General features: G+C 40.4%; 2 protein-coding genes across 4 annotated transcripts; both read right to left on the bottom strand.

Annotated features, from left to right (window-relative positions):
- Nucleotides 1-608: 608 nt before the first annotated feature.
- Nucleotides 609-3220, bottom strand: POU4F3 (POU class 4 homeobox 3). The gene is made up of 2 exons (XM_001100319.3): nucleotides 3101-3220; nucleotides 609-2785 (listed from the first exon to the last, which is right to left on the bottom strand). Exons 1-2 carry the CDS (start codon nucleotides 3218-3220, stop codon nucleotides 1889-1891), a joined length of 1017 nt encoding a protein of 338 aa, XP_001100319.1. The 3' UTR covers nucleotides 609-1888.
- A 52249-nt stretch (nucleotides 3221-55469) lies between these two features.
- Nucleotides 55470-143273, bottom strand: RBM27 (RNA binding motif protein 27). 3 transcript variants are annotated; one of them, NM_001261062.1, is given in 21 exon segments: nucleotides 55485-58754; nucleotides 60559-60669; nucleotides 73857-74048; nucleotides 74485-74589; nucleotides 75939-76103; nucleotides 76242-76316; nucleotides 77761-77880; nucleotides 82463-82603; nucleotides 84296-84592; nucleotides 85207-85360; nucleotides 87191-87335; nucleotides 89982-90131; nucleotides 93214-93378; nucleotides 107770-107904; nucleotides 111426-111719; nucleotides 114269-114529; nucleotides 116022-116215; nucleotides 116870-116961; nucleotides 122391-122515; nucleotides 127079-127197; nucleotides 143040-143273. In NM_001261062.1, coding segments are annotated over 21 exon segments (3183 nt in total). In that variant the 5' UTR covers nucleotides 143099-143273; the 3' UTR covers nucleotides 55485-58670.
- Between the last annotated feature and the right edge of the window lie 906 nt (nucleotides 143274-144179).

The raw sequence follows: 144179 nt of genomic DNA, 5'->3' as shown, positions 1-144179 counted from the left end.
AGATGAATTTGAAATTCCGAGGGGACCCCACTAGAATGTCACAGCGAATACTTTTCTCCCTCTTTGCCTCTATTATCTCATCTCCTCTCAAGCCCTTTGAATCTTTTAAAATAATTTGTTGCCTACTAAGCCCAAGCACTAGTAGAAGTCTTAAATGAACAATCTTACCTAGTTCTGACAATAACCTTGTGAAATAAGCATTGGTCTCTTCATTCTGCAGACAAGCAATCTTGTTGTAGAAGGTTTAGAGAAATTAAGAAATTAGCCTCAGGATGATTCTGCCAGTGAGTGGAGGCATTGGAAACTCGAATCCCCATTAGTCTGGCTTCAAAGTTTACTAGCTAAGTCAAATTGAGCAGAGTCTCATAGATTTGCAGGCAGGGAAGCATGGAAGGAAGTACCTTGAAACCTCAAGTTCAGACACAAGCCTCAGGGTCTCCCACGAGGAGATCCAAGTGAGTCTGCCATGGAAGAGGAGTGGGGAGAGGGGATGGCTGGGGGCTGGTCAGCAGAAACTGACAGTCCGGTCCTTTGGGGTTCTCCCTTTTACATCCTTTCCAAAGCTAGTACCCCTTAGCCTCTGAGAAAAAATAAAACCACTTTGATTCGGGTTGAAAAATAAAGCATTTATTTTAGAAGTTAATTCAAGGGGTAAAGAGAGAAGAAAACTTAATATTTTATTTGCATCTGTTCAGAGAAAGAAACCAAAGGTCACACAGCAACACGCAAACTACATGAAGCAACGAAAAAAAATAAAATTTGGGCTAGAGGGGCTAGGGTGAGAAGGGTTCAGGCCGCTGGTCCCACTTCTCTTCCCTTACAAAACTATAAGTGAACTTCCACCGAAAGATACCCACATAAAGGGAATGGAAAGAAGCATAGTTAAATAAATAATAGGAATTAACGATGTTAACAACAACAGTCATAAAAAAGCGCAACGAGGTTAGACGTGTTGAAAGGACTTGCATATAATGCAGAGAAGTTACAGTCACTTTCCAGCAGCTGACTCCACGCTGAGCTGGCAATCTGGCAAGAACAGCTAGCTGGGGTCAGAGAGTCCTCAGCCGGCATGAACACTACCAACTCCCGCTATCCAGTAAGCAGTAATTACCCCTCAACACCAGTAGGTAGTGAAAGATGGTCGGAGCTGGAGCTGGCAGCTGCTTACAAACAGCCAAGCGATCCCAGAATTTTCAGTCGCCAGACTGGACCCACCTCTTTTGGAGTCGTACTCACCACGAAAAATAGCAACTTGGAGCCCGCAACTCCCTGCATACTTTCCCTGAACCTAATCTTCATGCTACCTTATGAGAATTTACGGCAAAACAAAGGATAAGATGAATAGAATTTAGGCAAGGACGGGAGTATAAGGCTATCCTTTGGAAACATACATGTACTTTATATACTCTAATAAATCTCCAGTGCACGTTTGTGCCCCCCTTAGATATCCTAGACTTTGTGTTATTATGGATCACTTCCTTTTTATCCCTTCACCCCTTGCCTGATCGCGCTTAACAAAGTGGCGTTTTCACCCTAGCTTCGGGCGGTTGGGCCAATTCACTGTCCTCTGTTTTGGTGCTCCTGCTCCGAGGTCGTGCGGCCCCGTGCGCGAGGGCAAATTTCAGCACCACGGACAGCACAAGTACCCTCAGGCCCGCCCTTCTGGAATATTTTCCCAGCGCCAAAACTTTTTTTGGTGGGAATAGAAAGGAAAGAGAAAGAGAAGGCCGGAGGCAACCAAGCGGGACAAAGGGAGAAAGTCTGTGGCTTCGGAGGAGAGAACCTAACCTGCCTAGGAAACGCCTTGGAGTTCCCAATAACCATCCCCCTAACCCCGGAGGGATGAGCACTAGGCTCTCCCAGCTCCCGACGCTGCGCCCTGCCGCAGTCAGTGGACAGCCGAATACTTCATTCGTTTCTGTTTCTGTCTCTGGTTGCAGAACCAGACTCTCACCACGTTCTTTTTAAGGTCCAGTTTCTCAGCGATGGCCGCAATCTTCTCAGATGAAGGACGTGGCTGGATAGCGAAATAGGCCTCGAGTGAACGCTTCTCCGGCGCCGCGATGGACGTGCGTTTGCGCTTCCGTTCGCTGCCGTTGAAGAGCTCTGGCTTGCTGTTCTTCTCTCGGTAGGCGGCCTCAGCCTCCTCCAGCCAGGCCTGGAGCACCGGCTTGAGCGCGATCATGTTGTTGTGCGAGAGAGTGAGAGACTCGAACCTGCAGATGGTGCTTTGGCTCAGCGAGCCCACGCCGGGGATCTTGAGATTAGCCAGAGCCGCGCCCACGTCCGCCTGGGTCACCCCCAGCTTGATGCGACGCTGCTTGAAGCGCTCGGCGAAGGCTTCCAGCTCGCGCGGGTCTGACTCCACGTCACTGAGGCATGCGGGCATGGCGCTGTGAGGCGCCACGGTGTGCGGGTGACTCATGCCCATGGCCTGGTGCAGGTGGCCCATGGCGCCCAGGTGGTGTGGATGGATCTGTGCGGGCATCACCGAGTGTTCCGGAGCGCCCAGGCCGCTCACACTCAGCGTGGGCGAGATGTGCTCCAGCAGGTCGCCTTCGAGGCCCTGGTGCACGGCGTGGTGCGGGTGAGAGGTGAGCGCGGCTGGGTGGGAGATGGGCACGGTGGACGAAGTGGACGTGCAGGGCACGCTGCTCATGGTATGGTAGGTGGCGTCGGGCTTGAACGGATGGTTCTTGCCGTGGGAGACGATATCCACTGCCGCCAGAGCTTCGGCGCGTGCCAGCAGGCTCTCATCAAAGCTTCCAAATATATTACCCTGCAGCTGCAAGCGAGAAGGCGCACAGCACGGTCAGTAGGGAATACTGTCAACACAGGATTAAAACACATTTTCAAGCAACCGAGATGCCTCTCCTCAAAGCCCAGGTCATAAAAATTAATACGGAGGCAGCAGCTCTGCTGGAACAGACGTGTGGATCAGAGACATGAATGAGAGAGAGAGAGCGCCGGGAGAGAAAGCGGGGGAGACAAGGAGAGGGGTTCAGACAGCGGCGATTGTTCTGGGCGACATGAAAAAAACATGAAGCTAGTGCCTGTCAAAAAATGTGCCTTAGAGCGGTAATTATGCTCCACTACGTACCTGCGGGGCTGGGAGACAGACTCGGCGCATGGCCTCGGAGCCGGAGTGCAGGCTGGAGAATTTGGGTTCTTGCAGCACCGGGTGCATGCCGAAAGGCTGCTTGGAGTTCATGGCCATCATCTTCGCGCTCCTGGCAGGGTGGCAGCGGGGGACATGGAATCAGGCTTGTCTAGCTCGCTCGCCGCGCTCCAAGTGAGCGCTGCTCAGCGCCCGCGCTCCCCTCGCCCTCTCGCTCGCTGCCTCCCCTCTCCCCCACCTGCTTCTTCACTCATCTTACAAGCAGCCTGCCAGGAAGGGCCCGGGCGCGCGCAGGCGTGCTCACGCGCCCGGGACTCGCAGGGGCGGCCCGGGAGGTGAGGCGAGACAGCAGCCAGCGGCGCGCCTTTCTACGCCCGCGGCGGCCACCCCCTCCACAGCCTTTATACCCGGGCCAGGCCTGGCCTCTCCCAGTCCGCCCCGCCCCGCGTGGCTCCAACCCGCCCGACCTTTCGGATTCTTTCTTCTTCGTGGACTTCCCTCCCCCCATGCCACCCCAAAAGTCCCAATCCTCTCGGTCCTGTCCCAGCTCGAACTGCCAGGATAAAAGGACAGCCCTAGGCTGAGCTGGGGCAGGAAGTTGACCCTACTCCAACTTCCCCTCCCCACCACACACACACACACACACACACACACACACACACACACTCCGTCGGCCCGGCTGCCGCCAAACTGCCCATTTCCAGGGCGCTCCTGGCCTCACGCCCAAGCGGTCCACCAGAGTCCGGTCCCGTGGCGCAGCGAGGAGGCGCCTCCAAGCGCCCAGACGGGCCCGGGGGAGGGTGAGAGGCTGCCAGAACGAGCCCCAGGTGACCCCTGCCCCCACTCCCCCAACCGCGCTCTGAGGTAGAGGTAGGGGCAGTAAGGTAGGGGCCTTCTCTGTCCAGGAGTGGCTTCCTCCCCACGCTTGCCTTTCTTGCTTTCATTTGAGGGAGGCAACTTGACCCACTCTCTCTTTTTCCAGCCCTTATGGAGTATTTTTTGAATAGTGACAGTTTAGGATGGCCCTCCAGGCCCGGGAGTCCTTCAGTGCACTTTTGCTGGGCAGCCAGAACTTGCAAGCCCATTCCTCGTGACAACAGTTACCGTTTGAGAGTCCCTAATATGCGCTAGACAATTTAGAGTTTGCCCATGGGATTCTCATACCCACTGTATGGAGTAGGTGATGTTATCCCGTTTTACAGACGAGGAAATCAAGGGTCAGAGGGGTTAATGATTAGCCCATTCACTCACTCACCCAGTTATCTATCCATCTTACAAATATTTACTGACGGCCTACTGCGTGCAAGGCGCCTTAGCCTCTCGGTCTTCCTTCCCGAAGTTTCGGAACTTGAGGGCTCTCGAAGTTAGTACTGCCCGCCTCCACCTCCCCTAGCCTCTTTTTCTCTCTACTTCCCTCTTCTTTCCTCTCCTTTCCCCCGCACTAGTAAACATCGTGAATAATGGATGGGGAATCCTGGACCGCGGCTACGCTGCACTCCGGTTCGGAGAGAACCCCTCCGCGTGCAGCTGTAACCCCTTGCCAAGGCCACTGCGTCCGCTGGGAGAGCGATCTTCGGGGCTTAGAGACCTCACCGTGCCTGCTATTATGCAGGGTATGTGCGTGCCGGCTTTCCCAGAATCTGAAAGAGGTGGGGTGGGGTGATGGAGGGGACCACCCCTTAGCCCAAGAGGAGGCCCTGACAGATCCGGGCTCCCTCTTCCCCTCGGCGCCCTCCAATCGCTTTTCTCCCCATACGAGCCAGCCCCCTCCGCTGGTTCCCGCTCTGCGATGGTGGGAAAAAGACTCAGCCCAGGTGCCTAGAGCCAAGCGCAGCCCTTTCGCTGAAGCCCTCTGAGCCTCGGTTTCGGCGACTCTTAAATGGGAATTGCACTATCGTCCGCCTCCTTGGGTTCTGGTGAAAATGTTCAGAGTTAGGGTAAAAAGAAAAGCATTGAGCCACGAAATCGGTGCTCAGTCAACTTCCTCACAACCTGGTGCCATAGGGCTCAGGCCCTGACCTCAGATTCAAAATGCGCCTCTGCCTCTTTCCGGCTGAGACCACGACATATTCTCAACTTCTCTGTAGTGCGGTGTCCCCATCTGTAAAATGGGGATGATCATTTCTTTCCCATTGATTGTTGTGAGGAATGCACTGGGATAAGCACATGGAACAGTGCCTGGCACATTGATATCATTGAATGGTATTCATATTCCATATGAATATTCATGTTCCTCTCTTCTTCCTCAACTTAAAGAGAAAGATGTGAGAGTGGGGTTGGCCCGAGTCATCCCCCTGGTGCCCGGTTTGTCTGCAGGTGCATACTGTGGATCCTTGCTCTCCATTCACCCAACACCTGGATTGTGCCAGACCCCATGCCAAAGGCTGGGACACAGATGTGAATCAGATTCCATCCTGGCACTCAAGGAGTCACCGGTCTAATATTCACTTCAGAAAGTTAACTCTAAACTTGCCAAGCAGTAGAAGGGAGGTAGATTCATGAACAAGACACAGAGCACAAGGGTGGCGGGATTCTGGAAGTGCAGAATACACATCAGAACCATGGGCTGCAGGAGGGCTGGATTTGGGGCTGCATTCTGACATATTATGGGAGACCCTGACTGCACCTCAGTTTACCTACAAGGAGTGGGCTGGATAAGATGATTGCTAAGCTTTAACAAAGACTTCTAGCTTTAACAAAAGACTATTATTCTGGTTAATTTGAATGAAACATATTTTCAGCATGTCAGGAACTTAATCTCCAGGGACACTCAACTCCCCAGCGCTGAATGCAGCATTATTTTATCACTCACTAGGATTTAAGACCACTCAGTCTTTGTTTTCTTCCCAGAGCTGGAAGCCCAAAGGGAAAGGGGGAATGAAACAGAGAGATACATGGTCTGTATCTTGCCTGGCCCCATGATGCCCTGAGACCCATACTCACTACATAATACCCTAGTTGTCTGTGAAGCTGAACCCCTAGAAACTGGGAGAGAAAGGATTCATATCCATTCTCTTTCTCTGCTCTGTCCTTTCAGGGGTCTGGGAGATACTGGCCAGCATAGAGGTCAGGCATGAGTCAGAAACAGAGCAAAACCAACTGGTCCTCGCACGCCTCCAAAGTTGACCTTCACCTTACCAGCCCCTAGTCCAGCATCCCCAGGCATTAGGATCACAAATCAAGAAATACACCTATGTCTGGTCCTGTGTGTTTTAGGGTTTTTCCCATCTTCCCCTCTAAGAAGGTCTACTGGCTGTTCTAGGCAGCCAGCGGTGAGACCACACCGATCCTTAAGGACCAGTCTTTTTGAGAAGGCCTTGGAGATAACAGACTGGAGACTGGAGAAGAAAAGAGGGACAAGACCATAGAGAAAGCAATTGGAAGGACAGCCTTAGACAACAATTCGTAACAGCCTCTACACTTTCCAGAATTTGTAAACTTAAATTCTATAAGGTGCAAAACTAGTAAAATAAATGAGTAACTTTATCTGGGTGGATAAAAGGAAAGATTGAAACTGTGGTAAACTAGAGAGCACTTACTCACCCCCTACCACCACCATGGCATTAAATTACAATCACACACACACATACACACACACACACACTCATATCACTTATGGACCAAACGAAGTGTGTGAAGGTCCATGTAAGGACTATGTGGACATTTATGCAAGTAGCATCGAAGGGAGAATTTTCCCCATTCAATAAGCATTTCCGACTACCTACTAACAGCAGAGTCTTGTGGAAGGCCTTGCAGATATAGAAGACACTGCTTCAGGAGCTCAGAGTCTAGTAGAGACATAGATTTGCCACATGTAAGGCTAAGTCAGGGCACAAAGCACTATATCCTCCAGAAGGACTAGCCTTGTAGAGATGCAAAGCAGGTAGGGGCCTGGGGGCAGATGCATTTTCCTGTGGGCCAGTGGTTCTCAATTTTAGTATAAGTAGGAACCATCTGCAACCTCTTAAAATACAACACCACAGGCCCACACCCAGAGATGTTGACCTCAAAAACTAACGTGCTTATTAATAGACATCCATGATTTTGGATGCAGAGGATTTGGGACTCTCAACTTGAAAAATTTAGTCTAGACCCTCGTCACCTGCATTATTATTATCATTATTATTATTATTTTAAAATCCTGCCCTTATTATGTAAGTTTCATGAAGACTCAAAGAGACTTTTCCTTCTTTGAGCTTCCGATGTCTTTTGCATCTTCCCTTATTATCTCTTAGTAAGAACGTGATGTTTTATGGTCTCTGATCCTTGAAGAACTGTCTGTGTTTCCAGTGCCTATGTCTACAGGCCAGGCAACATTAAGAGCTTGATGTAATTCATGTTGAATTAATGAACTCTGGCCAGGGGGGTGCCGATGATGATGGTGACAAGAAGGGCCATTTATGGAGTGGCTCCTATGTACAAAACTCTGAGCTAGATGCTTTAGAAGTGTTGTACACTGAGTCTCCAAAATCAAGCCTGTAAAATCATCCCCATTTTACAGATGAGAAAAAGGAGGCATAGAAAGACTGAGTAAGTTGGCCAAGGCTACAGAATTAGGCAGTAGCTGCATGGGGATGGGAACCTTGGTTTATCCGACTCTGGAGCTCAGGTTTGTTAGTTAGTTAGTCCTAACTGACATCCCCGACTGGCACTAGTTATCCCATCTCCCAAGCCCAGGGACTGAGGGAGTAGGGTGAGCAGGTTTTACTTCTTTTCTTGCTTCCGGAGGCTGGCCAGGCTCCAGGCATGCTTCCGGGCACAGGTTGCACTTGGAGAAGCCAGCAGCTACCCGCACCCACCTTCATTCCCAAGCCCCACATTGGAGAGTTGGAAAAGGGGCAGGGAGGGTGGAATGGGAGATCGCCCCGATAGGAGGGCCGAGCTCAAGATGCCATCGGGAGGCGAGGCAGCTGGTGGGGCTGCCTGGCCAGGTGTTCACAGCCGCCTGACTTGCCTTCCTCTCCCTTTCTCTGGTCTCCTTTCGCAAACTTCTCACATGTACTCGCCGCCTGCGCAGCTGCTGCCGGACTCGTCTGTCTGCCGCTGCCTTGCATTGTCTGCAAAGGGGCTCAGAGGATCCGAGACGCCCAGAGGGATTCAGGGGCCAGAGGCCGAGCGTCCATGAGGGCTCGGCACGTGCCTGGAGCCCTCGCTTTCCCCTCCCCAGATGCCCCGCCATGGACAGAGCCCTGGGACTCAGGCAGTAGGACTCCAAACAGGTTCTTGCCTCCTCAGTTTCCCCATCTGAAAAAATGAGTGGACCCAGCTGAAGGATCTCTGATACACCTTCCTACTTTCGTTCTTTTACTGAACATATATTTATTGGGCAACTATAAGGCAGCCACCATTATAAGAGATAGAAATTTAGCTTTAAACAAGACAGACAACCCCTCACTCCCACTCACTTCACTCCCACCTCCCACTCACCTCAGCCCATGGAGCTGAGGCTTCTGCAGAAGGTAAGGAATAAAAGAAGATAGCCTTGGATAGTGATAATTGCTACAGAGAAGATAAACCAGAGCACTGGAATTGAGAGCGTATGGGTAGAAAAGGAAGGAGTGACCTTTGAGCCAAGGCCTGAAGGATAAAATGGAAGACATAAGGAACAGCACATGCAAAAGCCCTGAGGTGGGAGCCAGCTCAGGAAGTTCAAGGAAGAGCAAGAAGGCTCAAATGGCTGGAGTGTACTGGGTGAACTGGGAGCTTTCTGATGGCTGTGTAGGAATTGGGCTGTCAAGGTCCAGAGTAGAAGAGAAAGGTTTCCAGCTTTTCTGGATTTATTCTACTGCTTCATGGAGAATCAAGATCAATATTAAGATCTGAGGTGCCATTGCTGAGGAGGCTATTTCTAATCATTTCCTACATTCAGTGCTTGGCTGTTTTATTCTGCCCCCTCCACCCATAGGCCCTGCTGTGTGTTCATCTTTGAGCTCCAGACTTGAGAATATCTGTGTCATCAACAGCATGGCTAGCTCTGTGCTATCTGGACTCAATGAGTCCATCCTGGAAGATGAGGACTGATTTTGCTCTCCTCTTCTGCAGGTCATAGACATCTTAAAGTTCAAAGCCGTAAGGTCAATTCCCCATGTGACCTAATGGGTTTTCATCTCTTCCATGGCCAAAAAATTAGGTCATTTCTCTTACCCAGCCAGCTTGAATGTTAAGAGGTGGTGGACAGAGCACTGGAGGTGTGGATTCTAATATGGGTACATGGCTAACCTGCCAGGTGACCCTAGTTTCCTGGCCCTCATGGGATCTGAGCCTCAGTTTCCTCATCACTACAAGAGGGTTAGGGAGACAGGCTCCATTGTCCCCTCTGGTGGAGATAAGTCAACATTCTAAGTGTGGATCTGGGAAAGAGGATGGAAGCCAAACCCGTCATCATAAATGGAAATCAAGTTCTGATGGTTCTGTAAGGTCCTCTACAAGTAGAGCTCTGTTGCCTCACGTATTCATCAAATACTCACTGACCTCCTCTGTCTCCAGCTTATGCTAGGTCTGGGCATACAGTGATGAATGGGTTCCACATGATTCTTGCTGCAAGAAGTGCAGAGTCTGCTGCTGACTTATTCAGCCCTCGCAGTAACTCCCCAGAAGTGAACATTATCCCGTCAGCCCTTCTTTGTAGGTAAGGAAACTGAAGCTCAGAGAGGTGAAGTAACTTGTCTACCAGTACACACCTCATTGCTTCATGAGCTCTTATTCAGGTAGTGGTTCTGTACATTCTGTCAGTTAATTTTCGCAGAATCCTACCTATAAGGTAGGTACTGTTATTCCCCTTTTCTACAGAGGGAAGAACTAAGACTCAGAGAAGTTAAGTGAGCTCCAAGATATCACACTGAATAAGTGATAGGGATAGAATCTGAACTCAGGTCTGCTGATCAGAGACCACAGGCTTTTGCCACATAGTATGCAGTCTCCAGGAAAAAGAAGCAAAACTTCTTGCCACTCGTTGACTTCCCCCTTAAGCCCTGGACCCAGCAAAGAGAAGCAGAGCCTTTAGCCAGTAAAATAAAACAAAAACTAAAAATGAAAAATAAAAGAAGAAGAAGAAAAAGAAAGGTAGAAAAGAAAAAGAAAGAGAAGACAAGTGAAGGCTTTGCTCCCATCAGGGGGGAAATCGGCATCTTGTCGCCTAGCTCCATGCCCTGATTTATGATAAAAAATTTAGAGGAAATCATTTATATTTTAAAGGATCTAAATAGCTGCATGAAAGTTTTATCTAAAGTGCCACTGTATTTATAGGCAGTTCTTCCATGCTGGAGGTAATTAATAGATGTATAAATCACAGGCCTCCCGGCTCCCCTGCCTGCCTGGCTGGATGGTGGTGTGGGTCTTGGTACTTGGGGGCCATGTGAGATGGGGCAGAGAGTTGCAAAGAGATGGGCACCATAATTCACCCACATAACCCCACCCGTTGATTTGGGGAGCCTTTGCCGAGGTCCCAGGATTAATTCCCACTACACTGGTAGATGCAGATGGGCTGCGGTTCCCCACTGCCCAGCTTCTAGTCCCTTTCAAGAGTTGTCAAAAGAGAGCCTGAGAGACCAGCCCCCCTTCTCTGCCAGCCCTGCAGGGCCAAGGAGTTTGCCGCTCCAGTCTGGCAGGTTTATAACTCCAGGAGGTCCTGTTCAATGAAATGCTGGGCTCTCTCACTGCTCCACCCCAACTTTAGCCAAACAACCCATTTCTCCCTCTGTGCCCCCTGCTCAACATGCCACGTGCTTGTTTTGGAAAAGGGAGTCAGTTGCAAGAGGCCGACAGCTCTCAGCTTACTTTAATTACGGCTGTGAAATATTGATGGTTTTGGCTCTCTCTGTGGCTGCCACACCTTAACGAGCAGGGAGAGAAGCCCAGGGACGAACAAGTTAAGGAAGGCCAGATGGTTTTCCTTCAGAAAAGCCATACAGACCGAGGGAGGTGTCAGTGCCTGAGATCATCATGGAGTCCTAAATAATTGATGGGTCTCTTGAATTTGAAAAGGAAAAAAAAATGCACCCAATTGGAAATAACAGTGATGACTCATTCATGGTTGAACCTTTGGAAATGGAGGGAGAGTGTGTTCACCTGGTGGGCTAGGAGTGGAGAGGCTTGGGGACAAAGAGCAGCCATCTTGGCCCTCTTGCTTCATTGAGTTCCTTCCAGCAGGCCAAACTGAGCGGCCTTCTCAGTTGGATGTAGGGCAGATAAAGCCTTCTTCACATAAACACACTCCTTTTTCCTCCTTGGGGGACCAGAGGTGGTAGGCATTCCTTATGAAGGAGAAACTAAACAGCTCTCTTATTTTAAAGCTCTTTCATTTCCCATCCTCTGGTAATGTATCACCAAAAAGTAGGTTTAAGAGAAACTTATACAGTTACCTCTTTATTTCAGTATCATCTGTGGGGTTTTGTTTTTTGTTTTTTGGCTTTGTTTTTTGCTTGTCCTGTAGCCTTAAACACAGCACTACTGAAAGTTGCCAGCCTGGGGAATCAAGATATTTTGATCTAGTGAATTCCTGTGTGGGAGCTGAAGAAGGTGGATTGTTGATGGTGGCACTGGTGGTGGACACCTCACATTCCAAGACCCATGTCTTCTGTCTGGTTTAAGCCATTTGGGGTGAACTGGAGTAAAAGATTATGTCAGCTTTTGACATGATTTGACCTTGACATATTTTAACACATTAGCCCAGAGGGGTTTTGCAGACTCGCTGTCACCTTACTATTCATCACTTTACAAACAAAACAAAGTACTTACAGCAAATACCACCCCATTCTGTTTCTTCCAATGTATATTTATTTAGAATTTATTATATTTCCCAAACAACTTTTTTCAAACTAACAAACAAGACAATGAAGGTCTGACCCAATCATGGGGCTTAGCATCTAAGTTCTAGTAAATTACAAATATGTAGAACCTAGAAGCTCTTCTATATGATTTTTTTTCAGACTTTGTTTTCTTTCTGTAAGAAGGGTAATTTATCCATTTTTCTGCTCTTGCATCTTCCTGAGCAGTGTAGAAACTTTTGCATGCACTTGCAACTGAGTCTTTTAAAATTCAGAATCAAGTCTGGTGGTAAGTAGAAGGCTCTGGAAATGGATGTCATATTCTAAGGGGCTGTAAACTTCACAATATGGTAGATAGGTACTCTGTTACATTTCATTTCACGTTTATAACCTCCTTTTTCTCCAAAGAGCACATTATACATAACCGGCCAGTTTCATTGCCAAAGGAAATGACTGCATCGTTTGTGAATAAGTGGTAACTCTTCGTGATCAGAGAGATTTTGATAACTGCTATGAGTAGGGGGTGGCTATGTGGTGGAGAGTGGCCAAAAGGCTTGCGTGAGTCAGGCAAACCTTTGAGTTGAGAAGACCTGAATAGGAAGAAGGAACCAGCCATATGACAACCTTTAGGAAGAGTCTTCTAGGCAGACAGAACAGTTAGGGCTGCACCTCAAAATGGAAATGGGTTTGCATGCTCAAGGATCAGGAAGACGGCCGCTGTGCTGGAGCCAAGAGAACAAGGAGGAGAGGAAAGGGAGATGAGTTTGGAGAACTGAAGAGATGAAATAAGACTTTAAAAACCATGGTAAGCAATTTATGTTTTGTTCTAAGTGCAGTGCAAGGTTTTAGGCAGGATAGTGTATTTTGATTAAAAGTCTCTTTAAAAAGGGCCAGGTGCCTGTATTCCCAGCACGTTGGGAGGCTGAGGCAGGTGGATCACTTGAAGACAGGAGTTTGAGACCAGCCTGGCCAACATGGTGAAACCCTGTCTCTACTAAAAAACAAAAATTAGCTGGAAGTGGTGGCACACGCCTGTAATCCCAGCTACCCGGGAGGCTGAGACACAAGAATCTCTTGAACCCAGGAGGCAGAAGATGCAGTGAGCCAAGATCATGCCACTGCACTCCAGCCTGGGCAACAAGACGAGACTCCATCTCAAAAAAGAGAGAGAGAGAGAGAGAAAAGTGTCATAAAAGAGACAGAACTCAGAATAGAGGCAGGCAGGTGGCAGAGAGGTTTGTTTTCCCCCGATAGACGCACGGCTCACTGTCGCACTTCCTTCAGGTGTCAGCTCAAATGTCACCTTCTCAGTGAAACCTTCCTGCATTTCCTCTCCTGTTTTATTTTTCTCTGAAGCACTCATCATCTTATATACCTTATAGCTATATTTTATTTAGTAGTCTACTGTCTATTTTCCTAATAGAATATAAGCTTGATGAGAGCAGGGACTTGACTTTAGACACTTCTGTATGCTTACTGCCACAAAAACTGCCTAGAGCTCAATAAACATATGCTGAATAAATCAATTAACCTGAGCTGAGTTTTGACAATATCAAATTTTTATATACAAAGAGAGTCACTGTCTGTACCATCGGAGCGGCATATATTTTGAAAAGTTTAGCTCCATCCATATCCCCTTTTCAGACCCCCATGACTAAGAGGGGAGGTCACATAGATTTTTTGTGGTCTTAGAAGGTATCAAAAGTGAGTGGCCAATGTGGACATCAACCTTGCCACATAGCATGGTCCCATCGTTCTGTGGCCTTCTTCTGTTCCTCAACCATGCTAACCTCATTCCCATCTCAGAACCTTTGCCTTCATGGTCCACTATTTAGAATCTTCTTTCTTCCACTTTTTCACCTGGCTGGCTCCTCCTAGTCATTCAGTTCTTAGCAAATGTCACCTCATCAGAGAGGACTTCCCTGACCTTCCCTGATGGCTGATCAAAATTAACTACCATCTACCCCATGCCCGGGTCAGTCACTTTCTATCCCATTACTTCATTCTTACGTTTCAACCTAGCACTTACTACTACCTGAAAATAACTTGTTTCTTTACTGGTTTACTTTTGTACCAAATCACCTGTGAGCTGTCACTAGAATATAAGCTCCATGAGAGCAGACAAGGCTAACCTTGTTTGTCATGAAATCTCCAGCGCCTGGCACACAGGAGATGCTCAATATGCGTACTGAATGAATGAATAAATGAATAAGTGAGTCAGACAAGCAAAGTTTGGCCTGGGGCTGCAGAGTAAGTGATTGGCATTGCCCTGGAAACTCAATTCCCAATGCCCTCCTCCCGCTTAGACCACATTGCCTTCCCGATGTATGTGGGAAAAGATACCTGAAAAGATAAACAAGAAGAGCTGAAACTTTTCTAAGCCCAAACTAAAGGGGAAATGCTGAGCTCTTGTGGAGGAAAGAGGAAGCGTGTCCTGGCTTCGGGAGGATCACTGCTTCCTTTGTTCACCTGAGCCTGTGGGTCAAGAAAGCAGATTTCTGACATCATAAAACTGATTAGGACAAAAAAAAAAAAAAAAGTCGACACTGGCTATGACATGACTGTTCCATTGTACAATCTGATCGAGGAAATGTTTCTAGGATTACCCAGACAGTCAATTATTCATGAGCTAAACGTCCAGGCATCAATTACCTGGCTTGATGCTCTTATTCATTAAGGAGATTGAACAGCCCAACTTAACAAAGCTGGAGAAAGTTGCTAAGTAACAGAAGTTACCTGACCAGCCACAACACTGCAGCCTCCACAATATGAGTCGTTTCATGGCAAGAGAGGGTCTGGGGATCACCAGCAGGCGAGATCAAATGGTAAACCCCACCGGGGCTAGCTTCAGCTTTAGCAAAGGGAAGGAGGCTGAGGGTGGACAGGCTAAATTTGGAGAAGGCAGAAGGAATGTGCAAGATATAAACTAACTCATCTTCTCCAAACGAGGTGGGTGTTTGCCAGGAGGAATACGAATATTTCACCACACAAATTAATTACTATTTAAGTAAGAAGTCAAAGATGCTTATCAAGCATTTAATGAACGAAAGTAAACTACAAGTATAACCAAGATTTCCCTGGGTGATACAGATTCTTGGGTTTTCTCTTCAGGTATCCATCTCAGAGTGAGTCTAAAAATCATTCTAAGGATAAGGAAATTTATAAGCAGGATATAAAAGTTTATATAGAAAACACCGGGCTTTATTTTTTTTTAATTTTTTTTTTAAACCGACAGTTTATTTGGGCCATGGTTGAGGACTGTGCCCAGGACACACTTCCCAGGTTGCCTTGGGGAGTGTTCTGGGGAACAAGGGGGAGGCTCTGGTTTTCAAAGAAAAAAGGATGAATCAGGAGAGGGGATATTACAAAAGCTGTTTGTCAAGAATTCTCTTTGGCTTACAAAGTAACATTGGTTAGTAATTAGCCACACATTGTTGGACCAACCACAGGATGTACGGCTTCTTTTTTTTTTTTTTTTTAATACTAAGTTCTAGGGTACATGTGCATAACGTGCAGGTTTGTTATATATGTATACTTGTGCCATGTTGGTGTGCTGAACCCATCAACTCATCATTTACATCAGGTATAACTCCCAATGCAATCCCTCCCCCCTCCCCCCTCCCCATGTTAGGCCCCAGTGTGTGATGTTCCCCTTCCCGAGTCCAGGTGATCTCATTGTTCAGTTCCCACCTATGAGTGAGAACATGCGAACACAGGGCTTTATATACTCAACATAATTAACTTTCTCCTTGTAAAATCTTCCTCCACTTTATGTAAAACTATAGTCCCCTCGACTACTACCTCCAGTGCTTGTATTACTTTTATCATCAGAAAAAAGGCTTCTGTATTTTTAGACTTGAGCATGTAGATCTTGAAGAAAGGAGTTTGTGTTTTGGACTTCAGTGCATACAGCATTTGACACAGGGTCATCAAAATATCAGGATGCTCACCACACCTGATGTGTTGACACTAGACACAGGGTGGGTATAGGACCGGCTACATAATTTTCAGGGCCCAATGCATAATGAAGGATGGATCCGGCTGGGCGCGGTGGCTCATGCCTGTAATCCCAGCACTTTGGGAGGCCGCAGCGGGCGGATCACGAGGTCAGGAGATCGAGACCATCCTGGCTAACACGGTGAAACCTAATCTCTACTAAAAATACAAAAAATTAGCCAGGCATGGTGGCAGGCACCTGTAGTCCCAGCTACTTGGGAGGCTGAGGCAGGAGAATGGCATGAACCTGGGAGGCGGAGCTTGCAGTGAACCGAGATCGCTCCACTGCACTCCAGCCTGGGCGATAGAGTGAGACTCCATCTCAAAAAAAGAAAAAAGAAAGATGGATCCCATTGTTCAGAAATTATTAAGAATTTCCAGGTGGCAACAGCAGAGCATTTAATCAGGTACAGGCCCCCTAAGCACAGGACCTTGTGCAACCCCAGTTTGCACACCTGAAGCTGGCCCTGGGCTGTAGGGTTTGGAGCACAGGCTTCCAAGTGAGATGCATCAGAGTGCAAGCCTGTTTTATCCTTACTGTCTGTAAGTCTCCATGTTCTCATTTGTAAAATGGAAATAATAATAGGGTTTTGTGAGGATTAAACAAGATCATGCCTGGCACATGCTGACCACTTCATCAGAGATAATTATCTTTAATGCTGTGGAAATGTTAATGACAAGTCGGTGACTATGGGGCCAGGCTTTGCCAAGCCTGGTGCTAAGCACCTGCATAGGGTAACTTCAATAGAAGCACACACAAAAAACGAGGCAAACCCCTTTCTCTTCTCACTTGGGTATCACCTAGTCTCAGTGTTCAGTGGAATTCCTTTCTTCCCACAGCTATTAGCATCTAAGAAGGACCTGATTTGGGTTGATGTAAACATTTCATGGGAGGTAAGGCTGTTGCAAGTTTGATAACTAAGGTTCATTCCGTGTCAAAATAATTTGGTTCATTTATTCATTAAATACTCTGATGGTCATACTGAGCACCTGCCTTATCCTGAGCACTTCGCCAGACATTGAGGAGGAAGCAGATAAATTACATACAATTCCTATCCTCGGGGAGGGGGAATGGGCATGGGGACATGCATTCCGGAAAATACTGCCACCAGCCCTTCACATGACTGACTTGCTCACATTCTTTTTTTTTTTTTTTTTGAGATGAAGTCTCGCTTTTGTTGTCCAAGCTGGAGTGCTGTGGCGTGATCTCAGCTCACTACAACCTCCGTCTCCTGGGTTCAAATGGTTCTGCTGACTCAGCCTCCTGAGTAGCTGGGATTACAGGCGCCTGCCACCATGCCTGGCTAATTTTTTTTTTTTTTTTCCACTAGAGACGGAGTTTCACCATGTCGGCCAGGTTGGTGTCGAGCTCCTGACCTCAGCTGATCCGCCCGCCTCAGTCTCCCAAAGCGCTGGATTTACAGGCGTGAGCCACCATGCCCAGTCTCACATTCTTTTAGATGTCAGCTCAAATGTCAGCCCCTCAGACAGGTCTTCCTCAACTACCCCCCTACCAAGAAGACTACCCAATGACCCTGTCACACCACCCCATGTATTTCCTTCCTAGATCCTATTGACTTATTTGTAAACTGGGACCATTTCTTGTTCATCTCTGTATCTCTAGAACAAAGACCTGACGTGCATAAGAGAACAGTAAATATTTTTCAACAAATTAATTAATCAAGTCCTAGAGGGATTTGATGGTGACATGGGAACGCAGAGGATGAGCATGGTGCTCTGCCTATAGTCATTACCGAAGGAGGTGCCATTCACAGGAGATGCCATCTCAGATGAGCCTTGAGGGATGAGAGGCAGCTCGATGGGCAAACAAAGGTGGGTGGATCCAGATTGAGGGGACAGCATGTACAAAAGCAAGAGGCCCAAGAAAGCTCAGGAACCACAGGTGTTTTAGGAGGCAGAGAGGCAAGGGTCAGGTGACAGGAGGAGCAGGAACTAGATCCTGAGATGGAAATGGGAACCAGATCACAAAAGATCTTGCATGCAATTCTGAGGAATCTGAGTTGTATACTGTGGGCAATAAAGCATCTTGCATGTATCTGCCTGCCATATGCCAAGCATGAGCTAAGTACAAGGGATACAGCAGTGAGCAAGACCTAACATGGTCCCTGCCCTCAGGGAGCTTACCTTCTAGAAGGAAAGACAGACATGACATAATTATCTATGATTTTATCATTAAATAAAAATAATCAAAAGCACTGTGATTACACATTACAGAGAAGAACAGGGTATGATAAGAGTCCATAACAGGGAGGTCTAACCTGGTCTAGGATTGCAGAAGCGTACTCCCCCACCCACAGCACCCACTCCTTTTGACTTTCAAATCTCCTGGAAAAATCCATAGCTTGATGCCAAAAGTTAGCTTAAATTTTTCCTACATGTGCCAATGGGGAAAAAATATTTCACATATCCTGATGAGCTCAATTAGTCCATTCCCAGAAGGATATATTTTGTCTGATGCCATTTATATACAATTTTAAAATGTGCAAAATGCTATTATTGTCTATGGATACATACATATAGTATAAAGACAAGGGTAAGACTGATGAGCACCAGGCAGTATGGTGGCTCCTTCCAGGACAAGGTTAGGGAAAAGAATATCACTGGGGAGGTTCAACTGTTTTTATAGTGTTTTATTTCTAAGCTGGGGTTAGAAACATGAACTTATTCTCTACACATTTTATAATTTGAAGTATAGTTTCACTTTCTAAGAAAAAGTTAACTAGTCTATACTGAGGAGTTTTTTTGGTTGTTGTTTTTGTTTTGTTTTGTTTTGTTTTTGGAGACGGAGTCTCGCTCTGTCACCCAGGCTGGAATGCAGTGGCACGATCTCGACTCACTGCAACCTCTGCCTCCCTTCTCCTGCCTCACACCCTCCCGAGTAGCTGAGATTACAGGTGCCTGCAACCATGCCTGGCTAATTTTTGTATTTTTAGTATAGACGGGGTTTTGCCATATTGGCTAGGCTGGTTTCAAACTCCTTGCCTCAGGTGATCACCCACCTCAGCCTCCCAAAGTGCTGGGATTATAGGCGTGAGCCACTGTGCCCAGCCTACACTGAGTATTTTTTATTAGCCATCATTACCGTTAAAGAAATTGTATCATCTGTTCTTCAAAAGAATATAAAAAAAGGAAATATCCATGTGGTATCAATTCTCTCACGTATTGCAGGGTAAATAAACTCCAAGCCCACACACATTTTTAGGTAAAAACTTTCCTGGGCCTGTAAGTTCTTATCAGGGCTTCTGTATATAAAACAAGTATATAGGAAGAAAGGAATGCTCCTTTTGTTTATTTTACTCTGTCCTTATAAAAGCAACTCTTCTTCTAAACTAGGATCCTTTGGTGACTGGCCAGACCCCTGGAAATTTTCCTTTATCTTTATTCTGAAAACAGGCAACTAAAATGAAAAGCAATCCAGCAAAGGCAGAAATAGCTGGAACCTCAAATTGTCACCAACAATGCCAAAGCCTAGGCGCCAGTGGAACAGCTCCCCAATCAATGGTTAAGTACATGGGAATGACTGATCTTTTGCCCTGTCATAAATGGCTTCCAACTCTACCCCTCAAAGGGACTTCTGGTTTGCCTACATCTCAAGGTCTATGACTAAGGTCAAAGCCAGACCCTGGTAGAGGAGGAACGAGGGGCTTCATTGTTTTCAAATATTTTCTCATGAGTCCATGGTAGATCTCTGTAGCAGTCCTTAAAATAGCCAGTGAGGAGTAGGTGGACTGGCAGCCAGTTATTGATCATTCAACAGAGTGCTAGCAGCTGTCATTAGGCCAGAGTAATAGACCATGTACCCGTCCTCCCCTGGCAGAATACATTTCCCAAATCCTTATCACAGGCCCAGAACTAAAAGCCCTAACTAATTTGCTACCTCAGCAGCACCATGACTAATAATATCCTCTGATAAATTGAGATAAATGATGTTTGGAAGATGGACAGTGCTTTCTAGATTGACAACCCAATCCTAGGAGACACAAAGGCGTCAAGCCATCATCTGGAGTGAAAGTCTATAAAACTATCAGCAGTAGAAGCTCTTTTCCACCGGGGACCTGTTTCTAAGGGCCTATTCAACTGCTAAATCCATCCACCCATTCATCCATCAAAACATAGTTTAGTGTCTATCTGTGTTAGGTTCCATTTTTGGTTATGGGATATGAAAATGACCAAGATTCTGCCCTGGAGGAGGACACAATCAATGTCGACCACATACACCACTGGAAATAGAACATGGCCTAAGGTTTCTTGGGGGAAAAAATCTCTCTCCAGCTTTAATATGCCAAGTTAACTAGATGATGAAATAATTGATGAAGGTTAGATAGTCTTGTCCAGGAATGACCAATAGGTTTGTTTTATCTCCTGTGCCACCTATATTCAATTGGTGGTGGCTGCCTGAAGAATTGTGATAAGAATGATTCTGAGCATGAGTTCAGGTGGTAAGAAAGAATACTGTGATCAATCAGTGATGTCTGTTACAGGTGAAGAATGAGAGAGTGACTACACATATCTGCTTTCCCTGCCGTAGTAAAAAGATAACAGGCTAGAAGCTTTTGCCGGATACCTGGGAGATATTACGGGTTTGATTCCAGATCACCACAATAAAGTGAAGATTGCAATAAAACAATTCACACAAACTTTTTTGGTTTCCAATACATATAAAAACTGCATTTATACAATACTATATTCTATTAAGTATGCAATAGTTTCATGTCTAAAAAATGTACATAACTTAAAAATACTTCATTGCTAAAAAATATTAACGACTATCTGAGCCTTCAGCAACTCATAATCTTTTTGCTGGTGTGTGACCTTGGCTCAATGTTGATGGCTGCTTACTGATCAAGGTAGTGGCTGCTGAAGGTTGGGGTGGCTGTGGCAACTTCTTAAAATGAGACAACAATGAAGTTTGCCACATGCATTGACCCCTTCTTTCATGAAAAGTTTCTGTATAGCATGCAGTGCTGTTTGACAGCATTTTACCCACAGTAGAACTTCTTTTAAAATTAGGGTCAGTCCTCTCAAAACTTGCCACTGCTTTATCAACTAAGTTGATGTGATAGTCTGTAAGAAATTCCTGTGGTCATTTCAACAATGTTCACAGCATCTTCACAAGGAATAGATTCCATCTTTTTTTTTTTTTTTTTTTTTTGAGACGGAGTCTCGCTCTGTCACCCGGGCTGGAGTGCAGTGGCCGGATCTCAGCTCACTACAAGCTCCGCCTCCCGGGTTTACGCCATTCTCCTGCCTCAGCCTCCCGAGTAGCTGGGACTACAGGCGCCCGCCAACTCACCCGGCTAGTTTTTTGTATTTTTTAGTAGAGACGGGGTTTCACTGTGTTAGCCAGGATGGTCTTGATCTCCTGACCTCTTGATCCACCCGTCTCGGCCTCCCAAAGTGCTGGGATTACAGGCTTGAGCCACCGCGCCCGGCCTAGATTCCATCTTAAGAATCCACTTTGTTTGCTCATCCATGAGAAGCAGTTACTCATCTGTTAGTGTTTTCTTATGAGATGGCAGCAATTCAGGCACATCATCAGGTTCCACTTCTAATACCAGGTCTCTTGCTATTTCCACCACACCTGCAGTGACTTCCTCTGCTGAAGTCTTGAACCCCTCAAAGTCACGCATGAGGGCTGGAATCAACTTCTTCCAAATTCTTCTTAATGTTGACATTTTCACCCCCTCCCAGGAATCACAAGTGTTCTTAGTGCTATCAAGAATGGTGAATGCTTTCCAGAAGGCTTACAATTAACTTTGCCCTTATCCATCAGAGGAATCATCATCTTTGGGTAGCTATAGCCTTGTGAAATGTATTTCTTAAATAAGAAGACTTGAAACTTGAAATGATTTCTTGATCCATGGGCTGCAGAGTGGATATTGTGTTGGTAGGCATGAAAACATTAAACTTTGTGTACATTTCCATCAGAGACCTTGGGTGACTGGATGCATTGTCAATAAGCAGTAATATTTTGAAAGGAATCTTTTTTTGGGGGGTAGTAGATCTCAACAATGGGTTTTAAATATTCAGGAAACCATACTGTAAAAAGATGTGCTGTTGTCCACGGTTTTTTTAAATACAAGTCTTGCTACACTGACCAGTCTAGTCTCAAACTCCTGGGCTCAAGAGATCCTCCTCATTTAGCCTCCTGAGTAGCTAGGATTTCAGGCTTGTGCCACTGCAGCTGGCTCACCCAGGCTTTGTTGTTCCATTTATAGAGCACAGGCAGAGTAGATTTAGCATCATCCTTAAGGGCTCTAGGATTTTCAGAATGGTCAATGAGCATTGACTTCAGTTTAGCGTCACCATCTGCATTAGCCTCTAATAAGAGAATGCATCCTTTGAAGCTTTGAAGCCCAGCATTGGTTTCTCCTCTCTAGCTATGAAAGTCCTGGATGGCATCTTCTTCTAATAGAAGGCTATTTCATCTACATTGAAAGTTTGTTGTTTAGTGTAGCCACTCTCATCAATTATCTTAGATTTTCTGGATAACTTGCCGCAGTTTCTACATCAGCACTTGCTGCTTTACTTTGCACGTTTATGTCATGGTGATAAACCTACCTCTGCTAGCTTCCAACTTTTCTTTTGCATAGAATTGAAGAGAGTTAGGGCCTTGTCCTGGGTTAGGCTTCGGTTTAAGGGAATATTGTGGCTGGTTTGATCTTCTATCCAGATCACTCAGGCTCTCTCCATATCAGAAATAAGGTTGTTTCACTGTCTCACCATTCCTGTGTCCACTGGAGTAGCACTATTAATTTCCTTCAATACTTTTTGAAGTTCAAGATGAGTTGTGTGGTTTATGATCAAATGTAGCCCTGGGGCCTTGCCGCATCCTCAGCAGCAGGGTTCTCTGATCCCCCACATCACAACAGTGGCTACTTTCTGTGATGTTGACGATGATGATGAAGATGAAGATAGTGATGGATACTGTGCCAGGCACTGTTCTAGAGGCTTTACTGAGATTTCTTTATTCAATCCTTCCAACAGTCCTAGGAGGTAGATTCTACTATTATTCATAACCAAGAATTAAGAGGCTAAACAACACCCAAGTCCACAGTGTAGCTTCCTCCGTCAATGAGGATCATCTAAAAGCAAAGTCCGTTGAGGTCTCATCCTTTACACTCTAATACCACTCATCCTAGAAGTCTCCAGGCAAAGAAGAATTTATACCTCAGGTTGGGAGTTAGATTTAACAATTCTACATGCCTCTATAGCTTGGAATTCTGTAAATTTAGGCCCATGAACACAGAACATTGGTGTAAAGGGCCATTGCTTTAAGCCGAAGGGTTTTTTTCAGGAACAGGCAACTTGATGGAACCAAAGTGAGCACAATCAACCCTAGAATGTTGTACTTGTATTATTAATAATTTTAAAAAGTATTTTGGATTATTAAGTTATAACAATGCAGCAAAAACTAGAATTTTCCCCCATTTCACTCTCATCACCTGTTTCTGTTCCCAGAACTCGTAAAATTTCCATTTTCTAATATCACATTTTACAGAGCCCTTGTCCATAATGTAGACCACATCCTTTTAGCATTTACATCCTAGCAGGTAAATAACATTAATTTTAAGAAGTTCCCATCATATGCTTCTTAAGAACTAGCTAAAGTCTATATATAGTGCAAATGCTTGGGCCTGTCTAGACCACCAAAAGGAACTATTCTGACATAGAATATTGGGGAAAGTTTGTTGAATTGACAGCCCCCTTATATCCATTGTTTTCAAAATATCTTGTTGAAACTTCACATCTTAAACTGTGTCCATTTTGCCCACAAAGCAGTTATAGAGACCTATAGATGGACAGCATGGGCAAATGGAGCTCAACTGTTCGGTCCCCATATCAGCTCAAGCCTAGGGGCCAGAAAGTTCTACCCTTGCTTAGGAAAGTTACAGAGGGTAATGTGTCTGCATTTATAGAATAATATTTAGTATCTAAGCATGGGGCTGTTTTCAGGGGGAAAAATAAATGTATATAGGCAAAGTGCTCAGTGTCCAAAACATTTAGGCCCTCAATAAATGGTAGTTGTCACCATTTTTGTGGTGGTGACAGTGGCTATCATGGGCATTTTTCCATAACATGGTATCTTTCCCTCACCAGTCTTGGCCATTTAATGACTGCATAGTATTCCCTTGTAGAGATATTTTGTAGTGTATTTATTCATCTGTATTTTCTGAATGTCTTCGAGTATTATGTATCACATAAATAATAACATATTTTTTAACCGGTACTTGCAGCCACTTGTTCTTGCTACCAAAAAGATAATAATCAAATTGAAAAGTTATCTATTGAGTACAATGTTTATTATTCAGATGATGAGTACTCTAACAGCTCAGACTTCACCATGACACAATATATGCATGTAAGAAATCTGTACCTGCACTCCCTAAATATATTTTAAAATAAAAATTTGAAAGATAATCAGATATTGTGGCCAGGAGCAGTGGCTCACGCCTGTAATCCTAGCACTTTGGGAGCTCGAGGTGGGCGGATCATGAGGTCAGGAGTTCAAGACCAGCCTGGCCAACATAGTGAAACCTCATCTGTACTAAAAATATAAAAAAAATTAGCCACGCTTGGTGGCGTGCACCTGTAATCCCAGCTACTCAGGAGGCTGAGGCAGGAGAATTACTTAAACCTGGGAGGCGGAGGTTGCAGTGAGCCAAGATCACGCCACTGTGCTCCAGCCTAGGTGACAGGGTGAGAGTCCATCTAAAAGAAAGAAAGAGAGAGAGAGAGAGAGAAAGAAAATCAGATATTGAAAGTAAAGTACTCATGGCTGGGCTCGGTGGCTCACACCTGTAATCCCAGCACTTTGGGAGGCAGAGGTGGGCAGATCACCTGAGGTCAGGAGTTCAAGACCAGCCTGGGCAACATGGTGAAACTCATCTCTACTAAAAATACAAAAAGTAGCTGGTTGTGGTGTTGGGCACCTGTAATCCCAGTTACATGGGAGGCTGAGGCACTAGAATCTCTTGAACTCAGGAGGCGAAGGTTGCAGTGAGCAGAGGTCGTACCACTGTACTCCAGCCTGGGTGACAGAGTGAGGCTCTGTCTGAAAAAAAAAGAAAAGAAAGTACTCATTAAACATACACATTTTTAAATACAAATGTGCTATTTTTAGGATTATTGAAGAGAGTCTCACCTAGCTGATCTTTAAATAACAACAAATTTCCTACGTTGTTACTAAACATCTTAGAGAGACTTAGCACCGAGTGACACCCTTCTAAATTGAGAACATTAAATCTCTTTGTATATTCTTTGCAATGTTTAGCAGTAATCAGACTGCAGAGATTAATGTTATGCTGGTTAACTCATGTCATTAAGAGCCCAAGTGAGAATTTGAGTCTGAACCCTTATGTAAACATGGGGTCCTCAACAGTGTCTCCTATTCTATACCTGGATGGGCAAATGAGCTATTTGAGAACCCACAGAGACATATAAATAGGCATAACTATTTGGGGAATCATGAGGGCACTGAAAGATAGTTTCTTATCTATTTTATTTTGAAAAACATCTAAAATATCAAATAAATTTTTAAAAGCACAAAATAATTTCAAAGCTATTGTAATGGATCTCTTTTCACGAGATACAGGAGTTTTTGTTTGTTTGTTTGTTTCCTGAAACGGAGTTTCACTCTGGTTGCCCAGGCTGGAGTGCAATGCCATGATCTCAGCTCTCTGCAACCTCCAACTCCTTAGTTCAAGTGATTTTCCTGCCTCAGCCTCCCAAGTAGCTAGGTTGACAGCTGCCCGCCACCACGCCCAGCTAATTTTTGTATTTTTAGTAGAGACAGGGTTTCACCATGTTGGCCATGCTGGTCTCAAATTCCTGACCTTAGGTGATCCACCCACTTTGGCCTCCCAAAGTGCTAGGATGACAAGCGAGAGCCACCGCACTCAGCCTGGAGTTTTTTTGTTTGTTTTTTGTTTTTTGGCAACTGGAATATATCACATATCCAGCTCTAAAATTAACTAAAAGCTTTTATTTTTCATTGGAAGTTTCATTGAAGATTTTCTGCAAGCCATGTTTCTCTTCCAAATGTGTGAATAAGTTACAGCTTTGCTACACATTTTACTGTGTCTTCCTATTACTTTTGGTGTGACATTTGCCTTGCTTTGTTTTGTTTTAAGACAGAGTCTTACTCTGTCTGGAGTGCTGTGGCACGATCTCGACTCACTGCAACCTACACCTCCCAGATTCAAGCCATTCTCCTGCCTCAGCCTCCTGATGAGCTGGGATTACAGGCGCCCACCACCACTCCCTGCTAATTTTTGTATTTTTTTAGTATAGACAGGGTTTCACCATGTTGGCCAGGGTGCTGGCCTCCCAAAGTGCTGAGATTACAGGCGTGAGCCACTGCACCCAGCCTGCCTTGTTTTAATCAAACAGTTATTTCAAAGCCTTTGAAAGGCACTGGTTTGGGAGGGAGAAACTTTAGCCAGCAACTCAAGCAACACTTTGCAAAGGGCCATTTCAGTCCACCGCAGAGGCCATGAGAGCATGGAAGGATTGTGCCATCACAGTGCATATATCCCAGCCCTTACCCACAGGATCCATTCTACTATTTTCTAAATTAAAATGCAACTGTTATACACTTTGTCTTTGGCATTTCAGACTTGCGTCTGTAAAACTATGGTGTGACTTAACTCCATCTGTGTCATCAAGGTGTGTGGGGTAGTAATAAAGTTGGTGCCTGAGTCAAAATGGGATGTGAGAGAATCGACGTAGCCAACTCCTGAAAAGAACTTCAGATACAATAATAACCTCCAAAGAGTTTTTCAGTTCACAGATTTGGAAAACAGAATGTTTGGATGAAATGTTCACGGGCAGTTAGAGTTGTTCCCCGCGGACCCATCCATGGATGTAGCCCACCGTAGTGGCTGGTGCTAAAAACTGCAGGTGTAGATAAAACTGGAGGGCCTTCTATCCAACTCTGGCCAAGAATCTTGCAGTTTGGGAAATGCCACATGAGGATGTGTTTGCAACAATTCAGAAATGGCAGACAAGAAGCAAAAAACAGACTTTTCCTACACAGCGGTCCAGCAGGTACACACAAAACACATAGTTTCAGAGAGGATACACACATCAGCTCCACTGGGAGACGGTCTGAGATATTGGCTTAAGAGCACCAGTTCAGGCTGGTCGCGGTGGCGCAGAGCTGTAATCTCAGCACAACTTTGGGAGGCTGAGGCAGGAGGATCACTTGAGGTCAGGAGTTTGAGACCAGCCTGGCCAACATGGTGAAACCTTGTCTCCACTAAAAATACAAAAAGTAGCCAGGTATATTGGCACATGCCTGTAGTCCTAGCTACTCAGAAAGCTGAGGCAGCAGAATCGCTTGAACCCAGGAGGTAGAGACTGCAGTGAGCCGAGATCATGCCATTGCACTCCAGCCTAGGCAACAGAGCAAGACTCTGTCTCAAACAAACAGAAAAGCGCACCAGTTCTAGAGTCAGAGGGACATAAGCTGGAATTCCAGGCTGTGTGACCTAGGGCTAATTAATTAATCACTCTGAGCTTCAGTTTCCTCATTTGCAAAACAGGAACACTATTAGTACCTGCTTCACAGGGCTAGGTGTGAGTGCTTATTACGATTGGCACAGACAAATAAGCCGAGGTCACATATGCAGAGGCTATTCCACCATTAGTCATGTCCCCCAGATCACACATGATAAAACGACAGCAGCGACAGTGCTGCAGCAAGAAGAAAAGTATGAATTTTAAAAGACTATAGGAATTTGTGAGGGCCACCAGAGAAGTTTGCTGGACTCCCACAATCCCCAACTTATAATTGGAAAAATACAACTTTTCTCTATAAAAGTTATTTTTCTTGGCCAGACGCAGTGGCTCACTACGCCTATAATCCCAGCACTTTGCGAGGCTGAGGCGGGTGGATCACCTGAAGTCAGGAGTTTGAGACCAGCCTGGTCAACATGGTGAAACCCCATCTCTACTAAAAATACAAAAATTAGCCAGGCATAGTGGCAGGTGCCTATAATCCCAGCTACTTGGGAGGCTGAAGCAGGAGAATCGCTTAAACCCAGGAGATGGAGGTTGCAGTGAGCCAAGATCGTGCCATGGCACTTCAGCCTGGGTACAAGAGCAAGACTTCATCTAAAAAAAAAAAAAAAAAAGTTATTTTTCTTACTGTATGTTTATTATGGAGACATTAGAAAATATACAGAAGTAAGTCAGACATGGTGGTATATACTTGTAGTCTCAGCTACTTGGGAGGCTGTAGTGGGAGAATCTCTTTAGCCCAGGAGGTCGAGGCTGCAGTGGGCTGTGATTGTGCCACTGTACTCCTGCCTGGGCGACAGAGCAAGCACTTGTCTTTTAAAAAAAGAAGAAGGAAAAAAAAGAAAATATGGAGAAGCACAAAAAATGCAGGAAAAGCAATTCACAGTCTAAAATTACTCTCACATTTTAGTACATATCACTTCATGTATTTTTTTCTGGACATCCATATTTATTCATACAACTGTTAATTCCTACTACCTTCTTTCTAAGGTCTCTCTGCCCTCAATGTTTCCTGTCCCCAAAATGGTACCACCTTTGTCTAGTTGCTCAGGATAGTATTTAGAAATGACTTTTGGTTTTTCCCTTTCACAAATCTCACCACCTCCAAGGACATCACTCATGTCCAGCCAACCAACATCTCTTGGCTTCTAACTGAACTCCCAACTTCTGCCCTTACCTCCCTGTGTCCCTAGTCAATTCTCAAAATAGCTAGAGAGATCCTTTTTAAAAGAGTTTCATCTCATCATACCCCTGATCAAAACCTTTCAATAGCTTCCTAGCACACTCGGAATAAAATCCCAAGACTTTCTCAGGGCCTACAAAGTCCTGCAGGTTCTATTCCCCTACTCCTCACCCCTACAATATTATCTTCCTCTCCACTTCCCAGTCCACACCCTGCTTCCTGTTCTCCAAGCAAAAGAATTGCAGGACCCCCCCATCTGAGCTTGCACACCCCTCTGTCTGAAACTCTCTGCTGCCAAGATGTGCACATGACGTGTTTTCATGCGGGTCTCTGTTCTTCTGGTTTATTGTCTGTCTCCATGCCAAGAACAAAACTCTGAGAGAGCAGGGGCTTTGTTTACCTCATTCACTGCTGTGATTCCAGGTTCTAGTACCGTGTCTGTCTCATAAGAAATATACACCATAAGGAGAGGCTTGGTGGCTCACACCTGTAGTCCCAGCATTTTGGGAGGCCAAGGCAGGAGGATAGCTTGAAGCCAGGAGTTCAAGACCAGCCTGGGCAATACAGCAAGGCCCTGTCTCTACAAACATTAAAAAAAAAAAAAAAAAAAAAAACTTAGCCAAGGCCAGGTGAGGTGTCTCACGCACTTTGGGAGGCCAATGCGAGTGGATCACCTGAGGTCAGGAGTTTGAGACCAGCCTGGACAACATAGTGAAACCCCATCTCTACTAAAAATATAAAATTAGCTGGGCATGGTGGTGGGGACCTGTATTCCCAACTACTCGGGAGGCTGAGGCAAGAGAATCACTTGAACTCGGGAGGCAGGGGTTGCTGTGAGCCGAGATTGTACCACTGCACTCCAGCCTGGGTGACATAGTAAAACTCTGTCTCAAAAAATAAAAATAAAAATAAATAAATAAATAAACAAACTTAGCCAAGCATCGTGGTGCACAACTATACCCCCAGCTATTTGAGGTTGCTGAGGCAGGAGGATCACTTGATCCTGGCAGTTCAAGGCTGCATAGAGCTATGATCACCCCACTGTACGTCAGCCTGGGTGACAGAGCAAGACCTTGTTGAAAGAACAAAAAGAGGGAGGGAAGGAAGGAAGGAAGGAAGGAAGGAAGGAAGGAAGGAGAGAAAGAAAAAAGAAATAAGGAAGGAAAGAAAGAAAAAGAGAAAGAGAGAGAAAGGAAAGAAGGAAAGAAAGAGAAAGAAGAAAAAAGAAGAAAAGAAAGAAAAAAGAAAGACACCATAGATGAGCGAGACATTGACTCAGAATAGCAGATGTAAAACTACAACTACGGTAAGTGATTAATATGATAGACAGGCTGAGTTATGCTACAGTAACTAGCAGCCCTCAAATCTCAGTCGTTGAAAATAACAAAGAATTGTCCAGATGCAGTGGCTCACGCCTGTAATCTCAACACTTTGGAAGGTCAAGGCAGGAGGATGATTTGAGCTTAGAAGTTCAAGACCAGCCTGGGCAACATGTCAAAACTGTCTCTACAAAAAATACAAAAACTAGCTGGATGTGATGGTGCATGCCTGTAGTCCCGGTGGAGCCCGGGAGGTCGAGGCTGCAGTGAGCCATGATCATTTTACTGTACTCCAGCCTGGGCAACAGAGTGAAGCCTTGTCTCAAAAAGAAGGAAAAAGAAAGAAAAGAAAAGAACAAAGAATTGTTTGTTGTTTGTCACAATACATTGCATCATACATCAGTGGGATGTGGGGCGGTCTCTGCCCAGGTCACCCTACTCAGTGATGAAGGTTGACTGAGCTTCTACCATCACACAGTTGCCAGTTCAGGAAGGGGAAGAGATTCGAGCAGATTGGACTGTTCCTCAAAGGCTTCTACATGAACTGATACTTGTCATTCCTGCTCCCATTTCGCAGGCCAAAGCAAGTCACATGACCGCAGTAACTCCCTGGAGGCAAAGGAGCATGATTCATGTGCCTGGAAGGAGGAGAATTGGAAGTTCAGGGTAAGTCAGTGGGGACAATGTGAATGTGACCTGGGACTAGACATGGCTTTCTTGGCTGGATCCCTGGGTCCCCTATTAGGCCATGCCTACAGGTCCACAGCGCTGGTGGGTGGCAGGTGGCTCCAGCCCTGGCCTGGCTGGGGCTCCCTGATGCCTGGGGCCTCCCCACCCAACAGCAGGCCTGGGGCAAGGCGCACTAGGATAAGTGTCAGCTAGGCAACATCAAACTCAAGCACAAGCATGGCTGAATCTGGCAGCTGAGCAGGCCATATGAGGTGCATGAGGCTGCCACAAGCAGGACCCCCATTAAATCAATTTTCTTGCTTGTTGCTGCTTCTGCAGGGTGCTGGGGAGCAGGGGTGGCTTTTACATGGGTGCTCCCCAGATTCTGTGATTGGCCCAAGAGGGAGCAGTTTGAGTGAGACAGGAAAGGGGAGTAGGAAGTCATTTCTTGGCAAGTCCCTTGTTATGCTTTTGAATTAGGAAGGATTTTGAACACACTCAACACACCACAGAACGGCACAATGAACCCCTATCTACTCAGTACGATGCAGTGCTGACCACCAACTGCCCATAGCCTGCCCTACCCCCTCGTGTGTTCCTTTGAAGCAAATCTCAGGCATTGGGTTATTTTTCCCGTAAATATTTGAGAATGTATCTCTCCAAGATAAAGACTCTTTAAAACATAATCACAACACTTACCACACATAAAAAAAAATTATTAACACTTCCTTAATATCAATAAATTTCTAGGCCGGGCACGGTGGCTCACGCCTGTAATCCCAGCACTTTGGGAGGCCGAGGCAGGTGGATCACTTGAGGTCAGGAGTTTGAGATCAGCCTGACCAACCTGGTAAAACCCCATCTCTACTAAAAAAAATACAAAATTAGCCAGCCGTGGTGGCACATGCCTGTAATCTCAGCTGCTTGGGAGGCTGAGGCAGGAGAATCACTTGAACCAGGGAGGCAGAGGTTGCAGTGAGCCAAGATCGTGCCATTGCACTCCAGCCTGGGCAACAAGAGCAAAACACCGTTTAAAAAAAAAAAAAAAAAAAAAGAATTCTACTAAATGTTCAAACAAAAGAAGTATCCATGAAGTCTGAAAACAGGAGAATGCATAATGGTTTACTGATAGTACAATTTGTGACAGAATTCCATTATCTTACTTCCAGAGTTTTGGCTACCTGGTATTTGGTGAACGGCACTAATGACTTTCTCAGTGTCGTGCAGAAAATGTCTGTCGCCTCCATGGTGACTCTGAGAACAAATAACGGAGATCCTGAATCCTATTTGTGGGATCACGCTTTCCTGAGAAAGGGATATTTGAGCTGACGTCTGAAGGATGTGTCACTAAAGGGAAAGAGAGAACTTCTTGGGCAATGGATCTGTGGTGAGGGGAGTCATTGAAAGAAGAATCAAGGGGACAATAATTGGAGACAGGGGAAGAGAGGCAGGCAGAACCAGGGTTCTTGCACAATTGTGTGATGGTGACAGTGTGCATGTATGTATTATTTTTACAAAGCAGATATTGGACCCAAATTGTTTCACAGCTTGCTTTTTTTTCTTTAACTTAACATTATATCATACACAACTTTCCTTGTCGTTATGAATTCTAATATACATTCTTCTTTTTTTTTGAGATGGAGTCTCGCTCTGTTGCCCAGGCTGAAGTGCAGTGACACGATCTCGGCTCACTGCAAGCTCCATCTCTTGGGTTCAAGCAATTCTCCTGCCTTAGCCTCCTGAGTAGCTGGGATTACAGGAATGTGCCACCATATCCAGGTAATTGTTGTATTTTTAGTAGAGATGGAGTTTCGCCATGTTGGCCAGGCTGGTCTTGAACTCCTGACCTCAGGCGATCCACCCGCTTCAGCCTCCCAGAGTGTTAGGATTACAGACAAGAGCCAGCACACCCAGCCCACATTCTTTTTAATGACAGCATATAACCCCATTATATAGTCAAGCCATGATTCATTTATCCAATCTCCTATCGTTCAACTTTGAAATAGTTTCCATTTTTTCACTACAGTAAATGACACTAAAGAGAAGACCCTTTGTAATTCAGTCTTTGCACTCTTCTACTATTATTTGCTTTGGATAAATTACTCAAACCACAATTGCTGGGTAAATGGGTGTGCACACTTTCAAATTCCTTTCTCTCTCTGTCTTTCCTTCTCTCCTTCCTTCTTCCTTTCTTTTTGTGAACTGCCAAATCAATCTCATAAAAATCTTGCGCCTCTTTGTACTCAAAACCAATATGACTTTTCTTTAAATGTTAAGACAATGGAAAGTCACTTTATTTCACTATTTTCTAGCACAATACATTATACCAGAAGTGAGGGAAAATGTTGGGAGGAAGAGATCTCCAGTTGCTCAGGGATATTTCATTGAGACAAAACAGCAAAACTCATCTGTCAGGCAATAGTTTCCAGTAAGTACCCATCATCTATCCACAGTATAGATCTCTCTGGCAGCAAACATTTAGGTGCCATATAATTCAGGAGTCATTGTCGAAACCGATCAATGGGTCTTGCACATGATAACAAGCTTTCACCTGCAATTGAGAGCTGGGGAGTCTGTGCCTCTCTGTAGAGCAGCCTGGACCGTGAATGGCAAATCACCATTCAGCCCTCGGTGAGAGGCAGCACTTTCCGTTTCAAGACCAGCCCTGAAGCAGCGGAAAAGGGAAGTCGTGTGGCTTTGTGGTTTGATTAGAGGACTGGGCCATTACAACTTCAAGTTCTCTTTGGGCTCTGCCAATGACTTCTCCGATGGCCTCAATGCAGTCTGTCTCTTTTTTCTCAGCAGTAAAATGGAGACAAGAATGCTAGCTTCTTCCACATAAAGAATACAACCAAGTACTTGAAGACTTTTAACACATCTGGGCATCCATAAAGGAAACTGTTGCCCAAGACAATTCATTTTTTTTTTTTTTAAAATCACCATTGTAGAGGTTTTGTTGCTTCGGAGAAATCTAAGTTTAATGGTTATGTATAAGAAATGGGGCAAGCTGGGCACGGTGGCTCACGCCTGTAATCCCAGCACTTTGGGAATCAAAGCGATCACTTGAGGTCAGGAGTTCAAGACCAACCTGGCCGACATGGTGAAATCCCATCCCAACTAAAAATACAAAAATTAGCCAGGCAAGGTGGCAGGTGACTGTAGCCCTGGCTAGTTGGGAGGCTGAGGCAGGAGAATCACTTGAACCTGGGAGGCAGAGATTGCAGTGAGCCAAGATTGTGCCACTGCACTCCAGCCTGGGCAATAGAGTGAGACTCAGTCTCAAAAAAAAAAAAAAAAAGAAAAAAAAAGAAATAGGGCAAATTGTCTCTTCCCTGTCTCCACTATGACCAAGTAAGCATAACACTTTATATTAATTAATTACATATTAATGTTTTCATATTAAAATATGAAGCTCGTTGGAAGCATGAAAACAAGGTACAAGAAATATGTGTTTATAATTAAGGAAAGATAATAACTTACTGTTGAATGAAAAAGATAATGAAAGTTATATGATCATTTTTGAAAATTGTGAGCACATATATATGTAATACATTCACATAATTTAAAAAATCTAGAGGCATACAAAAAAATTTCAGGTGGTTGTCTGTGGATTTTCCATTTCTTCCGTTGGCCTGTCTCTATTTTCCGATTTTTCTACAATGAACACTTGAGTGCTAAATGAATTACTTGAGTGCATGTGAATTACTTGAGTGCTAAAAATTATTTTGAAGTAAGTGATGAATATTTTAGAGGGCAATGATCTTTGTGAACCTAAATAGAAAATAAACCGGGAAGCTTTTATATTATATATATGGACACAATCCAAAACTGAGTAATATGAAATATTTGTTTTCATTGGAAAGTAAGTAAATCAAGAGGAGCAAGCATTTCCTGACTTGAAGTAGACATGTTCAGAGACCTGGTTAGGAACAATTACTGACTTTTGTATAACATCTTAGAAAACTCTGTCTCTAACTGTTGTAACAGATCAGGTTCTCCTTCTCTGCAGATGATGCAGATTTTAGTTCCAACCATAGACCTGGTTGAAGGTGAGACGGAGCATCTAAATACTCATTTCCTCTTCATATTCTAGTAGCAGTAGACAACCCAGCACCTAGCACTGTGAAGTCTCATGTAACACAAGACTCTCCTGCCAGAACACACGGGCCCATGTATACCCAGTACAAGCCTATTGTGCTAAGTAACATGGAGCCACATGGGGTCTCCATTCATGACCACCACGATAACAAGCCTATATATGGTGGCTGTCATAGACTGCTTGCTCATACCACTCCGGGGGAGAGATCAAATACAATACTGAAAGGATAAAATAAATAACTGCTTTTAGCCTACCCCTTCTACCGGGATGCACTCCACTTTTGCTTTGAGAACCAGCGCTTTCTGAGTGGAGACAATCTTGGTGAGCCTGTCAATCAAGAGTCCTACCCTCTTCTGGCTGATGGTTTGACATAGGCCAGGCCCATGTTCTCTACACAGAAACAGGATCTTGAGTGCACTGACAAGAACTGCAGGAGTTCAACCTGAAAGTACAGTCCCAGCTGGGCGTGGTGACTCACGCCTGTAATCCCATCATTTTTGGGAGGGTGAGGTAGGTGGATCGCTTGAGGCCAGGAGTTTGAGACCAGTCTGTGCAACATGGCAAAACCCTGTCTCTACTAAAAATACAAAAACTAGCCAGGCATGGTGGTGTACTCCTGTAGCCCCAGCTACTTGGGAGGCTGAGGCAGGAGAATCACTTGAACCTGGGAAGCAGAGGTTGCAGTGAGTCAAGACCATGCCATTGCACTCCAGCCTGGGCGACAGAGCGAGATTTTGTGTCAAAAAAAAAAAAAAAAAAAGAAAAAAGAAAGAAAAAGAAAGAAAGTACAGTTCCTTTATTCCTGCTTCTTCTGAACTGTCTGCTTTCTGTCGTTCCTTGAGATTTTCAGCCTTTCTTAAATTCTGTAAGCTACTCTATATTTCTAGTAAATTTTCTTTTTGTTTAAGTTACACTTAGTTCCTATTGTCACAACCAAGGAACCCAAAGAAATACTAAGCCTCATTTATGGACTACTTTCCCATCCAGCCCTTGGATTCACTGCAAAGTCACAAGATGACACCAGATAATTGCATGTGCATTTTAAAAATGTGTGCCTGGAGGCTGATGACAAGAGGTCAGAAAATATCTATTATTCACTGAAAATGCAATGAATGCAAATCAATGTGTATTATAATACTCAACTACAAAAATAGCACACTTTTGAGATGAAGATGAGTCCCCACTACTATAATCTGCCATAAGAAGAAAAACATTCTGAAGTGTAACTAATGTAAAATAAGCTGGAATCCTGCAAAACATCCCCCAAAGCCATGATGATGTAGTAGCAAAAGTTTTAGTAACCCCTAAGTAAAGAGTGCTGAAAAGAGAGAAGGGGATAAAAGCAGCAAAGATGGGGCAGCATATACAAACAACTCTAGGCTGAGAATCAACAGAGCAGCTCTGTAGGATGTAATTGTGAAGCTGATGACTTCAGGAATTTCTAAACAGCATCACTCTGATTAAGAAGGGAGACAGCATATATTATTTCTCAGCTCTCTCTTTCTTTGTCCAGATTCTCAGAAGACAGTCTGGCTGATTCTACCCACTAGTGATTGCTTTCCCCAAGGTTAGGTGTTCACCTACAGTCCAATCACCTGAGGCCAGAGAGGGACAGGGTCATGTAATATAAGGAGGTGCAGAAGTCAGCCCTGAGGGAGGAGAGGAGAGTTATGAGAAGTGATGGCAAGAGCCCAGAAGGAGATATCAATTTTACCTCTGTAGCAATTTTAGAACAAGAGGGGGACTAGAGAAGAGGTCCCCTGTTCAACTACCTGACCACGTTATCACCTATAATATAAACTTTAAGATAGAAAGGGTTGGGCCGGGCACGGTGGCTCGTGTAATCCCAGCACTTTGGGAGGCCAAGGAGGGCAGATCACGAGGTCAGGAGTTCGAGACAAGCCTGGCCAACGTGGTGAAACCCCATCTCTACTAAAAATTCAAAAATTGGCTGGACATGGTGGCAGGCGCCTGTAATCCCAGCTACTCGGGAGGTTGAGGCAGGAGAATCGTATGAGCCTGGGAGGCGGAGGTTGCAGTGAGCCGAGATTGAGCCATTGCACTCAAGCCTGGGTGACAGGGCAAGTCTCTGTCTCGAAAATAAATAAATAAAATGAAGATAGAAAGGTTCATGTTAGATCATTCTCAAGACCCTGCCAGCAATAAAGCATTGTGGCAAAGTTTCTGCACAGTTTGAAGATTACTTTGTTAGTACACGAAGAACATTTATTCACAGCATGAATTTCAGTTGGGGCAGGCATATTGTATGGTGATAAATAGAGCATAGACTTTGGAGTCAGGCTCCCTGAGTTCAATCCTGGCTTACAGTGTACCTCTGGTTTCATGTAAGCACTCTAATACCACTTTGTATGTCTATCATGAGAGATCAATGAAATCACTGATGCAAAGGACTCATTGCAACGCCTAGAATTTTATTATTATGAGATATAAAAATCCCATTGTGAAGTTAGCAGGGAAAAAAATGCATGAACAAAACCATTTCTCTCTTTGCCTGATTTCAGTTTTTAATCTTATCATGAATTCATAATCGGCTATCAACCTTTTGCGACAGAAATCAACGCAATCTCAGAACTCATTATTTTTTTGCCATGACCTTCATTTAGGCTAAATGAAGTGAACAAAGCAAAAATCTCTATTTTATCACAGAAGCATTGATAATTGATTGTTTTTTAAGTGATGAGGGAAAAACAAGGGCATTTCTCACTAAGCCCTGGTTCACACAGGGAATGTGAACGCTGACTCCCTCCTGCACTGCTCCCCCCACCCCTGCTCACACCCTTCCTGCCTCCTGCCTGCTGTTAGTATCTCTCTAGCACTGTCCTAGCTCCTGTGATGTACCCTCCCAGGACTAGCTTCAATAGAGGGAAAAAATACACTTTCTATTGATTTCATTTCATATACATTTATGCCGTTGGTTGGCTGCTTTTATGTTACATCCAACCTTCAGAATTCAGGTTGGATATGTCATGTCATGATGTGCAGGAGGCATCGCGGCGTCAAAAAGAGACTGAGGCCTGCAGAGAGAGCGCCCCTGGACTTTAATGGGAGCCAAGTACATTCAAAGGGAGAATTTTGCTTTCAGTGTATTTAACACTGCTTGCCTGGAGTTCTGCCTCCACAGGGGCTAACATCTGTGTAAAGACAGCAGGGAGAGGAGCTCCTGACCTAGGCCCTGCTGAGAACAAAGCCAGGACACCTGAGAATTGAAGGGCTCCCATCCTTTAAAGCTTTCCTAAGACAAGCATTGCTTATCATTCTCCTGCATGTCTTGGTGCTTTTACTATCCATGCATGCATCACTAAACAATTTATCCATAGCATCATTGTGCAAGTTTATAAAGTTGATATAAATGGCATCACATTATATGCATTCTATTGCCACTTGCTCTTTTTGATCAACATTATGTTTCAGAGATTTATTCACATGGCTCCAGTTCATTCATTTTAATAACTGCATAGCATTTTATTGCTCATAATACGTTTCATTTCTTGAGTGATGGGTACCTTTGGTGTTTGTTATATCCTCCTCTAAACTTTATAGGAGTCTGAAATATTTCATGATATAAAAAATAAAGTGAGTGCTATCATTTGGGTTTTTGTGGATAACATAATACTTCTGGCTGTTCATGGCTGTCCGAGTAGGCAAGAACGTGCAGCTTCCCACACATCCATACTCCTGGCTCTGTAAGCTTGAGCTCAGCCAGTAATCATTTTGTAATAATACCTAGTATTTATTGAACATTTTTGCTATGCGAGGCACTGTGCCCAGTGCTTTCAGAGGGTGATCTTGTTTAATCCTCATAACAATCCTACAGGGAGGAGGGTGTCATTATTATCCTCTGTTTATAGCTAAGAGAACTGAGGCTCAGAAGTTTGGTAACATGGCCAACTTCTCACAGCTAGGAAGGTGCAGAGTCAGGATTTGAAAGCAGGCCTCTAGGATTTGTGTTCTCACCACCATACCATTGCTTCCTAGTTGGGAGAGTGAGGGATGCCTTTCACTTGGTTTGGATGCTCTCGGTTTGCCTGTTCCCTCCCGCAAGATACTCTTAGCCAAACACCAATGGTAGGACAGAAACGTAAAAGGAGCGCTGGGATTGTAACCTTCATCCAAATCCTTCTTCATTACAGTTTCGGTGAAGAAACCACCCTTTCAGATGGTTTAATCTACACATTAAAATAGTTCCAAGAACCAGACACTACCCTAAACCCACTTTCACCCCACCAAATTTGCCCGGCCTCCATCCTTCCAAACAAGGCTCTCTAGGGCTTGGGACCTACCACAAAGGTTGGCTGACAGACTTTTTGGGGCCAAATCTTTAGATCTTTGTGATTTTTCTTAAATTAGGTTATACTTAAAGTCATTGTCATCTTATTCTTTTCCCTCATCACTTGTCTTCTTTTTTTGCTTCCTTTTCTTTAAATGCAAATAGTATTTACATTATTTAAGGTGAGGATCTAAAATATGCCAGTTTCATAGTTTCATCTTAGTATTTTTTTTAAAAAATTTTGTATATATTAGGAGCCTTTAAAACGGACATGGCCTGGAAGACTGAGAAGGTTTACTTTGACTCTGGTGCAGAGGGAAGGTCCAGGGTCTTGTAGGTCCCACTGTGTGCTGAGAATTCCATCTGATGCCCTGGATAACCCTCAAGCCTTTGCAACAGCCAGACTAAATAAAGACTCTTGGATGATTCCGAACTCACTATCTGTGGAAGGCCTATTAAAGGGTAACATGAAGGGTATCAGTGCTTGTGTTTGTTTGTTTCACCATATGTCCAGTCCAAATTAGCACTGGCTGTGGATGAGTAACCACTGAAAACTGCTGTTGCTCAGCCAAGCTGACAGGTGACACTTCTCAACTGCAACCTTCCTCCAAAACCTAATATTAATTCTATTCTGCAACTGTGCTACCAAAATCCAAACCAATCAGTGTAAAAACAATTAAACTTCATGCCTCTGAAAAATCATCGTCTGATTAATCAGACAAGATTGCTTTTGGCCAGGCACGGTGGCTCACACCTGTAATCCCAGCACTTTGGGAGGCCAAGGCCAGTGGATCACTTGAGGTCAGGAGTTTGAGACCAGCCTGGCCAACAAGGTGAAACCCTGTCTCTACTAAAAAACTACAAAAATCAGCTGGGCATAGTGCATGCACCTGTAGCCCCAGCTACTTGGGAGGCTGAGGCAGGAGAATTGCTTGAACCCGGGAGGCAGAGGTTGCAGTGAGCCGAGATCATGCCACTGCACTCCAACCTGGGCTGCAGAGTGAGACTCTATCTGAAAAAAAAAAAAGGTTGCTTTCTAGCCAGGGATCTGATCTGCTATTTTAATAATTTCAAACATTCTGAGCAAGACCGCTGCTCCTTTTAAAGGACTGCTGTAACTTCAGGCACTTGTGACAAAACCTGGGTGAATTATTAGACAATTTCATGCTGGTTTGCAGAGTGATTAAAACAAGTGGCCTTGAATGATAGCATATGTTATAAAGAGATGGAGCCTTTCAGTTATAAAAGATGTATCAATCAGGGGAAAGCAAATACAAATTAAAGTTTGATGAGCAATTGGATATTAATTGCTACTAACTCTGCTTTTTATGTCACTTTGATATGGAGTGGATCATAAACATGGTAAGCGATACTAATAATGTATATTCACTTCAATACAACTTTATGGTTCCATTTATTAAAGAAACCAATATTGGGATTGAGTTGTGAATGCACGAGTGTGCACTTTTCCTGTTGTATACCTTCATCTAACTCTTGCCGGGCAGGCTCTCCACCACAATCTGCAGGGTACATTACAGTTGCTTAGACATCTAAGAGTCATTGCCTAGCTTTTTCTTTATGCATCAGTTCTAAATTACAGTCGAAACAAATGTAACAGCAAACTAGGGCTTTATATTTTTTCTGGAGTTTTTTTTGGTTTTAATAAGTTGCCTGCTCTTTACTGAATTTAGACAGCAATCTCAAGGGAAGGAAAGTCATCCTGATGTCGTTAAGTAGACATCAGGTAGACATCAAGTAGACATTGTAGTGTAGATCTATAAATAGCCAAAATGTTTTATATCAAATACAACCCAATTTTTTCTCGAATATAAAAGTAATTTTTTTAATTTTAAAAATACAAAGATGACACATAATCAGTAGTAAAAAAAAAAAACCCTATATTTTTCAAAATTAAAATGAAAGTTTACTGGATAATCAGTTTTATAATGTCCTTTTCTCCTTTAACAATCCATTGAGACCATTTTTAAATTTTTATGTTACCTGGATTCATAGCTCAGTTCTGCCATGTCTTTACTATGTGATCCTGGACAAATTACTTAACCTCTCTGTGCTTCCGTTTTTCTTCTGGGTAAAATGGGCATAATAATATGTGCCTTAAGGATCATTGTAAAACTAAATGAGACTTTTTAAAAACATTCTTTAAAATAATTATTTAACACTTAGCACTATGCCTGACAAGTCCTCAAAAAAGTTAGCTATTTTTATTATGACAATATTATTTATAATGGGTGGGGTCTATTCAATCATATTGCTCTCCTATAATTTATTTAATCAATTTGCTATTGCTGGCCCTTCAGGATGACACCAACATTTCTCATTAATACCTGGCATTATTACCTTGAGATAAATCCTCAGGAGCCAGTATGCCTAAGAGAACTTCTAGGAAATACAGCTTCTCTTTCCTGCAATGGTTGCCATTACTCAGAGTTGTAGCACAACCATTTGGGAGATATGATACTTTAGCACTACCTTTGAGGCATCTACTTCTGTATAATACACTTATCCTACTAGTTTAGTTGTTGTTTTGTTTTTAAACCATCCACAATTTGCCTTTGTTTGGGTGAAGTGTAGCCCAGTTCGGAGCTAGGCTGAACAATTTTCTTGAGATCCCTGAGAAGACCAAGCAGACATTCTGCTTTGGCAGGTAACCTTTACCTACTCTATGTGTCAGAACCAAACACATACTTATGTGCATTTGATTTTTTTTCTTGGAAGAAAACCTAACTATTAATTAGGCTAAAGCCTTCAAGCAAAATATTTCACTAGGCTATTTGCCTCAGAACCTATATTTTTATAGCCTGTCCATTAATTGTGAACAGATTATTTAAAAGGGATATATATTAATAAATATTAAGGGTGGAAACCAAAAAAGTAAACCAGGACAAAGGTTCCACTGTATGTGTATCACCTCAGAGGGGACCCCCAGCAGGCAATGAAACGGGGCTTTTTCACAAAGCAAAGGGAGGAGGGATGTCAGGGGCGGCACTAGGCAGGATCCTGGTGTTTTGAATCTGTTTGATTAAAAGGCAGGTTTGTGTACAGAATTAGAGAAACAAATCATAGAACGGACACCTTGTGATGTTAAGCCCCTTCACAAACAAAAGACATGTGTTGCATCTCATTAAAACAGGTTTTCTTTTATTGCCACTGATGGATTGGGATGTCATAATTTTCCCTCAAAAGTAAATGGCCTATTTTCAAAGTAGGCGGAGGGTCTGTGCTCCTTATATCTGTTCTTAATTCAAGAAATATATCTAACTGTAGTCTAACAAGAGTCAGTCTCAGAAGAAATTAATGAGGAACATCCATTAATTATTTATGCTCTGAAACAGTAGGTCTGCTAATGTTTCTGCTAATCACCAAAGCAAAACAGATGTATCTTCATAAAGACAATCTTGAAGAATAGAACGAGTATAAAAGAGACACAAATAGAAAAAAGATGTATATGTATGGCGATGACAGGAAATAATAGTGAGCATCACTGCTCCTAAGACAAGCACAGAAAAATTGTCAGAGAGAGTTCTGTTCATGATTTCTAGCGTTTAAATGTTATAGTAAGCAATAATAGTAAGAGTTAAGTTTATAGGGGCTAAAACTAATGCTAGAAAATGAAAAGAATTAGACTCCTACTTTTTAAAAAAGCATTTAGAAAACTGTCCAATTTCCATAAACATTCTAAAAGCAGCATCTTTCATGGATGTTAAATGAATGGTAAGATTGTAAATTTTAAAATCATCATTTACAAATACAAAATTATTCAAACCTTTATTTTTGCCTCCATACAAAATTGGTCAGAATTGAATCTGTCAGTCACTTCACGGAGTTGCAAAGATGGTGTTAACATGGCCCCCTCATGGTTCTGTGATCTGCAGTATGGAGTAGTATAGTGGAGCCATTTCTGAAACCAGATCATCTGGACGTAAAGTTTGACTCTACATTTACTAGCTTTGTAACTTGCGTAAGTTAACCTCTCAGTATCTTAACTTCCTCACTGGCAAAATGGAATAATAAGAGTACCCACCTCAAAAAACAACAACAACAACAACAACAACAAAAACAACAAAAAAAACAGAGTACCCACCTCAAAACGTTATAAAATGAGTTCTTAGGACAGTCCAAAATAAGTGCTCAGTATTTGTGAGTTATTATTATCATGATGGCCTTATTATAGTCAATATATGAGAATGACAATGCTGGGTATGTTTCATAGAATTCACATTTTGTATGGCTGCAGCTTTCACGATGGAATGATAGTGACAGGCTCCATGTTGCCTCCTAATGCATATTCCCGGTCATGATGTTGCTTCTCACAGTCCTTTGAATATAATACAATTCCCTTCACAGTCTAAGGGAGATTTGCAGGATGGTTGGTATCAATGTGGTGATCAGTACAGGGGCCACAGGAGACACGGCTTGAAAACTCGGTCCTTTTTCCAGTGGTCTGCCTCCAACCCATGCTGGAGACCGGGGATTAGATCCTTTCAATGGCACTTTTATCACTCAGATCTTTTATCCAAATTGTCACAGGGGGGTGTGCCTTTGCACTTCTTTGGAAAGGTCACCTATGTCCTGCCTGCTGTCATCAGTATATGACATCAGTGATTCTAGAAAATACTTCCCATTCTGCATGCCAGAATCACTTGGAGAAGTTTAATATGTATATTTAATAATATATTTATTGTCCAGGCGCAGTGGCTCATGCCTGTAATCCCAGCACTTTGGGATACCCAAGTGGGCAGATCACTCGAGATCAGGAGTTCGAGACCAGCTGATAAGTTTTATTGTTTAATAAAACACAGAAGTGACATAGAAAGCTTTGGCTGTATGTGGGTTTTGTTTTGTTAGTACAACTGATGGCATGTGGGCTTTGCCCAGCCCTGTGTATTTTCCCCACATTTTGTAAGCTGCTATTCAAAGGCAGTGATTCTTAACATCTGGGTCATTGCACATTTGACCTAAAGAGTGTCATTTATGAAAGATCCACTGTCATAAATGAGGGTGGATTTGAGGTTATCCCTTCTAATGAAATCACTCTCCCTCACCTGCATTCTCTAATGCTTTCTTGCATGGAGAGGAGAGGCACTTCTATTGCTGTGCATAAACTGGCATTCTGTTTAATCTCTACAGCAGTCTAGGGAGTGAGTGCCACTGATAGTGCATTTAAAAAGGTGGTTGAAATATTGCTTTGCTTACCAGAAAAAATTCAGGGGTGGGGGGCTATTTTTAGCTTGTCATGACCACGTATGCTCACATGATCGTGCAGTACCTACCGAGTAGGGTACAGCAAGACCCTGCTCTAGTCTCCAGCAGGCCAACGGCATGTTCCCCTATGAGCCAGAATGACTGTCTCACCTTTCAAGCTAGAACCCCTCACTGGCACAGGTCCTCCTTCATCCCACAATCGACCTCTCCCTAATGCCCCTGTGCCATTTCCTCTCTGCCTGCTCAACTGGGATGGCCTCAGCCTCGGACTTACAGGAGGTTTAGAAGAAATAAAGACATGAAACAATACAAGAATAGTAGATTCCTTTGATATTATCCTCCGTTTTCCACCCACCCCCATGAACATACCCCTTTAGCATCAATGATCCCAGAAGCAGTTGGTAGGATGTGAAATTAAAATAGAAATACCACAAAGAGAAGACAGCCTATGACCAAAAACCAAGCTCCCTGGAAGTAGCACATTAGCTCATTCATCCAAATGTGGGGAAAATACACAGGGCTGGGCAAAGCCCACATGCCATTAGTTATACTAACAAAACAAAACCCACATGCAGGCAAAGCTTTCTGTGTCACTTCTGTGTTTTATTAAACAACAAAACCTATCAGCCATGTAACAGGCACTGTTTTTTGTACACAGACCAACTGAATTCTAAGAGCTGCTCATCTGTATGGCAACATTTAGGTCTTTCTACCCACACCGGCCATGTTTCTATTTCCCTCTCCACATATTCCTGATCTGCAGCACATGCTTATTTGCTGCATTGTCTGTAAAAATGTGTACGCTCTCACAGAGCAGAATGCAATTCATCTGAAATAGAAACACGAACACTTTATAAACTAGGAAAATGAAAAAAACACGGGGGAGTGATGTATACTTTGATGACTACCAAAACTGGTGATACTGATGAGTTTTCTGCCACATGGTAGCAAAACTCTCTAAGGTGCCTATGCACATATTCAAAATTTCCAGACCACTTTTTCACGTATCACAAACTTCCTCTCGGGTATTTTTACTCTAGGACAGATACTATCACCTTAAAAAAGCAACATCCAGAACTGCACCTATTACTAAAATATCTACAGAGTATTTAAAAAACAGATAAACCAGGTATGGGAGAAAGAAGAAAATTAAGCAGCTATTCTAGAATTTATCTTCTTCCCAGTGTTGCCAGCCTCTGTCAGGAAAAAGGAGTTAACTTTCATAAAAACCTGAGCTACTAAGGTTATGCAAAATCAACGTGTATGGGGAGAAATAGCAAGGATGTTTCCTCTGTGTTTATCTTATAATTTATTATCCTCCTGAAACAAATGTGCAGATGACACTCATTTGTTCCTGACATAATGTGGTAGGTGGTAAAGTTCTTCAAAACTTGTGTAAGCTGCTTTTTAGTATTACTACCAATTCATGAAGTAGCAATAGCAAATTATCTTTACCCACATGAAAGTCCCAGTCTCTCATGCACTTTGTAATCTTAATTACAATAACTTTGTAATCTTATTTACGATAACTTTGTAATCTTTGTATCCTCTAGTAGGAAGTGCTAGAACAATGTAAAAGTTTGAATGATTACATAATCCTTATATTTGTTGCCTGAAAAAAAAGTCTCCTGTTGGCTATAAAATAGGCTTACTTTTTTTCTGCAGGTGCTTACCCTTTAGGGTGAGAGTGGAGTGTTAGAATGGAATCCACAGGTAATATTAAAAAGTCCCTTCCCCTAATGCTCCAGATCTAGTCCAGATAAAATCATTATTAAAAATTTCACACCTGTTATCCTGTTTTGATTTGAAATTTGAAGAACAACTTTGCCTCCGGCTTCTGGGTAGTCACATGAAGTTAATCACTGCAACAACAAGAAAGAAGAATAAAGCAGAAAACGAAGAGGGACTCCCTGTGAATTAAGCATGGTGCCCCTGGCTATCCCGGAGGAAATCAATGTGACCACGGCCTCCCTTCTTCTTAAAGGGGTATCCTGTGAAACCCCGTCTCTACTAAACATACAAAAAAACTAGCCGGGCATGGCGGCGGGCGCCTGTAGTCCCAGCTACTCGGGAGGCTGAGGCAGGAGAATGGCGTAAACGCGGGAGGCGGAGCTTGCAGTGAGCCAAGATCACGCCACTGCACTCCAGCCTGGGCGACAGAGCGAGACTCCGTCTCAAAAAAAAAGGGGGGGGGGAAGGGTGGGTATCCTTTGCTGTGGGGAATGGGATTTAAAAAAAAAAGGTTTACAATTTTATGAATAGAGAGATGATGTCCTAAGGAAGTATAAAATTGAGATATAAAAACAGCCTTATAGAAAAGTCTTTCTCTGAGAAACTATTTGCAAACTATGTATCCAACGAAGGACTAGTACCTAGAATATACGAGGAACTCAAAAAAATCACCAAAAGAAACCACAAATAATCCCACTAAAAAGTGGGCAAAGCGGCCGGGTGCGGTGGCTCACACCTGTAATCCCAGCACTTTGGGAGGCCGAGGCGGGCAGGTCACTTGAAGTCAGGAGTTCGAGACAAGCCTGGCCAATATGGCAAAACCGCGTCTCTAACAAAAATATAAAAAATTAGCCGGGTGTTGTGGCGCGGCACCTGTAATCCCAGCTACTTGGGAGGCTGAAGCAGGAGAATAGTTTGAACCGGGAGGTGGAGGTTGCAGTGAGCTGAGATCACACCACTGCACTCCAGCCTGAGAGACAGAGCGAGACTCCATCTCAAAAAAAAAAAAAAGAAAGAAAGAAAAACCAAGTGGGCAAAGGTGGCCAGGCGTGGTCACTCACGCCTGTAATCGTAGCACTTTGGGAGGCTTAGATGGGCAGATCACTTGCTGCCAAGGAGTTTGAGAACAGCCTGGCCAACATGGTGAAACCCCATCTCTACTTTACTTAATAATTTAAAATAAATGTATAAAAATAATTAAAAAAATTTAAAGTAAGTAAAGGATATGAATAGATGTTTCTCAAAAGAAGATATACGAATGTCCAACACACATGAAAAAAACGCTTAACACCACTAATTATTAGGGAACTGCAAATTAAAACCACAGTGAGATACCATACCACCTTACTCCTGCAAGAATAGCCATGATTAAAAAGTTAAAAAACAATAGATGTGGCGTGGATGTAGGGAAACAGGAATGCTTATACACTGCTAGTAGGAACGTAAATTACTACAATCTTGATGGAAAACAGTGTGAAGATTCTTTAAAGAACTAAAAGTAGATCTTTAAAGAGCTAAAAAGTGGATCTAACAGTTGATCCAGTAATCCCCACTGCTGGGTATCCCAAGGAAAAGAAGTCATTTATATGAAAAAGGCATTTGCATACATATGTTTATAGCAGCACAATTTGCAATTGCAAAGATACGGAACCAATCTAAGCACCCATTGACTAAAGAGCTGATAAAGAAAATGTGCCGTAAATACACCATGGAATACTATTCAGCCCTGAAAAAGAATGAAATAATGTCTTTTGCAGCAACTTGGATGGAGCTAGAGGCCATTATTCTAAATGAAGCAACACAAGAGTGGAAAACCGAAAACCTTATGTGCTCACTTATAAGTGGGAGCTAAGCTATGAGTACGCAAAGGCATACAGAGTGATATAATGGACTTTAGAGACTCAGAAGGGGGAGGATGGTGGGGGTTAGGGATAAAAAACTACATATTAGGTACAATGTACACTACTCAGGTGATTGGTGCACGAAAATTTCAGAATTCACTACTATAGAATTCATCCATGTAACAAAATCCAAGTGTACCCCAAAAGCTATTGAAATTTTTTAAAGGGAAAAAAATACCAATCTAATAATAAAACAAAAAGTAAGTAAAGTCTCCCTCTGGTCACTTTAATAGTGTGGCATGTTAGAAGGGAAGAGGGGAAACAAGCACAGATTCATCATTTCCAGACAAAAAGTGTGTCTAGTTTCTATTTGCGTGTTTAAAACATTTTTGTCTTCCAGGGTGTTCAATAAATCAATATGCTTGCTTAAATGGTTATAATAGAACTCACTAAAAAAAGAAATGTTTAATCGTTTTAATAACGATTATTTTCACAGTGTGTATCATTTGAATACTTTTGTAAAAGTTACAAGATGAAGAAAATGACAGCTTGCTTTTTTTTTCTGCCTTTTATCCAGAAACACAAAGTCCACGAATGACTTGTGAAGTTATTTCACATACTTTGTACTAATGATATATCTATTCAATAGCTATTCTAGTGTCCCCCAAACAAATCTATTCTATATACAAAACAGTTTCATCAGTTTTTCTATTTGAATTGTTTTCCTTTGGCTACACCCTATAACATAATTCATTGGCCAGCTTTTTTACACAAGTATACACATTTTACAAATTTTTTTTTTTTCTTCTGTCTCCCAGGCTGGAGTGCAATGGTGCGATCTTGGCTCACTGCAATCTCTGCCTCCTGGGTTCAAGCAATTCTCCTGCCTCAGCCTCCTGAGTTGCTGGGATTACAGACGTGCGCAGCCATGCCAGGTTAATTTTTGTATTTTTAATAGAGACAGGGATTCATCATGTTGGCCAGGCTGGTCTCCAACTCCTGACCTTAAGCGATCCCACCGCCTCAGCCTCCCAAAGTGCTGGGATTACAGGCATGAGCCACCGCGCCCAGCCACAGAATAGTTAAGGAAATATCTCATTTTCTATAACTAAGGGATTCACACTAAAGGATTTAATGGGCTGAAGCAGATCATGTAACAGACAACAGAACAGCCAGTAAGGGTCATTCTGAAGTGACTCTCTTAAATAAACACCCAGAACAAAGAGCCCAATACTAGGGAAGTGTTTATGCTTTTATGTGGTATGAGGAAAACTAGACAGAAAGGATTCTTATTAGGAAAGTGAGCCCCTTCTACCATCTTGGGAAGTGATTTGTAAGACTGTTAAAACATGCTTTGACACACCTCATGACTACATGTAATGTGTACTTACAACTGATACGGATTAGAAAATGTCGTCACCTATAGCTGTCTTTATCTAGTTGATTATCATGGTATACAGTATTATAGAAATACAGAGGTGCCAACTCAGGTATGCAGTATACCTTTCTCTTTTCTTCAACATTGCTTACACATTTATTTAGGTGGTTCCACAAGATTTAATAACCAAGGTAGAAAATTCAATTGCAGTTGAAAATAACTCGAGACCATTTGACGAAGCTTAGATCTGCTGATAGTGATGTACATTTCACAAAATACTTTCAGTGAACTCCCATTTAATGTTCATTGCAACCCTGTGAACATTAAATGGGTACTAATATTATAATGTTCATTTTATATGAGTAAACTGAGTCTTCTAAAGACTAAGAAGATCAGGGGCAGAGACTATACCTGTGATGCTAGTGCTTTGGGGGGCTGAGGCAGGAGGATTGCTTGAGCAAGGAAGTTCAGGCTACAATGAGCCATGATAGCACCACTGCACTCCCACCAGGCAGCTTGGATGACAGAGAGAGACCTTGTCTCCAAAGAAATGAAACAAACAAAACAAAACAAAAAAAGACTAAACCCTGTTCACAGCTCACGCAAGTAGCAAGAATTGAGATGTGAGCACAGTATCAAGCAATGGTAAAAAGCCCCATTTTGATGTCAGACATAACGTGGTTTTAACTGTTGGCTTTGCTTTGAGACCATAGGTGACACAACTGCTCTATGCCCAAGTTTCCTCTTGTACAAAAAAAGAAAAATAATAGTATACTTCAGAGTTGAATAATAATGTTTAAGAAACTTTCTGCAAAGAGTAGATGAAACTTCTTTGACATACTTGGGGGCCTCAGGAGACCACACAGCACCATTCTATTGAGATGACTCCAAATAATTTTCACATGAATGGCTAGAGTGCAGAAATGTATAATTTATTAGGATTTAAATAAATCAGGGAGAAAAGTGCTTTAAAGTTATTGGTAGAAAATTTTCAGAAAATAAAGTTATAATTCTAAGAAACTAAGTTTCTACGTATAAAATTCTTCCTTCCCTATATTTAACATTTCAAAGCAAAATATGCTGAAAAACTCTTTAATAACATGCATTTTTTTAAGCATTCGATCACAGTAAAAGTTTAAAAAAACACACATGACATACTTCTGGAATCTTCACAGAGGAAAAAAAACACACGACATAATCCAATTTTATTTTTAGGGTGAAATACCTGTCTTAAAACATGTGCTGTGTGGCCAGCAGAATGTTATAATCATTCTCTTTTGTCTCAGCAATTTTCCTGATACAATTATCATATTGGAAATATTCCCTAATGCTACAAAGTTTGTCAAGAATATAAGACTTTTTCATTGAACCTCTTAGAACATGCCTAGTTTTCTCATGGGCTGTCAAAGAACAAAAAGTCCCCTCTTCTTCAAGGCCACTTACATCTTTTTCTTTTTTCAGATGACTATTACCATAACAACTACAAGTCAATAAACATTTCAAAGTTCTCCAAATAGCAAAAATTAGAAATTCGTAAAGATTTGGAATGATCTAAGAAATGTGAACATGTAAAAAAACAACTCCCCAAACAGAACAATGACATGAACATCAGTTTTATTCACTGAGAATAATTCTTTTTAAAAATCTATGGCATAAACATAACTATAAACGAACACTGCTATTCTCAGCACTTTTTGTCTAGAAAATTCAGTGTTCTATATGAAAACATCATTAAATTAAAGCATGTAAACTTATTTATGTACAACATGATTTTTTTAATGTGAAGGTTAAAAGGAAAAAGACACGAGAAATATTGAAAAACACAAAGAATCAAGGTAGAAATACTGCAAGATTATCATAATTCAATTTGTCACAGGGAAAACATTTAAAATTGAAAACAAAATAACACAGGTTATGATATAGCTAAATTATTGTGAATGTATCAAATTGGCTGGCTGTATATTGTGGAGGTCACAGAAAATTACTACTTTAAAATGTTCCCCCACAAATTAACATAAATAAGCTGTTCTCTGTGGTTTCCAATATGCTACCTAAAAACACAGTGTTGCTCCCCAAGGGAGTCTGGTTCCAATCCAAGGCAGATGAGAAAGATGGAGCCAGAATGGCAGCGTTTGACAGACACTAATAAAAAAGACCAGTGACATTCTACAGACTTGGCAATATTCCGTTTTATTAGAAGCAGTGGAGCACAGAGGTTAAGAACTTGAGCTCTGGGGTCAGACCTGTGTTCAAATGCTGACTCCACCACTACAGGTTGTGTGACCTCAGGAAGGCAAATTTATCTCTCTGAAACTGTTTTCAAAGCTGAATAAGGTGGTAAGAACACCTTCCTCAAAGGCTATGGTAAGCACAGAATGTAGGCAAACGACTCACTCCACTAATTGGGTCACAGTCTGCATTCAGTCCATGGGTTATTTCTTCAAAGTGAGTTTAAAATTATCAATCAGGTTAATTCAAAGTATTTGTTTGGTACCATGGTATTATAAGAAAGTCAGGTTTTATTGCTTAAGGAATTCCAAAAGAAAAGTACATAGACAAGGGGGTAGAAATACTGAAATGTGTAACTCATAACTCCATGATGAGTTCTGATTTCACTACTTTGCAGACTTAATGGTTTTCTCCTTTGCATTTCTGAATATATGGGAATATTCTTATGGACATGTCCCCAGTCTTTCTTTTCGCACTTTAGAAACTGGGAAAGGTCAGACATGTAAAGAGACAAGTGACACACTTGCTCAAGAGTAAGAAAAGTGGCAAAGGCAGTTAGTTATGTTTTATATAGGGCTTATCTATTTCTTATATTTCTTATAAACTTATAGGGATATGTTTGAAAAAGGTGAAATTCAGTGGCACGTTAGAATATACATTTTTTTTAAGGTATCAAAATTGGTTCGTTTTAAATTGTTGATGGCTAAGGTGAACTCTAAGTACAAAATTTAATTCAAAGCCAAATAATCTCTTACTGATTTATAGCCCTTAAAGAGTTGTAGTTGTGGGCCAGGCACAGCGGCTCACATCCTGTAATCCCAGCACTTTGGGAGGCCGTGGCGGGTGGATCACGAGATCAGGAGTTGGAGACCAGCCTGGCCAATATGGTGAAACCCCGTCTCTACAAAAATACAAAAATTAGCCAGCGTGGTGGCACGTGTCTGTAGTCCCAGCTACACGGGAGGCTGAGGCAAGAGAATCGCTTGAACCTGGGAGGTGGAGGTTGCAGTGAGCTGAAATTGCGCCACTGACTCCAGCCTGAGCCACAGAGCAAGACTCCATCTCAAAAAAAAAAAAAAAAAACAAAAACAAAAAACTGTAGTTTTATGGACTTCACAGCTTTTTAAAAAATATACAAATAATTACTGCAGTGATTTGAATTGCATAAAATGTAGCACCAATATATCAATATTCCCATTCCCTTCCCAAGACAAGTAATGACAAAAATATAAAACCGTAGGCAAGCTTAAAAAGTCACTGAGAAGTTGTCTACTTTAAAAATTAAAAACTACAAAATACTCTTCAAGAAAAAACATCAAGTAAAAAAAAAAAAAAGGAAAAACAGAAGTAGTAACATTTTATATTCAAAATAGTTTCTACAATGTCACGGCAAGGAAGACAATGACTTTAAAATGCGCTCCATCATGCAACTCAATAGGCTAATTTTCCAAACTGTAATTTTGAAAGCCAAATAGTGGGAACCTGACAAGATTTTTATCTAATAGGATGAAAATATCAGGTGCATATTGGGTAGGTATTGTTTTGTAAGCTTTCGTTTTGTGTGTGTATACTGGGTTCCAATGCAAAATGTGTCTCATTTTGAGTTGCTGTGAAAAAAGATTCAGTCCCTGCTCCAAGACTAAAGTTTGCCTTTTGGAGCCCCCTGCAGGCTCTAAATGTTAATAATGTAAATCCTAAAGTAAATAAATAGCCCTACTGTTGGAGGGTGGTTCAGAAATTACCATTCAATAATTTATGCAGGAATACATGTTTACATAGATAAATAGGCAGCATTTGGTCTAAGAACTCAAACTGACTATGTGAGTAGTCTCAATCTTGAAGCGAAATTATCCTCAAGAAAAAATTAATTTGGCAAGGTCTGTATTAGGCCTTACTAATTAAATTTAAAATTAGAAGAAATATATCAATACCTCACAATAATAGAAGTCTGGAGGCAAACTAAGAAGTAAAATCGCAAGGATTTTAGGAAACTATTAATAAGACACTCATCTTTATAAGGTTTTTACAAAAGAGTGTTAACAATTTAATCAACAGAAACGGCTAAGTGCTGAAAAGGCTTGTTTCCGCCCCTATACTTGCCTTCAAAGAATACAGTAAATTACAATTTTGAACAATCAAGTGCTAAACCTGAACTCCAACTCTACATATTATTTTAAGAACTAGTAGGTCACCACATCAAACTAGTAAAACTATGAAGTTGGCTGGGGGTGGTAGCTCAAGCCTGTAATCCCAGCACTTTGGGAGGTCAAGGTTAGAGGATCACTTAAGGTCAGGAGTTCAAGACTAGCGTGGCCAACACAGTGAAACTTTGTCTCTACCAAAAATACAAAAATTAGCCAAGATTGTGCCACTGCACTCCAATCTGGGCAACATAACAAGACTCTGTCTCAAAAACAACAAAAAACAAAAAATACCTCTATGTAGTGGTTAGAAAACTGAAGTGGAAGTGAGGTCAGAAATTCAGGCTTATCTTTATCTAAAACAAGCTAAGGGGTCTTCTTTCCTTGCTGCTCTTTCACAAAAGATAATTTAATATAAATGCAAAGACAAAGTAACAGCAATGTTAATCATGCTCATGTTAATGAACACCACCACCACCACCACCACAATAAGAAATGCTTGCAGAAGCTTAAGAGTAGATGCAAACACAAATAACTCACAATCTTCAAACACTATTCTGACCTTGATTTCACCCTGTATCAAATTGCCTATCTTAGAATGCTGGAATGGTTTAGTTAACCTAAGGTCAACTGCAGAACAGGGAAGAGGCCAAATGGTAGATGATCCTGTTGAAAGGAGAGATCTTGGCAATAAAATCAATTTAGCATAAATGAAGGTGATTCATAATACAAGCAGTAGCAGTAGATTGCCTTTTTTTTTTTTTTTTTCTTTTCTGGGTCAGTTTTGGTTGGTCTTTCAAATTAGGTCTTTGAGACTAAAAATGAACATAAAATGAGCAGCTCTACACAGCAAGGTAATGTTGGTCCATTTAGTCTAAAGCAACCCAATCATCCAATATCCCCACATGTTGATAAACACAATTGTATCTATGTTTACAGTAACATATCTAGATCCAGATTTGATTGTATGCTGGGGCTTATGATTCAAAATTTATCTTTGGCTTTAGTACAATTTACTTCAAAATCAGTAAAAATATCACATAAAATCATTAATTTCTGTTAATGAAAGCTGTTTTAGTAAAACATTTGATTTGTTCATTAGATGTAACTATGTTCAGAATTACGCCTCCTCCCTCCAAAAAAGTCCCAAAACTAATGTTTATTGTAAATATATTTAGGATTAATTATGATCTATTCAAAGCAATGGTGACAAACAGCTTATCTGCTATTTACATAATATATAAAATAAATTTTATTTGAAAAGAATGAAAATAAACTTTACTCTCGTTCTTTGAGTATTTTCTTGTATAAGCTGAAATTTTAAGAATGCTCCTTCTTAAACAATGCATAATCATTGGAAGGGGAATTTTATAATAGCATTTTTTTAAATGGTAAAACAAAGTGATACACTTCCCTTCTCTTTCTCATCACCACCCAGTCCTTAGTACATAAGATCACTACCTACTCCTGTTTGTCCCTTACAAATCTTCGTCACATTCAGAACTGATTTATCTTTAAATCATCTCTTGTAGGTGTTTTTTCCCTTCTCCTATTCTACTTAAGGAAAATGTCCCTCCTACAATTGGCAGACATAATGAATATCCTCAAGACAACATTAAAATAATTGCTTTCATGAAACTGTTTTGTGCTTTTTATCTGGGATACCTAAGAACCATCCATGAACAAAATAATGTGGCTATCAAAGGTTACTTACAAGTAGCATTTTAATACCTTCTCTTTCATTCTCCAGGTTACTCTGTTGAGAAAGTTATCCTACTTAATATTTAATAGCCAGTGACTTCAAACCCAACTTCATATTGAATGACATTCTCTCGTTTATGAACACAACATAAAACACACATACATGGCCACTACTCACCCACTCTCACAAGCAAGCATACACACACATTTTCTTTCTTTCCAGAACAAGCCAGAATTACAGCTCTTTTGGTGATTGTTATAATTTTTGGAATGGTTCATAAATTTTCCAAATTCTTTTAAATTTGTATTACTTTCATCTTTTTTTCTTTTTTTTTCCAATTGTGAACCATTCCATATTGCATCTTTATTGCAAAAGTCAACATGCTTCTTAGAAATTCAGATTGTAATTGATAAAACAAACATTACATATATGAATTTAAATGTATAAACAGTTAGAAATTCAACAATATCTCCTATTATACTATTACACAAGATCACAATTTTGTAAAAACTATAATACAGGCATACTATACATCAAGAGGAACCACTATTCCTTTTCACATGATTTTTTTCTTTTTTGAAAAAAATGACTCATCACCAAGGACCCTTTCTTTTCACCTTAACAGGACTGCTTTCCAATTTATCATCTTAGCTGGTAACAATATTTCTTCAATGTTATACAATGAAATTGAGGGAAATTTTGCAATACTTGGGGTTACCTTTTTATCTTGGACAGTAATCCAGTAGTATATCAGGCTGACCTAATCAACTGGTGGCTATTATTGATACATATAAATGATGTCATACACATTAAGAGGAACAGAATTTGCCTTAGATGCTGTATGTTATTTCTGTAAATAAAGATGCCAAGAAAACATGTATGGCAGTTATTCACTTTTAAGTGAAATTCTAACAGCTGAAGATTCGATGGTGGAAGTAAAATATCCCAAAGGGGGCGGGGGATATATATAAACTATTTTACGCTAACCTTAAGTGTTCCAATATTATAATTAACTCACTTTAAATTCATCTTTGAGTCAAACATGTTTTAAAATTCTTTGAAAGCATACTTTTAAAGTATTTTTAGTCCTGTTTAAGGTGTACTGAAAACTTTTATAGAAAGGGCCTCAAATCTTACTGAAAAAACTGTTTTTCACTTTAACACATCTCTTTTTTATCCTCTGCCCCCAATACTAAAAAGTCAAATTTTCAACTTTTTACTGATAAGATGTTCATTTTGAGGTCAAAAAAATCATATGAAAAGGAATCTCATTCTGTTGAACTGTCAATCTACTGAAATTTTTCTTACAGTTCCATTTATTTACTGTAATTTTCAGTTTCCAAATACAAAAATACAACAATTCTTATTGAAATCTATACGCTGGTAGTTTTAGTACACAAAAAGAAAAAAAAAAACAAAAAACAAAACACCCAAACAAATTATTTACAAAATTATACAGTTTAAGAAAAAGCTTTGTACAAAAAATATATAAATCCTTTGTTCCCTCTATCACGATTAAACTGTCAGGACTCAAAATATTCACCACAATGAATCTTTCAAAATATATACCGACTGAGCCACAGACATCAAGAAAAATTTCATTAGAGATGATGGAGGAGTAAGGAGCAAGATTGTGTACTCTAGATACACCATTCTAATGTTTTCCTTCTTTTATAAGCTTATTTTACCTTCAATGTTACTAGAAATATAACAATAACCTAGAAAGAGGAAGTCCTTATTATTATGAAAGAAAATTATATGAACTTAAAAAGGACCCTGGTTTGACACATCAGTCCAGGAAAACACGTAGAAGAATAAAGATTATCAGAACATGGGATTTAACTTCTTATAGCTAAGTAAATCTAGAATCCTGATGGTTTTAAGTTCTTGAGTGAATAGTTTCTATTTTGAGAAATAGTCTTTACCTCAGCAAACAAAATCTTTGACATAGTGGTCACCAAGAACCTTTTGGAGCCAACAGGAGGTTTCAATTTTTCATACCACACATATATAAAAACAAAGATGTGTATATCCTTGAAAAAGTGATGGCCTATGTACATTAATCATTTTATTTTCCCAGGGGTCAGTACAGTGTAGTGTTGCTCCTCTGCTTTTCCATCTAACATTCAGAACACGAGGACATAAATTTACATATATATTTTACTTAACAGATACTCTATACAGTGTACAGTAAAAATGCACACAGGAAACTCTACTGAGGGATGCATATGTTCATGGATAGCAACAAACTACAAAATTATGAAAAAATAAGGTCATCTGATCAAAGTCATATATGACTCCCATTTATTACTAGTATACTCAGCCCTCAACCCCCTCCCACCCACCTCCCACCCCCAGTCACCTCACTATCATGGTTTTAATTTAGGAAAAGAATTTCAGACATTTTAAAACCCTTCTGTGTAACTATAACTGAACTGAAGCTTCAAAAGAGGGAGAAAAAAGAAAAAGCTGGTGATTCTCTTCTCCCCAAAATCCTTTCATCATTCTCATCAAAACATCACTTATTTATCCAGGTACTGGTTTGAACCTTTTATTGGAGACTGCCTGCGGTTGCCCAAATGAACCACTTATATCAATGATGACGAAAGTCAGGCCTATTAATAGAAAGGCAAGAGGAAGAAAAGGGGGATGAGAAAGGGGCAATAGGTGAAAGCCTTTTACATTCTGAGTTATAAAAATTTTTAAAAAGACCAGCCGAACCAGCGCTCACTAAATATCAAAGCAAACTAAGAATCAGTAGCTGGAAAAGTCCAGGAGTTCATATGACAAGAGAATGGAAATACTATAGAGCTAGCTACCATTGCTGTAGCATTTAAGAACACACAGTTTGTTGTGATTTTCACTGAAATAGTACTACCACACATAAAAACCATGAAAAACAAATTTAGACTGAATACAAATTGGGCTCCTCCAAAGTAAAAAAAAAAAATTAAAATAAACATATTTTTCTTCCAAGACCACTCTTGAAAGCAAAAGGGTATTTTAATTACAAATATTTCCTACTGTCTGATGACCCATCCATAATAACTGAGAGTTAAAAGATTACAGGTGATTTTGACATTTAATTAAACTTTATCAGTAGATTATAATCCAAAATAAAATTTCTGAACACCCTGTCATTTACATCATAATCCAACACCAATAGCAACAAAAAAAAGGTGGTGTGGAAAATAAGGCTCTAGAGATTATCCATGTCATTGCTGTGGATCTTCACAACTGTGTAAAAGTCACTAGGCCTTTGGTGCTTTAATATCATGTACAGTTATGAGATGTGTTTAAATAGCAAACTTGCTGTTCTTGAACCTACTGTGTTGAAAAGAAAAATAAAAAAAATTTTTTTGGCTCATTGACTTCTTTTAAATAATTTTTAAAAGTTGTTCTTCTAAACAATATTCCTAAAAATTATACAGCTAGCATCAGATTTCATCTTCGCCATGAGCGAGACTCATATTCATCTTCATCTTCATCGTCATCATCAGGCAAAAACAAATCTGAGGTTTCTGTTTCCTGAAGAAAGAGAGGTTAAAATCTGTTTAGTGGCACAAGAATGGTAAGTAAAATGCTTTTTACGCCAAAGGACAAACAGGGTAGTATATAAAGCCCAGGCTAGATTTCATAAGGGATGCATGCAGGAGTATCTTTCAGGGCAAAAAAAAAAAAAAAACCACCCCAAAATATTTTTGTAAATGAATATAAATTCTTCTCCCCTGCTAATTTTGCTACTTTTAATAGGAGATTTCTACTCTAACATCATTAGGAAAATAATGTGGACATTTAGTACAGAAAATTAAAGACTATGAGATACATTTCTGATAAATTAAAATTAATTTTATTCTATTAAAAATTAGGAAAATAGGCCGCCGCGGGCATCTGACAAAACACACCAAGTTCGTGCGGGACATGATTCGGGATGGGTGCGGCTTTGCCCCATACGAGCGGCGTGCCATGGAGTTACTGAAGGTCTCCAAGGACAAACGGGCCCTCAAACGTATCAAGAAAAGGGTGGGGACACACATCCGCGCCAAGAGGAAGCGGGAGGAGCTGAGCAACGTATTGGCCGCCCTGAGGAAAGCTGCTGCCAAGAAAGACTGAGCCCCCTCCCCTGCCCTCTCCCTGAAATAAAGAACAGCTTAACAGAAAAAAAAAAAGAATTAGGAAAATAAATGACCAAACACCTAAATCTTTGTTTTATATCCACCCAATCGTTTGTGAGAGGTGAATATACTAGCTTCCCCATGACACTGATATTCCAAATCTTACATAAAAATCTAAAATCTTAGACAAAGTAGATGTATCTGCAAACACTACCCAAACATCATGACTTTTTTTTTTCTTTTAATCTGGGGAAATTTCTGCTTTTGCTGTGTAAAATTACCCATATAGTGAGAAGACACTTGATCAAACTATAAATGCTAGGCATGTTTTAAAACCAAGATTGTCATATAAATCAGGAAAACCTCGCAATGTAGCCTAAGTGCTCACTAAATAAACTAATGATAAATAACAGAAGTAAAAAAGCAAAATAAATTCTCATATATTTTAAGAAGTTGAGGCCGGGCGCGGTGGCTCAAGCCTGTAATCCCAGCACTTTGGGAGGCCGAGACGGGCGGATCATGAGGTCAGGAGATCGAGACCATCCTGGCTGACACGGTGAAACCCCGTCTCTACTAAAAAATACAAAAAACTAGCCGGGCGAGGTGGCGGGCGCCTGTAGTCCCAGATACTCGGGAGGCTGAGGCAGGAGAATGGCGTGAACCCGGGATGTGGAGCTTGCAGTGAGCCGAGATCTGGCCACTGCACTCCAGCCTGGGCGGCAGAGCGAGACTCCGTCTCAAAAAAAAAAAAAAAAAAAGAAGTTGATTATTCAGTACTTTTGTTATTGAGGTCTTTAGTTTTCCAATTCTTTCCTCTATGTTCAATTTCTGCACACTCATTTTAACTAATTGTACACAGAAGGAAAATAAGAAACTCAAATCTATTACTATGGAACTTGAATAAAAAAAGAGAAACCAACCAATTAAAGCTTAATTTGTTTATGTAATCTCTGACTTTATTCATCAGAATAAAAATTTCTAAAGCCCAAATAAATCCAATATAAATGTAAATAAAAAAGAACAGTCTTTCCTATACCAGAAGAAAATAATCCCCAAGACAGCTTTTTATGTCTCTAGACCTGTTTTAATTCTCTAATAAACATCGAAACTGGTCTTAACCCAGTATTTATTTTTAAATTTATACTATTTGATATCATAAAAAATACACAATTGAAAAGTGATCTAATTCAACTCTTATTTCCAACCATTAAATTTACCTCCTCCTTGACTTCTTCTTCTTCAGTCTCAGTGGATATAGATGGTACCTTGGGCTTGTGCCATGATATCTGTAGCCGACGGTCTTTAAATTTTGGCCCTTGGTTTGCAGCCTAAAATATATATTAGAAGAACATACAAGTTTGCACTCCAATTACTAATGATTTTTGCAAATTCTGTGTTATTTAAAAAGTATAATATAGGGCAGGGGAGAAATCTGTTAAGGTGGCTCTACAATCTCCAATGAGAGCTAAAAAACAAAATAAAGTCCCTTTTAATTAGAGCAACTATATATTCTGGTTTGCCTAGGATAACCCATGGTTTATATCTGCGTTAGGTACATGTTAGCATCTGTTTTGGTTGAAGTAATACTTTTTTTTCTAAGTACAGTTGCTCTACTTACAGAAGTCATGATGAGGACAAGAAATATTCTTAATACATGTATTGACTTTTGGCTTTGATATCTACATACATAGACTCAAACCTTAGAAATAAGTAATTTTTTTAAAGGTGAATCATCTGCTTATTCATCTCACTGCATCTCTTACAGCCCCACCTATGTTTGATAAAGTTCTTCCTATTTCCAATTCTGAAATGCTATACATTAATAAGCACCTCCCAGCTCATCTATGCATTCAGTAAACATTAAATACACCTAATAATATCCTAACTCATAAAACTGCTCCGTTTCAAATGTGTTACTTGGTACTAATTTTTAAACATTTTTTTCTCCCCAGCAAATTCCAATAAGGGAAAGCAAATTTTAAAGACAAAGCAACACAGACAAGGGAACAGGGATCCAAAGTTTCAAAAAAGTAAAAGCTTAGCCATCCCTAAAGCTTTCCTATCAAAGGTCCTCATTTATAGAACTGAGGGTTCTGAAAAACATAACAGAAGAGACTCTTTTTTATTTGGGCTTTCATTCTAGTCTATCTAGCAAAAATCATTGTTAAACCTCTTGAAGCATTTGCCAAATGTTTCCATAAAACACTTGGAGCATAGCATGGTGTGAATGTACATTAGGGCAGACTCATAAATCCATTACTGCCTGCACAGACTTCATCCTGTGTTCTAAGAGAAAAATTCCCACCATTCCTTGCAGGGTCTAAATGCTTATAACCTAACACAAAACATTATGACTCATGGGACATACCAAACTGATGTATCAAAATAGCCCTACCAAATATATATATGTACCTTTTCTTTTCTTTTTGAGACAGAGTCTTGCTCTGATTCCCAGGCTGGAATGCAGTGGGAAGATCACACTCACTGCAGCCTTGACTCCCTGAGTCCACGTGATCCTCCCACTTCAGCCTCCCAAGTAGCTGAGACCACAGGCATGCATCACCTCACCTGGCTAATTTTTTTAGTTTTATAGACGGGGTCTCCCTATGTTGCCCAGGCGGGTCTCAAACTCTTAGGCTCAAGCAATTCTCCCACCTCAGCCTCCCAAAGTGTTGGGATTACAGGCATGAGCCACAGCACCTGGTCTATATTTACCATCTTTTAAAAATCAGGTAATGTATGTAATAGAGATCCTTTACCCTTCCTCTATCCTTTAACACACAGCCCAATTACAGAGAGGCTTTCCCTGCTTGTTTTGTTCATTTCTATATTATTTGAATTTCTAAATAAAAATGCATTACTTTTATAATCAGAAAAAGTAATAAAGATTTTTAAATCTGTAATAACCGTGTTGCTCTCCAAAGAGGATATGAGCTCTGTCCTCCAAAAGGAATAAGGCATTAAATGTATTGCATACACATTATTAAAGGAAGAACCAGAAATGTATATGCAGTCTGAAATTAAGAAAAATTTCTACTATCTAACTTAACAAATCAAATCAGCAATTAGAATAAAGATATGACGCTACCAAGTTAAGAATTCTCATACACAAATGGTGAGAATCTCAAACTGATTCTAAACTGGTAAGAATCTAAAACTGATGGGGTTCACTCCGCAATTCCACATACAGTCATCACTTGGTGTTTCTGGGGGACTGGTTCCAGGACTCTCTGTGAATACCAAAATCCATGAATGCTCAAGTCATTTACATAAAAGTGTAGTATTAGCATATAACCTACACACATTCTCCCATATACTTTGAATCCTCTCTAGATTACTTATAATACCTAATACAATGTAAATGCTATGTAAATAGTTGTTATACTATATTGTTTAGGGAATAATGACAAAAAATGTACATGCTCAGTACAGATGCAACCATTCATTTTTTTCCTAATATTTTTGATCCAAAATTGGTTTAATCCATGGAGGTGAAACCCACACATATGAAGGTCCAACTGTATATCCCAGAGAAATGTGTGTACATGTGTAGTTAAAAACATGTATAAGATAGCAACACTGCTTACAAAAGCCACAAAGTAGAAATAACCCAAATATCCATTAATAAGAGGATGAGGCTGGGCACGGCAGCTGGCACCTGTAACCCTAACACTTTGGGAGGCCGAGGTAGGGGGATCACCTGAGGTCAGGAGTTCAAGACCAGCCTGGCCAACATGGAGAAACCCCATCTCTACTAAAAATACAAAAATTAGCCAGGTGTAGGGGTGCATGCCCATAATCCCAGCTACTCATGAGGCTGAGGCAGGAGAATCGCTTCAACCCAGGAGGCAGAAGTTGCCGTGAGCCGAGATCGCGCCACTGCGATCCAGCCTGGGCAACAGAGTGAGACTCCATCTCAAAAAAAAAAGAGGATGAAAAATAAACTATAGTATATTGATGCAACTATTATATAGTAATAAAAATGGCAAATTAATGTTACATGTAAAAACATGAATAAGTCTCACAAACATTAAACAGAAGAAGCCAAGCACAAAAGAATACACACTGTGTGATTCCATTTATATAACATTTTAAAAACAAGCAGAATACTACTGTAATATTTAGGAATGCTCATTTAGGTGATAAAACTACGGTCAATTCTCATTACGTGCAGTAGTTACGTTCTAAAAAGTTGATGCAAACATTTAATTGGCAAATACTGAGCCACTAATCATAGGGGAAATAGAATTAGATTCTTACGAGCCTCTAGAGCAACCTTGTCCAACCTGAGGCCCACGGGCCACATATGGCCCAGGATGGCTTTGAATGCAGCCCAACACAAATTTCATAAACTTTCTTAAAACACTATGAGATTTTTACTTTTTTCCGCTCATCAGTTATCATTAGTGTTAGTGTATTTTATGTGTGACCCAAGACAATTCCTGTTCTTCCAATGTGGCCCAGGGAAGCCAAAAGACTGGACATCCCTGCCTTAGAGGGTCACAACATTTTTGTCAGCTTATCAACACATACTTTGGTTTTATGTGTTTCCATTGACAGACATCTTATTTAATATGTATTACTGATTCATTAACATTGAACTCATGGCCAAAAGCACTGACTTACGCCTGAACAAAGCTTAACTAACACATGTATCTTTGTAAGGCACATCACAGCCTTGCACTTAGGAACACTAGACAGGACTTTAGAACTACATTCAGGGGCCATTTAAAATAAAACAGTGTAATCACCAAGAAAACAAAAAAAATTGAGAAAAATGTGGCACTAAATAGACTGCAAAGGCCGGGCATGGTGGCTCATGCCTGTCATCCTAGCACTTTAGGAGGTTGATGTCAGGAGTTTGAGACCAGCCTGGCCAACATGTGAAACCTCGTCTCTGCTAAAAAATACAAAAATTAGTGTGGTGGTGGGCGCCTGTAATCCCAGCTACTAGGGAGGCTGAGGCAGGAGAATCACTTGAACCCGGGAGACGAAGGTTGCAGTGAGCCAAGATCGCGCCACTGCACTCCAGCCTGGGAGACAGAGCGACACTCTGTCTCAAAAATAAAAAATAAATGAATAATAAAATAAATAGACTGCAAAAGGGGCATTTGTTTACAGTATAAAAGCTTAAACAAGAAGGCATAGTGCCACCTTATTTCTATCTCAGCTGAAAACGGGCACATGAGGGGACTGGCAACTGTGTGTATGTCTGAGAAAGACCACGAAAGCAGAAGTACTGATTTTGGGGTTACAAATAAATTTCAGCGAGTAGATGAACTGGCAAATATGGAATCTGAAAATAATAAGGATTGACTGTATAAAGAAAGCAAGGTGTTCATCATAAAGTGAGGCTAACGGTTACTGCTCTGAGAAGGAGAGAAGGTAGATAGAGGCTGGGAGAAGTGAGCAACAAAGGGGATTGGGGTATTGGAAATGTTCTATTTCTTGACCTGAGGAATAAGTATATTAGGTATTTGTCTTCTGATAAATCACTGAACTGTATGTTTATGATCAGTTTAGTTGGTTTTTATAAACTTTTTTAGGTGACTATAGGTATAACCTTTAAAAATTTTAAGGAAATAGGCTGGCTGCGGTGGCTTATGCCTATTATCCCAGCCCTTTGAGGCTGAGGCAGGTGGATCACCTGAGTTCAGGAGTTTGAGACCAGCCTGGCCAACATGGTGAAACCTCATCTCTACTAAAAACACAAAAATTAGCCGGGCGTGGTGGCGCATGCCTATAATCCCAGCTACTTGGGAGGCAAAGACAGGAGAATCCCTGAACCTGGGAGGTGGAAGATGCAGAGGGTTGGGATTGCACCACTGCACTCCAGCCTGGGTGACACGTGACTTGAGACTCTGTCTCCAAAAAAAAAAAAAAAAATTAAAGAAATATCAGATAGCTAAGATTTTTATGTGAAAAAGGCAAGGTTTGGAACACAGCCCTGTATTTATAATATGATCACATTTTGGTAAATGTTTTTAAAGAAAGAAGCTTTATATATGTATTCTTACATACATAGTATTTTTCTATAAAGATACCTAAGAATAGTGACTATCTTTTAAGAATGGACAAAGATGAATAAAAGGGAGATTTTAGTTTTATTAGTCATACTTTTTTTTTTTTTTGGGAGACAGAGTCTTGCTCCATTGCCCAGGCTGGAGTGCAGTGGCGCAATCTGGGTTCACTCCAACCTCCACCTCCCGGGCTCAAGCAATTCTCATGCCTCAGCCTCCCGAGTAGCTGTGACTACAGGCAGATGCCACCACATCCGGCTAATTTTTGTATTTTTTGTAGAGACAGGGTTTTGCCATGTTGTTCAAGCTGGTCTCGAACTCCTGAGGTAATGTGATCCACCTGCCTCGGCCTCCCAAAGTGCTGTGATTATAGGCATGAGCCACCATACCCAGCCCTAGTCATCCTTTTAACCATTTGCATATATTATATTTTTATAAGGTTTTTTTGTTTTTTTTTTTTTGAGACAGAGTCTCGCTCTGTCTCCCAGGCTAGAGTGCAGTGGTGCCATCTCGGCTCACTACAACTTCCACCTCCCAGGTTTAAGCGATTCTCCTGCCTCAGCCTCCTGAGTAGCTGGGAGTACAGGCGCATGCCACCATGCCTGGCTAATTTTTTGTATTCTTAGTAGAGACGGGGCTTCACTGTGTTAGCCAGGATGGTCTCAATCTCCTGACCTCGTGATCTACCCACCTCGGCCTCCCAAAGTGCTGGGATTACAGGCACGAGCCACCGCACCCGGCCCTAAAAAGTACTTTTTCAAAAAATCTAGGATTAATCTCTTAACATATCTGTTACTTATTAAAGTACCTAATTGTTCTACACATACATATATATTCTCTTATATACACATCTAAATATGGTTTAAAATGATAAAATATTGGGAAAAAATGGGATGTCCATCAATATAGGGCAGTTCAAATGTAGTACGATACATCTGTGCGATGAAATACCACACAGTCATTAAAAAGAACGAAGCAACACCACATGCACTAGCATAGAACAATCTAGCAGTCTAATATATATGAAGTAAAAAGTACATATGGCAAAAGGGTGTTGTATAACATGCTACCATTTTTATAAAAGAGAGAAAAAATAATATATATATATAGTGAGAGAGTATCTTTAAGCAGATATATGAGAAACTGGTAACAATAATTGTCCACAGGGAGTGAAATTGAGTGACTGGAGGTAGAAGGGAATCTTATTTTTCATTGTATACACTTTTACTCCTTTTTCATTTTGTTTATATGTGTTGGCCAAGGAAATAATTCAAATAAAAATATATATATGTGAATATGAGATCAACTATATATACCATAAATTAAAAATTATATGCATATTAGGGTTCTTGGTAGAAGCTGCTCTAAGAGAAATTCATGTAGTCCAGTCATTTTCCCAGATTAGAAATTGACGCCCAATCTATGCTAGTCATCATATATCAATCAACTGACTGACAGATAAAAAAACAAACTTCAAGTCTATATGAGGGAGAGCAAACAGGTACTCTCATCCAATGTCACTACAAGTATAAATTAGTACAACAGTCTGAAGGGTTATTTGGCGAGCTGTACCAAAATTTCAATGCCTGCCTTTGATCCAGTTATCTCCTTCCTAGGAATCTACCTAAAGCAGTGGTTCTCATTGGAGACATCACTCTAGCAGGTATTTTGGTAGTCACAGTGACTGAGAAGCACTTATTGGCAATTAATAGGTGGTAGCCAGGGGTGCCAGAAGTTTTACAATGTGCAGCACTGTCCCACATAATGAAAAATTATCGGCCAGGCATGGTGGCTCACGCCTGTGATCCCAACACTTAGGGAGGCTGAGGCGGGCGGATCACGAGGTCAGGAGATCGAGATCATCCTGGCTAACACAGTGAAACCCTGTCTCTACTAAATATACAAAAAATTAGCCAGGGGTGGTGGCGGGCAACTGTAGTCCCAGCCACTCAGGAGGGTGAGGCAGGAGAATGGCGTGAACCCGGGAGGAGGAGGTTGCAGTGAGCCGAGATCATGCCACTGCACTCCAGCCTGGGTGACAGAGCGAGACTCCGTCTCAAAAAAAAAAAAAAGAAAAATTATCCCAGTAAATATGCCAAATCTAACACGATGTATATAACATTGTTCATAATAGTGAAATAGTAAACAACCTACCTAATTCATCAATAGGGAGTTGTACATAAAAATTATGGCATATTCTTACAATAGAATGCCTTTAAATAAGACAAATGTATACCTATATTCATAAACATGAACAATTCTCCATGATACACTACGGATGAAAAAACAAACTCCAAAACAGCATAGGTAGTATGTATACGTATGACAGATACAGGTGCTAGAAAGATGTTCATAAAAATGTAATTGATAAGATTTCAAATTCGTTGTGCCTTCTCCTTTATAATCTGTATTGTTTGAATGTTTTAAAAGCATCATCTTTGTAAAGAAATTTTCAAAATCAAGAGAAAAAAATTAAGGCAGTTTAGAGTTTCAATGTCTTTATGGGTCATAGAATTACTATTGCCATATTTCACTCCTAGAACTAGCTACGAAAATTATATTTTCACCTGAAGAATCCTGATCACAGTAAAGCGTGCAGAAAAGGTAAACTCCTGATCACTTGTGACAGATAACAACAGTAAATGGTCATGGCTCACAAATCACCTATATTATCTTTTAATTTTTAAGTTGTTTTGTAAAGATAGGGTCTCACTATGATGCCCAGGTTGGCGTTGAACTTCTGGGTTCAAGCAATCCTCCCACCTCAGCCTCCCAAAGTGCTGGGATTACAGGCAGGTGCCACTACGCCAGGCCTACATTACTCTTTTAACAAGGTCTGATGAAGGGCAATCAATGAAGCACTATCTAAAAAACTTTCTCCACATGTTAAATACAAAGAAAAGGCTAATTTTTGTTGTGGAAAGCACAAAAGAAAACTATTTGCCTAACTATAAGGTATCATTTCCATGTACAGTAACATTCTCAAATATATTTTTCATATACTTGGAAGGTGGGGGAAAATCCCTGTCTAGAGAGGCTGTGGGGAAAAGCTAACTATGTGCGAAGTCTTTAGTAATTACAGCAGAAATACTCAGTTGCCTTATATGAAGTTTCAGGAATGGCAGGAGTGAGAAACTAGAGGTTTTATCCAGTAAGAATATAAAAATTATAACAAATTATATAAATATTGTGGGAGCACAGGTTCTAAACAGTACTTTAGAGATAAACCTCTTTCTTAAGACTCAAAGGGACTTCTGGCTAAAGATGGGGAACTGACCATCTGTGGTATGCAATTTCATACCCTTCCCCAGACCCCCACTGAAATGACAGCAGAATAATTTATTTTTTTAAGGCATAAATTTGTAAGAAAAAAATAAAACACAACAAGGTCAAAAAAAATGGAGCGGTGGGAAGCACAAAGACTAATGGGAAGTCAATATATAATGCTTAAAATTTAAAAATCAAAGCCGGGCACGGTGGCTCAAGCCTGTAATCCCAGCACTTTGGGAGGCTGAGACGGGCGGATCACAAGGTCAGGAGATCGAGACCATCCTGGCTAACACGGTGAAACCCCGTCTCTACTAAAAAATACAAAAAACTAGCCGGGCGAGGTGGCGGGCGCCTGTGGTCCCAGCTACTCCGGAGGCTGAGGCAGGAGAATGGCGTAAACCTGGGAGGCGGAGCTTGCAGTGAGCTGAGGTCCGGCCACTGCACTCCAGCCTGGGCGACAGAGCCAGACTCAGTCTCAAAAAAAAAAAAAAAAAAAAAAAAAAAAAAATTTAAAAATCAAGAAGTAACAGTAAAAACAGGAATTTAAAAAAAGAGAAAAAAACTGGCCAGGTGCAGTGGCTCACGCCTGTAATCCCAACACTTTGGGAGGTCAAGGCAAGAGGAAAAAAGCCTAATAAAAGGCAACATGGTAGGATAGAAGAGAAATATGTAAATATGAGCAGCTGAATTTCTGAATTGATCAATCCTAAAACCTAACTTTAGACTTCTTCAAAAGAAGGAAAAATTCAAAATTCTTAGTTAAATGAGCCATACTACTTGAAAAATATCAAAGTACAGTCTATATATTCCAAATATTTAGAAAAAATAACTTTTCCTTTTGTATCTAGCCAAACCTCCCTTCAACAGGGATGAAGGAATGTACTTTAGTTTTTGTCCCATCTGTGCCCTTGGCAAGGCTGTTAAAATTTTCAACTTCTGAATTAAACTTCAATTATAAATATTTAACATTAACTTCATTAAGATATTAAAAATCTTAAGATTTCTGTGAAAAAAAAAGATATATAAATAAAGATTCTTCTATTAAACAATTCTTTCTGGGCCAGGCACAGTGGCTCATGCCTGTAATCCTCACACTTTGGGAGGCTGAGGCAGTGGATCGCCTGAGGTCAGTAGTTTCAGACCAGGTTGGCCAACATGGTGAAACCCGTCTCTACTAAAAAATACAAAAAAAATTAGCCAGGAGGTATACACGCCTGTAATCCCAACTACTCTAGAGACTGAGGCAGGTGAATCACTTGAACCCAGGAGGCAGAGACTGCAGGGAGTCGAGATCACACCACTGCACTCCAACCTGGGCGACAGAGCAAGACTTCCTCTCAAAAAAAAAAAAAAAAAAACAAACAATTAGAAAGTTCTTTCTGGATTCACTGATTTTGATCTTTAAAATATATAAAATTAGGCCGGGCGCAGTGGCTCAAGCCTGTAATCCCAGCACTTTGGGAGGCCGAGACGGGCGGATCACGAGGTCAGGAGATCGAGACCATCCTGGCTAACATGGTGAAACCCCGTCTCCACTAAAAAAAATACAAAAAAACTAGCCAGGCGAGGTGGCGGGCGTCTGTAGTCCCAGTTACTCGGGAGGCTGAGGCAGGAGAATGGCGTAAACCCGGGAGGCGGAGCTTGCAGTGAGCTGAGATCCGGCCATTGCACTCCAGCCTGGACGACAGAGCGAGACTTCGTCTCAAAAAAAAAAAAAAAATATATATATATATATATAAAATTATATTTATATATTTCAATTAATTATGTTTAACTTAAATATTTGATATATAAAGTAATATAACATACTAGGGGTCTGCATACTACAGCCCTCAGGATAAATGTAGCCCAGCACCCTGTTTTTAATGACCTAGGAGCTAAGAATGGTTTTTACATTTTTGAAAAGGTTATTAAATGAAAAAAATGTTCATCCACTGAAGTACAAAGAAGAAAAAAAAAAGAAAAAGAACTAGAAAGGAAAGAGGAAGAGAGGGAAGAGCAGGTGAAAAAGAGAAGACAATGTATTTACTATCTAGTCCTTCAGAGAAGAAGTGTGCTGATCTCTGATACATATTATTAATATATTTATATATTAATGTATGTTTTTATGCTGTTATATATATAACCTGCACTATAAATTAAATATTCTATGTATTTTAAATTTGTATATGCTTTAATCTATATATACCTTTCATGTATGTACCTGGGACCAAAAAGATCAAGATCAACCAATATCCTCAAATTTGGTTTTAAAGTACACAACATAAAACACTGATGCTTCATCCCAAAAGTGAATGTGAAGTAAAAAGTCTGATTTTAAAAGTAGTTTGCATTGGCCGGGCACAGTGGCTCATACCTGTAATCCCAGCACTTTGGGAGGCCAAGGCGGCCAGCGGGCGGATCACTGGAGGCTAGGAGTTTGAGACCAGCCTGGCCAACATGGCAAAACCCCATCTCTAGTAAAAATATAGAAAAATTAGCTAGGTGTGGTCATGCATGCCTATAGTCTCAGCTACTCAGGAGGCTGAGGCACGAGAATCGCTTGAACCCAGGAGGCAGTGGTTTGCAGTGAGCTAAGATTGTGCCACTACACTCCAGTCTGGGTGACAGATGGAGACTGTCACAAAAAAAAAAAAAAAAAAAAAAGATAACTACCTATTTAAAAAAAAAAAAAAAGGAGTATGTGTTCCTCAGGAACTATGGAAAATAGAGACGTGCTAATACTACTACCACTAAAAATACAAAAATTAGCCCGGTGTGATGACTAATACCTGTAATTCCAGCTACTCAGGAGGCTAAGGCAGGAGAATCGCTTGAACCCAGGAGGTGGAGGTTGCAATAAGCCAAGATTGCGCCATTGCACTCCAGCCTGGGCAACAAGAGCAAAACTCTGTCTCAAAAAATACATAAATAAATACGTTTTTAAAGGCAGCAAAACACTGTCAAACATTTACACGGTTATCATTTTTCACTATTACATGCACTATAATGAGCATATTTATAGCTGCCATTTGCATACAACCATAACCCACTTATGGTAAGTTCTTAGACTATTGAAGAGCAAACTCTGAAGGACTCCAGAATTCGATTCCGAATAACTTCATTAAAATCCATCCATCATTTTTTCATATAGATACGGCTCACCCATGATCCTTTCATAATCATTAAGAATAGAAGAATATTTAAAATACAGATTTTACCTTGGCCTCTGTGAGATACAAAAGACCTTGAAGAACAGTTTCCTTTTATGTTTGCTAACTCTATTCACAATAATGCCTAAGCATATGTATTTCTGTATTTCAAAGAAAGCATACTATATTGCCCAAGTAGTTATTATTAGGGAAGCATGCTCCTCGTACTCAAGACCCTATCTGACAGCACGCTATCAAACAAGAAAACAAAAGAGCCATCCAAACCAAAGGAAGTGTTTTGTTCCTAAGTTACCTCATCTGCCTTAGCTTTGCTTGCTCTTTTCCTAAGTGTCAAGACATAACCACATCTGCCAACTGAATGCCACACTGCAGACTTGTCAGGTACATGTACATAAAAATTGGTTATTATTAGATGCTTTAGAATGGTTCTACTTTTCAGAAGGAAAGAGATCCACTTGAGCATGACTTCTGGGTTAAATTTTAAACATCTACATATAGTCTCCAGTGACCATAGGAATGAACATGTAGCTGTCTTCCTAGTAAGATTAACTGTTTTTTGTAACTGAAACTTTCTGCAATGAGTCAAATTTGTAGAAATTCTGCTTCACATAATCCAATATCACCTCACCAGAACTGGTATTCGTTCTACATGACCAATTTATTTGGCAAGGAGATTTTAATTTTATAAACTAAACCTTAAAAGACAAAAATCAACATTCGGGCAGCCTTCACAAAAATACCCTGCACTTGTATAGTGCTTCGCCATCCTCTTTACTCCTCAAGAAGTCACTTAGAGCTATCCTCCCACTTTACAAAAACGGCAAATAAGGGTTACACCAGGGAAAGAACTGGGTCAAGAGTGAACCATTCATAACCCAGAGGACATTCAAATGTGGAATGTCCTTTTCATAACAGCCTATCTTCCCCAAGAATCAGGGTGAAACAAGGTTAATGGGCATCAAACTAATAAGAACACTTGAAGTGAAGCCTTGCTCTTTATGATTTCCCTCACTATCTTTAATATTTTTTGTTTTCTTTTTGAGATGGAGTTTCGCTATTGTGGCCCAGGCTGGAGTGCAATGGCACTCTCTCAGCTCACTGCAACCTCTGCCTCCCAAGTTCAAGCAATTCTTCTCCCTCAGCTTCCCAAGTAGCTGGGATTACAGGTGCATACCACCACACACAGCTAATTTTTGTATTTTTAGTAGAGATGGGGTTTCATCATGTTGACCAGGCTGGTCTCAAACTCCTGACTGACCTCAGGTCATCCACCTGCCTCAGCCTCCCAAAGTGCTGGGATAACAGGCATGAGCCACTGTCCTGGGCCATCTTTAACATTTAATAGGGCTAAAAATATTTCCTCTCAAAAGAGTTGTTTGAGGAATAGGGAACCTAGTTATCTTGGTTCCACTATTTATTAATTATATGATTGCTGTTGACATTTTAAGTTGTGGTGTTCACATCTGTTGTACACATAGGATTTCACATGTATACCGTTTTACATGTATTTCACATTTATACAGTCATTTAAAATTAAATGCGATCATGTATGAAAATGTTCTAGCACAAATAATGCTCAATGAAATATTTACTGAATGAATGAGTGCCTGGAAAGAGTATATACTGCATATGTCCAAAACAGTAAAGACATTTGCCTGTAGCAAACCTATTTGCATGTTTGCCTAAAAGTAAGGGGTTGTCACTACATACAGAATATAACTAAATATACCTGTTATCCTAATAAATTCTTTCTTTGAATTTTGCCTCTATCCCAGACTGTTTCACTATTAACTGTAAATACCTGGTAAGCCATGTAATAAACCTAAAACAAGCATTAAGTATAGCTTTGAAACAACTTGTCACTACAAATGCACTTAAGTGGAGTATTATGGAATCAAAAGCAAGAGCTGCTTCTTGACTTTTAAATATATTAAATAGGCATTTGGTAGTATTCATGTTTTTTACCACTGATTTTTCTAATCTACAAAACATTTGACATTTATACACACTGCAGCAAGGAAAATGATGAACACAGTGTTTTTAGAGTTAGCATTTGCTGTTTTAAAAACTTACTGAGAAATGTTGAAGCAAGTCTTCTTTTTCTTCCTCAATGAATCCTCCAACTGTTAGTGCTTTGGGGCGATGGTCCACCACCATGTGATTTAGTGATCCCCTTCCTCTTCCTCCACGCCCTCGGCCTCTTCCTCGACCTTGAGAGGACATGGTCTTTCCTCGACCCACAGGTAAAATACCTAACCGTGCAGCCTGAATAACAACAAAAAGTAGAATGCAGCATATATTGTTAGACTAAACCTTAAAAACAAAGGAAAACTGTTTTTTTCTTTTATTTTTTGAGATGGAGTTTCACTCTCGTTGCCCAGGCTGGAGTGTGATGGCGTGATCTCGGCTCACTGCAACCTCTGCCTCCCAGGTTCAAACGATTCTCCTGCCTCAGCCTCCCGAATACCAAGTAGCTGGGATTACAGGTATGCGCCACCACACCTGGCTAATTTTGTATTTTTAGTAGAGACAGGGTTTCTCCATGTTGGTCAGGCTTGTCTCAAACTCTTGACCTCACGTGATACACCCACCTCAGCCTCCCAAAGTGCTGGGATTACAGGTGTCAGCCACCATGCTGGCCAAAGGAAAACTTTTTTGAGATGTTAAATGTGGTGGGGCACTAACTCCTTTTAAATCTCACCTCAACCTGTAACTGACTGAGTTTTTTCCGTAATTCTGTGGTGTCTTCTCCTGAGGACAGCCTCTTGTGGAGGTCCAGTTCAGTATCTAATAACTCCTTCTGGGCCTTTGGAAAAATTGAAAATAAAAAGGTATTTTTTAGATAACTTACAAGATCTTCTCCAGAACATTATAGTTACACAATGACACAGAGAATAAGAGGATGCAATAAACATGGGTGTTTTGAAAAAACTAACTTTACAGATATAGTAGTGTCAACATGTAAAAAGTAAATGGGTATCAGTGAAAAATAGTAAGCATTAGACGGCTTAAAAATCAGATCCTAGGAACAGACACCTGAGATGAGGGAGCTCAGAATAACTGTCACATAATAAAGTATCACAAATGAAACACAAAAGAACAAAATAAATTATATAGTAAAAATGTATTTATAATACAAAAGTAACAGCTACATAATTACTACCAGATTGGAATCCATAACTGTTGCCATTCTCTTTTTTATTAGAGACAAATTATTTTTCAGTCTTTAAGAGACATGACTGCCAGTGATATTTTTCACCTCTTTAATTTTTAAAATGTGCATATATATTTTCTATTAATTAGAAAAAAATTCAATAAAAAACATTTTTATTATACTTTTAAGAAGAAATCTTAAACATTTTATGTTTCTATACTGATAGAGAACCATAATTTCAAATTTAATGTAATACTGCATATAACAATTTACATTCTACATATCTGACAAATTTATTACCAGTTCTGAGAGGACTAGAATTGTCTATAATCACACCACAGAACTGTGGTATAATGGAACCACTGTCTAAACCAAGTACAGGCAAGGAAACAGATAGAAATTAATAAAATTAGACTTAAATAGATCTAGAACTTCTGATTATTCTTTTTAATAACATGCCACATTTTTACTCATATGAATAGGCCAGGCTACTTTTTTAAAAGGATGGTTTTATTACAATACTATTACAGCATTAAAAAAACACTGCTGAAATGGGAAATACCTCTTTCACTACCATCACTCTAACAGTGTCATCTTCAGCAGGGAACCAAAATATTCAGTTAAAAAACACATCTCTGTTCAAACAGGGTATTATGAACCTCTTCCCAAAAAGGGTACAGAGAATCTGTACAAACACTTAAAAAAAAATTGTGGCAGCTGGGTGCAGTGGCTCACACCTGTAATCCCAGCACTCTGGGAGGCCAAAGTGTGAGGACTGCATCTGAGGCAAGCCTGGGCAATATAGTGAGACCTTGTCTCCTTAAAAAAAAAAAAAAAAAAAAAAAAGTACTATAATCAGGATATATTTAAGTACAATAATTGTTTGCCTATATTCCTATTAGGATATTAGCTACCTAAGGGTTCCATTGTACTTTCAAGGTGCCAGGCACGTGGTAGATGTTCAATAACCCTATGTTAAATAAAAAAATGCAAATAGATACCTCTGTTTTTGTCTTCACTTTAGATGGTGTGGAGACTGCAGAAGATGTTTTTAATTCATCTTTTAATTGTGAGATCTTCTCTCCAAGCTCTTTCAAAGTCTTCATTATATTTGCTCTTTCTTCTGGTTTCATGTTTTTGTTTTTTTCTAACTTGGATATTAACATCTACGAAATAAACAGAAAAAGGTAAAACCATGCTTAATAAACTTTAATATAAAGAAGACTTTAAAAATCACGAATAATACTTTTAAAATCAATTCTATACATCAATTCTAGCATGCAAATAATGAGTTCTTGTTTTACCTTTTGGCATTCTATTTGTTTTTCTAACACTTCTTGTCTTTTTTTCCTCATATCTTGTTGTAACTTCATTGCTTCCTATATAAGTGAAAAAGAAATTAATACAGATAACATAATTTGCCACCATTCTCAACTCATTTTTTCTGGGTCCTCCCTGAGACAGACTGTCCCCCTAATAAAAAAATAGCTGACACCAAAGATGAAACCTTTGAGTATATTTTCTCTAACACTTTCAACATAATAGAGTTTATAACTGTACTTAAAAAATATTTAAAATATTGGACCTAATTAGCTATCTCTATGAGATTTATTGACTTGAATGACCTGAATGTCCTTATGAAGAAAAACAAAAGTTGTTTTCACTTGCCAATGTAATAAGCTAAATCCTTATTTTTGAAGTTTAAAGTTTAAAAATGTGAGGCTAGGCATGGTGGCTCAACCTGTAATCCTAGCACTTTGGGAGGCTGAGGTGGGAGGATTGTTTGAGTCCAGCCTCAGCAACAGAATGAGACCCTGTCTCTACAAAACAATGAACAAAATTAGCCGGGGCACGGTGGCACATGCCTACTCAGCTACTCAGAAGGCTAAGGTGAGAGGATCATTTGAGCCTGGTACATCAAGGCTGCAGTGAGCCATGATCATGCCACTGTACTCAACCTGAGCCACAGAGACCTCGTCGAAAAGAAAAGAAAAGAAAAAGAAAAAAATGACATGCAGCTATAGGTTAGAAATGATAGAGTAGGCCGGGAACAGTGGCTCACACTTGTAATCCCAGCACTTTGGGAGGCCGAGGCAGGTGGATCACCTGAGGTCGGGAGTCCAAGACTAGCCTGACCAACATGGAGAAAATCCGTCTCTACTAAAAATACAAAATTAGCCGGGGTGTGGTGGCGCATGCCTGTAATCCCAGCTACTCTGGAGGCTGAGGGAGGAGAATCACTTGAACCTGGGAGGCGGAGGCCGTGGTGAGCTGAGACCATGCCATCGCACTCCAGCCTGGGCAACAAGAGCGAAGCTCTGTCTCAAAAATAATAATAATAATAATAATAATAATAATAATAGTGTAAAATCTATGGATTTCACCAGGAAAATTGTGCCTCCCACCCTCCTGTTAAATCTCTAATTATACCGAGATAGTACATACAAATATCTATTTAATTTGGAAAACCCTATGTGAACTTAATAGGATGACAATGAAACTCAGAACTGAATCATATAGATAATAATTACAAAAGTGTTATATTTTATATGAATTATTATCTACCTAGGAATTTTAAAAAAGAAAATAAACCCTAGAATTGGAGGGAATAATAGTGTATTTAAAAAAAATTCTGAATGGCAATTGTGAAACATTTTTTTCTGTATGTCCATCCTTTTTTTTCCAAGTGTACATTAGAGAAGCTATATGAGCATTATGATGTCATGCCCTACCGACATGAACTGATTTAAAAGTGATAATGTAACCACTTAACAATTCAACGCATCTTTTCTTCTGTAAGGCAAGAAGAATCAAGACTGTTACCTGTTTTTTTTTAAGCACTTCTTGAACATCATGAGATTTAGACCCTGAACAGAGCTTTGAAGGTGTCTTTAAGTTTGAGGAGCTGTAAATCAGTTTTGGATGGCCTGGAGTTGAAAATATCTAAAAGATAAAGAAAAAAAAAAAGCACACACAAATATAATTATATCTAAAGAAAAAAAAGCACACACAAATATAATTATATCTAAAGAAAAAAAAGCACACACAAATATAATTATATCTTAGAAATGCTTAGAGTAATTTTTTAGAAATGATGCATATATTTCTACTCTTCTTAGGATTTAAATTTTCTTTCTACATTTAAAAACTTCATTATAAAATCTAGTTCTTTATTCATAAATTTGTCACCCAAAAGATAAAAACAGCCTTACTGCCCTCCTGTTAAACACAATTTCACAAAATAACAACATCAGACAAAGCTGCTCTTGTGACCATAACAGATCAAGACAAAATGAAGACCACTCCCTAATCATGACTGAACAGAGACAAAAACATGAATGCTATCCAAACCATAAAATGACTAAACATAACGTTTACGCCAGGAATGACTGCTGCTTCTTTACCATTTACTACTTTAGCCTCATTCCAGGTAAGATTTAGTAAGATATCCTATTACAGAATTTATGCCTGTTTCCTTAAATCCTTCTAAATCATCTAACTTAGCCGAAATGCTAAAATAAGTCCTTTTGGCACACACAGTTGCATTGTGTGTACCTCTCACTGAATAATAAGTTGAATTTGTTTGGCTACAGGTGGTATCTGGCTGGAGGGTATCATAAGTTGTTTTTTGTTAGGTGAAGTGCCGAACAAAAACCCTTGTTTCCAATAACTGAAAAATCCTTCTAAGAATTCAGCTACGTTTTTTTTTTTTTTTTTTTTAATTTTTCCTTTCTTCCTTTTTTTTTAAAGACAAGGTCTCACTATGCTGCCCAGGCTAGAGTGCGGAGGTGCAATCACGGCTTGTTGCAACCTCAATCTCTTGGGCTTAATCCCACCTCAGCTTCCTGAGTAGCTGGGACTATAGGTGCGAGCCACCACACCTGGCTGGTTTCTTTTCTTTTTTCTAGAGATAGGGTCTCTCTCTGTTGCCCAGGCTGGTCTCAAACTCCTGGGCTCAAGTGATCCTCCCACCTCAGCCTCCCCAAGTACTAGGATTAGAGGTGTGAGTCACTGTACTGGTCTTCTTTGAAACTTTTTAATTAATTTTGAATAATATAAGAGAGAGAGAAAATAATAGTAAGAAATCCATGGAAAATTCAATCTCATAAATAATATATCCAAATGTAAGACTTCTCTCAATCACCACAACACTTAATTATCATCAAAACTAAACTAGTTTACACAGGAAAGTCCTGCATGTACCATAAGAACCTTGTATAGCTGATGTTCATGTTATCATTTATTTTATTAAAATGGCAACAACTAAAATTTACTGAGCACTATTTATGTGCTACACATTCCCCTCTTGGGCTTTTTTTTATTAACATAAAATTAACATTAAAGTTTTAATTCCCATAGCAACAGCTAGTAAGAGGCAGGTTAAGTCAGTCAGGGCCATCTGACTTGAAACTCTTTAATCACTTTTTTTTTTTTAAATAATGGAATTTTTGAAACACACAAAAGTACCAAGCAGCAACAATAATCAATATATAAAATAATCTTCTTTCATTTATATCCCCAACTAACTATATTCTTATCCCAAATATCATATGATCCGTAATATTTCAATTATATCTCTAAAAGATATGGACTCCTTTCATTTTTCAACATAACCACAATACTATCACAATATATAGTTAAAAGGCAATAACACTTCTTTAATATTAAATATTCACCTCTCCAGTTCCAGCTTGTAATTTTCTAAACAATTTCCTCCCATTTGAAATGGGATCTATTAAAGTCCATGTAAGTATAACTTGTTGTATCTCTTTGAAGTCTCCTTTACTTCATAGTTTCCCTCTCCATCTCTTGCTTTTCGTTGCAAATTGTTTGTTGAAGAAACCAGGTCACTCATCCAGTAGTACTACCCCACAGGATTCTATGGTACCCTTGAAGATGTCCCTCTATACCCCAAATTTCTTTTAAATTAGTGGGTAGATCTAGAGGTCTGATCAGATTCGTTTTTCTCTTTGACAGAACTCTAGTATTCTCTGACACTCTCCTTACTTTCTAGTTTGATACCATATTCTAGGCTCATCTGCAATACTGCCAGTCTCAGGTCTGGAGACAGCTATTTCTTCAAGGTTCCCTGGATCCCTTTGAGTGCTAGGGATGCTCAATGACTGGGCTGGTCATTGTTTCTAGACCTTTTCAGTGAATAGAATTGGGAAACGTTTGGGGCATATTTCGTTGCCTTTCTTTCCCTTTAAGATAAAATACAACCTGAGTTTATACTGATAGTTTCTATTCAAATGCAGGACTACAGCGTATTTACTTAATCTTTTCTATCTTCTATCTCTCTTTTCAGCCACACTGAAAATCTCAGTTGTGAAGGACATCAGCATAATTCCACATTTTAATTACCCTACAATGCTCACAGATGGGTTTCAGAATATCAACAATGCCAATGTTGATATGATTTCTTTAAATCGTTTTTTGTCCTCAGGGTATATCACACTAGGAATATATCATCAAATCACTGTTTTAAAGCACTCAATGCAGATATGCTAGTTCATGGGTTTCACTTTTCTTTTCACTTTTTAGGGATTACTTCTATTTCATTTAATTTTACTTTATAATTACATTCAGAATTTATTTACATGGTTCCAAGTCAAATCTACAAAACAAGACATAATCAAAAGTCATCTAGCTTCTTCTATACTTGCCATAACCACAGGATTTGAATAATATGAATTATCTTTTTGGTTTTTTCCTGTTATAAGCAAATACTTCTCTGTGTTCACTGCCTCTACTTTTTCACACCAGCAGTAGTAAACTATGTATTTTTTCTTCCATTTTGCTTTTTTACTGAATATATTCTGATAATCACTCCATAGTATATATAAAAATATTCATTCTTTATATAGTTGTATATTTACTGTATAGATATACTACATTTGCAGTAATCAGTCCCCTACAGATGGGCATTTGGGTTGTTTCCAGTCTTCTGTTATTATAAAGGGTATATCATTACTAGCCTTGCACATATGTCTATCTATATTTTGGCTAGTATACCTTTGACATAGATTCTTAGAGGGAAGATAACTAGTTTAGTAATGCATATACATAATTTTGGCAGATACTGTACTGCCAAATTTCCTTTCATGAGGGTTGTATCATTTAGTTTTTTCAATCAACATCTAAATCTCAGATCCATTTGGAATTTATACTGGTTTATGATATAATAAAAAAAAAAAGGATCAGATCTTATTTCATCTTTTCCCTACTGGCTATCCAGTTATCCCAATACCATTTATCAACATGTCTATAACTTCCCCACTGATCTGGGACACTTTGTTATTATATAATAAACTCCTATGTGCAATTGAGTCTATTTCTAGATTTTCTATTCTGTTCCACTAGTCTTGTCTATTCATGAGTCAATATCAGGTTGTTTCAGTTACAGAAGCTATATTGTATTTTTTGGGATAGCATGCATTGCTGCTCTTCCTCTGCAGTTTTCTTTGCTTTTTCTGCTTATTTTTCTTTTTATTTAGCTCTCTTTGTAATAATCACCATGCTCAAGAGTTATAGTATAGATATATTACTAAAAATAAATTACTTAAAACATATTTCAAAGTTTGGTTTTTTTACTATGACAGAATACCCTTCACTAAATTCTTAAAAGATGAAATTAAAGAAATTAACTAATAAAGACACTTATCTATTAATAAATATCTAAAATTCGGCTGGATGCAGTGGCTCACGCCTGTAGTCTCAGCACTTTGGGAGGCCGAGGTGGGTGGATCACCTAAAGTCGGGAGTTCGAGACCAGCCTGACTAACATGGAGAAACTCCGTCTCTACTAAAAATACAAAATCAGCCAGGCATGGTGGCGCATGCCTGTAATCTCAGCTACTCAGGAGGCTGAGGCAGGAGAATTGCTTGAACCCAGGAGGCAGAGATTGTGGTAAGCCGAGATTGTGTCACTGCACTCCAGCCAGGGCAACAACAGCGAAACTGTCTCAAAAAAAAAAAAATTAAATAAATAAATAAACAAATATCTAAAATTCTCAAATTCCTACTTCACTTTGTTTTTGTTTTTGTTTTTTGAGACAGTCTTGCTCTGTCACCCAGGCTGGAGTGCAATGGCGTGATCTTGGCTCAATGCAATTTCCGCCTTCTGGGTTCAAGTGATTCTCGTGCCTCAACCTCCCGGGTAGTTGGGAATACAGGTGCCTGCAACCACGCCCTTCTTATTTTTTTGTAGTTTTAGTAGAGATGGGGTTTCGCCATTTTGGCCAGGCTGGTCTCGAACTCCTGACCTCCGTTGATCCACTCACCTTGGCTTCCCAAAGTGCTGGGATTACAGGTGTGAGCCACCACGCCCAGCCTCCTACTTAACTTTGAATAGGAAAAAAATTTCACTAGCAAATTTCTGACTGCAACATGGAAATTAGAGAGGTATACCTGCCACACTTAGGTTAGCTGTCACAACTGTCTTGACTGTCTGGCTGATAACTAATTTATTTTGTTAATTCATTGAATGTTTCTAAATATATCTGAAGCTCCCAAAAATGCCTACCTGGCAATCTTCTCCAGCACCACCAGACTGATTCAATAAATGTGATGCATCACTCTGGTTACCACCTGCATGTCCAAGACGATGTTTAACAGGAACTTTGTTAAGAACATATGCACCTGATGTCTGTGGTTTGCTCATCATCTGCATATACAAAATAAACACTTATGTGGCAGAAGTTTAAAAACATGCCTAGGAATGATACAAATTTAAGATGATTACTCTAGGGAAGAAGATAAGAAAATGGGAATGGGAAGGTGCTTCCATTATCCATAAGGTTTTATTTTTTAATGACACTGGTGAATATACAAATGATTGATAGATTATTCATACTTTTTGGAATGTCTAAAACATATCACAACAAAATGCATGCACCTACACACAAAAAAACAACTATTTTTTAATGTTTCCTCTGGTATGCAATGCTCTGAAAGAATTAGAGGGTCTTGGCTGGGCACAGTGGCTCATACATATAATCCCAGCACTTTGGGAGGCCAAGGCAGGTAGATCACCTGAGGTCAGGAGTTCAAGACCAGCCTGGCCAACATGGTGAAACCCCGTCTCTACTAAAAATACAAAAATTGGGCAGGCATGGTGGCATGCACCTGTAGTCGCAGCTACTCGAGAGGCTGAGGCGGGAGAATAGTTTGAACCCAGGAGGCAGAGGTTGCAGTGAGCCAAGATTGCGCCACTGCACTCTAGCCTGAATGACGACAAAGCGAGACTGTCTCAAAAAAAAGAAAAGAAAAGAAAAAAATAAGAAGAATTAGGGGGTCTTAACTGACAGTGGCTTAATATGAATAACTGTGAAATGATCACCTCAAAAACATAATGCAATATTGGGCTGTACTAACAGAACCTAATGATCACCATGAAGGTGATAGTACGAACTCTTTTCTACACTATTCATCCAACATCTAGGGGAAGCATTCACCTTTGGGCCCCTACATGAAGTGGGATACAAGTGGGATAATTGAAAGAGAATTTAGATGCAAATGAGCAGGATGATAAATGGAGTTGACACCATGTACTATAAGGAATACTTTTTAAAAATCTGAATGCATTTACTCTAAGCATGAGATTTATCTAGGTCAGTATCTGAATGGCTCTGATGTGCGGTATTTTGTTCTTTTGTTTTTTCCTTCCTTCATCTATTCAATCAAATATGTTTTGAGCAATATGTACCAGGTATTGTTTTAGGCACTAGGGATAGAATGGACACAACAGGCAAAATTCCAGTTCTCTTGGAGCTTCTATACCCATTTTTAGAAGGAATGTATGATTTTTTTTACATGAGAAACAGGAGGGCAAATGGGTGACACAAAAAAGACTGATTCTAATACAAAATAAAGAAATAGCTCTACAGTCAAAGTTGCTCAGTGGTAGATGGTTATTACACTTTAGTGTGCATAACAATAACTTAAGAGTACTTGTTAAACATGTATATTTATAGGCCCCATAGCTAGAGACTGACTCTACACAGGTTTGAGAAGGTGAAGCCCAGGAATTTGCACCCAGGTAAGTGATTCTGATGTAAAATAGCACGTCTCAAACTTTAAGGTATGTAAGAATCACCTGGAGAGCTTGTTAAAACACAAATCCTTGGGCCCCACCCATAGGGATTCTGATTCAGTAGGATGGAGTATGGCTCAAGAATCTGCAATATTTCCCCCAAGAATCTGCATTTCTAGTAAGATCCCAGGAAATCAGATGCTGCTGGTCTGCGGTTCAAATTATGAGTAGCTCTTATGTAGAAGACCCAAGGACCAGGAACTGAAAAATACTGATCTAGAGGGTGTAACTAAAAGAGCTTTAATTCCCAGTGAACCAGATTACCTTCTGGATACCTCCGTGCACTGTTGAAGGAGCGGACTGGGCCACTAGCACCTGCTGCTGATGAAGATGCTGTGGCAGGTGATGATGCTGCTGTGAGAGGTGACTAAGTGTTTGCTGTTGTTGCAGGAGCAGCTGTGCTGAGGACTGTAGTGTCGGTTGCTCATTATTTTCCCTATGCCACAAGACTCGAATGAATCGGTTGTTTAGAACTGCTTCTGTGCTAGAAATGGCTTTCCTGGCCTCCTCATTGGTAAGATATTGGATTAGGGCTGCTTCTGGATCACCCTTAAAAGCAACCTTGAAGAAAATAAAACAATATAAATTCCCAAAACCAAAAAATAGTCAAATAAATTATGACCCATTGCTATGTAATGAATGTTTTCCCCAAAATACACATGTTGAAGCCCTAAACTCCAATATTACTGTTTTGGAGATAGAGCTTTTAGGATATAATTAAGGTTAAATGAGGTCATAAGGGTGCATCCTAATGAATAGTATCAGTGGCCTTAAAAGAAGAGAAAGAAATCTGCCCCAACCCCCTCTTTTTCTTTCTCTGTCTGCCATGTGAGAATGCAGCGAGAAGCCAACCATCTGCAAGACAGGAAGACAGCACTCCCTAGGAAACGAATCATCCAGCACCTTGATCTTGGACTTCCCAGTCTCCAAAACTGTGAGGCTACCCATTCTCTTTCAGGAAGAGATTGCAGAAAAGAACCAAATGAATTCACAAGAACAAACATGGTTTAACAAGTCCATCATAAAACTGGATATACAGATATATGGTGGCATTTACAGCACTTAGAAGAGATAATCAGAATAACCACTGACTCATTTAAACAAGGTGAGCTAATAGAAATTTTCCCAAGACCCATAAAATGCCTGGCTTCTGTCACTGACATAGCCACATTTACCTGGATATTAACAATAGTTCCAAATTTGCTGAAGTGTTCATTGAGCTTGGTAATGTTGTTCAATTCCTGAGGGATTTTCTTGACTTCTAATTTGGTGTTTGTATACTGATTCTTTCGTAAGAACCCTGGTTTATTTTGATTGTTATTTCCTTGCCTAAAAGGAAGATTAATACATCTTAGTTAATTCTCCTACTTCATGACTAGCCAAGAGATAAAACCACAAAGAATTTAGGTTTATAATTTTTTTAAGTGCCTTTTGTGGATGAGCATGGTGGTTCACACCTATAATCCCAGAAAACTTTTTCAAAATCCTATGAAACATTATATTCAAAATTCAAACCACAGAAAATATATTAAACAACAAGAAACAGGTTACAGGCTGGGCGCAGTGGCTCATGCCTGTAATGCCAGCACTCTGAGAGGCCAAGGCAGAAGGACTGGTTGAGCCCAGGGCTTCCAGACCAGTCTGGGGAACATAGTAAGACCACATCTCTATACAATAAATTAATTGCATTGATTAATTTGTTTAAAGTGCCTTTTGTGAGCCCTTAACATTCTTCAGAAATTACTAAGCAATTTTCACATTATTCTTTTTTTTTTTTGTAGACAGAGTCTCACTCCATTGCCCAGGCTGGAGAGCCGTGGCATGATCTCGGTCCGCTGCAACCCCCACCTCCTGGGTTCAAGTGATTCCCTTGCCTCAGTTTCCTTAGTATCTGGGATTACAGGCACACACCACCATGCTCGACTAATTTTTGTATTCTTAGTACAGTCAAGGTTTCACCATGTTGGCCAGGCTGGTCTCAAACTCCTGACGTCAGTGATCTACCCGCCTCGGCCTCCCAAAGTGCTGGGATTACAGGTGTGAGCTACTACGCCCGGCCGACATTATTCTTATTACGTGAGAATAGAAAAGGTGAAGAGAAAGGTGAACAGCAATAGATTACAAAAAGAAAAGGCCCAACTAACACTTAAAATCATACGCTAAAAAGATCTAACATAAAGATCTACCACAATTATCAAGGACTCTAACATCATTAAATTAAATTAAGGCTAGAACATCATCTTTTTTTTTCTTTTTTGAGGAGTTTTGCTCTTTTTGCCCAGGCTAGAGTGCAATGGTGAGATCTCGGTTCACTGCAACCTCCGCCTCCAGGGTTCAAGTGATTCTCCCACCTCAGACTCCCAAGTAGCTGGGATTATAGGCATGCACCATTACGCCCGGCTAATTTTGTATTTTGGGTTTCTCCATTTTGGTCAGGTTGGTCTCGAACTCCTGACCTCAAGTGATCCACCTGCCTTGGCCTCCCAAACTGCTGGGATTACAGGCATGAGCCACCGTGCCCGGCTAGAACATCATCTTTAATGGCTTATTTTCAACTTCTGCAAGGGTACTAAGCTATTTTCTTCACCATTTATTTCATTTTTTTTCTTCTTTTCCATCCATTGCCAGTGTGTCAGTAATTTTTAATATTGGGTTAGGTATAGAAATAGGTAGGTACAAATTAGAAATACCTTTTATGGGCCGGGTGTGGTGGCTCACACCTGTAATCCCAGCACTTTGGGAGGCCAAGGTGGATGGATCACCTGAGGTCAGGAGTTCAAGACCAGCCTGACCAACACAGTGATACCCCATCTCTACTAAAAATACAAAAAATTAGGTGGGCATGGTGCTGGCACCTGTAATCCCACTACTCAGGAGGCTGGGGCAGGAGAATCACTTCACCCCGGGAGGTGGAGGTTGCAGTGGGCTGAGATTATGCACTCCGCCCTGGGCGACTCCGTCTCAAAAAAAAAAAAAAAAAAAACCCTATTATAAATATTGTTAACTTTTTAATTTTTACAACATTCTAACAATGTCTTCTAGAACCCTAACTTCAAGATACCTAGTTTGAAAATCATTAATGACAAATCTTATTTTTATGAATTTACTAATGCAAACAACAATAATAATTAGATGCTACTAATTAGCAAATTATCTTACTTTCCCAGCCAAGGTTTCTTTGTGAGTGGCCCGTCCAAACCACTCATAGCTCTTTTTCGACTATCTGGTTCAAGAACTACTCTGGTTATGTTGCTGTTAATCGAAACAGGAACTGGTGGTTCAGTCTGGATCACAATGTTAGCAGCTGTTGGAAACAAAAATTCAAATTACTGAGTTTTTCAGGAGTCTCAATGATTAATATATTTAGTCTAAAAGTTAAAAAGTACTATTAATAGCTCAATTACTTTCATTTCTCTTTTAGAAATGCCTAACAGAGAAAAGTTACAAATGCCTTTTTCTATAAAAACTAGAAATCCATGTTTCAAAACTCAAAGTTAACCTCGATGTAATAAATGACTCAGGCATGAATGATCAATAGATGAAAAAAGTACTGGTGAAAGGTTGTTGGAAAACAAGATACTTATGGTGCCAAAGTAACACTCCAAAAATTACATTTACAATGGAGAGCTCTGGGCCGGGCACGGTGGCTCACGCCTGTAATTCCAGCACTTTGGGAGGCCAAGGCGGGTGGATCACCTGAGGTTGGGAGTTCGAGACCAGCCTGACCAATGTGGGGAAACCCCGTCTCTACTAAAAATACAAAAAAATTAGCCAGACATGATGGTGCATGCCTGTAATCCCAGCTACTCGGGAGGCTGAGGCAGGAGAATCACTTGAACCCAGGAGACGGAAGTTGCAGTGAGCCAAGATTGCACCATCGCACTCCAGCCTGGGCAACAAGAGTGAAACTCAGTCTCATAAAGAAACAAACAAACAAAGAAACAAAAACAATGGAGAGCTCTAACAATGATCACCTTATGCAAGCAATCAAACTTAGCACCATTAATGGACATTATTTGCCTCCTGGTGTGATTCAACAAGAAGTTAACCACATCATAAGAATTGCATATTATTATGGAATTATGGTTTTATGTGTGGCAATAATACTGTGCTTATATAGGACTGTCTTATTCTTAGATATAAGGTAAAGGAGTTAAAGTTTCACAATGTCTACCACTAACTTTCAAGAGATTCAACAAAAAAAAGTGAGTGGAGAGAAGAAAGAAAAGACAGCATTCATGCCCAAAGGTAATAAAATATTACTGGTAAATCTAAATGAAGGCATTCAGATGTTTACTGTGTTTCTTTTGATTTTCTATAGGTTTAAAGGTGGGAAGAAAATCCAAAGCCAGTACTATAAATTGACAGAAATATTCTAAGAATCTGTCCTTACAATAAATAACCTGTGGGTAGGAAGAGGTGTACTGAACAAAACAGAAATTAACAACACAAAACTATGCCTATTAAATCCTGAGTATCTCTCTTAACTTTAGCAACTCCACCAAGCAAAGAATAACCCAGAGCTGAATGCCGGGGTAGGTATATGGTTAGGAGTTGGTACATTTCATTTCATCTTTGTCAGGGAAATTATGATGTAAAGATTCATTCACTTGACATTTAGCTATGTGACAGCTCAGCAACTATAGCAGACCTTGGGTATACATTGGTGAATAAAATAGACATGATCCTTGCTCTTGTGGGACTTGTGTTTCAGAAGGCTAATGAAGAAGACAGCAACTGTGATGGCATAAAACATTCTAGAATTTGAGATGCCATTATGTTCTCCTTAAATAGTTTTTATCATTACCAGCTAACATTGCCTAATGCTTTTTTTTTAAATTTAATGAAGTGTGTCATATTAAAGGAAGGAGATATAACTAAAGGTTAAATGACTTGCCCAAGACAACAAAGAAATCCTGTTGTCCTGTTGTATACAAAACATGACTTCTACTCTGAATTCTAGTTCTGGCACTTAACAGCTGCGTGACCTTGGGCAAGTTCTTTAAACCTCTCAAAGCCTCAGTGTCTTTACTTGTAAAAGGGGAGAATAAAAACAGAAACATGAGAGACAATAATATATATGAGGCTGGGTATGGTGGCTCATGCCTGTAATCCCAGCACTTTGGGAGGCCAAGGTGGGATCTGGATCACCTGAGGTCAGGAGTTCAAGACCAACCTGACCAATATGGTGAAACCTCGTCTCCACCAAAAATACAAAAATTAGCAGGGTTGTAGTGGCGCACACCTGTAATCCTAGCTACTCAGGAGGCTGAGGTGGGATAATCGCTTGAACCTGGGAGGTAGAGGTTGCAGTGAGCCGAGATCACGCCACTACACTCCAGCATAGGTGACAGAAGAAGACCTTGTCTCAAAAAATATATACATATATATAAAAATATATATATATGAGAAGGCATTTGGTGTAGTCTTCATACAAAACTTGTTATTCTTATAGTGGTAATAGTGTTATTAATGGCAGGAAAAAAAAGAATTAATAAAGCTAGGATAGAAAGAAAGATCAGGAAAATGCTAGGCTGGGCACAGGGGCTCACACCTGTAATCCCAGTACTTTGAGGTGCCAAAGTAGGCCCTTCAATGATCAGTTCTTTGAGGAGGAGATCAGTAATTTCATCTATCTATACACAATACCTAACACAGTGCCTAGCAACAAAACTAAAACAGCCTGAAGTCCTACTAAAAGAAGTAGTTAAGTAATATTAGTGTGATTTGTATGTAAAAATAAATATATTCTAACTATAGCTTTAAAATAAACTTTGGAGATAAAGTTATTTAAAAACATCTGAGATTAATACATAGTACCCTTCAAAGAGATGATATATAAGTAATTTGGACCTTAATTTCCTCAAGCGAGGCCAGAAATGCAAATGTAATAACTATATCCAACTACTGCATAACACTTAGCATCAGAAAAAGTTCAAGGTATTCTCACCTCTTGGATTTGCATCCATATCTCCAGATGTTAGGCCAATCAGATTGGGACGCTGTGTCTGTGTTCTTGAAAAGAACTGTCTGTACTGAGATCTACCAGAACTAGTAATACTAGGAGCTTCTGGGTTGTAACCATCTGGTTCATATGTATCTGAGGGAAAACAAAGCAACAAAACACACAACAAATCAGAGGGAGGTTAAATCATCTCTCATTGTTCTAAAATAAACACTTGCTTAAAAAACATATATTCTCCAACAAATATAAATACATCAACCTACAGTCACCTCTCAGTATCTGTGAGGGACTGGTTCTAGGACCCTCCCACAGATATCGAAATGCACAAATGTTCAAGACTTTTATATAAAATAGGGTGGTGGTATTTGCATATAACCTAGGTAAATCCTCTTGTATACTCTAAAACATCTCTAGGTTAATTATAATACATAATATAAATGCTATGTAAATAGCTGTTATGGATATTGTTTTTAAAACTTGCATTATTTTTAATTATTGTATTGCTATTTTTTATTTTTATTTTTTCTGAACATTTTCAATCTGTAGTTGGTTGAATCTGCAGATGTGGAACCTGAGGTGAAGACTGCATTTCTCTTTGTGTTACAGTATCTAGACACACCTTTTGAAACTGAAAAAAAAATGCTCCTATTACAGAATATAGATACATGCATCTATTCTTAAATACTGGTATTTTCAGATTCACTCACCTACTCATTTCTGCTCTATATATTAATTACCTTATCCAAATGTCAATGCACATTTTTTTTTAATTTAAAAAAAATAGAGATGGGGTCTCGCTATCTTGCCCAGACTGGTCTGGAACTCCTGGGCTTCAGCCATCTGCCGGCCTCAGTCTACCAAACTGCTGGCACTACAGGTGTGAGTCACCGTGCCCAGCCCAATGCACATTTGTTAATACAAATTTTTACAAACACAAACACCATATGTGAAGGACTGAGTTTCCTCTGTTATCTATCATATCTCCAATGTCTAGGCACCTTTTTAATTGAGGTGAAAAGAAAATGTATTCATTTGGTTATCTGCACTTCTTCAAACTAGAGACAGACAGCTGGTTTCACACATAAACCATATTTCAAATAAAACAGCACACGCGCTCACATACATGTCAGTCACTTCTATGATTTAGAGTATAGAAGTGATTCAGAATATAAGATCAGCAAATTATCCTCATTTAGGGGATCCTCCTGGCCACTACAGGCATTTGAGTCAACGGTCGATAAATAGCACAACTAGGATTCAGAAGTCCTCAATCCAGAAAATGTCTCACCCCCAATACTCTTAGATTAAACCTCTCCCATGAATATTATGCTTCTCCCAACTTCAGATTCACCAGCTAACTTCCTTCTTGCACAAAACATCCACAAGCTACAAGGAGGCAATAATAATAAAATGCTATTAAAGCACAGGTGATTCTGAGATATCTAATATAAGAACTAGAACTGCTGGCTGGCATTCCTTCTCTTCCCCCCACCCCCACGTTTCCCCTTTTTCCGGGTTTTAAGAACAGCTCATGGAATTACACAAAAAAGACATCACTAGATTAAGAACTGTCTCCCTCTAATAAAACGTTAAATTATGTTGAAAAGTAATCATTTGGGGCATTTGTACTGTCCTCCTCAGAGAAGGATGGAACAGAAAATTTAATAAATTATTATCACAATGACATTCCTATTAGAGATTTTTTATTTCATTCCTAAGGCTTGCATTCAGTCTCAAAGTTTCCTGATGATGATTAATAAAACCAAATAATTGGGTCAGGTGTAGTGGCTCACGCCTATAATTCCAGTACTTTGGGAGGCCAGGGTGGGTAAATCACAAGGTCAGGAGTTCGAGACCAGCCTGACCAACATGGTGAAACCTCGTCTCTACTAAAAATACAAAAATTAGCTGGGCTTGGTGATGCACGCCTGTAATCCCAGCTACTCAGGAGGCTGAGGCAGGACAATCGCTTGGACCCTGGAGGTGGAGGTTTCAGTGAGCCAAGATCACACCCTTGCACTCCAGTCTGGGTAGCAGAGTCAGACTCCGTCTCAAAAAAAAAAAAAAAAAAAAAACAAATAAAAACAAATAATTTTGCCTCAATGGTTACAGGACTATGATTATAGTTATCTGCCGAAGAGTATTTTGGGGGCTTCATACTTAATTATTTTAGCTTTTGCTCTAACTTCTCTTTATAATTTTTTGTTTCTTTAAGACAACTAAAGACAGTATTTAATTGTGAGCATTCCCTCCTGATGGAAACACACTGTAATATGTCTAGCTTAAAAGTAAATCTAACATAGTTTCTTATTAAATTTCAACGTGTTGAAGAATGATACAGTTTGAAAATGATATGTAAAGTAACAGCTTCCCTGGTTATGCCAACTCTAAAAATTACATGCAATATAACATACAAAATGAATACTGCTTTATCTTTTTAAAAATGGATCAGCAAATTATGATTAAAAATTTTCAGTTACCACTTGGCACTACTGACAGAAAATCTCCTACAGTTAAGACTGCAGAAAGTTTTAAAGAAGTTACATAATCAAATGACCTTGTGCTATAAATCCTGGGAATACACAGAACACCAATTAACTTAAAAGCCCTTTAGTTAATTAAGATGAGTAAGATCTAAAGGCAAAGTGAGAAAGGGTTAAAAACACCTCATGAAACACCTACAAAGCACTCCACAGATCCTTCAAAATACCTATGTCAATAGGACAAAAGAATTTTTAAGAATCGCTACATTATACACACATACAAGGGGGAAAAGGACCATACAAGGGGCAAAAGGACCATATAAGGGGCAAAAGGGAAAAAAGGACATGATCGGCAAGAAACCAGATGTTTTTCATTTTGTTTCAAAGAAAAATTAACCTAGTTTATTATAATGTATAACTAATCAGAAAACATTCAAGTAGATATTATCTTCCTATCTACCTGATTAGAAACTAGCTCAAGGAACTAGCATCACTTTGTTACCGAGGCACTGAAAGTAAATATAGAGGACACCAGAGATGACAGATACACAGGCCTAATCATCTAGCAGCCACTAGAGACAAACCAAAGAAGCAAAGGAACAGAAAATAAAACTACCTATGAGCTTTAATGGGACTTTATGACAGCAGATCAGGATGCCAGGTCACTGCTTAGGCTGGCCAGCTTAAGGTAAAAAAGATCAGTGAGGTGGATGGCCATCTGTAGCAAAGCTTACCTGGAACCAGAGGGGTAGGGCTGGAGACTGAGGTATGGTACCCAATGGAGGATCCCATGAGGTTTCGAGGTGGCACCAAACGAGCTGCCAACAGAGGAGGCGGTGTCCCCAACTGAAGTCGCTCAGATGCAGCAGCACCATGTTCACGAGAGTACATGGGCTGTCCTACAGAGGAAAGAATAGGAGGGCAGCTGGGAATGAGAGTCACAAGCTTCTCTTAGGTGATGATGTGTTTCCTGAGACTTTGAGCCAAAAACAGAGAAATTAAACCAACAGGAATAGAAGTACAGAAAGATGTCCCTGGGATTCTTTCTAACTCAAGAAAGAACAGACATGCAACTGGTTAGGATCCATCGAGGTATAAAGAAAAGAATAAGAATTAGGTAGTATATATAATCTCCATCTTTTCTGATCTTAAGTGGAGAACACTACATGCTAATTGTATCCAAAGCTGAACAGTGAACCATATCAGGTTATTAGAAAAAGGAGCCCTGAGCTACTAATTATACACAATTTTTCTATCCAATGAGATATGCAGGTATGAAAACTGTCATATCCATTAAAAAGAAAACCACCCCCCTCCAACCAACCCACATAATTTCAGGTTTGCACAAAATATGCTTCCATATCTAAGGGCAGAATAAAAGATAAAGGCATTAAGAACAAACCACTACCTGCATACCTTCACAAAGAATAAGAAATGCTCCAAAGAAAAAACTAAAGATAGTGAAAATGTGTTATCTCTGTGAGCACATGGGTAACAAAAATTGAGAAAGGGAAAAGGACAGGCCAGGCACAGTGGCTCACGTGGCTCACGCCTGTAATCTCAGCATTTTGGGAGGCCGAGGCGGGTGGACCACGAGGTCAGGAGTTCAAGACCAGCCTGGCCAAGATGGTGAAACCCAGTCTCTACTAAAAATACAAAAATTAGCCAGGCATGGTGGCAGGCACCTGTAATCCCAGCTACTAGGGAGGTTGAGGCAAAGAACTGCTTGAACCCGGGAGGTGGAGGTTGCAGTGAGCCAAGATCATGCCACTCCAACCTAGGCGACAAAGTAAGACTCTGTCTCAAAAAAAAAAAAAAAAAAAAAAAGACAAACAGACCAGCACAGCACTGGACACATGAAATCATCCTGGATATTAAGAAGCACTTTTTGAAAGAAAACATATTTAGCTCTGCCTCCCAGGTTCACATCATTCTCCTGCCTCAGCCTCCCAAGTAGCTGAGACTACAGGCGCCTGCCACCACACCTGGCTAATTGTTTTGTATTTTTAGTAAAGACAGGGTTTCACCATGCTAGACAGAATGGTCTCGATCTCCTGACCTCGTGATCCACCTGCCTCAGCCTCCCAAAGTGCCACCGGGCCTGGCGTCCAGCCTTGAATTTTTTTTTATACCTGGTGAAATGTCCTTAAAAGCTGTAAAATCCCTAAATATTTTAAATGCACCTTAATAAGACAGGAAAGGAACCACTTGGTTTCATAGTAAGTCTCTAAAGGGAATATAGAGATGCTAAACTTCACTACCCTTTTCTTCCTATATAAGAAGCAAAAGAGGAAGTAACAAATCATCTGTATAACTGTGCACTTAGCATTAACCCTTTTAAAATTTACATTTCTAATGGATGTTGGGCTTAATACCTAGGTGGTAGGTTGATCTGTGCAGCAATCCACCATGGCACACATTTACCTATGTAACAAACCTGTACATCCTACATATGTCCCCTGGAACTTAAAAGTTGATGGGGAAAAAAAAAAGTACATTTAAAAAGAATCAGCTAAGTATTACACTGCAAAGCAATTTAACGTATTTTTTTTTCTTTTTCTTTTCTTTTCTTTTTTTTTTTTTTTTGAGACTCTGTCACCCAGGCTGGAGTACTGCATGATCTGGGCTGCATGATCTGGGCTCACGGCATGATCTGGGCTCACGGCAACCTCCGCCTCCCAGGTCTAAGCAATTCTCCTGCCTCAGTCTCACTCTGTCACCCAGGCTGGAGTACTGCATGATCTGGGCTCACGGCAACCTCCGCCTCCCAGGTTTAAGCAATTCTCCTGTCTCAGCCTCCCGAGTAGCTGGGATTTCAGGCGCCTGCCGCCATGCCCAGCTAATTTTTTGTATTTTTAGTAGAGGCGGGGTTTCATCATGTTGGCCAGGCTGGTCTCAAACTCCTGACCTCAGGTGATCCACACATGTTGGCCTCCCAAAATTCTGGGATTACAGGCATGAGCCACCATGCCTGGCCCAGTTTAACATATTCTCAACGAGGTGAACAAATAGTTGTAAGCACACAATCAATGGCAGAGAATTACTTGTGAAGAGTGACCTATCAGCAGAATGAAGTAGTATGTTAAAGAGAAAAACGGGGCCAGGTGCAGTGGCTGACATCTACAATCCCAACAATTTAGGAGGCCAAGGTGTGAGGATTACTTGAGCCCAGCAGTTTGAGACCAGCCTGAGTAACATACCGAGACACTGTCTCCACTAAATATTTTAAAAATTAGCCACGCGTGGGGGTGCACGCCTGTAATCCTAGCTATTTGGGAGGCTAAGGCGGGAGAATCACTTGAGCCAGAGGGTCGAGGCTGCAGTGAGCCACGATTGTGCCACTGTACTCCAGCTTAGGTGACAGGGTGAGATGCTGTCTTTAAAAGAAAAAAATTTAATTAAAAAATAAAAATACATAAATACATAGAAAAATGGGAAGTACAATCTTAGTCTGTATGACTACTTTAAATGTATGATACATCACTCAATGTACTGAGTGTATCTAATTAATCATAGCTGTCTCAAAGTAAACTGGAAACCAAAAGGCTACTTTGCCAAATGTCTGTTTTTAAAACTACTGACAAAGAACGTACAATTCAAATACTTTAGAAAGGCCGAGCACAATGGCTCATACCTATAATCCTAGCACTTCGGGAGGCCACGGCAGGTGGATCCCTTGAGCTCCGGAATTTCAGACCAGGCTGGGCAACATGGTAAAACCCCATCTCTACTAAAATTACAAAAATTAGCCAGGCATGATGGTGCACATCTGTAATCCCAGCTACTCTGGAGGCTGAGGCACAAGAATCACTTGAACCCAGGAGGCAGAGGTTGCAGTGAGCTGAGATCGCGCCACTGCGCTCCAGTCTGGGTGACACAGAAAGACTCTGCCTCAAAATAAAAAACAAGGCCGGGTGCGGTGGCTCACGCCTGTAATCCCAGCACTTTGGGAGGCTGAGGTGGGTGGATCACGAGGTCAGGAGTTCAAGACCAGCCTGGCCAAGATGGTGAAACCCCGTCTCTACTAAAAATACAAAAAAATTAGCCAAACGTGGTGGGTGCCTGTAATCTCAGCTACTTGGGAGGCTGAGGCAGAGAATTGCTTGAACCCAGGAGGCAGAGGATGTAGTGAGCCGAGACCGCGCCACTGTACTCCAGCCTGGGTGGCAAAGTAAGACTCCGTCTCAAAAAAATAAAATAAAATAATAATAAATAAATTAAAATAAAAAAACAAATACCTCAAAAAGATGGCAATTAATTCAAATGTAGCCTGACTTTCTTAAACAATTCCTACTGAGTCTCTAAATACTACTTATAAAAGCAACAGAGTTCTTTAGACAAAGGGCCAATTCTAGGTCAGGGCAGAAAATCTGTAAGATGAGCCTGGTACTTCCTTGGTATACCTTGTCCTTCCAGACGCAAGAGAGTTACCAAAGACTGGCATGTCAAAAATTAAAAAAAAAAAAAAAAAAAGATCAGAAGCCAACATGAAGAGGCTCCCACTGATTAAAGATGAGACAATCTGAACATCAAAAAAGACTATAATGGAGTGAAACATATCAAGTGTTAAAAATTCATGAGTTCATAATGATACTTAAAAAGAAAAAAACAAAAAACCAGGAGTTCCCTTTGGAAAAAACTAGGCAATCAACTCATTCTTTAAATTGATAAATGAAAGAGAATACATATATCATGTGTCTTCTGTAAAAACTGCATTTCAGGTTAACCAAATGGTTGTTACAGTCAACTATATGGAATGCCAGCAATAAATGCAGAAGAAACTATACATTTAGAGTTTCATATACAACGGCAAATCCAGGCGATGATCAAAAACGGCTGTTGAAACCATCAAGGAAGTTTTAAAATGAATGGATCAGGATGAAAACACCTCTACACACTCATCAATATTTATAATACAGAAAAGAGACAACCAGACATCATGAGCATTATAATGCACTGTGTAGGAAGTACATAACGCTATCTATAAAATGTTCTTGCCAGAAAAAGAAAAAAAATGAATCTTATCAAATACCTAGCTCTAACTTCCAATTTACAGGGAATACAGGGGACAGAGGAATGTGTTAGATGACCCCAGAACATGAATCTGCCAAGTCTAAAATGTGAGAAAATTCTTCAGGACAAATGATCTGTTTCTTCAACAAATAAATGCCAAGGGGGGGAAAAAAAAGTAAGGAATATTTCTATAAAGACTTAAGATATCAACTAAACGTAAGGTATAACTCTGTTTGGATATAGCTTCAAATAAACCAGGTATAAAAGGGCATTTATGATACAATTGGGAAATATGAAAACTAACTGGATATTTCACAAGCAATAGTAAACTGTTACAAATTTTGGGGGGACTGTGATAATAGTACTGTGTGTATGATTTTGTGTGTATGTATGTTTAATTTTTATCTTTAAAGATACATAAGTTGTTACAGATAAAATGCTGTTATGTTTGGGACTTATTCTAAAACAATCATGTCATTAAGCTAAATTTTGAGGAGTCATAAAAGAAAAACCAAAAATAAAAACTAAGGTCGGGTGTGATGGCTCACATCTGTAATCCCAGCACTTTGGGAGGCTGAGGCTGGAGGACTGCTTGAGCCCAGGAGTTTGAGACCAGCCTGGGCAACATTGGGAGCACTCATCTCTACAAAAAATTTAAAAATCAGCCATGTGTGGTGGCATGCATCTGTGCTGCCAGCTACTCATGAGGCTGAGACAGGAGGACTGCTGAGCTCAGGAGGTCAAGACTGCAGAGAGCCAAGATTATGCCACCGTACTGAAGGCTGGGTGACAGAGCAAGACTTTGTCAAAAAACAAAAACAGAAAAAACAAACCCCACAGCACTAAAATAATCGTCAGGAGTAGATTATGGATGAAGCAAGATTAACCACATTGATTAACTGTTGAAGCCAGAAATAAGTACATGGAGATTCACTACATTATACAGTCTACTTCTATGTATGTTGTATTTGAAATTTTCCATAATAATATGTTTTCTCTTTTAAATTTGAGATGAGGTCTTACTATGTTATCCAGGCTAAAGTACAGTGGCTATTCATAGGTGTGATCACAGCTCACTGCAGCTGGAACTCCTGGCCTCAAGGGATCTTCCCCTGCCTCAGTCTCCCAAGGGGCTGGGACTACAGTTACATGCCTACACGCCCAGCTACATAATAAAAAAATGTTCAATATCAAATAGGTTACAGTAATGGTGAAGATCAGTCTGTCAGAATTTATATTCATTCAGTTTAGTTTTGGTCAGGGTAGAGAGTTTCCAAACTGCAAACATCCCAAGTTCATGTTCTCATCTTAAATTGTTAATATAGGTAACATGCCTAATATCAGTATTTTCAACTTCTTAATATTAACTCTAGTCAGAATAAAGACAGCCTTTATTCAACCTAAAATTTTACCCACTCTGTATAATTTTCCTGATTTTGTCTTTAAGAGTATTCACAGGAAAAAAATCATAAGTTTTAAGCTAAAAACTCAACTCCAGAAAAAATAAAAAGCTACATCTTCCCAATACTGGCCATATTTATGTGTCTTCTCAATTAGAATACAAGGTTCCTGGTACACTTGGGAAGTTCCAAGGCCTAAACAGTGCCTGATGCATAATATAAATCAAACAGTCACTTAAAGAAAAAATGAAAGCTTAAAGTACCCAAATGACAATTAAGTATTTCTTTGGATGAATATCTGTATGTTGAAACAGACAATATCACAACTAATACAACATGAATCAGACCAAACACAAGGGGGAGAAAGCCTCTAGACCAGCAGTCCCCAAGCTTTCTGACACTAGGGACCGGTTCCATGGAAGACAATTTTTCCACAATTGGCGGGAGTGGGTGGAGGTGATGACTTTAGTTTGAAACTGCTCCACTTCAGATTATCAGGCACTGGATTCTCATACAGAGTACGCAACTTAGATCTTTCGCATGTGCAATTTACAATACGGTTGGTTCTCCTATGATAATTTAATGCCACCGTGACCTGGGGGGTGGGGACCCCTGCTCTAGACAATATACAAGGACTCTATTAGACACTGACTTACTTTTCTAGCCATCAAATCCATTATTCTACATAGAAATATTGTGTATGCCACAGAATTAAATGAGCAAAACTCAAATTTAGATCTATAGTGTTTTAACAATTTTATACAGTTAGTAGGAAAGTATTTTCTGAAAGATAAAGATTTATGTGAATTCATATTAAGACTGGACAGTTATCTTCAACCTAAGAATCGGTCTCTAGAATCCAGGATGTTACCTACTACTCTTACTTTTTCACACATCCAGTACAATGAACAAACTTAGCAGTTAGAAAGTATCTTTACTATGCTTCTTCAAGAAGCAGAACAGACCAAAAGCAAGGTAGAAAAGAGAGTATATTTTACTTAATAATAGTCTTGTAAAAGCCAAAGTATATACTGAGTTGGTGAGTTAAAACTTGGAGGCTGCAGTGGTACAGCTCTTTAAGATTTTATCTAGCAAGTTCTCTGGTCTCCTTTCTAGCAAGTTCTCTGGTTCTTCTTTCTCTAAGAAACCCCCACGCAAAAAAAAAAAAAAAAAAAAAAATTAGGGGTCCAAATGCAATGCCTCAGGTCTGTAATCCAAGCACTCTGGTAGGCCAAGGTGAGAGGACTGCTCCAGGCCAGGAGTTTGAGACCATCTTAGGCAACACAGCAACTCTCTACAAAAAATTTCAACATTAGCTGGGCATGGTGTGGCATGTGCCTGTACAGTCTAGTTATTTGGGAGGCTGTGGTGGGGTGACCACTTAAGCCCAGGGGTTCAAGGCTGCAGTGAGCTAGAATCACGCCACTACACTCCACCCTGGGCAACAGAGCAAGACCCTGTTTCTAAAAAAAAAAAAAGTAAATAAATAAATAAATGTTTTTAAAATTGGGGTAAGCTGGGCGTGGTGGCTTATGCCTGTAATCCCAGCACTTTGGGGGACTAAGATGGGGGGACAGCTCAAGCCCAGGAGGTCAAGACCAGCCTCGGCAACACAGAAAGATCTCATCTTTATAAATAATTTAAAAAATCAGCTGGGCATGGTGGCTCATGCCTGTGGTCCCGACTACTCAGGAGGCTGAGGTAGGAGGATTTCCAGAGTCTGAAAGGTTGAGGCTACAAGGAGCCATGATGCCACCACCCTCTAGCTGGGCAGCACAACAAGACTCTGTCTCAAAAAGAAATAAAGAGGGCGGGGGCATGGGAAAATTTTAAGTACTTCAGAGGAAATAGTTGATTTTAACAGTTGACTACTGTCTTTACACAAAATTCCAAATACAGTTCGTTATTTAAGTTATTTTCACAGGGTCTATGACATTTTAACTCAAGAAAAGTAACAAAATTTCAAAGTCTTTTCTAAATTATAATCAATTTTTTTTTTTTTTTTTTAAGACAGGGTCTTACTTCTCTCTGCTGTCCGGACTAGAGTATAATGGCACTATCTGCAGCCTTGAACTCCTGGGCTCAAGCAATCCTCCCAACCTTGGCCTTTGAATGTGCTGGGATTACAGGGGTAAACCACTGCATCCAGCCAGTATTAACTTTACCAGGAACTGTGTATATCCTATTCAGTTTTACAATCAGGTAATTCTATTTCTTATTTTAACATCCAACTTTTCTTTCTCCAAAACAAGTGACAACCGCAGCCTAAATGAGTGCTTTATTTCTCACAGAATTACTTCCTTTGTTACCTGGGATTTTTTTTTTTAGCTGTAATAGAAAAATAGTGTAATGAGTTTTCATTTTGTGGATTTTTTTAAATCTATTTCTTTCCCACTATTAGATTTTTAGATTCTTGGAGGACCATTTCTTATTTATCTGTATATTCCTAGTACCTAACATTGAGCAGACTCCAACTCCTACCTTCAAAAATCCAGATTTCGCTTTTCTGTGTTTACTTTGGGTCCTTATTGACATAATTTGTACAACTAAACACCATTTGATATGCATTTTCACCTGTATTTTCTGGCTGTGAATTTTAATATTAATTTTAATAACAATAAAATATCCATGACTTAACAAACTTTCCCAACTTGTTTAACTTTTAAGATAGCTCAAGTTCTCATTACACACTGAAAACATACATATAGCTTTTTACTTTATTTGAACCAAACTTCTAATCTTTTTGAAATTACCAATTATAGTATAAGTTGAGTATCCCATATCCAAAAGGTTTGAGACCAGAACTGTTTCAGATTTCAGATTTTTTCATTTTTGAATCTCTGAATTATAGTTACTGGCTGAACATCACGAATCTTAAAATCCAAAATCCAAAATGCTTCAATGAGTAATTCCTTTCAGCATCATACTGGCACTCAAAAAGTTTCTAATTTTGGAGCATTTCAGACAGGGAATGCTTGACCTGTATTTAGAAAAATAAACTTGAACAATGTGAAGGATTCAATTGTCTGACTTAAACACAAAAATATTTTTAAAACTATTTTATTTTATTTATTTTTTTGAGACGGCGTTTCGCTCTTGCTGCCTAGGCTAGAGTGCAACGGCGCAATCTCAGCTCAGTGCAACCGCTGCCTCCCAGGTTCAAGTGATTCCCTGGCCTCAGCCTCCCCAGTAGCTGGAATTACAGGCGCCTGCCACCACAACCAGCTAATTTTTGTATTTTTAGTAGAGATGGGATTTCACCATGTTGATCACGCTGGTCTCAAACTCCTGACCTCAGGTGATCTGCCTGCCTTAGCCTCTCAAAGAGATGGGATTACAGGCATGAGCCACCACTCCCAGCTCAAAAACTATCTTAAAATCAACTGAATAGAAAAATATTAAAAACTTATTAGAAAAGTTAATAGAAGGATATTAAAAACTGAGGCCAAGAGTGGTGGCTCACCCCTGTAATCCCAGCACTTTGGGAGGCTGAGTCGGGAGGATCACCTGAGGTCAGGAGTTTCGAACCAGCCTAGCCAACATGGTGAAACCCTGTCTTTACTAAAAATACAAAAAAAATTAGCCAGGCTTGGTGGTGTGTGCCTGTAATCCCAGCTACTGGGGAGGCTGAAGCAAAAGAATTGCTTGAAATCAGGAGGCGGAGGCGGAGGCTGCAGTGAGTTGAGATCGCACCACTGCACTCCAGCCTGGGCAACAGAGCAAGACTCTGTCTAAAAATAAATAAATAAATAAACTTATGCCTGACAAACTATACTACACATCTCCCCCTTTTTAATGTTTAGATTATCAGGAACTCTACTAGTTTTCAAAATTTCTCTATAAATTTTAGAATCAGATTTGACAAGAAAGAAAACCACACATTTCTCTGCATAGCAGACTTCTGAAGTGTTCAATATGAATATTCTATAACTTTCAAAATATTCAGTTGCCAACCAATCAAATCTGTTTATCAATACTGATGCAGCATAGAAGACAATCCTCTAAAGCAGTAATTCACAAATGCTAATGGGAAATTATCACCTTTTATTGGTCTAAGACAAAAATGGGGGGAAAATGTAGTGTTATTTCATGAAATCAAATATTAAAAGATTGAGTCAGGCATAGTGGCTTATGCCTATAATCCTACCCACTTTGGGAGGCCAAGGCAAGAGAACTGCTTAGACACCCAGCCTGGGCAAGACAGCAAAACCCTGCCTCTATATACAAAAGATTTTTTTTTGTTTAATTAAAAGATTGTCCTTGAGGTCGGGTGTGATGGCTCACACCTGTAATCCCAGCACTTTGGGAGGCTGAGGCGGGAGTATCAATTGAGCCCACAGTTTGAGACCAGCCTGGGCAACAAAGCAAGAACCTGTGTCTACTAAAAATTTCAAAACTTTTAAATAAATTTTTTTTTAAATTATCCTTTATTCTGAGATTATGTCCTTTCTTCAGTTTAAAAATGTATTTTTAAAATTAAAGTAAGATATTTTCATATACAGACCTTAACCTGCCAAAATAAGAAACTGCTAACTGTACTGGTCCCAAGAATTTTCTTAGAAATGTTACCAGTCTTAAATGAGTTTAGAGGCTGGGCACGGTGGCTCACACTTATAATCCCAGCACTTTGAGAAGCTGAGGCAGGCAGATAACTTGAGGCCAAGAGTTTGAGACTTGCCTGGCCAACATGGCGAAACCCTATTTGTACTAAAAATACAAAAATTAGCTGGGCATGGGGGCCCACAACTGTAGTCCCAACTACCCAGGAGGCTGGGGCACAAGCTTAAACCTGGGGGGTAAAGGTTGCGCCACTGCACTCCAGCCTGGGCAACAGAGCAAGACTGTCTCAAAAAAAATAATAATTTGGAAATACAGTTCTCAAAAGCCTTTACTCATCTATCACAAAATAGTCTTACTTTTAAATAAAACAGAAAAATGGATTTCAAAAAACATGAGATCTAATTAATCTTATTCACCTTGGCTCCTTAGTGTCTGGCATGATGCCTGACACATAGTAGACATTCAACAAATATTTGCCAAATTAATTTATTTATTAAGCTAAGTCACTGAAATAAATGGCAACTGCCAGATTTTTAAAAATTAAAACCAAATGGAATATTTATAGAGTGAGTCACAATGTTAAATTTAACAATATAAAAATAAATGGTAATTGCCAGATTTTTTTTAAATTAAAAAGATGGAATTTTTATCATGAGTCATAATACCAAATTTAACAGCATAAAAATATGCCATCTGCTACACACTCTGGAATAAATAGTCCACTTTTTCATATTTACAAGTCCAAAAGGCAAACAATATTAAGAGCTGATTCAGGGGGAAATAGATAAAAGAGGCTTCGCTATAAATTGATAACGGCTGAAACTGAGGGATAAGTACAAAGAACTTCATTATACTGGGTACACCGGAGTTCAATATACTGTCCTCTTTACTTTTATATATATTTGAGATTTCCCATAATTAAAAAATAAGTAACAAACATGTTCTATGAAAAGATACTATAGCCATCAGAATAGAGAGAGATACTAAATATGAAACAGGAAAAACAATTACTTAAGTATCAAATGTGATTTCTGTTCTGTAGAAGCTCAGTTGAATGTAAGATTTACGTATATTTAAAAAAATCAAACAGTAGGCCTATATATATGTCATCACGTAATAAATGCTTTTTGGTATTGTAAGAGTTTAAAACAGAGCAATAGGCAAGGCACAGAGGTTCATGCCTGTAATCCCAGCACTCTGAGAGGCCAAGGCAGGCGGATCACCTGAGGTCAGGAGTTTGAGACCAGCCTTGCCAACATGGTGAAACCCCATCTCTACTAAAAATACAAAAATTGGCCAGGTGTGGTGGTGGGCACCTGTAATCCCAGCTAACTGGAGGCTGAGGCACAAGCATCACTTGAACCTGGGAGGCAGAGGTTGCAATGAGCTGAGATTTCACCACCGCACTCCAGCCTGGGTAACAAAGTGAGACTCTGTCTAGATAGATAGATAGAAAGAAGAGAGCAATAATGTCTTCCAAGTATACTTAGAATTTGGGCCTAGAAAGAGGTGAAGACAGAGTATATTGGTAGGAAAGAAGATGGGGGCGGGGGGAGTTGAGTCATGACATGGGCACAGAAAGGGTATAATTGGCATGACCAGAGAAGGTGCATGTTGAAGAACAGTGGACAAAGATTGCCAAGAAGGAAGAGGTAGATTATTGAAAGAGTTAAAGGCCAGTAACGGTGGCTCATGCCTGTAATCCCAACCCTTTGGGATGCTCAGGTGGGAGAAACATGAGCCCAGAAATTTGAGACCAGCCTGAGCAACATAGTGAGACTCCATCTCTATAAAAAAATTTTTTAAATTAGCCGGGTGTGGTGGCACATGCCTGTGGCCCCAGCTATTTGGGTGGCTGAGGTAGGAGGATCACTTAGCCTGGAAGGTTGAGGTTGCAGTGAGCCAAGATGGCAGCACTGCACTTCAGCCTGGGGAATAGAGTGAGACCCTGTCTCAAAAAAAAAAAAAAAAAAAAAGGCCAGGAGTGGCAGCTCACACTTGTAATCCCAGCACACTTTGCAAGGCCAAGGCGGCCAGATCACTTGAGGCCAGGAGTTTGACACCTAGCCAACATGACAAAACCCTGTCTCTACTAAAAATACAAAAAGATTAGCTGGGTATAGTGATACATTCCTATAATCCCAGCTACTTGGGAGGCTGAGGCATAAGAATTGCTTGAACCCGAGAGGCAAAGGTTGCAGGGAGTTGAGACTGCATCACTGCACTCCAGCCTGGGTGACAGAGCAAGACTTTGTCTCAAAAAAAAGAAAAAGACAAAAAAAAAAAGGAGTTAGAAGCCCTAAAGAGGGATTTATTGATGGCTCAGAAAGAAATGGTAGCCACCAAAAAGTTCTCTTAAGGAACTTTCATGGTTGGATTTCTCAGGAAAATTAGCTCAGTAGCATTATGTGGTATGACTTAAGGAAGTTAAACATAAAACATAATGGTGTGAAGTAGGCTGCAGTAACAATCCAAATGTGAGGTGATCTAGAGTGGATGACGGCACAGGCCAAAGAAGAAATAGAAACGGATACTTCAAAGAAAAAAGATATTTTGATTAACTAGATGTAAAAAAGCAAAGCAATAAGTCAGACCTGTGAAGGTTTCAATTCTAGACATTAGGTGGGTGTTATTCCATTGACAAAAACAGGGATAGTCGAAGGTACAGATTTAAGAAGTTAATATATTTGATTTCAGAGTTTGAAATTTCAGGAAACAATAATAACTACAATAATATACTAATGAATCCTTATAGCTTACTAGTGGCTAGGCACTTTTTTAGATGCTTTAGATGTACTAATTTATTCCTCAAAACAACCTTAATGAGGTAATATTACTCTCATTTTAAAGAAGAGGAAATTGAGCTACAGAGAGGCTAAGCAACTTACTCAAGGTCACAAAGATAGTAAATGATAAAACCAGGATTTGAAACTGGGCTTAACAAGTTTGCTGAATTGCCTCTCCAAGACATGAAAGACATACAGAAATGTTTAGAATGCAAAACAAACTTTATGATAAACACAGTTACATAAAAGATGAACATATCCATAAAGTTACCTGGCCTTGTAAAAAAAAAAAAAAAAATCTTCTAATTTGACATTTTTAACAACCAACTACCTTTTAAAAAAATGTTTTTGAAGAAAGTAATTTTTTAAAGCTTTAGTAAACAATAAAACACCTAAGAAATAAAAGAGAATTAGGATTCAAGAAAAATGGTTTTTTGTTTGTTTGTTTTGTTTTTTCCTGAGACAGAGTTTTGCTCTGTCACCCAGGCTGGAGTGCAGTGGTGCGATCTCAGCTCACTGCGACCTACGTCCAGGTACAAGCGATTCTCCTGCCTCAGCCTCCTGAGTTGCTGGGACTACAGGCATGCTCCATCATGCCCAGCTAATTTTGCATTTTTAGTAGAGACAGGGTTTCTCCATGTTGGTAAGACTGGTCTCGAACTCCCAGCCTCAGGTGATTTGCCCACCTCGGCCTCCCAAAGAGCTAGGATTACAGGAATGAGCTACTGTGCCAGGCCCAAGAAAAATGTATAATTACAATTAAATGTGAATGTTACAAACAGCCTAAATACAGAATCTTACAATTTAAATGATGCTCTCTATCTTCATTTCAGTATGCAAGTTAATTATTAGGCATATTTAACCCGCTCTTTTGTATACTTCTTAGGAGATATATCTTACATTTTAGAAAATCAATAGGATAAACAATTTTTTTAAAAAGCATCAAAATAAATTTCCTTTAGAAGGACTTGACATTAGGCTGGGCACAGGTGATTCACACCTGTAATCCCAGCACTTTGGGAGGCCAAGGCAGGTAGATCACCTGAGGTCAGGAGTTTGAGACCAGCCTGGCCAACATGGTGAAACCCCATCTCTACTAAAAGTACAAAAATTAGCTGGGCACGGTGGCACGTGCCTGTTGTCCCAGCTACTTGGGAGGCTGAGGCAAGAGAATCAGTTGAACCTGGAAAGCAGAGGTTGCAGTGAGCAGAGACTACGCCACTGCACTCCAGCCTGGGTGACAGAGAGACTCCATCTCAAAAAAATAAAAAGGAGAGAATAAATGTTACTACTCCATGGCAGAGTAAAATTCTCCGAAACAGAAAGCCCTGCCTTTCTCTCCCATATCACACAAAATTAAAATATGTCTATATAGCACAAACACATGATAAACTGTATTGTGAATACAAATATAATTTTTAGAATCGATAAGAACAGAAACTATTTACAATGTTTTAAAGGGTAATACTGATATGAGACAACTTGGCTTTTCTATACCCTGTCAATTTTAAGTCAAACAACATGTACTTACGTTCTGAAACTGTGTAAAGGAGGTTCTGGGGCAAAGGAGGAGGTAGTCTTGTTCCCACTGATGCAAGATTGGGCACTGCACTTGTCCCAGGCTGGTCACGGCTGTTTATCAAGCTTGATTGTGTTATGGGTGGTCCTACATAAAGATAACAAAAAGTGAAAAGTACAGCATTAATATTTCCTCATACAAGTACCAGGCCAGGAGCAGTGGCTCACACCTGTAATTCAGAACTTTGGGAGGCCAAGGCAGGCGGATCACCTAAGGTCAGGAGTTCAACACCAGCCTAACCAACATGGAGAAACCCCGTCTCTACTAACAATACAAAAATTAGCAGGGCGTGGTGGCACATGCCTGCAATTTCCAGCTGCTTAGGAGGCTGAGGCAGGAGAATCACTTGAATCTGGGAAGCGGAGGTTGCAGTGAGCCGAGATCGCACCATTGCACTCCAGTCTGGGCAACAAGAGCAAAACCCTGTCTCAAAAAAAAAAATAATAAAAAAAAAAATACCATCGTAGGCCAGGCATGGTGGCTCATGCCTGTAATTCCAGCACTTTGGGAGGTCCAGGCAGGCAGATCACTTGAGGTCAAAAGTTCGAGACCAGCTTGACCAACATGATGAAACCCCATCTCTACTAAAAGTACAAAAATAAGCTGGGTGTGGTGGCATACGCCTGTAATCCCAGCTACTTGGGAAGCTGAGGCAGGAGAATCACTTGAACGTGGGAGGTGGAGGCTGCAGTGAATCGAAATCACGCCACTGCATACCAACCTGGGCAACAGAGAAAGACTTCGTCTTAAAATAAAGAAAAAAATACCATACTAGTACTAACTTGGATGCTCATTTAAAATACCTAATTTGGCTCTGAACAGAATTAAGGAATTTGATATATGCAAGCTTAAGCACTGCGAGTTGTATAATTAATTAAAAGAACATTACTTGTTCTAGAACAGACAAATCTAAGGTGAAAAAAGGCAGGACAGGTTGCCTCTATGGGTGAAGGTGGAGAATGGCTGAGAAGAGGCTTCAGGAAACTTTCTAGGGTGATGGTAAAGTTCTACAGAATTCAAGTTAATGATAAGCATGCTTATTAAGTGTACTGATGTCTGCAACATACTGTGAAAAGCATGAACAGTAAAAATGAGAAACGGAAAAGTATGTGCTAACATAAATACAGTAAATGCTAATTGTAGAACCTGGATGGTAAGTACACAAGTACAATTCCTTCAACTTTTCTATTTGTTTCAAACTTTTCATAGCAAAATGTCAGGAGAAATGGTATTCTTGAATTTAACTTTTAAATAGATATGTTCCCACATTGAGATAATGTTCTTTATTTTAGAATTTCCATATATAAAACGATGTTGCTTTATCTGGGAAATAAAATCTCAGCTTGAGCTTCACAATTATACTGTTTATGTGATTATATTAAATATTCACATATGGGCTGGGCATGGTGGCTCACGTCTGTAATCACAGAACTTTGGGAAGCTGAGGAGAGCAAACTGCTTGAGACCAGGAGTTCAAGACCAGCCTGGGGAACATGGTGAACGCTGTCTCTACAAAAACGTCCAAAAAACTTTAGCCAGGCATGGTGGCACACGCCTGTAGTCCTACAGGAGGTTAAGGTGGGAGGATCCCTTTAAGCCTGGGAGGCAGAGGTTGCAGTGAGCCGTGAGCCAAGATCTCCCCACTGCACTCCAGCCTAGGGCACAGAGTGAGATCTTGTCTCAAAAAAAAAAAAGAAAAGAAAAGAAAAAAAAATCACAAATGCTACGTTTAAAAAAAAAAAAAAAGTTTCTATAGGCCAAACATATGCATTAAATCCCTCCAAACATTTACCAACTTTAATAATAAAACATATCCGTTTATTTTTTAGGGACAAGGTCTTGCTCTGTCATACAGGCTGCAGTGCAGTGAGGCCATCACAGCTCACTGCACCCTTGACTTCCTGGACTCAAACAATCTTCCCACTCCAGCCTCCCAAGCAGCAGAGACTACATGCACCCCCCGACATGCCTGGCTAATTTTTGTGTTTTTTGTAAAGCCAGGGTTTTGCCATGTTGCCAAGGCTGGTCTCAAACTCATAAGCTCAAGTGATGTGCCAGCCTCAGCCACCCAAAGTGTTGGAATTACAGGCATGCACCACTGTGCCAGGCCATGAAATGTATATCCTACAGAAAACTTTACTGCAGGGAAGCTCAGGATCATGCTAAACCATTTTTATAATTTCTGTAATTATAATTCTATAATTGAGTCTATAATTTCAAAATAAAATGTTAAAAAGAAATTCATCAAAAGTACTGCTTAAACTGAACAGCGATATTTCTAAAAATAAAAATTTGCCATCTTTATTTATTTTTGAGACAGGGTCTGGCTCTGTCACCCAGGCTGGAGTGGAGTGGTGCAATCTCAGCACACTGCAACCTGTCTCCCAGGCTCAAGCCATTCTCCCACCTCAGCATCCCAAGTAGCCGGGACTACGGGTACACACCACCATGCCTGGCTAATTTTTCTATTTTTTCTAGAGATGGGGTTTCGCCATCTTGCCCAGGCTGGCCTCGAACTCCAGAGTTCAAGTGATCCACCCACCTCAGCCTCCCAAAGTGCTGGGATTACAGATACAAGCCACCATGCCCAGCCTAATTTGCCATCTTTTAATGTTAAATGTCTTCAAGCAGATAACATTTTATATCTTTGCATACATGAAAACAATTCATTCCATAATTTTTTCAATTACTTTTTAAAAATTTAGTCTTACTTCTATTTCTACTATGTTGGCAACTGTTAATAATGCTTTTTAAATGACCATTTTAAAACATTTCTTACTCCTAATTTTGGTGGACGTGATAATGGCATATTGATTTTTTTTTTTTTTTTAATAACAAAAACAAAAAGTCCTTATCAGAAAGGAGATCCATACTGAAGTACATACTGGTGAAGTGACATGACATTTAGAATTTACTCCAGCAAAAAACCAACCAACCCAAAAAAAGTTTATGGGAGAGAAGGGAAAATAAATGAGACAAAACAGCAGAATATTGATCATCATTGAGGCCGGATGATGGTACATGCAACACACATACTATTCTACTTCTAAAAATGTCCTTAATAAAAAAATTTTTTTTTAATATTATTTCAATATTCTTGAAGGGATTTTCTTTAGAGACTGGAAAATTTCGTAAAATTGCTAACATGTTTTTTCTCTGACATCTTAAAAACTAGCTTTCTTGACCAGGCGTGGTGGCTCATGCCTGTAATCCTAGCACTTCGGGAGGCCAAGGCGGGAGAGGATTGCTTGAGGCCAGGAGTTCAAGACCAATCTGGCCAACATAATGAGACCCTGTCTCTAAAGAAAAACTAAATAAAAATAAACAAATAAATACTGGCTTTCTTAAGATGGGAACTAGATTTGACTAGAGGTCAATACAGGTTAGGCCACTACACACAAAATTTACACTGTGGTAATACAAACAACACTATGCAATAATGGATGGAAAAAAGAAAAAAATAGCATCTTAATTATGGGAATATATTCCAAATTATATTATTACTCTATTTCTCAAACACTTTAAAGAAGTGTCAAGTTAGCTAAAAGGGATGGAGTTCTTCTAAATAGAACACTAAAGAAAGAAAAATTCAACGAATATATACTTACTTGGTATGGGAAGCACAACGGATGGTGGAGGCTGACCATGTCCTTGGGGAACAGGAAGTCTCATACTATGGCCAGGACCTGGACCTGGGCCCGGACCCGGGCCTGGACCTGGGCCTGGGCCTGGGCCTGGACCTGGCATTGGAGGCATTAACATTCCAGGAGGTGGTGGAGGAGGAAGCCCAGGAGGAGGGGGTGGGAAAGGAATCATACTTGGCAGAGCAACTTCATCAACAACTAGGGGATCATTTCCATGATCAAACTGACAAAGGTCACCAAGTACACAAAATCCTCTTTCTGTGGAATAAAAAATAAAAAAGGAATCTTATTATCATCTACTTAGAGTTCAGAAAACAACAAAACATGTCCCTGAAAAACCCACCAATCTCATTTACAAAGTAGTTTTCTCCAAGGAATCCAAAGTCTCAGTGTTACTCTGTTAAGCATCACATATCCCCAAGGTAGAGGCAGATGTACTCTCTACTTTTTATACTATGATACTATGACTTGTTGAGACGGCAAATAAAAGAGTCAAGAACAGGTTACCAACTACCATTATACTAAACCATTTGCAATTAAGTTTTCATAATAAAAACTCAGATATTTTAAGTGAATATCAATTTAGCAAAGGCTTGGGGTAGGGGAGAATAAGGGCATTGATCTAGATTATTTACTCTCAATCTATTCTCATTATTCTAAAGCAACCATTATTGCTGCATCTGGAAGCTGAAACTTTCAAATATTCAGGTGGACATTATGTACCAGGTTATCATTTGCAGTACTGTTCATAGTAGAAAAATAATAGAAACATCCCAAACATACATCAATAAAGAATAAGTTAAACACGTTTGTACATAAAGAATACTAAGAAGTAGGGCTGGGCGCAGTGGCTCACACCTGTAATATCAGCACTTTGGGAGGCTAAGGCAGGCAGATCACCAGGTCAAGAAATTGAGACCATCCTGACCAACATGGTGAAACCCCATCTCTACTAAAAATACAAAAATTAGCTGGGTGTGGTGGCACGCACTTACAGTCCCAGCTACTCAGGAGGCTGAAGCAGGAGAATCGCTTGAACACAGGAGGTGGAGGCTGCAGTGAGCTGAGATCACGGCACTGCACTCCGGCCTGTTGACAGAGCAACACTCCATTTCAAAAAAAAAAGAGAAAAAAAAGAATACTAAAAAGCCTAAATAAATATTGAGGAAGCTCTTTATGTTTTAACATAGGATGAATGCCAGGAAATACTGCTAAATGAAAAAACATTATGCAAAGTATGAGTAGTATACTAGTATTTATGTTAAAAATGTGGGGAAAATATGTGTATGTATTTGCTTACGTACATATGCACAGACTATGTTTGGAAAGATAAACAACAAATTGATAACATTACGTTGGCCTTGGGAAGGAGTACTCTGTGGCTGAGAGATTAGGGCGAGAATGAGGTAATTCTTGAATTATAATTTGACTCTATTTCCTACTTTAAAATAAGTAAAATGTAAAAACATATGCATTCTATATTTATAGAAAAAAATTATGATGTCTGTGACTTGCCTGAAATAATACAGGCCACAGAAGTGAGTGGGAGTATACATTAAAACAACATTCCCCATGAGTTGGTGCCTATTCAAATGATGTAACAGATACGCTGGGGTTAAGCATACCATTTTGTCAGCGTTTATGAATATATAAATACTTCCATAATAAAAATTTAAAAGAAATACACACATACCAATTCATTCATTCAAATGGAAAGTTGGCAAATCAAACTTGTAAGTAACTTCTACAAATTCCCAGCACCAAACACTACTCAAAAAAATGATAATTCCTGGCTAGGCATGGTGGCTTACATCTGTAATCCCAGCACTTTGGGAGGCTGAGGCAGGTGGATCACCTGAGGTCAGGAGTTCCAGACAAGCCTGATCAATATGGTGGAACCCTGTCTCTACTAATACAAAAATCAGCCGGGCATGGTGGCTCACGCCTGTAATCCCAGCTACTTGGGAGGCTGAGGCAGGAAAATCGCTTGAACTTCGGAGGCAGAGGCTGCAGTGAGCCAAGATTGTGCCACTGCACACTAGCCTGGGGGACAGAGCAAGTCTGTCTCCAAAAATAAATAAATAAATAAAATTTTTTAAAATTACAATTACTAGCATCTATGAAATTTTATGGTATACTACGGTATACAGTGTTTGAAGTAACAATGAGAACAAGAAAACAAACAAAAAAAAATCTAAAAAAGGGTAAAATTTAAATATTCTCTCAATGAGAGCCAAACCATTAAATCAAACAAGTAAATAAGCATATGGCAAAAGAGATTCTCCTCCCCATTCATTCCTTTTAACAAAATTTGGACTACAGGCACGGCACAGTGGCTCACACCTATAATCCCAGCACACTGGGAGGCTGAGGTGGGCAGATCACCTGAGGTCAGGAGTTCGAGATCAGCCTGACAAAAATGGTGAAACCCTGTCTCTACTAAAAACACAAAAGTTAGCCAGGCATGGTGGCACGCGCCTGTGTGTGACTTGCTGGAAATAATACAGGCCAGTGAAGTGAGTAAGAATACAGATTAAACAACATTCCCCATGGGTTGGTACCTACTTGAGAGGCTACTTGGGAGGCTGAGGCAGGAGAATCGCTTGAACCCAGGAGATGGAGGTTGCAGTGAGCCAAGATCAAGCCACTGCACTCCATCCTGGGCGACAGAGCGAGTCTCTGTCTCAAAATAAATAAATAAAATAAAATAAAATAAACTGGACTATAACTAAAAGATATGCAATATATGCAACGTTTGCTTTGCTAGTACTTTTGGGCACAATATGAGAAAAGGTGTTGATTTTTACCATCATAATCTCTGCATCGCCTCTTTGGTGGTAGGTTTCGACCAAAAGAATTGGAAGAGCTATGATTGTTATAGTAATTAGACCAACTCTCAGTTGTGTTTTCAGAATGGTGAGCAGGTGCGATCACTGTAACAGTGCTGGGAATAGACTGTGCCCCAGAGGAATACTGCTCAGAAGAGTTTGGAGGTGGTGCAGACACAGGTACATAGGAACTCTCCAAGTCATTCCTTTCGCTCTTAAACTTTGATCTTTCCCTGTGCTCTGTTTGGAAACAAAATTAAAAACAGAAAACAAAGAGATCAGATATTTCATGTTCTTAAACTATGTTTATTTTCTCACATAGAAAACATGAGAATGGCCGGGCACGGAGGCTCAAGCCTGTAATCCCAGCACTTTGGGAGGCCGAGACGGGCGGATCACGAGGTCAGGAGATCGAGACCATCCTGGCTAACACGGTGAAACCCCGTCTCTACTAAAAAATACAAAAAATTAGCTGGGCGAGGTGGCGGGCGCCTGTAGTCCCAGCTACTCGGGAGGCTGAGGCAGGAGAATGGCGTAAACCCGGGAGGCGGAGCTTGTAGTGAGCCGAGATCCGGCCACTGCACTCCAGCCTGGGCGACAGAGCAAGACTCCATCTCAAAAAAAAAAAAAAAAAAAAGCAAACATGAGAATGTTGGGTGCAGCACACCAACATGGCACATGTATACATATGTAACAAACCTGCACGTTGTGCACATGTACCCTAGAACTTAAAGTATAATAATAAAAAGAAAACATGAGAATGTTGAATTAAACTTATCTAGCTATCCATATTTCGCACTGCTCTCTTTATTAATATATCCTAAAAGCGGGGACATCAACATGTGACATATCTTGGGCAAGAACTTATACAAAATCATCTTTTAGCCGGGCGCGGTGGCTCAAGCCTGTAATCCCAGCACTTTGGGAGGCCGAGACGGGCGGATCACGAGGTCAGGAGATCGAGACCATCCTGGCTAATACGGTGAAACCCCGTCTCTACTAACAATACAAAAAACTAGCCGGGCGAGGTGGCGGGCGCCTGTGGTCCCAGCTACTCGGGAGGCTGAGGCAGGAGAATGGCGGGAACCCGGGAGGCGGAGCTTGCAGTGAGCTGAGGTCCGGCCACTGCACTCCAACCCAGGCGACAGAGCGAGACTCCGTCTCAAAAAAAAAAAAAAAAAAAAAAAAAAAAATCATCTTTTATAGTATCAACATTAGTCACACTTAAAAAAACAGTCAGCTTCTCCACAGATATTTAATAAGAAGGTTATCTAAGAACTGACTTCCAAACTTGTATCTCAGAAAATGAGTAGTTGGGATCCCAATAATCTACTTATTTTATCTTTTTAATTTTATCAACTTCAAGCACCCTTCCAAAATATCAATTACTTTTAGAAAACCAAATGAACAAAAAAGAAAAGCAGGCAACCCTCTCCCTCACATGATAGCTTTATTGATTAAAGGACATTTGTATCCATTAAACAAAATGAGTTAAGTCTAGACATGTACAATACTTGAACAGCTCCTTTTTAATCAAACTCCCTTGATTCCATCCCCAGAATAGAGCCCTGTTTTCTAACAAAATGAATATTGAGTTTCTTGAGACAATTCCAGTTTTTACATTGCTTAGACATATTAAAGGTACATCTTTCTTTAAGAGAATTTCTTGCACCCTTGTGATAGAGACAGATAAACAACTACAGAGTTTTTAGGGGGACACTCATCTACTCACCAACATTCCTATTTGGATCCCGGTCTTTGCTGCGCCCCCTACTTCGGCTTCTACTACGACTCAGGCCTCGGCTCTTACTCCGACTCTTACTCCTGCCTCTTCTCCAGTCATACTTCTCACGGTACAATTCATTCCGCTCATAGTACCGGTCATAGTCTCTCCACTTCCCGTCTTCTCTTTTTTTCTCACGTGTCCTACAATATACAGATATAAAAGCCATATGCAGGCTATAGAAACCAAGTCTGCAAACAAATCTATAGTATAATACTACTCTTGAGTCATAATATTTACGCTTTTTTAGAAAGTTGCAAAACTACCACATAATTCCTCTAATCAAATATATACAGAGAAAAAAAAATCCCTCCTGCAATTATGGGTGGGGAGAAATGAAAAAAAGAGGTGAATCCAAAGTATGGGGAGAGATGAGCAGAGGAAAACAGAAAATTTGAACTAGAAAAGAAAAAAGGCTCAAAACAAAGTGTTCCTAAACAAAGACCAATTTTTGATGTTAGGTTGATGATTCAATATACAAGTTGTACTACTTGTCATAAAAAATCCCATGGATGATTTTAATACTGAGCACCCCTAACCAAATGGAACATTTCATTAATATTCTCTAAGGGGACTGCTCCCACCCCTGAGCTCTTGGGGAAAACACATAATAATGACTGTTTATAAAAGGAACAGAAAGTAAAACAAAGAAAAAAACAGAAAGAATGAAAGCAAGAAAGGTAACATCTTTCTTTAATGAGTTTACAGAGAGGAGTTAGTATATATATTAAAAATCCCTTGCAAGGCAACTAAAAAGTGAGTCATCAGTATCTTCCTAATTAAAGATAAACACAAACCTTCGTTCACTAGATTCTGAACGAGTCTTCTGGGGACTAGGATACTTCTTTTTTCTGCCATCTCGTTCTTCCTCTGCTGGCTCCTGAAATACCTATATGAAAATATTGATTAGAAATAAGAGTAGGGCCAGGCACGGTGGCTCACACCTGTAATCCCAACACTTTAGGAGGTCCAGGTGGGAAGACTACTTGAGGCCAGGAGATTGAGACCAGCCTGAAAAACACAGCGAGACTCCATCTCTACTAAAAATAATAAATAAAATAAGTTAGCTGGGCATGGTGGCATGCACCTGTAGTTCCAGCTATTCAGGAGGCCGATATGGGAGGACTGCTTGAACCCAGAAGTCGGAGGCTGCATTAAGCCATGATCACACCACTGCACCACAGGCTGGGCAAGAGAGTGAGACCCTTCTCAAAAACAAACAAAAAAAAGAAATAAGAATGGTCCCTCTTGGTTGGGTGCAGTGATTCACACCTATAATCCCAGCACTTTGGGTGGCTGGGCAGGCGGATCACTTGAGGTCAGGAGTTCTAGACGAGCACGGCCAACATGGTGAAACCCCATCTCTACTAAAAATACAAAAATTAGCCAGGCGTGGTGGCATGCACCTGTAGTCCCAGCTACTCGGGGGGCTGAGACAGCAGAATCATTTGAACCCAGGAGGCGGAGGTCGCAGTGAGCCGAAATTGCGCCACTGCACTCCAGCCTAGGCAACAGAGCGAGAATCTGTCTCAAAAAAAAAAAAAAAAAAAAGGATAGTCCCTCTATAAATTATGAAATATGTCCATCTACCTAATAATATTTCTGGCGCAAGAGAGGGCACAAGTAAATACACTAAAAAAATAAAGTCAAATCATACCCAAAAGAGTTAGGCAACAGCAGAAATAAAAAAGATGCTCAGATTACTTCAACAAGCAGTAGGTTAATTTTTTAATGTTAATTTAAAGTAGGGAAAGGTAGTGTAGGAAAAGTACAAATAATTCATTCTTCAAATTAAAATAAAACAGCAAATCTCCAAGTACCATATAGTAAAATGGTTATGTTTTCCTCATTATGAAATACATATACATATATAATTAATTTTAGTAGCTCTTCAGATTTTTTTCATAGGAAATGTTTTAAGAAAAAATGGTTAAATTAATGAATGCTATAAAACTAAGTAATTCATGTAAACTACGGAAAAATTGTATAGGAACTAATGGAAATATTAAGGTTTTCTCTCAAAGCCTAACAGTCAAAATTGACCAGAAATACAAAGAGAACAGTAATTTTTTTTAATTTAATTTAATTTTTTTTTTGAGACCAAGTGTCAGTCTATTGCCCAGGTTGGAGTGCAGTGGCGCCATCTCAGCTCACTGCAACCTCTGCCTCCCAGAAAACCAGTGATTTTTATTATTGTACTTGAACCAAGTTTATCTCAAACCAAATATACAGTCTTTACTAGAGAAAGGTGAAATAAAGTAATTTGCAAGAGTTAAACAAATACCCATCTATGGAGAATCTCACTGACAAATACACAAATCGGGAAGTGAGTGAATGGACTTAGGAGATAATTTAATAAAATTCAGGCAACATAAAATGGCAGCCACAATATGGCAACCATATGGCAGCAAAATCACTACACAGTCACTAGACTACATTTAAAAATCATTCTCTATCCTAATTCACAGGAAATACAGAGGATGTATTATTCCACTGGGATGCAAACAGCAAAATCCAGACAGTAAAAACTCTACAGGACAAATGATTGAATTTCTTCACAAAATAAAATTTAAGGAAAAAGATGAGATAAAGAAAAAAGGAATGAAGGCAGTGTGCTTCATTAATCATGGCACATGTCTACCACGTTGTTTTTCCAGAAGCAGGATGAGTTGGTGCCAATGATCCAAATTCTTTTACCCTGGTGATCAATAGTCTAACCAGAAAACCACTAATGGAACCCAATATAGCCAAAGACCAAGGAAGAAAGTTAAAATGGGTAATCCCTAGATTTGCTTCCCTATACCCTGTTAGAGCAACTAAGCACAGACCAGAAAAAGACAATTAACCAAAGTTGTGTGCCACCTCAGACTCCTTTCCTACTCTATTATCTAACAGAAATACTATAAACAATTATGTTTATGCACTATTAAATGAACTATAATTTATTTCAGTAATTGCAATTAAGTTATGTATAAAACCCAGAAAATGAGAAGTGCCAGAAAGTTGTCATTTGGGGTAGCTCTACACAGAAACTGGTATTATCCATTTTTCACAATTCTCAAAATTGTATCTACAAAGACACAAATAAGACAGTATAACAGTTTTGTTTTGTTTTTTAACTGTTCTTTCAAAACTCAAGATAGGCTGGGTGCAGTGGCTCACAACTGTAATCCCAGCACTTTGGGAGGCCAAGGCAGGTGAATCACCTGAGGTCAGGTGTTCTAGACCAGCCTGGCCAACATGGTGAAACTCCGTCTCTACTAAAAATACAAAAAAATTAGCCGGGAGTGGTGGTAGACACCTGTAATCCCAGCTACTTGGGAGGCTGAGGCAAGAGAATTGCATGAATCCAGGAGGTGGAGGTGGCAGCGAGCCGAGACTGCACCATTGCACTCCAGCCTGGTCAACAAGAATGAAACTCCATCTCAAAAAAATAAATCAATAAACTCAAGATAATGCAAATTTTCTCTTATATTCAAATCAGCTACCTCTCAAACAGATACATCTATACCACTGAAATTCAATGACTGTAAAAAACGTCACAAAAAATTTTAACTTATAAAAAACATAATCTATACCATAGACCAAAAATTATATACTATAATGTACCAAAGAAAAATTTCTGTGAAAGTTCTCAAGAAAGATTTCTTCCAGCCCTGGCGGAGTGGCTCATGCCTATAATCCCAGCACTTTGGGAGGCCGAGGCAAGCAGGTCACTTGAGGTCAGGAGTTTAAGACCAGCCTGGCCAACTTGGTGAAACCCCATCTCTACTAAAAAAAACAAACACACACACACACACACACACACATAAATTAGGCAGGAGTGGTGGCAGGGCTTATCATCCCAGCTACCCAGGAGGCTGAAGCAGAATAATTGCCGGAACCTGGAAGGTAGAGGTTGCAATGGGCCGAGATCACAACACCGCACTCCACCCTGGGCGACAGAATGAGATTCTGTCTAAAAAAAAAAAACCGAAAGGTAGCCAGGCACGGTGGCTCACCCCTGTAATCCCAGCACTTTGGGAGGCCGAGGCAGGTGGATCACGAGGTCAGGAGTTCAAGACCAGCCTGGTCAATATGGTGAAACTCTGTCTCTACTAAAAATACAAAAATTAGCCAGGCATGGTGGCACATGCCTGTAATCCCAGCTACTTGGGAGGCTGAGGCAGGAGAATCGCTTGAACCCAGGAGGTGGAAGCTGCAGTGAGCTGAGACGGCACCACTGCACTCTAACCTTGGGCGATGGAGTGAGACTGTCTCAAAAAAAAAAAAAAACAACAAACAAACAAACAAAAAACCAGAAAGGTTTCTTCCTATTTCCAGTACTTGAAGACACATTAAACAAGCCTCTCCAATTTTGAGAGAACTTGATGAGATAATTACAGGGCATGATATATATAAAAAAAAAAAACAGCATTCTCAGTTGATCTTAATTAAATATAGCCACATTTTTTTCTTTTAATGTTGGATCAGGTCAATCAGCCTAGCATTTAAAAATGAATTGGAAATAACTAAACGATACCTAATCCTTAGAATCAATCCTGAAAATGGAGAGGAAAAGAACATGCTATAAAAAAGAAACACTTGGGACCAGGTGCAGTGGCTCATGCCTGTACTCCCAGCACTTTGGGAGGCCAAGGCAGGAGGATCGCTTAAGCTCAGGAGTTCAAGACGAGCCTTGGCAACATAGTGAAACTCTGTCTCTTTAACAACAACAACAAACTTTTTTAAACGGAAATAAAAAAAGGACATTGCCTGGTAAATTGATAAAACTGAATACAGATAATACATTAAAATACTATACGGATGTTAAATTTACTGAACTTGATCGCAGTATCATAAGTTACCTAAGAGAATATTACTTATTTGTAGGAAATACACACTGAAGTACTCTACTTAGGGGTGAAAAGACATGAAGTATGTGACTTACTACTCAAATGACTAAGAAAAAAATCATATGGATATTTAAAGAGAGCAGATGGGGCAAAGTTTCAGTAAATATATCTAGAACACCTATAAACCCAGAGCTTTGGGAGGCAGAGGTGGGAGTCTGAGACCAACCTGGGCAACATAAAGAGACTCCATCTCTACCAAAAAAAAAAAAGTTTATCTAGATAGATGTCATATGGGTGTTTTGGATACTATTCTTGTAATTTTTTTTTTTTTTTTTCTTTTTTCTGAGGCAGAGTTTTGCTCTTGTTGCCCAGGCTGGAGTGCAACAGCACAATCTCGGCTCACTGCAACCTCTGCCGCCCCAGTTCAAGTGATTCTCCTGCCTCAGCCTCCCAAGTAACTGGGATTACAGATGCCTGCCACCATGCCCAACTAATATTTTGTATTTTTAGTAGAGGCAGGGCTTCCCATGTTGGCCAGGCTGATCTCAAACTTCTGACCTCAGGTGATTTGCCCACCTAGGCCTCCCAAAGCACTGGGATTACAGGCATGAGCCACCATACCCGGCCTCTTGTAATTTTTATTTAAGTTTAAAATTATTTCTAAATTAAAAATTCATTTTACCTTCAGAATAAATGTAATAAAAAAAATTAGGAAATATTTCTGCATGATAACCAACATTTATGTGCCAGGCACTGGACTAGAAACCATATATATACACACACATAATCTCACCTAATCCTCCATAGGCACTACTCTGATCCTCATTTTACTGATATCAGAGTGAGACAGAGAAGTGAACTTGTAGAGTTGTTATTATAACTCACACAACCTGATTACAGAATCCATATTTTTCTATGCTATATTGTCTGTATATAAAAGGAAGTACAAAGAACTCTGTAAAATTTCCTTCTTGGCTCAAACAATTAGGTTACCATCTATAACCATGTTTTTATACTTCAATATTATAAAAACATTTCTAAAGTCCTCTTTCCAATATTGACAGTGATGTTCACAATTAAATTAACTATTTTTTAAAACTCTATATAATCAAAAAGTGTAACTGGTTTCTCCATACACATGAAAATGTGTTACCTAATGATTTCTCTTGAGGATTTGTTAACAGTTCACTATCAGTCAATCTCTCTATATTTAACCAAGTTTTCTTTTTCTAAAAGTCACTAGATAAGATTTCTCTGACTTCCTCAATATTGCTAAAATATTTCTTGGATCTCTAAACAAGCTATCTGAAACTTTTCCAACTCTTCAGTCCAAGCAACTACGAAATCCTGATGAATAATCTGTACCATGCCTAAAATCCGGAAACTTGAATCAATACGCAATTACTTTTAAAAGGCTCAACTTCCAACTAAGGATACTGGTGACAGAATCTAAGAGGCCCACAGGAGAAAAAATTTGCATTACCTCTTCTTTAATGTCTTCTTTTTCTTGGACTAGTGGTTTTGGCTCAGGCTTAACTGGTTCCAAAGGTGGAAGGTAGTTCTTAGTATAGAGACTTTCGAACAGTTTGTCCACAAAACCTGAAGTTTCTAAGGAGAAGAAATAACATTTACATATTGTGCAAACAAAAAACAAAAATTTGACAACACATTGTCAGCAAAGCTTAGGAAAACAGGGCATCTTGTACACTGCTGGTAGGACTAAAAATGAGTCCTACCTTATGGAAGAGAATCCCACTTCCAGGTTTTAAAATCCTTCTGACCTACTTGCAAAATAATATATAAGATTATTTGTTGGAGTATGTAATAGCAAAAGATCGGACACAACTCAAATTTCCATGAATAAGAGACTAGTTAAATAAACTATGGGATATCTATACAATAGAGTACACGACAGCTATAAAAAGAAAGAATACTAATAATACCTGATCTCGAAGATTTAAGAGTATATATTTATATGTGGTTCTATCCATCTGCATAAAGAAACTGAAATAAAATAAAAACTGACAAAATTGTGTACTGTAGGTGGGAATGCGGTGGACGTAAAAGAGTAGAAGACTTTTACGGTATACCTCTTATTGTTGGATTAAAGGCACTGCCAACTCAAAAAACTTAACTGAAAATTGTTTTAAATCAGTTAAATATTTATTGATATGAAAATGATACGGCCGGGCACGGTGGCTCAAGCCTGTAATCCCAGCACTTTGGGAGGCCGAGACGGGCGGATCACGAGGTCAGGAGATCGAGACCATCCTGGCTATCCCGGTGAAACCCCGTCTCTACTAAAAAATACAAAAAGCTAGCCGGGCGCGGTAGCGGGCGCCTGTAGTCCCAACTACTCAGGAGGCTGAGGCAGGAGAATGGCGTGAACCCGGGAGGTGGAGCTTGCAGTGAGCTGAGATCCGGCCACTGCACTCCAGCCTGGGCGGCAGAGCGAGACTCCGTCTCAAAAAAAAAAAAAAAAAAAAAGAAAATGATACAAAACTAACTTTTTGTGTTTTACTTAAAGGGTGCTCTGTTTGAAACTTTCTCAGACAACTGAATGGGAGAACCAGATGAATTTACTAAAAGTATTAATGTCAAATATTTATACTGCCTTTTTTTTTTTTTGAGACAGAGTCTTGCTCTGTTGCTCAGGCTGGAGTGCAGTGGTGCAATCTCAGCTTCAATCCTCCTGAGTTCAAGTGATTCTCCTGCCTCAGTCTCCTGAGTAGGTAGGATTACAGGCATGTGCCACCACGCCCGGCTAATTTTTGTATTTTTAGTGGAGACGGGGTTTTACCATGTTGGCCAAGCTGGTCTCGAACTCCTGACCTCAGGTGATCTGCCTGCCTCGGCCTCCCAAAGTTATGGGATTACAGGCATGAGCCACCACGTCTGGCCTATGCCTTATTAAAACCAAATCTAATTAACTTTGATTGGTCCTACCCTAAGGAACAGCTAAAGAGCATATTAAAAGCACAACACAAACTCTGCTTACATTTCAATTATTACATCTTTTACATAAAACCTATTTCTAAAATGTTATCTTTTCTATAGAAAAGTATCTTCTTATAAATTTCTTTATACTGCTGATTTGTGTAGTAAGCATTTTTCCATGATTATAAAACTGTTAGCTCTCATTAACTATTACATATAAACTTAAGATAATCAGACCCTTCAAAGCCTCTATAATAAGAATACTTTCACTTATAATTATTTTTTAAAACAATTTATAACACGTTATTATCTTTTGTAATCTGAAAGACACATAGCTCAATTTGTAAAAAGCAAAGACAAACATCTACTATTAAACAATATTCTCTGGGAAACCAAAGTTTGGAAAAAATTAAAAATAAAAAATAAAAACAATATTCAAGGTACACTATTAAGTTTTTAAAACATTATATATCATTATAAAAGAGTATGCTCACTTAATACTATTTTAAGATGCAATATAAACATAGACATAATTCTACAGTTGCACTGTCCAATATAGTAGCCACTAGTCACATGTAGCTCTTTAAATTTGAGTTTAAATTAATTAAAATTAAAGTTAAAAATCAATTTCTGGTCAGACGCAGTGGCTCATGCCTGTAATCCCAACATTTTGGGAGGCCAAGGCGGGTGGATCACTTGAGGCCAGGAGTTTGAGACCAGTGTGGCCAACATGGTGAAACTCTGTCTACTAAAAATACAAAAATTAGCCAGGTGTGGTGGCGCGTGCCTGTAACTCCAGCTACTCAAGAGGCTGAGGCAGGAGAATTGCTTGAGCGCAAGAGGTAGAGGTTTCAGTGAGCTGAAATTGCAGCACTGCACTCCAGCCTGGGCAACAAGAGCGAAACTCTGTCTCAAAAAAAAAAAAAAAAAAAATCAATTTCTCTGGCCTATTAACCAGATTATCAAGTGCTCAATAGCTACATGTGGCTAATGGCTATTGAAATGTAAAGTACAGATGTAGACCATATGCACAAAGTTCTATTGGACAGTGCTAGTCTAGAAAGACATATACAAGCTGATAACAGTGATATAAATTTATCTCTGGTGGCAAATTTATGGTTACTTATTTTCTTATCCTTTTAAAAATGTAGTGTATAGTTCCTTCTCATACATATTACTTATGTAATTTTTTAAAATTACTAAAATCCTTTCTAACTTTTTTTGAGATGGAGTCTTGCTGTGTCACCCAGGCCTCCCAAGTAGCTGGGACTACAGGCAACCATCACCACTCCTGGCTAATTTTTCTGTATTTTTTTTTAGTAAAGATGGGGTTTCACCGTGTTAGCCAGGATGGTCTCGATCTCCTGACCTCGTGATCTGCCCGCCTCAGCCTCCCAAAGTGCTGGGATTACAGGCATAAGCCACGGCGCCCAGCTAATCCTTTCTAACTTTTTATAACAAAGAATTCTTAGACGTCTAAACATTAATTTGGCCTTTTACCCCAAATATCTTTACCATGTTTTGCTTTCTCTTTTATCATGGTTCTGCATTTCACAAGATTCATCTTTAACGTAAATTAAGTAATGTAAATTAACACATTTAGAAAAGAAAACATCTGTACTGGGGAGGAAATTAAATAGTTGTTATACTGTGAAGAAATTCTGTCAGTATTGTTTTGTTTCTACAAAAAGAGCTGTAAAATGCATGAAAAAATATGTAATCCTATGTTTTAGATTGAGAAGCCATACTTACTTTTCTCTTTCACAGTAAATACTTATTTTAAATGATATCTTCTCATCACCAATAGCTAAATCAACTGATAAACATATATATATATATATATATATATTTTTTTTTTTTTTTTTTTGAGTCGGAGTCTCGTTCAGTCGCCCAAGCTGGAGTGCAGTGGCGCGATCTCAGCTCAAGGCAACCTCTGCCTCCTGGGTTCAAGCAATTCTCCTGCCTCAGCCTCCCGAGTAGATGAGACTACAGGCATGCACCACCACGCCCTGCAAATTTCTGTATTTTTAGTAGAGACAGGGTTTCACCATGCTGGCCAGGATGGTCTCAATCTCTTGACCTCATGATCCGCCCGCCTGGGCCTCCCAAAGTGCTGGGATTACAGGCGTGAGTCACCACGCCTGGCCCATTCAACAATATTTACTGAACATCTTCCATGTACCAAGTACTGTAGGTTCCAAGTCTCCACTCTCAACCAAATGAAAGGCAAACAAAGGGTAGAGAGACAGATAAACAGGGAAATAAACCTATGACAGGTGGTGACAAGTGCCATGAAAACAACAAAACAGGAGTCAGGCACAGGGGCTCATGCCTTGTAATCCCAGCACTTTGGGATGCCAAGGTGGGGCAGTTGCTTGAGGCAAGAAGTTCAAGGATCAAACTGGGCAACAAAGTGAGACCCCAACACTACAAAAATAAAAATACACAGATATAAAAATAAATAAATAAAAAAGTAATAAAACAGGGTTGGAAGGAGGAGAGTGGATGGAGGCATGGAGTATACTATACTACACTGTATGTAGAGCACTCAGGGGAAACTGCTTTGAGAAGATGACGTTTGAAGAGACCAGAAAGAAGCGAGGGAAGAATCCATGTTTCAGGCAAGGGTAAAATGAGTTCAAAGGGCCTGAGTTGGGAACATGTTTGCCATAATTCAAAAAATAGGTGGTAAATGTGGCTAGAGTGGAACAAGTGAGGGGGAATGATAGGAGATAAGGTCAGAGGCAACAGGGGAAACCTTGAGGAAGATCTGTAGACCATGGAAACGGATTTGGTAAGATGAAAAGTTAAAGGCACAAAGAGAAGAGGATCATGCACATCTCTTCTTGGATATTAAGAAGCCCCATCCAAGGGGGGGAAAAAAACTGATGAGCTCATCATCTTAATGAAAAGCAAGAATAAGTAGCTTCATTATCCTTAAACTGTTATTCCTCAATCATCAAGTAGGCTTCGTCAAAAGCTGCAAAAGACCTAATCATCTAAAAAGCATTAGAGCTGCCATTGCCTTAATAGAGGAAAGCAGCAAAGAAGAAAAGGGAAAAAACCAGTTCTAACAAAACATGATAAATAATTAAGTATGAATGGGTATATTCAAGTATTCAAAGGACTCTGACTACTTTCTTTCCTATCAAGCTTATATCTCCAAGACTTTTCAGGGAGTTTTAAATTTAAAATCTTTACTTCAATACTTGATTGAAGGCCCATAATAATTACCTTTTTGTAAAAAGACATCAAGTTGATCAGCACAAAAGGCTTTTAATTCTTTCTCAGGTTTGTCCTTCTTGACCAGTGCTACAACATAGTTGGCTAAGGCTGAAGGATCAGCATCACATCTAGTTAGACAAAGAGAAAACAAAAATTTTAAAAAACACTTTTTTTTCAAACAGTTGTGTCATTAATGAAGTAACCCTTATTTTGGAAAATGAGAGATCAAAACTATTCTAAAAACTGACCACAAACACAGGCAACTTTTATAATAAACGTATACATACTGCGAGATTTTCCTTTTGCATTTATTTCTACAAAATGACTAGTATGTCTTCTATTTTTGAGGTTCTAATTATACCAAGGATCTTGGGTGAGCTCTACATTTATTTGTTCTCTCAATGATAATAGGGAAAGAGTGGCAACTGATCCCTAAGTTGCTGTTTGGCTCCCAGCTATAGAAGCACTGTCAGTAACACCTTCAGGAACTATCTGTTCCAGGTGATTGATGAGCAAAAGGAAGGGAAGTGATAGAAAAATTTTCTCCTCTCCTCAAGACACCTCTCCTGACACCACAGGCACCAGTATCTAAAAATGGCTATCAGCCCTTTGGCTAATCTCAATGAGTATCTTAAAGATCTTTTTAAAAAATAAGAACATGAAAAGAATGGCATTTAAATATTATTGGCAAATGCTTTAGCAGCTATAAGAAAGAAAGATCTAGGAGTTAGAAACAGAAAGGAAAAGAGAAGTGGTGAAAGGACAGCAGAGATAACCTTTACCTACTTCACATTTTTTCTAGTAAGTAATCCAACACTAACACTCAAAATCATCTCCTATTCCAGGATAGCTCATAATCCTTGGGTTGTCAACTCCTGATGGATAGTAATCTGTCTGAATCAAGGTTTTATGTACATCACATGAAACTAGAAGTTTTCTTGTTGTAAACATATATATACACACACAAATATAAAATATTCTAGACTTTTTGATGAATACATAATTAACACATATCCTTCACAGTATGGTTATGGAGGTAAAATGAAAACATTCAGGCTGGGTAAGCAATGGCTCAGGCCTGTAATCCCAACATTCTGAGAGGCTGAGGCAGGAGAATCACTTGAGCCCAGGAGTCCAAGACCAGCCTGGGCAACATGGCAAAACCCTGTTGCTACAGGAAATACAAAAATTAGCCAGGTGTGGTGGTGCACGCCTGTAATTCCAGCTACTCCGGAGGCTGAGGTGGGAGGATGCTTGAGGCTGGGAGGCAGAGATTGCAGTCAGCCGATATCACACCACTGCACTCCAGCCTAGGTGACAGAATGAGACCCTGTCTCAAAGAAACAAAAAACAAACAAAAAATTCAGAATAACAGTAAGTAAAACCATTATGCAAGCAAAGTGATTATATAACCTAAAAAACACTATTCAAATCTAACTAATCTTGCTCTATAATTCTCGGGCCTTCACTGCCAGCCAGAAAGTTAAAAGATTTCAGCTCACTTGGGAGGCTGAGGCAAGAGGACACCTTGAGCCCAGGAGTTGGAGACTGCAGCAAGCCATGATCACACCACTGCACTCCAGCCTAGGCAACAGAGTGAGATCTTGTCTCCAAAAAAAAAGAGGCTTCAGCTCAAGAATATCAATCACATTTCCAATAACTTTGTGAGATTAGTAAACAAAATAAAAATCAAGCACCAGTACTTTTACTTCCTTCTAGTTTTTATACTTAAAGTTCGTAATTCAGTAACACAGGTTTTTTTGTTGTCACTATTAACATTGTCATGGGAAAGGCTGGTTCTTTAAACATTCATGTGCCTGGCGGGGTGCAGTGGCTCATGTCTGTAATCCTAGCACTTTGGGAGGCCGAGGCAGGTGGATCACCTGAGGTCAGGAGTTCAAGACCAGCCTGGCCAACATGGTGAAACCCTGTCTCTACTAAAAACACAAAAATTAGCCAGGCAAGGTGGTGGGCACCTGTAATCCCAGCTACTCGGGAGGCTGAGGCAGAAGAATCACTTGAACCCAGGAGGCAGAGGCTGCAGTGAGCTGAGATCATGCCATTGCATTCCAGCCTGGGCTACAGAGCAAGACTCCATCTCTAAATACATAAATAAATAGACAGACAGATAGATAGACAGATAGTCAGTCAAGGCTGGGCATGGTGGCTCATACCCATAATCCCAACACTTTGGGAGGCCAAGGCAGACTGCTTAAGTCCAGGAGTTCAAGAACAGCTTGGGCAATATAGCGAGACCCAGTCTCTACAAATAATATAAAAAATAGCCAGGCATGGTGGCACATGCCTGTAGTCCCAGCTACTCAGGAAGCTGAGGCAGGAGGATAGACTGAGCCTAGGAGGTCCAGGCTATAATGAGCCATGATCACACCACTGTCCTCCAGCCTGGGATACACAGTGAGACCGTGTCTCAAAAAATAAAAAATTAAAGAAAGTAAAGATTTTTCTTAAGTAAAAAATAAGTTACATTTTGGAGAATTATGAACAGATAACCTTAGTAAGTCCAACTGCTAAATTCTAAAATTTATATATATATGTGTGTGCCTGTGTGTGTGTGTGTATATATATATATAGAGAGAGAGAGAGAGAGAGAGAGTGTGTGTGTAAACTTGAATTTGCTAAGAGAATAGATCTTTTTTTTGAGACAGAGTCTTGCCTGTGGCCCAGGCTGGAGTGCAGTGGCTCAATCTCAGCTCATTGCAACCTCCACCTCCCGGGTTCACGCCATTCTCCTGCCTCAGCTTCCTGAGTAGCTGGGACTACAGGTGCCCACCACCACGCCCAGATAGTTTTTCGTATTTTTTAGTAGAGATGGGGCTTCACCGTGTTAACCAGGATGGTCTCGATCTCCTGACCTCGTGATCCGTCCGCCTCGGCCTCCCAAAGCGCTGGGATTACAGGCATGAGCCACTGTGCCTGGCCTAAGAGAGCAGATCTTAGGTGTTCTCGCCACACAAAAAAAGATAGCTATATGAGATGATTATGTTAATTAGCTTTTGATATATATGCACATTTCAGCATTTGTATGTATATCAAAACATCACACCTTAAATGCATACAATTTTTATTAATAAAATTTTAAATTAAAAACAAAAATAGTGGCCGGGTGTGGTGGCTCAAGCCTGTAATCCCAGCACTTTGGGAGGCCGAGGCAGGTGGATCACGAGGTCAGGAGATCGAGACTATCCTGGCTAACATGGTGAAACCCCGTCTCTACTAAAAAATACAAAAAACTAGCCGGGCGTGGTGGCGGGCGCCTGTAGTCTCAGCTACTTGGGAGGCTGAGGCGGGAGAATGGCGTGAACCCGGGAGGCGGAGCTTGCAGTGAGCCGAGATCATGCCACTGCACTCCAGCCTGGGAGACACAGCGAGACTCCGTCTCAAAAAAAAAAAAAATAGTGAACATATAGCCTTTCTATCTTCAAAAAATATTATGGTCCAGTGTGGTGGCTCACGCCCATAATTCCACACTTCGGGAGGCCAAGTGTGGGGATCGCTTGAGTCCAGGAGTTTCAGACTATGGCGAAACCCATTTCTACAAAAAATTAACCAGGTATGGTGACATGCGCCTGTGGTCCCAGCTACCCAGGAGGCCGTGGTGGGAGAATCACGTGAGCCCAAGAGGCAGAGTGTGCAGTGAGCCAAGATTGTGCTACTGTACTCCAGCATGGGCAACAGAGCGAGACTGTCTCAAAAATAAAAATAAAATAAAAATTATACATGCCAGCAGGGCGCAGTGGCTCACCCCTGCAGTCCCAGCGCTTTGGAAGGCCGAGACAGGAGGATCAAGAGGTCAGGAGTTCAAGACCAGCCTTACCAAAATGGTGAAACCCCATCTCTACTAAAAACACAAAAATTAGCCAGGCGTGGTGGTATGTGCCTGTAATCCCAGCTACTCAGGAGACTGAGGCAGGAGAATCACTTGAACCCGGGAGGCAGAGGTTGCAGTGAGCAGAGATCACACCGCTGCACTCCAACCTGGGTGACAGAGCGAGACTGTCTCAAAAAAAGAAAAAAAAAAATACACATGCCACGCTTACCCTGATTATTCTATAAACACCTTAAAAAACAGATGTGTAGTCCAACTTAATTTCACCCCTGAGAACAGTAAGAAATTTTTGATCAGTGTAGTTCTAGTCAACACTCATATGGAGGAGAGAAAGGGAAAAAATTATATTTCCACCTTTATGTAGAAAGTTTAGTTCTTGGATAAGGGTAGTCTAACACAGAAGAGAAAGACTTAGAAAAATAAATAAGAATGGCACAAAATGGCAACGTTATTTTCTCTGGTGTTATAGGAATCTTCAAGGAGTCTAATGATCTGATAGATTTAGTGCTGGGTATGGATAATAAGGTTTCTACATGTGAAGAATGGGCAAAACATTCAGATATTGGATACCTGAAATGGGTTTAAGAAACCCAGATAATGGCTGGGTGCAGTGGCTCATGCTTGTAATTCCAGCAGTTTGGGAGGCTGAGGCAGGAGGATCACCTGAGGTCAGGAGTTCGAGATCAGCCTGGCCAACATCGTGAAGCCCCGTGTCTACTAAAAATACAGAAATTAGCCAGGTGTGGTGGCATGCACCTGTAATCCCAGCTACTTGGGAGGCTGAGGCTGGAGAACTGCTTGAGCCTGGGAGGCGGAGGTTGCAGTGAGCCGAGATCATGCCACTGCACTCCAGCCTGAGCGATAGAGCGCAACTCAAGTCTCAAAAAAAAAAAAAAAAGAAAAAAGAAGAAAAAAAGAAAATAAACCCAGATATATTTTACATATATTTAGTATTCAGACTCTTAAAAACACACATTTTGATACAATAGTTTTAAAAATCAAGATGAATATACAGAAAAGTAAAATAGAGTAGAAAAGGTTAGACTCCAGGAGAAGAGAATGATCACAGATTCTAAACATTTGTTTAATGTGAGGAAACAAATGATTGTCAATAACTGACAGAAATCTGCACCAAATACAACAGCATGTTTACAGCCAAAGGAATAGGACCATTTAAATTTAACGGCTCCTAACATGTATCCATAAAGTACGCTCTTAAGAAAATTACAAGTCTAAAATAATAAGTCACACTAATTGAATAGTGAAACTTAAATACATTAGGGAGTTTTGTGCTTTAATTTTCTAGACCTTCATAATTATTCTTATTCTTTCACCCATTGATTCCTCACTATATAATCTCTAAAACACAGCCATGATAGTGTAGCTACAGTATCAATGCTAACTACTCAACAAGACTTCCAGAAGTATGTCACAAAAATCTGAGTACAACTAAGACTCTTGAGAATATAATACAAGTGCGGTATCACCTCCCTTTCCTGAAAATTCATCACTTCCTTCTTCTCATACCCAGGAAGAGTACTTAAAATCTTTTAGCTACTTTATTTGGAACCAAAGCTTATGGGAATCCACTACTGCTTGACTATAAAAACAAGCATATTTGGGGATGAAAGAGATTGTAAAATTTGGGATCCACGACTATGCTAAATAAACATGTCTCTAGACAAAAAGGGACTTCTATTATAACATGGAGATTAGAAAAGACAGTAATACCCATTTTAAATTACCATTCTACTATAGATTTGTAAATCTGTAAAGATAAATTAAGTGATCCATTTAAGATCAGGCAGACAGCACATCTGTGGAACTAAAAATCAGCTGCAATTCCACACAAGTAAAATCTGTTTCACAAGCATGTCTTTTTCTTATGTATATCTGCAAGAAAAATTAACATATCTTAAGTATCAACCAACGGTTACCTTTTAAAGAATCAACAAAAGAAATTTTCTAAAGGTTAATGTTACTTACAAATAGGACTCCTTAAAATTCACACCTTGTATAATAACGTTTTAAGAACACATCTCAATTATCTTTTAAGTTATTTTAAAAAGTCAACAAATTTTTATCAGAGTAAGCTAATAGAAACATTGCCCTAAAAATGCCTCATCTGTAAAAATCTCAAATTTGTCTTTTTCCCCTTTTAATGAAACCTCTATTGCACGTATATTACACAACTGCTGAGCCAGTACATAAGCTTCACAGAAAATTTCAGACATACAATCATAAAATCAAAGAGTAAGGTCCTATATCTTTGGCCCCAAGCCAAAAAACACTACTGAAAAACCATTATCATTTACTTGCTTTAGGAAAAAAGCCAAGACTACTTAGACCTTTTCCACTTTCAGAAAAATTTACATGTTTCTGAATATGGATCTAATTTTAAGTTCCATCTTAATGTGCTCTTTCTTTCAGAGGTGAAATAGCTAATACATGTGCTTCTGAGCCACAGGTAAAAAAAATTATATCTCCTGATCTTAATGTGTATCAATAGTCATTAAAAATATCCATATTCTCGGTGGGGCGTGGTGGCTCATGCCTGTAATCCCAACACTTTGGGAGGCTGAGGCAGGTGGATCACCTGAGATCAGGAGTTCGAGACCAGCCTGACCAACATGGATAAACCCCATCTCTACTAAAAATACAAAATTAGCTGGGCGTGGTAGTACATGCCTGTAATCCCAGCTACTTGGGAGGTTAAGGCAGAAGAATCGCTTGAACCCGGGAGGCAGTGGTTGCGGTGAGCTGAGATTGCGCCATTGCATTCCAGCCTCGGCAACAAAAGCGAAACTCCGTCTCAAAAAAAAAAAAAAAAAAAAATCCATATTCTCTGACCAGTAGTTACACTTATGAGAGACCAGACTAAGGAAATAAAGGCAAATATAGAAAATACTACTGGCACCTAAAGCTACACACACATAAAATGTATTTATTACATAAAAACAGCATTACTTTTTAACAAAAAAAATAGTGCCAAGGTAACCATTCTCTTATTGTTGGATGTTTGTGAAATATTAGACATCCAAAGTGATGGTTATTAGCTGCGCATGGTGGTAGGCGCTTGTAATCCCAGCTACACAGGAGGCTGAGGCAGGAGTATCGCTTGAATCCATCCAGGAGACAGAGGTTGCAGTGAACTGAGATCATGCCACTGCACTCCAGACTGAGCAACAAAGCAAGACTCCATCTCAAAAAATATATATGTAATATAAAATACAATATAATAAACAAATGTTTTTTTTAAAAATTATGGTTATGGCCAGGCACAGTGGCTCATGCCTGTAATCCCAGCACTTCAGGAGGCTGAGGTGGGAGGATAGCTTCAGCTCAGGAGTTCAAGACCAGTCTGGGCAACATAGTGAGACCCCCATCTCTAAAAAAACAAAATTGGCCGGGCACGGTGGCTCAAGCCTGTAATCCCAGCACTTTGGGAGGCCGAGACGGGCGGATCACGAGGTCAGGAGATCGAGACCATCCTGGCTAACACGGTGAAACCCCGTCTCTACTAAAAAATACAGAAAACTAGCCGGGCGCGGTGGCGGGCGCCTGTAGTCCCAACTACTCGGGAGGCTGAGGCAGGAGAATGGCGTGAACCCGGGAGGCGGAGCTTGCAGTGAGCTGAGATCTGGCCACTGCACTCCAGCCTGGGCGACAGAGCGAGACTCCGTCTCAAAAAAAATAAATAAATAAATAAATAAATAAATAAATAAACAAAATTAAAAAATTAGCCTGATGTGGCGGCACGCGCCTATAGTCCCAGCTACTTACGAGGCTGAAGCGGGAGGACTGTACAATCCTGGAAGGCTGAGGCTACAGTGAGCTATGACCATGCCACTGGATCCTGGAAGGTTGAGGCTACAGTGAGCTATGACCACGTCACTGCACTCCAGCCTGGGTGACAGAGCAAAACCCTGTCTTGATAAAAAACAAGGGCCGGGCGGGGTGGCTAACGCCTGTAATCCCAGCACTTTGGGAGGCCGAGGCAGGCAGATCATGAGGTCAAGAGTTCGAGACCAGCCTGGCCAACATGGTGAAAGCCCGTCTCTACTAAGAATGCAAAAATTAGCCAGGCGTGGCAGCACATGCCTGTAATCCCAGTTACTTGGGAGGCTGAGGCAGGAGAATCACTTGAAACCGGGAGGCAGAGGTTGTAGTGAGTCGAGATCACACTACTGCACTCCAGCCTGGGCGACAGAGCAAGACTCCACCTCAGGGGTGGGGGGAATAACAAAAAACAAAAAAACCAAAGTGACGGTTATAAAAGCAACATATACATGTGAAAAATGCTTCTAATGTAATGTCAAAGAAATCAGAATTTTACAATGAGTTTGACTGTAGCTATATAAAAATTTATACACAGTCAAGCCTGTAATCCCAGCACTTTGGGAGGCCGAGACGGGCGGATCACGAGATCAGGAGATCGAGACCATCCTGGCTAACACGGTGAAACCCCATCTCTACTAAAAAATACAAAAAACTAGCCGGGCGAGGTGGCGGGCGCCTGTAGTCCCAGCTACTCGGGAGGCTGAGGCAGGAGAATGGCGTAAACCCGGGAGGCGGAGCTTGCAGTGAGCCGAGATCGCGCCACTCCACTCCAGCCTGGGTGACAGAGCCAGACTCCGTCTCAAAAAAAAAAAAAAAAAAAAAATTTATACACAGAAGAGAAACTGAAAATAAATACTAATAATTTTGTTTTCTCTATTTTCTATATTGTCATAATGCAATAATACTTTTATTTTTATTTTAAAAGAATGAAAGTAAATTTTTTAAAACAGTCTGACTCTGAGATCTGTGTTCAGATTATTCCTTTGATAAGACCATACTGGGCCAGGCCCGGGGGCTCACACCTGTAATCCCAGGGGCGGATCACCTGAGGTCAGGAGTTCGCGACTAGCCTGACCAATATGGAGAAACCCCGTCTCTACTAAAAATACAAAATTAGCCAGGCGTGGTGGCGCATGCCTGTAATCCCAGCTACTCAGGAGGCTGAGGCAGGAGAATCGCTTGAACCCAGGTGGCGGAGGTTGCAGTGAGCCGAGATCGTGCTATTGCACTCCAGTCTGGGCAACAAGAGCAAAACTCCTCTCAAAAGAAAAAAAAAAAAAAAGACAAGACCATACTGGACAAAGTAAGTAAAAATGGAGTTGACTTTCACATTTGTTAATACCTATTAAAGATATACATGTATTGGTACTTTCAAATGAAAACTTTCTGTCTTAGTCTGTTTGGGCTACTATAACAGAATACCTTAGACTAGGCAATTTAGTATTTATTTATTTTTTGAGACAGGGTCTCATTCTGTTACCCAGGATGGAGTACAGTGGCATGATCATGACTCACTGCAGCCTCAACGTCCCAGGCTCAAGTGATCCTCCCACCTTAGCCTCCCAAGTAGGTGGGACTACAAGCGTGCACCACCATGCCCGACTAAGGCTATTTTTTTTACTTTTTTGTAAAGGCAGAGTTTTGCCCCGTTGTCCAGGCTGGTCTCGAATTCCTGGACTCAAGTGATCCACCCACCTCAGCCTCCCAAAGTGCTGGGATGACAGGCATGAGCCCACAGTTCCCAGCCAACTAGGTAATTTATAAACAGAAATGTGTTGCTCACAATTCTGCAGGCTGGGAAGTTCAAGATTAAAGCATCAGCAAACTTGGAGTCTAGTGAGGGCCCATTCCTCATAGATGGTACCTTCTATGTCCTCTCATGGTAACAAGCAGGCTCCTTACATTTTTTTTTTTTTTTGAGATGTCCAACATGAATTTTGGGGGGACAACAACATTCAGACCATAGTACTTTCATCTTCCTTTTAAGTAATTAGGGGCTTTCATGAATGAACATGATGTGGAAGAAATAACCCTAGGTTTATTTGGGAGGAAAACATATACATACATTCATCAGTTGCAAATACCATTTGGGTATTTGGACGATAGCTCCTGGTATAGTAACCACCAGCTAAATATATGCGCAAAATTAGACTACTAAAAACTTCTTTCTTTTCTAATTGTCAATTACCTATATATACATATGAGAATGTTCATTCATTTAAACATATACTGAATGTTTACTAAGTGCCAAGCATATTGCTTGGTAATGGAATTACTCTGAACAAAACAGACCTTGCCCTGCACTCCCATGGCCAAGAGGTAGACATGCAAACAAATAATTACAGTACAAAATAACAAATTGTATAAAAAGATATTAATAAGGAAGTAAGTAGCAACATTGTGAGAGGATAAGAGAAGACAGTGGCAAGAAACATAGGGCTATAAAAGCAACTTCTGGCTTCTAGCCTATAGTTATCGGGCCAGGAAGGATGAAGTCAGACATCTTTAAAAGGCAGACCAAAGGACATAAGAATAAATACATTCTTAAGTTAGTGGACTAAAACTTGCCAAGAAGTCTTCTGGCCAAAGTTCTTTTCTATGAAATCATGAATGGTATCCTTAAGTCCTACAGCACTTTAGAGGCACACTAACTCTCTGAAGCCACTAAGTACACTTAGAAAATTACCAATTCTTCCCAAACTTAAGAATATACCTCAAAATACTTATTTAACCCGTAGTTTATTTACCAGGTGGTCAGGTCTAACAATTGCTAGATGATTATTTTTCCTCCCATTTGGGCAACTGCAGAGATTACCATCCAGAGTTCAATTTGAAAAGGACCGCCAACATAAAGCAACATGTAAACTCTAGAGTTCAACCAAAGTATACGCATCATGATCACTGAACCCATAAATATGAACCAATGAAATAAACTTATTCTATTAACCTTATTGCTGCCTTTTCTATCACACTCCAAGCTGACAACATATTCAGTCTCCCAGTGCACTTTAAAAGACACTGATATGGCCAGAACTCACAAAAACCGCACATCAAGTCTATGACTTTGACTAGCAGTTCCTGTTGCTACCTACAGCACCTGCAATGAGACTCTAGATCTGCCTTGTAATAGACTGATTATTATTATTTAAGTGGCAGTGGTGTTTAACAGTAATAAGCAAAATACTTTTGTAGACAGTTTCACGTATTTTCATACTCCAAAAACCATAAAATGTTGTTTATATTTATAGAATGATTCAAAGGTACACAAACCACTTAGTCTACATTTTTAATACTCATAACAGACTTGGTGAAGTAGGTAAAAGGCAAATAAAATTTAATTCTGTTTAACAGAAAAAGGTAGACAATTTCTCCTGTCACAGAGTGAATCAGAAACAGATATGGAACTAGAAATTAAATGCCCTGATTCATACAACGTCTATTAAAGTAAGATAGACAGATGCAAATTGTCCAAAGAGTTTACAAATTCCACCATGCTTTTTAAAACATACACCAAGAGAAAGTTTTACACTAAGCCAAACAAGCAGCAGTGAATAATACATATTTATACATTTTATATAATATAAATAAAACATTCCCCATTAAATACAACATGTTTTGATAGAAATACAGGTTACTGAAAAATGCTTGCCTGATCTTTTTTTAAACTTGCAGAAATTTATTTAGTGATGCACTTATCTCCTGAATTTAGTAGAACCGTTCACATACTTACAATGAGCAGTTATTTCTGACAGAAAGAAACCATGACATCTCTAAATTGTGCATGATCCCTACACAGTCTCTATGACTAGGATATCTAGGATATTTTGAAAGTGAGGAAAGATGAAGGCCCCAAACAAGAACTGAGTCTAGTTTACTCATACAGCTGTAGGGAAAGAGAGAAACTTCTTGACTGAGATATTGGTTTCCCTCCCTTTTACTGCACTGCCAACAAAAATGGTGGTACTAGTTTATTCCAGCCAGTTAAGGTGTCGTTTCTTCCTGTCTCCCTCCTGTCTTTCCTCTAATAAAAGTAATAGACGTGTTTGCTACCTACAAAGGGAATGGAAGATGACAGTTATAAGCTCTACTAGCCCATGACATTACTAACTAGTCCATAGGGAATAATCAACTGTAAACTAGATTGGTTTAGAAATACCTCCTGTTAGGCCGGGTGCCGCAGCTCACGCCTGTAATCCCAGCACTTTGGGAGCCGGGTCACCTGAGGTCAGGAGTTCAAGACCAGCCTGACCAACACGGTGAAACCCCATCTCTACCAAAAATACAAAAATTAGCCAGGCAAGGTGGTGCATGCCTGTAATCCCAGATACTTGGGAGGTTGAGGCAGGAGAATCGCTTGAACCCCGGAGACGGAGGCTGCAGTGAGCCAAGATCGTGCCACTGCACTCCAGCCTCGGCAACCGAGACTCTGTCTTGAAAAAAAAAAAAAAAAAAAGAAATACCTCCTGTTATATGCATATGTTTCACTAGGGACAAGCTGTAACATTTTAAAAATCCCCCAGGAATTGGAAGCTTTTATAAATTTAATTTACTGTAAACTAAGTTAAATAAGAAAATGTGATAGAAAATCATGTGCACACAGGCCGGGCGCAGTGGCTCATGCCTGTAATCCCAGCGCTTTGGGAGGCCGAGGCAGACGGATCACAAGGTCAGGAGTTCAAAACCAGCCTGGCCAACATAGTGAAACCCCCTCTCTACTAAAAAACACAAAAAATTAGCCAGGCACGGTGGCGGGCACCTGTAATCCCAGCTACTCAGGAGGCTGAAGCAGGAGAATCACTTGAACCCGGCAGGCGGAGGTTGCAGTGAGCGCCACCGCACTCCAGCCTGGGCGACAGTGTGAGACTCCATCTCAAAAACAAAAGCAAAAGGAAAAAAAAAAAAATCATGTGCACAGCTATAGTTTTGATTCCAACCTAGCCAGTGCAACTATACTATCTCAAAGCCTAGCAACTGCTCTGAAATGCAATGTTGTAGCAACATGCCAATCTGCCATGAAAATTTTCTTGAATCTGGAATACGCAAAAAAGTAAATTTACAAACACAGCCCACTTTAGCATATCATTTATTACATTTTAGGATATCTAAACAAACAAAAAATCTCCCATGATGACATACTAAGGATAAAAATATACATGGTATCTGCATTTACTTTATTATTATTAATATCTCCATTCAAAACCATTACTTAGGCAAGTTAAAAGTAAGTATTTTAGGCCAGGTGCAGCGGCTCATGCCTGTAATCCCAGCATTCTGGGAGGCTGAGGCGGGTGGATCACCTGAGGTCAAGAACTGGAGACCAACCTGGCCAACACGGTAAAACCCCCATCTCTACTAAAAATACAAAAAATTACCCGGGCATGGTGGCAAGTGCCTGTAAGCCCAGCTACTAGTGAGGCTGGGGTAGGAGAATCGCTTGAACCCAGGAGGCAGAGGTTGCAGTGACCTGAGATTGCACCACCAAACTCCAGCCTGGGCAACAAAAGCGAAACGCCATCTCAAATAAACAAACAAACAAACAAATAAATAAATATTTTAGCCTTTTTTTTACCCTAAATAACAAAAATTAAAAAAAAAAAATAAGCATGTGAACTTTAAGTTGAATATATAACTCAAAAAGAGAAACTAAACTCAAGTAATCATTTTGAAAGATAATTTTTACTCATGAAAATTACAGAATGATCATACTTATGAGTCTAAGTAGCTTTAGAAAAAAAAGAAAGCCTAAGCAAGATGAAGCTCCCACCCAGACTAACTTTCAACATTAAGTGGGGAAAAAAAAACCAAAAAGCACTACTCAGAGTAAAACATCTTAGGGAGCTTTAAAAAAAAAAAAAAAAAAAAAAGAAAAGAAAACAAAAAGCAAGTAACTACAAGGCTAAAAGTTGTTACCTTCTATCCAAGACATAAAATGTATGTTTAATACTTCTTAAAAGGATATCTACTAACAAAATTAAACTTGTATGGAAAGTAGGTTTTTTTTTTAAAGGCATCAGAGCAGCAGGAATACAAAATAAAGAGATGTATTTTTTCTTTTTTAATCTTAACATGAATAATACTTTTCTTATTTTTATTATTTTGAGATGGAGTCTGGCTCTGTCGCCCAGGCTGGAGTGCAGTGGCACCATCTCATCTCGGATCACTGAAACCTACGCCTCCTGGGATTCAAGTGATTCTTCTGCCTCAGCCTCCCCAGTAGCTGGGACTACAGACACGCCCCACCACGCCCGGCTAATTTTTACATTTTCTGTAGAGACGGAGTTTCACCATATTGGCCAGGCTGGTCTCGAACTCCTGACCTCATGATCCGCCCACCTGGGCTTCCCAAAGTATTGGGAATAGAGGCGTGAGCCACCGTGCCCGGCCACATGAAGAACACTTTAAACATAAAGATATTTTTCTTTTTTCAATCTTTTCCCATATACGGTCAATTTCACTACATCCATTTTATTTCCCACCTTCACCACAAACCATTTCCATCTTTGTGCCCAAAACTTCATTGTAGGGGTGAAAAAACCCCTATTCAAGAGACCTATATTCTTCTAAAAAACCTTCGAGTGTGTTCAGAAGTCATTTTCACTGAAAAATTAACAGGGAAGTAGCTTGACACTGTCCCCCAAAAGCTCCTTTATCATGCCTCCACACCTCCCAAACTACTCCCTATCTTCACCTCTGAAAAACACTCAATTTTCCACTAATGCAGTCTGACCTAATGAATCCAAGCCTGCACATCTCTTCTTCTATCCCTTTCTTTCAAGCAGAAAGCCCTAACCTTCAATAACAGAATAAGCAGAAGCAAGGAGGAGGCAGAACATTATCCTTTCCTTTCCAGTAACTAGCCATACCCCATTCCCCCAAATAAACACTCCACAACCCTAGCCTTTAAAATGGTTATCAAACATGGCCAGGTCCAGTGGCTCACGCCTGTAATCCCAGCACTTTGGAAGGCCAAGGCGAGCGGATCACCTGAGGTCAGGAGTTCGAGACCACCCTGGCCAACATGTCGCTACTAAAAACACAAAAAATTAGCTGGGCGTGCTGGCGCGCGCCTGTAGTCCCAGCTACTCGGGAGGCTGAGGCAGAAGAATCGCTTGAACCCGGGAGGTGGAGGTTGCAGTGAGCCGAGATCGAGCCACTGAACTCCAGCCTAGGAGACAGAGTGAGGCATTGTTTGGGAAAAAAAGGTTATAAAACAAACAAAATGTTGATACCTCTATTACCTCTTTCAAGCCTCCCAAGAACATTTCTACTAACACTACCCAAAATATTTTTAAAAGACCGGTCTCATTCTTTTGAGTCCCTCATCCTACACCCCAATTATCTTCAGGTGTCCTCTCAATCTTACAAAAACATTTACAAAACTATCCTCTCAATCGCACAAGAATATTTACAAATTTCTTATTCTTTCTACCGCTCCTTTTATTCCTCCAACACCTGTATCTAAAAATCCCTATATGCTGTTAGGTACACTCCCCCACCAATAAATGCTGCATACCAGTGTAGCCCTTTCAACCCTCAACTAAACTTACAAAAACCTATTTTTTCCAACCTTCATGTATCTAAAAGTCATCAGTTCCCCTAGCACTATCGAGTCCTCAATAATACTTTAAAATCCCTTAATATCTTTGCTACCACACTTATCACGTCCCCAATAATTTCTAAAACCCTTCAAATGCCACACATCCTTTCCATCTACTCCATAGTATTTTTCAAATCCTCCAATATTCTTGATCCCTTAGAACTCACCAATAATAGCTATATAGTTTCAATGTCCCTGCTATCCGCTTCTGCCCTCATATTTCGAAAATGCCCTCGATATTTTGCTTGTAGACCTTTCAGTCCCAGAATAATAATGTTTATCAAACCCTTGATGATATTCTGCTATTCCCTTCGACATCCCAATATTCACATTTCAAAAATTCCTCAAGAGCCCTGCTACCCCTCTCTCAGTTCTCAAACAGCAATGTTTTAAATTCCCTTACTGCCCCTGCTACCCCTTCCAACACCCCGATATTTGCGTTTGAAAAGCCCTCGCTGTCCTTGCCTGCCCCCCCAGTCCCACATCCACGGTGCCTCTCCGTCCCCAGCGCTCCTCTTCCACCCTCAGCCCCACCACAATGGTGATAGTACTACAGGGAAGGCGTCGCCGGGACCTCCCGGCCGCGGCCCCTCAGCGCCGCCCCCCACGCCGCCTCCCCTCCCCCACGCCCCCGCGGGCCCCCAACGCCCACGTTCGCCGGCCCCGGCCCAGCCCGGCTCACTCACATCGGCTCCAGTAACTTGGCCAGCCAGGACTTGAGGGCATCCACATCCTCTATGAGCATGGTGCAGGGAAGGCGGGCTCGGCCGCCGCTCTTCTTCAGGCCTGCCGTGGGTCTCCACTACGCCGCCTCCTCACGTTCCCTTCACAGCTCCCGGTGCCCCAGCCCACCGGGCATCTTAGGAGGCTTCAACCTACTCCCCCGGCCGGGGCCTAACAGGAACTAACCCAAGAGCCCTCACTCAACCTAGCCCGAAGGTTGAGGTGGGCGGGAGACAGTGCCGAGTGGCAGGCCTGAGAACCAATAAGAGAGAGAGGGCCCTGAGGGCAAGACCAATGAAAAGGCTCGCTCGCCCCGCCGGCAGGCCGTACCCAGTCAGGGAGGAGAGATATAGCAAGGTAGGTGGAGAGCTTACGTGAACTCCTGGTGCAAGATGGTATCTTGGAAAAGGTGCTTTGCCTCTTAAAGGGGCAGCGGCTCCTTTTTTTGACCACGCCGCCGCCCGCCGCGGAATACTGGTGTCTGCTGCTGGGAGTGCCTGGGGGAACCCGGCGAGCCCCTCAGCCTGGTTCCTTCCTCTCGTTTTTCCTGGAAACACACACTCGTGTCCCGAAATGACTCAGCTGTAGTAAATCTGCAACACAACGTGCAATACGTTCACGTTCGACACATTGCACAGAATGCAAAATTTTACTTTTTTTCTTTACACACTCATGTTGATCGGCACTCACGTTTGTATTTTTTGCTGCTCTGCTTTAATTACGCAGAATGTTTCTGACAACCATACCTTGGAATCCAGTAATCGTCATTTTTAAAACGTGGCGCACGGATGTAAAAGGCTGAGGCCATTTCAATTTTGCTAGTATTATTAATAAATGTTGCTTTATTTAGAAAGAAAAACGACTCCAATAGTTTGGTTCTAATTATCTTTTCATTGCATATCTAAAATTCAGTGGTTGGGGGACGGGTAGGGAGAATTTTAATCAGCAAAGAAGGATTAAAAAAATAATTTTAAAGAAAAATTAGACACTACCGATATAGTCAACTTAACTTTCTAGTAGGTGAGAAATTCCTTCTGGAGTTTTGAAATCACTGTTTTAGCACTGATGTTAAAATGCTTACCCAATAACATATACTGAGTCCC

Source organism: Macaca mulatta, chromosome 6, assembly GCF_049350105.2.
Source record: "Macaca mulatta isolate MMU2019108-1 chromosome 6, T2T-MMU8v2.0, whole genome shotgun sequence".
Taxonomy (NCBI): domain Eukaryota; kingdom Metazoa; phylum Chordata; class Mammalia; order Primates; family Cercopithecidae; genus Macaca; species Macaca mulatta.
Note: the sequence above shows the minus strand (reverse complement) of the source record. Positions and strands in the feature narration are given on the sequence as shown.

What these genes read in the sequence shown, in the direction of transcription:
- POU4F3 (XM_001100319.3), bottom strand. Translation starts at nt 3,220, where the DNA reads ATGATGGCCATGAACTCCAAGCAGCCTTTCGGCATGCACCCGGTGCTG. An exon ending in TCTGTCTCCCAGCCCCGCAG is followed by an intron (nt 2,786 to 3,100) that starts GTACGTAGTGGA and finishes TCTCGCTTGCAG; the next exon opens with CTGCAGGGTAATATATTTGG.
- RBM27 (XM_078004123.1), bottom strand. Translation starts at nt 143,085, where the DNA reads ATGTGGATGCCCTCAAGTCCTGGCTGGCCAAGTTACTGGAGCCGAT. An exon ending in AAGTGAAGACAAAAACAGAG is followed by an intron (nt 74,590 to 75,938) that starts GTATCTATTTGC and finishes ATTTTTCCAAAG; the next exon opens with GCCCAGAAGGAGTTATTAGA. An exon ending in AAGAAGAAGTCAAGGAGGAG is followed by an intron (nt 58,755 to 60,558) that starts GTAAATTTAATG and finishes CTCTTTCTTCAG; the next exon opens with GAAACAGAAACCTCAGATTT.